At 42.8% G+C, this 144179-nt stretch overlaps 1 protein-coding gene and 2 long non-coding RNA genes across 3 annotated transcripts; 1 reads left to right on the top strand and 2 right to left on the bottom strand.

Annotated features, from left to right (window-relative positions):
• Window positions 1–47747: 47747 nt before the first annotated feature.
• HAS2 (hyaluronan synthase 2) lies at window positions 47748–102783 on the top strand. Its single transcript, XM_020796512.3, has 4 exons — window positions 47748–50069; window positions 80548–81174; window positions 94171–94272; window positions 97990–102783. The coding sequence occupies exons 2-4, from the start codon at window positions 80548–80550 to the stop codon at window positions 98914–98916; spliced, it is 1656 nt and encodes a 551-aa protein (XP_020652171.1). The 5' UTR covers window positions 47748–50069; the 3' UTR covers window positions 98917–102783.
• Window positions 102455–106010, bottom strand: LOC144588581 (uncharacterized). Its single transcript, XR_013544196.1, has 2 exons — window positions 105456–106010; window positions 102455–103719 (listed from the first exon to the last, which is right to left on the bottom strand). It is a non-coding gene; the product is annotated as an uncharacterized LOC144588581 (long non-coding RNA).
• A 14122-nt stretch (window positions 106011–120132) lies between these two features.
• Window positions 120133–133608, bottom strand: LOC140706414 (uncharacterized). Its single transcript, XR_012086056.2, has 2 exons — window positions 133493–133608; window positions 120133–133230 (listed from the first exon to the last, which is right to left on the bottom strand). It is a non-coding gene; the product is annotated as an uncharacterized LOC140706414 (long non-coding RNA).
• Window positions 133609–144179: the final 10571 nt, after the last annotated feature.

Raw genomic sequence — 144179 nt, 5'->3', positions numbered from 1 at the left:
ACCAAAAATGCATCGGAGGCAACACATATGGAATGTGTTCAGCTTCCTCTCCTGCTGTGCACAAAGGGTCCAGGACTCACTGCAGTACAGGAGTGTACTCAGGACACTATAGACCTGGATCTTGGAATATGCCATGAGCTTCTTAATAAGCCATACTCTCTTTGTGAGTCTAGAGAACATGGTAGCTGTTTTGCCAATGCGTTTATCCAGCTTGACATCTAGGGACAGAGTGTCAGAGATCGTTGAGCCAAGGTACACAAAGTCATGAACTACCTCCCATTCTTGTGTGGAGATGGTAATAGAGGGAGGTGAGTCCATGCCCTGACCCATGACTTGTGTTTTCTTCAGGCTGTTTATTAGTCCAAAGTCTTGGCAGGCCTTGCTAAAACGATACATGAGTTGTTGCAGGCCTTCAGGAGAGTGGGCAACAAGGTCCTTTCATGAGGAAATGAAGGGCACTGTAATTTTTGATGGCTCAACATCAGATCCCTTTGACATCCAAAGCAGGTTGAAACAGGGCTGTGTCCATGCACCAACCCTTTTTGGGATCTTTTTTGTTGTCATGCTGAAGCACGCCTTTGGAACTGCAACAGAAGGTGGCTATCTCTGGACTAGATCAAAAAGAAAGCCCTTTAATCTCTCTAGATTGAGAGCGAGGACCAAAGTCCAACTGAAATGCATGCAGGACTTCCTCTTCACCGATGAAGAGACACTAGGTCCAGGGAAAGGGATCCAAGTTGCCGGACTCACTGTCAAGGCAGACTTAAGTCGCACCAGTTACTTGACTTAGACTTGACATGTTTTTTTTTAATGATTCAGACTCAACTTGTGATTTGGAACCCACTCATCCCTTCCTTTTTTCTAAGGGGGGGGGAGTAAATAGCTTGCTTTTAATGGAGACTCAGCCTTGTGGCTTGGAATTCAGAACTTGGTATTGAAGACTTGGACTCCAGACTTGGCGCCAAAGACTCAGACTTGGGAGTTGGACCCAAAGACTTGGCAACATCTTGGCTGACTAAGGACTCACCTGCCTAGAAGTCAATCTGAAAAATACGGATATGCATTACAATGTCGTAAAGGCAATGAAGGCCTTTACAACATTCGCTCCTGGGATAGCAGTCTGTATCATTCTATCATTATGTAGAACTGCAGGCGCGGGGGGCGCCAAGGGAAGTGTTGAGCTCAGAAGTCTTAGCTTTAACTTGCACCCCAAAATCTGTACAACATTAGAAATGTAAGAATCCTTTGAGGACGTATAACCTAATTATCTGCTCAGTGTGCCCATCCAGCTCTTTCTTATGCATTGCCAGCAAAAAAAAAAGACCAGACCTCCCAAGATATTCTGTGTTCCACTATTGAAAAGCTCTTAACAGTTTCTCCCAAGGTTTAGCCAAAATCCACTTTCCTGCAATTTCTCGCCTTATTTTTCCTCAAGGCCAGCTCGAGCCTGAACACTGCCTGAAGCTCCCACGGCACGCACACACGGCTCTGCTAGAGGCAGCTTCCCAACTTGTCTCTCCCACAGTCCTGTGCCGCCAAGGTCCTCCCAGAGCCAGGCATTACTGAAGTAACCACAGAGCTGGCTTCTAGAAGCAGAAGGAGATGTGGAGCCTCCTGCTTCAGACTGTTCAGACACCAGGAGCCAACATTACTTTTCTTTTTTCTATCCAGCTTTAGGAAGCTGCCCACAGTAGCATGGACACTCCCAGAGCCATGGACTATCCACAGCAGTAGGGAAAGGTAAATTTCTCACCTCCAGAGCACCACTGCCTGAACCAATTGCCTCACTGAACCTCAAGATGAGGTGGGCATGAGTTTTAATCTTGCCCTCTGAGTCAATAAGAGGATAAATATCTGGAATATTGCATGCAGTCATGGTCACCGCACCTCAAAAAGACAGAGTAGAACTGGAAAAGGTTCAGAAGAGAGCAACTCAAATGATGACTGGGCTGGAGCATCTCCCTGATGAGGAAAGGGTATAGCGTTTGGGGCTCTTTAGTCTAAAAAAGGTGCCTGGGGGGGGACATGATTGACACCCAGCGTGATGTTAGTCTGTGGAACTCCATGCCACAAGATGTGGTGATGGCATTTGGTCTAGAGGCCTTTAAAGGGGGACTGGACAGATTCCTGGATGAAAAACCCATCACAGGTTACAAGCCATGATGGGGATGTATAATCGCAAGGTTTAAAAGGAAGGTCCCTCCAAAGGCCAGATGCAGGGGAGGGGGATCAGGAGACAGGTCTCTAGTGGTCTCGTGTGCTCCTAGAAGCATCTGGTGGGGCCACCATGAGATCCAGGGAGCGGGACTAGATGGGCCCTTGGCCTGATCCAGCAGGGCTCTTCTTATGCTCTTATGTTCTGAAGTCTGCTCAATCTTCTATATGACAATCCATTAGATATTTGAATATCATGTCTCTCCTCAGTCGTCTCTTGTCTGGACTGAGCACATGCAGCTCTTTCTACAGCTTCTCATAGGATTTGGTTTCCACACTCCTTGTCATCTTGGTTGCTCTTTCTCTGAACACACCATAGCTCTTTCGTGTCCTTTTAAAAATCTAGTACCCAAAGTTCAGCACAACATCACACAACCAGTGTAGAGAAAAACTGTACTGTATCTCCTTGTAAGCTGCCTGCATCTTACACTTTCTGTTAATGCAGCCTAAGATTGTGTTTGTATTTGCATAAGGTTTCCATTAAAAATATATACAGCAACAGCACTGACCTTCTGGATAATAAGCAGTATATGATCAAGCAAGATTCCTAAATCATTTTGACACATATTGCTGCCAAACCAGGTTCAATACTCTTAAATGGATTGGCTTCAGTCTGACTTTGTAAGGAATAAGTTCACCCCTCATCCCTTGATTATTTAGGCTGTTCTTTCTAGCTTTCTTATACTCTTTTTGAGATAAATAGTCAGAATTTGTCAATATATTTTAACAACAGTCAAACTGTTAATGTATACCATAGCATTAATTTGTTTTAAAGCAACCGAATTCCTAACCATCCTTAGCGTTTTGGTTTTTTAACAAAATTCTCATCTAGGGCAGGCAAAAGTGAGAACTTTGTGAGCGTTTCTATGTTGTTGGGCTCCAGTTTATCATTCTTGATTTGATCCTCCACATCATATTCAATGACATTTAGAACTCTACAAATCACAGGACAAAAATCGCCTGAACTCAAAATCGAACAGGATTAATACAAAACGTGATGTTGTGAACATTAATAAAAAGTATATCTGGAGTGTGGGACATTTGCAACATAATTTAAAAAGTATAAACAAATATGGTGCTTAAGGGTCTACTGAATACAAGATAGACCAGAGTCCAGCTATCAGACTCTTGGTATGAAAAGTCACTCTAAACGTCTTGCTGTTGTTATTGTTATTGTTATTGTTGTTGTTGTTGTTGTTGTTGTTGTTGTTGTTGTTGTTGTTGTTATTATTATTATTATTATTATTATTATTATTATTATTATTATTATTATTATTATTATTATTATTATTATTATTATTATTATTATTAATTTGATTTATACCCTGCCTATCTGGACCGATGGACCACTCTACAATGAATAAATACGTTTAGGATTGAGGGAGCAAGTGCCCCTCCTGGCCCTACTAAAGACACTCAAATCTGCCATCTAGGGATTTCAACAAGGATTCTATCTAGGGATTTCAACGAGAAACACAAAACGAACAAAAAAAAAAAAGCAAAAGAAGAAGAAAACACTGTGGCACTTTAATGGCTATATTTTAATGTAAGCTTTTGTGGAACATTGTCTACTTTTTCAGACATATGAGTTAGAAATACAGAAAATCCATGGCAAAACATTCACTAAGAGACAGTGGTGTTTAGTTGCATTTCACACCTCATAATGATTTATGACCTCTGTTTGGAATTCAGTTCTTCTGAAGTAGTAAAATGCACTGTAAACCCTGCCTCTTGTGATTATTTGCCCATGTAGTCTCTGTATTCCACTCATACATCCAATGAAGTGGACAATGTTCCATAAAAGCATACATTAAAATACAGTGGACCCTCTACTTAAGGAATTAATCCGTATTGGAATGGTGGCTGCAAGTCGAAAAGTCTGTAAGTCGAATCTCCATTGACCTACATTGCACTGAAAACCGATTAATCCCATAACCAGTGGTTTTTATTCTATTTTTATTCCATTTTGTTTTTTTTCTGGTCTGTAAGTCGATTCTCTGGCTGCAAGTCAAATCTAAATTTTGCAGCCAGAGAAGTCTGTAACTCGAAAAGTCTGTAAGTCGAGCCGTCTGTAAGTCGAGGGTCCACTGTATAGCAGTGAGTCTTTAAAGTGCTACAATGTCTTGTTGAAATGCTTGGACAGATTAACATGGCTCTAACACTGAAAATTTTACCTAGGGAGTCCTCTGCACTAGTTACGCTTAAAATCTGTGGCCACAGACCAGAGTGGTTCAGAGAAATTCCCGGAGATCCTTGGAATAGAGTATCCAGAAGCAGGAATGTGAATGTCATAGCCTCTTGCTCTCAGTAATGAACAAAGCCATAAACAAACCAAAGGGGGGGAACCTCATTTCTCCTCATAGCGAGATTTCTCTTGGGAAACCTTGTGGGATTTCTTGTCAGTTTCATGATCTTCCTGGAAGAAACCTCAAGCAACACAAGATAATTATTATTTCTCCACTGAATGGCCCCTTTTCTTGTGCAGGATTCATCCTAAAGGACACTCGTTGGCAGTTTCTTCCACAGTTCAACAGGTGAAAAATGGAAGAGGGCAGGAGAGCACTGCCTTGATATCACAGAAAGCCAGGAAATCTTGCTGGTACAGAGAGAAGTCTCCACATGGAAGCTTGGCATGGTGAGACTCAGAAGGCGACGGAGAACAAGAAATGTTTCAAATGCTCATCTCATCTCTGGAAAGAAGCAATGAAAGTGAAACCGTTTCCTTTGATTCCTGCAAGATCTTTGTACTACAAGCTCTGGTATCTTAAAAAAAACTGATACTGCAGCATGGCTAAAAGATACAGGAGCACTCTCGGGAGCTAGAACTGGCTACCTTCCCCTCCATTCTCTCTTGTGCCAAAAACTGCCTCAACCGCAGCCCAGCCAGTTAAATTAGCTTGTACTGAAATTCCAAGAAAACTTTAATGCATATGGAACGTGCTCATTGTTTCTTGTGTGTGTGTGTTTTTTTTCTCACTTCCCAGTCTAGGCTGCCAGTTCTCAGGGGGTTCAACTTCTCAGAATATTGCTCCAGTTGTAAAACTACGCTCAATTTCCCCTTCATAGTTTATATGTGGTGTGTGTATCCTCCACCCCCCTGCTCCACCCTCCTTCTCTTGCAGTGGAGTTGAATCTTCTGAAGCCTGCAGTACATATTTGCCAGTTAGGCATTGGACACCTTCTAGGACTATGCTACTCGGAAGATGAATATTGGAGGAAGTGGGGTCTCAGATGCTTCTTTTTAAAACAAATGAATTGGATATTCCACAGCAACAACGGTGGATACAATAAACTGATATACTGAGACCACACATCTTTTTGTTGCTGTTGCATTAAAAATGTCTATGTGGCTCCTCTTGTAAAGCAAGAAGGCGGCAGCTTACCCTCTCTACATGTTCTACAGACCAGGCAAAAATCTCCACCGGCAAAAGCTCCTTGGGCACCAGTGGAACAAATAATCAGTAAGTCCAGTGATCGCTGGCTGGGTAGCTCAGGAATTTAAGGATTTGGCTGCAGAGCCAGAGATTGGGAATTTGATTTCCCAGTGTGCCTCCTATGAGTAGAGCCAGCCTGTGTAGTCATGGACAAGCTGCACAGTCTCAGGGCACCCCCAGAAGAAGGCAATGGTCAACCACTTCTGAGTACAGTATTCTCTACCTTGAAAACCCTGGAAAGCGTATAAGTTGGAATCAACTTGATGGCACACAGTACATACATACATACATACATACATACATACATACATACATACATACATACATACATACATACATACATACATACATACATACATACATACATACATACATACATACATACATACATACATACATACATACGCACGCACGCACGCACGCACGCACGTACGTACGTACGTACATACATACATACATGTTGTTGTTTAGTCGTTTAGTCGTGTCCGACTCTTCGTGACCCCATGGACCAGAAAACGCCAGGCCCTCCTGTCTTCCACTGCCTCCTGGAGTTGGGTTAAATCCATGTTGGTTGCTTCGATGATCCTGTCCAACCATCTCATCCTCTGTCATCCCCTTCTCCTCCTGCTTTCACACTTTCCCAACATCAGGGTCATTTCCAGGGAGTCTTCTCTTCTCATGAGATGGCCAAAGTATTGGAGCCTCAGCTTCAGGATCTGTTCTTCCGGTGAGCACTCAGGGTTGATTTTCTTTAGAATGGATAGGTTTGTTCTCTTTGCAGTCCAGGGGACTCTCAAGAGTCTCCTCCAGCGCCACAATTCAAAAGCATCAATTCTTCAGCAGCCAGCTTTCTTTATGGTCCAGCTCTCACTTCCATACATCACTACAGGAATAAACCATAGCTTTGACTATGTGGACTTTTGTTGGCAAGGTGATGTCTCTGCTTTTTAAGAGGCTATAGAGGTTTGTCATCGCTTTCCTCCCAAGAAGCAGGCGTCTTTTAATTTTGTGGCTGCTGTCACCATCTGCAGTGAACATGGAGCCCAAGAAAGTGAAATCTGTCACTGCCTCCATATCTTCCCCTTCTAGTTGCCAGGACGTGATGGGACCAGTGGCCATGATCTGAGTTTTTTTGATGTTGAGCTTCAGACCGTTTTTTGCACTCTCCTCTTTCACCCTCATTATAAGGTTCCTCCAGTCTGGCCTTCCGCATGATGTATTCTGAATATAAGTTAAATAAGCAGGGGGACAATATACAGCCTTGTCGTACGTACGTACGTACGTACGTACGTACGTACACACACACACACACACACACACACACACACACACACACACACACACACACACACACACACACACACACACATACATACATACATACATACATACATACATACATACAAATGTAAGTCCAGTAATGGTGCAATAAAACACATTTCTGTGATGAACCAAATCAGATTGAATTCAAAAGAGCTCACACCAGGAACGGGTATAGAATTACATTATTCTCTGCCCTGGTATTTGACTGTTGGATAGACCAGGGGCTCAGGCCAGTGGTTATCAAACTGGGGTCCCCAGAAGCCTTCACCACTTACTGTGCTGACCAGGATTTCTGGGAGTTGTGGTCCAAGAACATCTGGGGAACCAAGTCTGAGAACCACCGGCGTAGGTATCTGGCTCTATAGCCAGAGGTTGAAAATTCAGTTCCCCATTGGGCTTCCTTGACAGGGGCTGGACTCCCTAGGATCCATAAGGCCTGCAGTTCCGAGATTATGTCAGTTCTGCCAACAAGGTATAGAGAGTGTCCATAGCTCTCTGAGATCATGCGCAGAAACAGTGACTAGCCCGAGGTCACTCAGTGAGTTTTTCGGCTCATTGGAGATTTGAACCTAAGCCTTCCAACACTTTTTGGACAATCTATTTTCAATGAGTGTTTAGAATCTAAACACTCTGCCAAACCATTGCTTTTGGTCGTTGTCTTCTTTTAATTAGCTGATAATAGGCTACAAGGCTGGCAGCCACACTGACTGAAAATATGCACTCCAGACAGTTTTTAAAGGCCAGGGTTGGTATCCAGTTGCCTCCTTGTGAAGTAGAAGGGAAATCAGGCGCATTTCCTCCCGTTCCAACAAGCTCTTTGCTGTGCCACACAATGGGGAGCCTTCTGCATTCTGGAGTGTGATGTCTCCTCCACTCCATATAGAGGGAGTAGGATTCTAGCCCGAGTCGTTTCCTGTCCTTTCTTCCAACCCTCATGCTAACTCTTTTTCAAAAATACACCTAGAGATAAACAGTTCTTCATCTGTCCAGTCAAGATGGTCCTTACTGAGCTGGAAATAAAAAGACAGAAAGCTTGTTCTAGTAGGCCCTGGCCTGTTGGGGGAAATTGAGGCTAGGCTCCCCACCTTGTGGCTCGAAAGAGTGGGAGAGGCCATGTATGGCCCAGCAGAGAATCCGATATGAAAGCGTGGAAGCTTCTTAAATAAGTTAAAGGTAAAGATTCCCCTTGACAATTTTTGTCCAGTTGTGTTTGACTCTAGGGGGCGGTGCTCATCCCTGTTTCCAAAGCCATAGAGCCAGCGTTTGTCTGAAGACAATCTTCCGTGGTCACATGGCCAGTGCAACTTAGACACGAAACACTGTTACCTTCCCACCGAGGTGGTCCCTATTTATCTACTTGCATTTGCATGTTTTCGAACCGCTAGGTTGGCGGGAGCTGGGACAAGCGATAGGAGCTCACTCCATCGCGTGGATTCGATCTTACGACTGCTTGGTCTTCTGACCCTGCAGCACAGGCTTCTGCGGTTTAGCCCGCAGCGCCACCACATCCCCCTTAAATAAGTTAAAAGGCTCAATTTCAGCTCTGTTAAGGTATTATCCTGCAATGTCAGGGGAGAGGAAGGGAAGACAAAATCTCCTATGAACAACATTGCTGCAGTCTTTGGCTTCTGTTCTATTGTCCACCATGACCTATCAGTCTTGCCTGGCACTGGGCACGACTAGCTTATTCCTTGCATGTCTATTGACCTTCCTCTACTTGGGTGAATCAAAGATAAGGGGTTGATAAAGATAAAGATAAGGGGTTGATAAAGGTAAAGATCAAAGATAAGTGTGTGGTTCACACTAGCACTTGCTAGTTGTGTATCAAAGACATCAAAATTCATCATCCTATGGAAATTTTGCAAATCAGAGCATACCCATGTGCTCCCTTGGGTCCACACTGTCATGCTTTGCTTGGATTCTGCTCCTTGTAAGATTTCTCTTTTTTTTTCAACCACTAGGAACAATGTGATGACAGACAGAGAAGACGTGCAACTTATTTTATTCCTAGGCTTCTAACCCAACTAATCCCCTAGGCTCCAGCTGAAAAAGCCATTCAGATTTTGGAGAAATGCACTCAAAATTTCAAAACAGACACTACAATTATAAATAAGGGTTGGATCAAGCAATAGCTTGCCACAGACCAAACACTTTTGATCCAAGATAACTTTTTTGCTGGCCAAAGAGGGAAGAAATTTTTAAAAAGGAACATGTTTTATCGTGGCTTAAGCTTTCACAGACCAAAGCCGGTTTCTTCAGACACACAAAGTGCTACCTTAATTAGGAGATTGTGACATACATACTTGGGTGTGTAAAATATGGATTCAGAGAGAACTGACACATTAAAAGTACAAAATGCCAATGATTACCTTCACAGGGGCCATTAACAGACAGCAGTTCTGAAGGAATGCAGACATCCTTGCATAGACAACCGAGTTAATACGTGCAGTAGGATAGAATGTTTTTGTCCCTATGCATTCAGTGGGAGATCAAGCACTCTTGATTGGTGCTTGTTCAGCAGTTTAGCGCTAGCTTTGACGTCTTTTGTTCAAGACTCTCGTGGCAACTTAGAGGCTAAAAATTTACTGTGGCAAAAGCTCATGAGGATCAGATACAGCTCCATTGGATGAATGGAGAAGACAGGCCTGGAGTCCTTTAGAAATGGCGAAGAGAGTGGCCCTACGACTTACTTTGTGGAAGGCAGTCCTTCATTGGAAGAGCTGTCATACGACAGTCCATTCAATACAGAGGAACTGTCTTCATTTGAATTCTGGCTTCTGTTTGGAACAATGTCCAAAGATAAGGAACCCTAAAATGGAAGATCAGTGGATATGAAAGAGTCCAGGAGTCAGCACAGGTCACTAGGTCATAGTGTATGCAATCAGTGGTGAGACTTAGAAGAAGATTTTACTGAGTGGGTAGGGATTCCTACTTCTTGAGCAGTGATTCCCATGAGTATATGGCATGCAGCCAAAAAAAGTCAGAGCAAGAGGACCAAAGTTCCTACGAAAAAAGGGGGGTAGTGAAGAGCACTTAAACAATGACCTGATTTACACCAGTGACAGTGAGAAGATGATAGGAGCAGAGTAGTTATGTTTGGACTCTGGGGTGGGCAGTGTTTTGAAGCTGTCTTGGTCTCCATGAAGTTTGTTTATCCTCCGCTTTGCAACTTCCCTCCTTTATCTAAGAAGACAGCACCCTGCAAAGACAAACAGTAATTATGTTCAGGTATCATTAAGTGCTGTCTTGAATCCGCAAATGCAAAACAGCTTCATTCTTTCTTTCTCAAGCTGAAGAACACAGGCCCTTAAGCTGTTTATTTGGCTGTGACAAATGGAGCGGGCAAGACTGAAGGCAAATAATTGCACTTCATGAATTGCACTGAAACAATTGCAGTGGGAAACAATTGCATTTGAAGGAAGCAGAGCAGAAAAGTTTGAACTTTAGCTCTTTTCTCCTGCTTTACCTCGGGTTCAAAGCAAACCATCCCTCCTTCTTTTACTTAGGTTAATGCTTTGTCTTGGGAGCCTGCTAAGAAGCAGATAATAGAGTATCTTCCAGACAAACAGACTCTTAATTCCCCCAGATTTTAAGACCTAACAAGGCTCTGTTCTCCCAGGTGTTTGCAGTTCAAAGGAGAGGCTTAGGTGAGTTTATGGTGACCAAACAAATGTCCTTTGCATAGATACAAGGGAATGAGCAAGAGTCTCTTCTTTTCTTTCCTCTCTTTGGGACAGGAAGCAAAGGGATTACATCAAAGAGTGCTAAAAGGTACCATGTAAGTTCACAAGAGTAAAAGAGGCCCCTGGTCGAGCTATCTAGGCAAGGAATCTCCTGGGAAAAGGCTTTCCCGCAGCACTTCCAGTCCCTCTTAATCCCCTGGATCAGAAGCCTGAATTGACCATGTTATTTTAGTTCCACCATTCAAGCCCAGGCTGCAATTGCCTGAGAATTTTGATCACAAGATGATGATGATGATGATGATGATGATGTTGTTGTTGTTGTTGTTGTTGTTGTTTAGTCGTTAAGTCATGTCCAGTTCTTTGTGACCCCATGGACCAGAGCATGCCAGGCCCTCCTTCTTCCACTGCCTCCCAGAGTTGGGTCAAATTCATGTTGGTCACTTCAGTGACACTGTCCAACCATCTCATCCTCTGCCATCCCCTTCTCCTCTTGCCCTCACACTTTCCCAACATCAGGGTCTTTTCCAGGGAGTCTTCTCTTCCCATGAGATGGCCAAAGTATTGGAGCTTCAGCTTCATGATTTGTCCTTCCAGTGAGCACTCAGGGTTGATTTCCTTCAAAATGGATAGGTTTGTTCTTCTTGCAGTCCAGGGGATTCTCAAGAGTCTCCTCCAGCACCACAACTACTATTACTATTACTATTACTATTACTATTATTATTATTATTATTATTATTATTATTATTATTATTATTATTATTATTATTATTATTATTATTATTATTATTATTATTATTATTATTATTATTATTATTATTATTATTATTATTATTCCAATAAACCATTTTGAGAGAGCTGTGAAGAGTTCTAATTCAGAACACAGTGTGACCTGATTCAGGGAGGAGCTGATGGATGGATGGATGGATGGATGGATGGATGGATGGATGGATGGATGGATGGATGGACGGACGGACGGACGGACGGACGGACGGACGGATGCAGACAGACAGACAGACAGACAGACAGACAGACAGACAGACAGACAGACAGATAGATAGATAGATAGATAGATAGATAGATAGATAGATAGATAGATAGATAGATAGATAGATAGATAGATAGATAGATAGATAGATAGATAGATAGATAGATAGATAGATAGATAGATAGATAGATAGATAGATAGATAGATAGATAGCAAGGATGCTTATTGCCTTTCTAATAGTCCAGTTGCTCAGCCCAGCAAATCTACAACTCTTATTTCAAGCCCAGAAACTGAATCTTTTTGTTTGAAGATGAGCTATGACTGTAAAACAAAATTCTTTTCTAGTCACTGGGTCGAAATTTTGTAGAAAAGATATAGATGGTCTATTGTTGTAACTTCCAGAAAGGTTGTCATGCTAATGTCTTACAACGACAACAACTAAGAGTCTTGTGGCATTTTAAAGAGTAACATGTTTGCTTTGACATAAGCTTTCGTGGACGGCAGCCCTTCTGAAGAAGTGGGCTACAGTCCAGGAAAGCATATACAATACCAAATAAAACATATTACATCCATTTTATCTGGGCAAGTGACAGAATGGCTTGAAAGCCCCCTTCCACTGGACCTCAAAACAAAGACTGGGCCATTCTAAGGCCTTTACTGTTCTATTTATTCATTACAGTTACATCCTGCCATTCCTTCAGTGAGCTCAAAGTGGTGAATGTGGCCATTTCATTCTCACAACAACAGGCGAGACAGGTAAGTTGAGTAAATGCAATTGGGTTCATGTCTAAGTGGAGACTTGAATGCAGTCTCCCGAGTCTGATTTCAGCCATCTAAACGGCTGCATCATATTGGTTCCATGCCTGGATGGATGTCGTAACTAACCCTAACTGGCCCTGCCTCTTCCAGATAGCTGGTCTTCTCAACAAGCAAAATGAGGTGGCTTATCTCAGGCAGTTCGCTGGCCACCACGAAACCTACCAAATTGTCAGTTCTTTCATTTAATATTACAGTTTGGCCATGGCTATGGGGAAGAAGACATCTGCATATCTTAAATTATTGATGTTTCCTCCACCAATTTTCATCTGAAATTCAGTCCAGCTTTCTGCGTACAGCTTGTAAAGACAAGGGGATAAACTGTACCCTGTATCTGACACCTTTGCCTATAGGAAGCCACTCAATCTCTCCATATTCTGTCCTAATGTTAGCTTCTTGTCCACAACACAAGTTAAGCATCTGGACAATCATGTTAGTCATGTTAAGTCAGACTGAAATCCTTTCTAGTTCATCATGCTATTCAGACAGTAGAAACCAGATGGCACAATGGGCAGCTCAAATGTAGGCTATCAACAAAATAATAACCTCTGATTTGTTTGCCCCAGAATTTAGTAAAGAGAGACATACTGTTTTCAGGTATAGAAGTAAGACACATAGCCACCGTGAATAATAGCCACTGATACCTTTATCTTCCATGGATTTGTCTAATCCCTCTTTAAAGCTACCAAAATCATTAGCTAGCAATGCACTGTATGAAGTTTCAAAAAGGTTCAGCTGTGAAATGTTGCTTTCTTTCATCACCTACCATTCACCTTTATTAGATGATCTCCAGTTCTGGTACTACAAGACTGGAGTGCAACTTCTTATCTACTTTCTCCCAAGCATGCCAAATTTTATGTATTCGGAAATTATGTAAAATTTCCACATTGAGAGAGTTGTTCCAGGGTCTTGTTCATTTGTCTTGCCCTTTCTTCACGTTTCCAGCTCTACAGTAAACTTTCCAAGGAATGGTGACTAGCACACATCATTCCAAATGGGATTACTCGGAGGCTCTACATGCAAGGAGGAGCACTAGAAATTTGTTGGATTCTCAATGGATTATCTATCCTCTGAGGTTTTCTCATTGCTTCTTTAAGCTCTCTCTCTCCTCCCCCTTTGCCAGACAAAATTCATTAAGGCAAAAAGACGAAAAACCCGCAAGAAGAATGTTTTTTGCGATCGCTGTGGTGCCTCGCAAGACAGCTTCTTCTATGGCCATGCTACTCAAGATGAATGTTTTTCTTAAGACCGATGCCTCACAAGACGAAAATAATTCATTCGTCTTGCGAGGTTCCCATGGGAATGCATTGCAATTCATTCCTATGGGAAACCGCCTTTTGCAAAACGAAAATTTCGCAAGAGAGTGCTACTCGCGGGACGAATTACTTTCATCTTGCGAGGCACAACTGTAGTCCAAATTAGAGATGGTCACACCACCAGTTCAGCGGTTTGTACTCCCTTTCATTGATGAGGTGCGAGTAATGCCCCACAATGCAATGGGTGATTTTCTCTATCTTCCATGCATGGTCCCCTACCCTTCTTCCTCTCCTACACTGGCAGTGTAAATAGAGGAGGGGGGGAAAGTACTGTAGTTAATTTGCATCCAGAGACTGTAGTCCAGGAACCATGTGAAGAGCTCAGCAACTGTGACCCCCTCTTTTCCCCCCACAGCTCAGCCAATCAGGCATGCTACTGGGGAATAATATTCCCCCTTACTTCCAGGAGTAACAGATAAAGAACGATCTCACAGATTTTCCACAAAGAGCAAAATGTTGGAGTTTTTGCAGCATCGCATGCTGCCTTTAGTAGGTTTAGCTGGAGGGACCTTTCAATCTATCCAGCATTAATTGTTCCTCCTGCCTCTGAATTCAAAGAGAGGCTTGCCTTTTTGCTCTGAGCTCTTTCCCTTTCTGCAGACTGTTGCTGAAAGCAGTAATGTTCATCAGTTTACTGTTTGAGCCGTTCAATTGTAAGAAATTAAACTTTGTATTCTTCTACTAATGTCTCAGGTTGAGTTACTGAGACTCTAAGTGCCAGTTAATGAGGAAAGGGGTAGACTGTCTGAGATTATTTAAAAATGTTAAATTGAAACCTTCCAACTGGAAAGCTCTCACAAGACCAGAGGAGGTCTTGTGCTCAACCATTCAAGCATGTCAACACACTAAGAGGTGACTGCATGGAATTTAGCGTAGTGTTTGATCCTCTGTGAGGACAGGCTGGTTTGCTCCTAAAGCCAGTAATCAGATGACATCTTTGCTAGAGTGAAACTGCCCACCACCAGAGTGTAGGTACCTGTGCCTTTCTGGATCCCTGTCAGGGGCTTCTAGTTTTCTGTAGGATCTCTCCAGTGCACCTGATTCCTGGAAATAAACCAAAGTGAGTCAATTTGACATCCTGTTTAAATTTCCCAAACAGTGAAGTGGCTCACGAAGTATCTGCTGGCAGTGGTTTCAGCTGTGGACAGGTTCCGGGAAGAAGCTTTCAATTTTCATTTAATTTTTACAAGTGATGCAGCACATCACCAATAGCTTAATACAATGTATAAAAATAAAATAAAATAAAATAAAATTCCCTCTGTCCCTACTTAATTTCACAATATTGTGAAGTGGCTTAAGCCAGACTTGAGTCAAACCAAAGAGGGTTGCTTGAAGTAAATATGCTATTTGTATGCGAGGATCACAACAAATGGCATATTGGACCTTGACCCTGTAGTGTGATCCAACTCACTCCAATGAGCTCATGTAGTAAAGCCCTAAATTAGTGATATGTTGAAATCCTCTTTCTCTTTTGTGATATTTCGAAGGTGTATTTCTGTTCCTGAGCTGTACAGGAAGTACATCCTGTCAATAACCCTCAGGGCTTTTTCTTTCCTTTATTGTATATAATACTCCCACCTCTAAATATGACTGTTTCTCGTCCACCATTGAGGAGGTCCTGGATTTTATCTGCTACCTTCATCTTTACTGCAATTTCAGAAGTACTGAAGATGATGTTCCCTGATTAACAGAACTCGAGGATGTTATTGGTTTTGACTATTACTCCACAAATTTTGGGGGTTACAGTCCAAAATAGTCAAATTTCCAAGATATGCTGATGATTTGAATCAGTCCTTTATAGTTTTAAAAAAACCTCCAAGAGATAAAATAGACTAGGGTTTACGTAGCATGGGTAGTGATTAACAAATGCATGTAATTTTCTTGCCCAAACATGTTAAGGCATCACATTGCCAAAAACACCTATACTTTTACTGTACCTATAGCAAACTTGCTAGGAAATTCTTTTTAATTTCAGTTTAGCATTTGTATCACCATGGAAATGCAAGACTCTGCCCTGGTTCAACGGCACTCCCCCTAAAATCATGAGGCTACTTAACAACAGAATCTATTTCAATGTCCAGGTTGTCCCAGTCTTCAGAACGCATATCAAAGAATCTTGTGACATCTTAAGAGGTAACAAATATCTTATATTATAAGAATGTCATGGCCTACTTCATCAGATGTATGAAGTGTTGTTCTCAGTGTCTGGATTTGTGCAAACTCATCCATGACCACGTAGACAAGTACACAACTAGGCACAGAACTATACACACACTGAAATTCTGGAAAATACTTTGTGCTTGGCCCCTTTTTCAATGCTGCCCAAATTGGCAGCCACCACCAGATCCTGTGGCAGTGAGTTCCACAGTTGAACTGCAGTCTGTAAAGGTCTAACTTTATCTGTCCTAAATCTCCCACCATTCAGCTACAGTGGGTGACTGTGGGTTCTGGAATTATGAAAAAGGAAAGACAGCTCCTTACGGACTTTGTCTGCATCATGCATAATATTATAAACTTTTCGCCTCTATGTTGTACAGCTCCTGACATTGTCATCTATCCTTAAGGCATAGTTGCTCCAGACCCGTGATCATTTTGATTGCCTATTTCTAGACCTCTTCCAGAATTATAGTATGCTTTGTAGAAGTGGTGAAGAGAATGATAGACATGTGTTAAAAAAAAACCAAAGAGAAATAAAGCACATGTATTGCAGGCCCTGAAAGATAAAGAGATCTATTTTAGTGTGAATTTCTCTGGATTACAGCCCACTTCCTCAGACAGAGGGCTGGAAAATTCACACTGAAATAAAACTATCTAGTCTGCTGAAACAGACTAACACAGCTACCTCTTTGAAATGCAGAACCATACATGGTATCCCAAGTGTGATTTCACACCATAGATTCTCAGTTTCTTTTCTGGCGATGCCCCAAGAGGAATTTTGCTTTTTGTGTATTGGTTCTTTATGATGATTGGTTGCTATGTTGATATTTTTACCATTCTGTCTACCATAGTCCCAGTCATACATGGCTTATGAGTGAGTTGGGGGATGTCCCCTGAAATTTTGGAGTGAAGTACCTCCAATACTTTGGCCATTTCATGAGAAGAGGAGACTGCCTGGAAAAGACCCTGATGTTAGGAAAGTGTGAAGAAAAGAGGAGAAGGGGACGACCGAGGATGAGATGGTTGGACAGTGTCACCGAAACGACCAACATGAATTTGACCAAATTCTGGGAGGCAGTGGAAGACAGGAGGGCCTGGCGTTCTCTGGTCCATGGGGTCACGAAGAGTCGGACACAACGTAATGACTAAACAACAACAACACCTCCATCTTGGTGTAAGAGCCACCCTGATCCTAATATCTGGTTCCTTACTGTGTTAGTTGTCCACTTGTGGGGCGTTTTGTGGGTTTGTTTTTTGGAGACAATCAAACTAATGCTCTACTTTTGCCATTATGCATCCTGTTACTTCAAGGAAATTAACTGTACCCACTCTATTCTCCTTTGGTCAGACCTCATATGGAATAATGTTTCCATTGCTGGGCAGCACAGTTTAAGATGGATATTGACAAACTGGAACATATCCAGAGCAGAACCATCAAGATGGTGACTGTTCTGGAAACCAGATCCCATCAGGAACCATTGAGGGGGCTGGGTATATTTAATCTGCAGACAAGAAGACTGAGTGGTGGCATGACAGTCATCTTTAGATAGAATCATAGAATCACGGAACAGTGAAGTTGGAAGAGACCTCTAAGGCCATCAAGCCCAATCCCCTGCTCAAGGCAGGAATACAAATCAAGGGATATTTGCCAGGTTGTTCTCTAAATTTCTCTTGAATACTTACAGTGTTGGAGCACTCAACACCTCTCAGGGTAATTGATTCCATTGGCGTACTGCTTTAACAGTTAGGAAGTTTTTTTCTGCTTTTCAAATGAAATCTGGCTTCCTGTAACTTGAGATATCTGAAAGGGTTGATGGAACAAGTTCATTTTTCTACTGCTGTACAGAGAAGAACTCAAATCAATAGATTTCAGTGATAAGAAAGGAGATCTCAGCTGAACATTAGGAGGAACTTCCTGTAGAAGCTACTTGGCACAGGCTACCAGGGAAGGTGATGGGCTCTCCTACATTGGACATTTTGAAAACAGAGGTGTGATGGACATCTGTTGAGGATGAGTTAGCTAGAGAGTTTCTGCTGCAACAGGGATGTCCCTTCTAACTTTACTGTTCTGTGACTTTATGATTCTGTACCCTGTGGAAATATTTAGGAATAGAAAAAGAGCAACCACGGGCAACCCCAGTGTGTGTGTGTGTGTGTGTGTAGGCACAGAGGTAGTGACACTACAATGCAAGTAAGTCCTGCTAAGTTAAGTGAGATTTACATAGGCTTGTCACTTAGTCTCCATCTTCACAAACACACATTTCAATTAGAGCTTGGAAAAATTAGTGTTGGGACAATTGCTTTTCAAAACCACCCAGCCAGCACGCAAGTGACCATGTTGCCTGTGAGATTATGGAAGTTATGGTCTAAAAAAAGGAATCTGTCCAAGTTCTGATGTCAGTCATCTGCTCTGCCCAGTGGAATTGCTAAAATTCTGGTTTTTGAAGAGTAGCAACAGAAGGACAAAGCTGTAAAATCCACATGGCATCCACCCTCAAACTGGCTAGCGGCACCTTCATGTGTTGTAGTCTCCAAAATTGCTTTCCTCTTTCTAGCGTCCTCCAGAGATGCTGGACTATGACTTCCATCATCCTCAGAAATGATGGGAGTTTAGTCCAATGCACCTGAAGACTCCAGGTTTGGAGGAACTGTTTGTTTGTAGTGAGTCTGAACTGTCAACTAATTACCTTTCCTCTGGAATCTAATTCCCGTACAAGGAGAGGAGGTAATTCCAGAACACAGGAAGCAGTTAGCTTATTGCACAAGCATGTTGTTGGCAAATGAATCCCTTTTGAGACAGAAGAAGAGACACAGGAAAAGCATGGTGTCTGTAACTGCAGTCATCCAATGCTTGCCTGGAGCAGTGTATGATTTAGAATGTTTTCTCTGTGAATTTTTGCAGCCCCAAAGAAGGTTTTTGATGGTGTTAATCGGCTGTGAAGTTGGCTGTTAATCATGACTCGTTTGCTTTTAACCTCCAGCTTCGCTGGGCCTCCAGAAGGAACATGCCCTCCACTGGTAGACCATGGGGTCAGATTGTGTAAATCTCACTGTCATGGATGAACCCCTCATCATGCAAGTTAGTTCTTGTGAAGCCCATGGGAAGATGTGTGGGAGTCTGGGAGCCCAGGGGTGACTAAAGCATTTGGCAATCCACGGTCCATAAAGTAAGGAAATGTCTTCCGTGCCGTAAGAAATTATGCAAAAGTTGGAAAGAGAGAAGGGGAAAGTTGACTTCCCAACTCCCAGACAGCGAAGTGATGGGATAATTATCAGTGCCATCTATGACAAACTCCAGCAGCTGGGATTAAGGAGATAACAATATAATTAAGGGGTGGGGGAGGGAAACCACAACTTCCTGCAGAGACTCTGGGCGGGTGTGCATCTAAGAAAGAAAGCATAATGTCTCTACCATTGTCAAGAAAGAAAGTGATCTTTCATGTTGTCATTTGGCTGGCTGGATACCTGCAGACCTGGTCTTGCAAACCACATACTACAGCAAGGGGTGGAAGAAACGTGGCCAGCAGGCCCTGAGCCCATTTTAGAAGATGAATGGGGCCTCCACAAAGTCCTCTAAGTCCCACTTCACCAGAATATTCTATTTTATTCTGTTTGTGAAAAACTCCCTTGGAGGCATCCAGGATCAGCAGAGCTTCTACTGAATTGTGTGTCAGGCAAACCAACCAGCCAATTAAACCTGGAACTGGATGTCCAGTCGCTTCCTGGTTCCTTTTTAATTTTTAGCCATTTCTGGGCCATTTCTGGCTGTCTTGCAGCTGGTTGGGAATGTAGGGAGTTAAAAAAAAAGGTAGCTCTTGGTTCTACCAAAGCTACTTGTGCCTTCACAAGAGAGTCCTGCTACACTCAATGGAGTTAAGAGAAGCGCATTAAACAAACAAACAAAAAATAATAATAACCTTTACTCTTTGCCTTAAAGCAAGAAGTGTGTGCCAGTTTAGGGACAGAGGACCATCAGGCTTCAAAGATATACTTTTTTTTTTTTTTGCTAGAACCCAGTATCCACCAATGACAGCATAGTTTAAATTTAAAAGACATAGGGTTTTGTTTGTTTGTTTATATCTTTCTCTTTAAAAAGGATCCAATGCATCATTAAAAAACAATATTTAAAGCTGAAAACAGTAAGCTGTACACATACTAAAAAGGACCAAACAAATATCATACTGAAAAAGGGTAATCAGAAGCAACACCAAAACCACGTTCAAATCAACAAGGCATAACACTCCATTTAAAAACCTCCCTCAGGCAGTCCATCACTGAGGGAAAGCTTGTTTGAAGAGAAAGGTCTTTGCCTGCTTTGCAGGAGGATGGGAAATATAGGCCTCCTGTGGGAGGGAGTTCCAAAGTCTGGGAGCAGCAAGAGAGAAGGCCCTCTCCTGTGTCCCCATCAAATCCCCATCTGTGTAGGTGGTAGGTCAGCTTTAAAAAAGTGTTGTGTACTAAGTACATATATTAGTGTGATCTTTAAGAGAGGTATTTACAGTAAGAGAAGTGTATTAGGCATTCATTTAAATGGTCAGTCAGGAGACGGCTACAGCCTGATACACATGCCCAATGAGCAAACACACTTCTTTTCCTTGTCTTAAAGGTCCAATTAAGAAACTGCCACGGCAACAGATTCAGCTGTGGGCGGTTTCCTAACAGGCCATTTAAGAAAAGGGAAAGAAATAATTTTTAAAGAAGTGATGTAGTGCATTTTTCCTACACTAACGGAGGCTGAAAAAATTGACTTCCTCTGCCCCAAAGAGCAGAGGAAGTGTTGAATTAGCCAATATCCAGAAGTGGCTCTTTTATTAAACCACTTCACAGTATTACCGTAGTAAATCAGGCAAGGAAGGCTTTTGGTTTATTTCCAGTGATCATACCGGCTGGAAACGAACCAAAAGAGAATAGTTCTGCATGCACCAAAAAAGTAAAAGCACCTGACAAGGGCCAGAAAGGTGTGAGCAATAGGACTCTGGGGCAGGGTGATTTGTTCCAGTAAAGACAACCAGATTAGCTTTGCAGGAGACTAAACACCAGGCTGAACGCCTGTTTAGTCAGCAATAAAAGCAGCAAAGAGTTTTGTGGCATGCTGAAATTTAACATGTTTCCCTTGGCATAAAGTGTTTGTGGATTGCAGTGGGCAGCAGTAGAATGCCAAATAAAAGTTTTCGTTCTTGAGAGTGCCACAAGATGGTTCATTGTTTGTACTTCAAAAATTCTCATCCCCAGGATGAGAACCAGAAGTGAATGTTGCTCAGTCCTTCCCACAAAAATCTACTCTGGGTTACCCCAAGCTTTCTTCATTTCACTGGAATAATGGCAAGCAGGAGAATGAAAGTAGTTTTGTTGCTGCCTTCATTGGACATTGGGAAGTCATGAATCCTGGCAGATCTACTGCAAACCTCCCAGAGCTGTAACATGTCTCAACCTACTTCCCCCCCCCCCATGTCTTTTAACTAATGCCAAAGGTAGAAGGAAACCAGTGCTTGAAAATTTAACTTTTTTTGGACTGCAGCTCCCAGAATCTGATTTCCAAGCTCTGATCAGTATTGATGTTTATATTATTTTCAAAAAGAAAATTGACATTTCTTGCTCACTACTTTTGACACATATTAATTAGTCCCATGTTATTACACTATAAATGGTTTTGGAATCAATACAACTACCCGCAATTTTTCTCTAGAGGGCTCAGGATCGAGAAGCTGATCTTCAGCAGGCTTCAAAAATCTGGAAATACCTAATTTGAGGCTAACTACAGATGGCATGCAAGCACTTGCAAGATTCATAAATCAAGAAAAAATGAACTACTTCTTTGGTTCTGCTTTATTGCATTCAGGCATTTGCAAGGGCAAATAATTCTGCTGCCTGAGAATGATCCAATAATTCACGCAAAGGTGCAGGAGAATTTCCTTGCCCCTAGAATGATGATGATGTGCTGTCAACTCAGTTCTGACTTAAAATGACCCTTTTCAGGGTAGAGAATACTCAGAAGTTGTTTGCCATTCCCTTCCTGCCCTGGAATTATGCAGCTCACCCCAAGGCCACATAGATTGACGCTTCTCCTTGGAGGCCCAGTGGGGAATTGAACTCCCAACCTCTGCCTCTCCAGCCAGAAACCTAAACCACTGATCTATCCAGCCAGCTCCAATTGCCCTTGGAAGAGGGCATTTATTGTACCACCGCCCATTCTGCGTCTCCCATTTTGAGGCAGATGCAGTCCAAGAGTGGTTGAACTTTAAGACTCAGGGGGAAGCATTTTTGCCCTCCTTGGGAGTTGGTGAAGGACATAGTGGCACTGCGGGTTAAACTGCAGAAGCCTCTGGGCTGCAAGGTCAAAAGACCAGCAGTTCAAATCCATACATCAGACTGAACTCCTGTCGCTTGTCCCAGCTCCTGCTGACCTAGCAATTTGAAATCATGTAAAAATGCCAGTAGGTAAATAGGTACCACCACGTGGGAAGGTATCTAGTCATACTGGTCATGTAACCACAGAAGATTGTCTATGGACAAAACACTGGCTCTACGGCCTGGAAACGGGGATGAGCACCGCCCCCAGTGTCGGATGACTGGACAATTTGTCAAGGGGAACCTCTACTTTTACCTTTATGTGAGTCGGTGGGCTACAAGTCTCTGATTAACAGGGGAAATTACCTTCATGATCTTTTCTCTCTCTCTCTCTCTCTTTTTAAAACCCTTTTCTTGCCTAAGATAGACCAGAGGGGAATTACATTTATATGACAAGCCACACTCTGTGGGCATAGTGTACCATTTGGGGCTACTGTGGGTGGAATCATGACATTGTTGGGAAGCTAGGGGGCATACCAGGGATCTGGGATGCGATTTGCCTGCCACCAATATTGACAAACCGGAAAATGTCCAGAGGCTGATGAAAGCGAGGAGTGAAGGGTCAGGAAACCAAGTTCTATGAGAAATAGGTGAAAGAGCTGGTTAGGTTTCGCTTCAAAAATAGAAGAATAGGAGGAGACTCAGTAGCACTCTTGAAATATCTGAAGGGATCTTATATACAGGAAGGAACTTTTTGTCTGTTGCTCCAGAAGGCAGAACAAGAATCAGTAAGTGGAAGTTGCAAAGGGAAGTAGATTTTGGCTAAATGTTGGGATAGGTTTCCTAGTGATGAGACCTATTCGACAGGGGAACACTCTGCCTTGGGTGGTGACAGATTCCCCTTTACTATCTAGTGACTGGAGGACCATCAGATGCAACAACTGCATCCTACGTTGAGACTCAATGGTTGCCGAGGCATCTCTCTTATACAATTCAATGACTCTACTCTCTGAAGAGAGTGATGTAGTGAAGTTCGGGTTCACACAAAAGATCCTTGGAACCTTCTCTTTAGAGGGGACTATGACACACTTTGCTGCTCTCTTCAGCCTTCCCTGGACATAGCTGCAATCTTTATAGTGGAGAGCAGAGAAACAGGTTTTCCTCAAAAACAGTATATTGTTGTAAGCTCCCATGCAACACAAACCTTTTGAGGGGTGATGTGGTCCTGGATGAGCAATGAAAATCATCAGTTTTATGAAATACCTCCTTTTGATGGAAACAAAAACTGCTGATAGGGATTCATCCCCTTTTCTGGGGAGGGCAAGGCTGGCTATGAGACAGTCACACTGAACAGTGCACACCCAGATTGTGGAGCTGTCTGCTCTACGACATCTGCCAAAGTCAGAGAACACAACCTCAAAGCAGTGTATCTTTGGTATTATGCACACATTAAACTATCTTACAGTAACAATGCTCTCAGTCCAAAATGCTGAAGATCCTATGGCCAGATGGGCATTATTGCTGCACGGAAATGCTGCAAACGTCATTGGGCTGGCAGAGCAAATCAACATTCTACAAGGGCATTCTAAAAATGAAGGCACCCTCAACAAAAAAAATTATAACTTTGAAATTTGACTTTAGATCAGCACCGTATTTGTCAGAGATGTAGCAGATAGTCTGATCTTGTTCTGTGCAAAATTCGGGGGAGATTGGGCAAAAGGTTTTCAATTTATTCTATTTATATATGTAGCACAGCTGTCCCTTTGTATCTTTCAATGTAAATCCTGCAGGGTGTAAGAGTACAGTATGCATTTCATTTTAATTTGGCAAGGGACAAAGAAGCTTGGGAAATACTAAATCTGGCAAACCACATTTTTCTGTTTCCTGGTTGCTGGACTGAGAATGCTCACCAAGTCATATGAGGTGTTGTGTTCTCTCCAGTTCTTGTCTCTCTGTTTCACGTTTTGCATGAGAGATATAACATGATTTAGTTCAGATTCCACACATCAAAATTAGTATATCCCTTTGTTACATAAACCCTCCCTTCATGAAAAGCAGAAAAAAATGATATAAAAACATTACTACTTATCCAGAAAAAACGACTTTCTCTCCTTTAAAAATAACAATTTCGATTAAAATATTATGCTGTTTTTTTAAAAAAATAAAGCTAAAGTTATAATTTTCTTTGACCGCTGGCCACAGATGCAACCCACATTAAACATTTCAGAGTAGATGTTTAAGAACTGGAATTGCTGACCACAGCTTTGTTCAGTCATTTTAGATCATACAAACCGTGGTTTTGGATGTGGTATCTATCAATCCAACCCACAACCCAATTAGGCTGAAATGTTGGAATCTTAGCTAATCCCATTTTGTTGAAGTAAAAAGGTATACAGAAATTTAAACACATATCCATCATTTTAAATGGGTCATGGGTCAAGCAGATGCTCGCATTGAGCTATATTCGCACACCGGAAAAATAAGACCACCATTTTGTGAGGGCATTTCAGATGCGACCTTCTGATTGCTTTCATAATTCAACACATTTATCTATTGAACTTGTGTGAACAGAATTCAGAGGATTGGCGAATAAATCACAGTCATTTGAGGATATAAAATGGGTCATCTAATCTGGAATCACTCTCTAAATACTATAATACCAAGCACACAGATGGCTTAGAGATCTGTGATTGCTTGTTTTGCTTTCCCAATATGTTTTGTTTAATACGATTAACAGCTGTGTACATTACAGTTGTCTACCTTTGGTGTAACAGAAATGGTAAACATTATTTTTACAAATCAGACATATTATTCTGACCAATATGTAGGTGTGTTGTTTTTGGTACCAGTGGAAGGAGCTGAGCTGACATATTTTTAGGGGTACATTCATCATTATATTAAATCTGCTGCAAAATAGGTTCCCTGATAGATCATTTCATCTGTTCCATCAACTGATAATTTCCGGTGTGAACTAGATCCCTATTTTGCTCTCAGCTCTGACCTTCTTTGAAATTGTCTGCGGTTCATAAAATGAAGGCCACTTCCATGACTAATTGCTGATCTGTCTGAAAAATTTAAATGCTAGTAGCTAGTATACCGATATGAAATGTGCTAGTATACCGATATGAAATCTGATTTCTGCATCAGATTAAGTATATGACTTTAATAAAGCAGCAGAAAGAATAGAAAATAGTTATAAAAATGATATGAGGAATGGAGCATCATCATTATGAAAAAAATATAATGACCAAGCCAAAGTTAAACACGTCTAAGTTTTGTGTGTGTTTTTTTAATTTCACTGGAACAATTAAAGGTTTTCTTAATTTTTTTTTCTAAATGGGGTAAAAACAAAAGCTGAGTGCATAGTAGAAAGGACATGAAACATCACAATTATTATGTAGAAGGAAGGAAGGAAGGAAGGAAGGAAGGAAGGAAGGAAGGAAGGAAGGAAGGAAGGAAGGAAGGAAGGAAGGAAGGAAGGGCTGCATTCCACTTTGGCGTAGGCCAAGTTAAGCATGTGCCACCAGGCTATTTTTGAAATTTCCCCACAAGTAGCTAATAAGCTACTTCCATATACTTCTTTCTCTTCATTTCCCATTGACTACTCACGCAACTGGATAACAGTTCATGCATCTAGTCTGTGCAAGCATGGACAGTTCATGCATCTAGTCCTTAAGTGGGGGCACATAACTATTATTTATGCCCCTATATGTGTCTCAGACTTGGAAATGTCTCAAAACAAAGGTTCATAGTATACACATTTCTTCATGCCATTGCAGAATATTTGTTCTCTGGGTTATTTAGTTTCCACACTGTGACATGTTCTTTTTAGTCAAGTGGGTCTACCAAGGCTACTATCTTATGGAGACTTCTTTTGGCAGCAAAGGAAGAGAAAAGCTGCTTTTTTGAGTTATAAATCCTAGAGTAGCTCACCCAGCGCAGCTACTGGGAGATGCAGCTCAGATCATGTTGAATCCTTCCTGTAATTTGAAACTATCACTCTTTTGGACCATGGCTCCCAAAATTCCACAGAGAACATGGCTGCTGCCATGCTGGCTAGGGTATTGTGGGAATTGTAGTCTCTCTCTCACACACACACAGACACCAAAAAGGGAAAAATTGCTTCCATTTCTGGATGGGAGGAATTCTGACTGAGATTGCTGGGATTTACTTCTGAGAGTAGATCCAGATGGGCATGTCTGTGTTTTGACAGAGTGACCCATCCTGTGCCTTTTTTGAACTGTCCTGTTCCTTCTTGACACTGTGCTATGGCTACAGTTTTGTTCTGTTTTTTGCATGGTTCGGATTGCTCCTAATTATCTCACTGTGTAGCTCATGTGGATAGTTAGTTCACAGGAAAACAGAGTGGTGTTATCTGAGATGACTACCCTGTGACATAGGTTGTGGTAGGTTGTGGCATTGAAAGGAGCAGGGGAGAGGTAGGAATGGCTGGGGATAAATGCTGTTTTTCCATGCTGAGAAACTGAAAACTTTATTTCTGCCTCGTCCCCCTCCCCACTTTCTACACACTGGCTGTGCACCGATGCCGTGCCTGGTTGCTCCGAGGAATTTTAAGATGACATCGCCTTTGCAGAGAAATGATGACAACTTTGGTGTCTGACAATGAACGGCTGTGGCAAAATTCTACGCCTCTTCGTTCCTTCCTTCCAGCCAGCCGCCACCTCCCCCTTGCTCACTCACAAGCTGTTCAAACAGGCCTGAGCGAGAGAGAGAGAGAGAGAGAGAGAGAGAGAGAGAGAGAGAGAGAGAGGAAGGAAGGGGAGGATTGCCAAGGCCCAGCCCCTCACCTTGTTGCTTTCAGTTTGGACTAATCTCCACTAAAAGTAGAGAGGAAAAAATGTTTAGTTTTGTTCCCACAATTGACACAACTGCATGTTTTCCTTCCAATTTTCATCTCTTGGCAACCATGCTAACCTTGAGCACTACAGGTAAAATTAAGGTGTGAGCTCCAACCCATGCTCAGATCCTGCCGATGCGATTCTCATGCATCCTCTTACTCCCAGGTAAGTGTGTACTGTGTAGGACCCAGACCTGCATGAAAAAGCATGTGGTGCGTGCTTTCCTTATTCCCCTCACCACCCCCAACACCAACTAAAACCTTTTTCTCTTTTTAAAATCATACAATAACCTGAATCCCACAATTCAGTGGGAAGGGCAATGGAATCTGTGCTAGGATGGAATCCCAAACCACCACAACAATGTGTGGAGGCTTCTAGTTGATCCTTGAGTGGGAGACATTTTCTTCCCCGGAAAACAAAACAAAAGAAGAAGAAAACCTGCATCGTGTCCATATTGGGATTCAAACATCTCACTTTTAACAGAGCCTCTCTTTTTTTGTGAGGATATTAAAATTAATCAGGATCTGTGCCATTCTGGTTTGCACAAAAGGGATGACAAAGAAGCCCCCTCCTCTGTTTTCATGTATTTTACTGTTTTTATATACATTCCTATTTTAGATATACAGTATATATGGTAAAGTAAGCAACAGAGAAAAAAAAAATATATATATATTCCTATTGATGCTGCACCGTTCTAGATAAACAAGATACATTGGTAATATTATGTGTACCATGCTAGGTAGGTGCAGTGCTGTTTCACTGTGTCACCTTTATTCAGCAACAACAACAAAAGGAAAGTCGCTGTGACCTGCTGAATGACAGCCCTGGGAAACGGCAGCAAAGGGGGCGGGAAGGGGATGTTATTTATCAAAAGGGGAACAAATTGGAGCAATCTAAAGACCTGTCTGGATCCTTCTCATGGGAGAAAAAAGTTAATCAATGTGAATAGAAGGATATCTCAAGTGAGAGATGGAATAGATTGATATAAGAAAACTTTTAAGGGCAAACCAGACCACTCCAACTTTCCCTGTCTGGATGTGCCCTGAATCTGTGTTCAGTCGCACTGAAAATAAGCCACTGAGTTATTCTATTCCATTTATGATGAGCGAGCTGGACAGTAAAAAGGGGGGGGGGGAAGAAGGAAGAAAAACAGCTGAAAGCATCACTATTTCAGAGGGTCTAGAGAGGGTTATTCTCTACCTCCCAAGTAGACTTTTAAATCAAAGAGGACACTGTGATTAGATTAAGGCCCCAGAGTGACACCAGCTCTCTCCTTCGGTTTTGCTTTGAACTTTGGAAAGCTCCCCAGCTGAAGCAGTGTTCAAAGACACTTCCTTCAGAGGAATCAATATGGGGGAGGGTCAAATTACCACCTCATCTTACCCGTGTCCTCCTCTTCTCCACAGAGCTCAGGTTTCAGCAATTTCTTTTCTCTTGTTGAACAAAGAAGAAGAAGAAGAAAGATGTTACTGGGATAGAAAAATACCAATAACCAATAACCTACAGAGAGAGGATGAGGTAGGGGAGTGAAGGAATTTTTTTTTCATAAACTCTAAAGCCAATAAACATTCACCAGCATTACACATCTGTAACAAGCTAGTCATGATACAATTCCAGCGATACAGGAGCTCCAGCTTCATTGCTTTCAATCAGTGGTACAATTAGGCGATTTTAAAATCTGGACTTAATAACCTGACAGGGTGGGCTCTTAATATGAGGGATGTGGAAGAGGTATGTAATCTTCCAGATGTCCCCTCATCTTCATTCAATGCCTGTGCTCACCACGGATGAAGGAATGCTTCAGTGCAATAAAACTCCAAGACATATGTTCTCATACTTGATTTGCATAGTACTCTAATAAATTGTTGCTTCCAACTCACGACGACCCTATGAAAGAGTGATATCCAAAATCTCCTATCCTCTACAGCCCTGCTGAGCTCTTATAAGTTAAAGTTGAGTGGTTCTTCTGTAGTTATGATTTTGGTCTTAACATTCAACTGCTGTCCTCCTTTGGCACTTTCTTCTTTCACTTTTCCTAAAAGTTGTTTCGGGTCATTGCTGCTTTCTGCCAGTAAGGTGGTGTCATCTGGATATCTCAAATGACTGATGTTTCTTCACCTGTTTTCACTTCTCCTTCACTTGAATCTAGCAACTGCTTGCGAGTTCCTGAAACAAGTTACCTTCTTGGAAAACCACTCCCATGATGTGTGGAGTATTCTGGGATATGGTAAATAAAACAGAACCGTAACCAAACTAAGGTAAACTCAGGCACTTGCCCCAGGCACGCAAAGTTGGGGGCACAGATAAAGATGGATGCTGGTCTGTTTTGGGGACCAGTTCAAAGTGTTAGTTTTGACCCATAAAGCCTTCCATGGCTTGGGTCCAGGATACTGTATCTGAAAGCCCATAGATGTGACAACTGTCCTCATTGGCTTGTCTTCATCTCCTGGGATATGAAGGTATACTTCTCCTGCACATGGGATTTCCATTTATCTCCTTAGGTAAGAGATAATCCTTGTTTTTCAGTTCAGGAAAGGAAGCACAACAGGTTGCAAACACCATGCACACAAAGATGGCTCAGGTGTTATTTGATCAGAATCTCCTCAGGACGACTTCTAGACTGCCACCAAATGTGCACATCATAACAGTTTTCACATTTGTTTCCATTTTTTAAAAAAATCTGTTCTGCTGGGGAATCTGTGGTTCGTTTTCCAGTGTCGTTGCCGGTCAATTAATTCTTCACCACTGCATGTGGAATCTAATTTGATCAGGAGAGTGGTACAGCAACTGGTTTGACCCTGCCCCTGCATCCTTAGCCCTGAGAGGAAAAAGGTAGATCTCTGTGTGTTGTGCCTGTAAATAGTGGTTTAGGTATCTGGCTGCAGAGCCAGAAGTTGGGAGCTCAATTCCCCATTGTACCTCCTCAACAGGGGCTGGACTTCATGATCCTTGGGGCTCCTTCTTTCTCTGGAGTTCTATTATTATTATTATTATTATTATTATTATTATTATTATTATTATTATTATTATTATTATTATTATTATTATTATTATTATTATTATTATTATTATTATTATTATTAATATTAATATTAATATTAATATTAATATTAATATTAATATTATTAATATTAATATTAATATTATTAATATTAATATTAATATTATTAATATTATTAATATTATTAATATTATTAATATTATTAATATTATTAATATTATTAATATTATTAATATTATTATTAATATTATTACTACTACTACTACTACTACTACTACTACTACTACTATTAACATACTGGAGCATGGCAAACACTGGAGATGTACTTAAAAACTAGGGATTGTAATTACTTGACATTATCCTGCCCCATTGTGACTGCTTTCTCATAAGAAGTAATGAAGCCTATCATTTTTGTAGTATCTACAACACTGGATTTCCTTAATTTAAATGTACTGCCAGGATATTTAATTGTGAGATGGAACATTAGAAAGCGATGTGGATTTCGGATTCTATAGGTAGCCACGTTGGCTAAGTGTATTGCCGCCTGACAGATCTGCCATCCTACATATACCAGTATGGACACAGGATCCCTCGGGGCTGAGGGCAGAAGAGAAAGCAGTTGCCCCTTAGAGAGAGGAGTCTCCCATCAATTTAAATTTTAAATGCTGTATAGGCTTGTTTTCAATTGAAAAATACAAACAACAGCACAGAGAGATCTGATCACAGTTCACCTGTGTCATATCTACATCTACTTTTGTACCCTACAATAAGGGTAAAAAACATGAGTGCTGCAGGTATTTAGGACTAAAACTCCCACAATTCCTTACCAATGGCCATGCTGTGTGCAGCTTACATGAGTTATAGGTAAAGTAAGCAATTAAGCGAGGAGAGCTGGACCATAAAGGAGGCTGACCAGCGAAGAATTGATGCTTTTGAATTGTGGTGCTGGAGGAGGCTCTTGAGAGTCCCCTGGACTGCAAGGAGATCAAACCTATCCATTCTAAAGGAAATCAAGCCTGAGTACTCACTGGAAGGACAGATGCTGAAGCTCAGGCTCCAATACTTTGGCCATCTCATGAGAAGAGAAGACTCCCTGGAAAAGCCCCTGGTGTTGGGAAAATGTGAGGACAAGAGGAGAAGGGGATGACAGAGGATGAGATGGTTGGACAGTGTCATCCAAGTGACCAACATGAATTTGACACAACTCCGGGAGGCAGTGAAAGATAGAAGGGCCTGGCGTGCTCTGGTCCATGGGGTCACAAAGAGTCAGACACAACTTAACGACTAAACAACAATAAGCAAATAAATACAGAGGATCAGAGTTTCCCACTTTCCACAGCTATACAGCGCCATTCCAACATTCCCCATAAATGACTCCCTGATGGTAGTGACACTGACTAGTAATGACCTTTCTCCTCATATATTTTCCATATTTTCCACCATCTTATTTGCTCCTCTGGCTTTCAATGATCGCGTCAGAGGGTCCAATGTAATGTGGACAAGTGTTTCAGCACGATGCTCTCTGATGCTAGTGCCTTAGCCAACTAACAATCTTTCTTCTAAAAGACTCCACTTTGTTCCTTCATCCAGTCATGGTTTCTCCAAAACTGTTGATAATCTCCTTTTGTATGTGAATAATTTAGTCAACAGAAAGAGAATAAGTTTGTTGTTACCATATGAAGTTGAATTCTTGTTCTCTGATAACTGATTTGGTTGCTAGCAAATGAATTTTTATGTGTAGCTACTTTATTTTTCTTTTGTGCTTTAGCTGCTTTGAGTCCCATTGTGTATGAATATTATTATTTACGTTGTGAAGGTTCCCCTTGACATTTAGTCCTGTCGTGTCCGAGTCTAGGACGCGGTGCTCATCCCCATCTCCAAGCCATAGAGCCAGTGTTTGTCTGAAGACAGTTTCTGTTGTGACGTGGCCAGCACGACTAGACACGGAACACCGTGACCTTCCCACCGTGGTGGTACCTATTCATCTACTTGCATTTTTACATGCTTTCGAACGGCTAGGTTGGCAAGAGCTGGGATAAGCAACGGGAGCTCACTCCGTTGCATGGATTCGATCTTACAACTGCTGGTCTTCTGACCTTGCAGCACAGAGGCTTCTGCGGTTTAACCCACAGTGCCTCCATCTCCCTGACAATTACTGTAGTGTACAGTGCTAAAATTGTGGTGTAGTTTTTTTAAAGTCACATTTTGAAAGAATGGCAGGAGTTAAAACAAACATACAATAGCCAGCTCATCCCCCCTAGAATTTTTTTTTTTTTGAGTCACCGAACAGCCAAGTTTTGCTTATCCCGTTCTTTCTGCGGCTATAATGGATTGGTGTTTACTAAGCAATTAGTAACACTTTTACAGTTTGACCTCCCCCAGTCAGTGAAGGGACAAATAACCATGTGTCTAAAGAATTTAAGGATGATTCCCAAGGAGACCCCAGAATAAGATGAAGGACAAAAGGCCTCCTTCACATGGATGCTTTTTCCTTCCTGAGACCACCTCAAGAGGCCCAAATAAAAATCTGGAGAAGGAGAGAAGCTGCTTTGGGGAGATAATAATGTTACATCTGAGTGGCCTTAGTGGGTTGCGAAGATGCCACACACAATCGCTATATGCCAAAATAGAAGGGGTTGTGGTGCTGATTTGCTCGAAATTAAAAATAGCTTCCATTGTGAAATCCTTTGTGAAATGCTGCTTCTCTGTTCCAAAGAACTGGTCTTTCCAAACACCATGACCCTCTCTTAACACCCCAGCCCTACTACGTAGCAATATTTCTAGCCCAATGATGGGGGATCCCAGATCCTGCACCAAATGCCTGAGGTCCCAAGGCAGCCCTCTGTGGTTGTCCAACCGGCCATGTTACCTTCACCATGACAGTATAATTTGGTTGCATCCCAGCTTATGTATAGGTTTTCCTCCTGTTCAAAAAAATTTAAATGACTATATCTTAGTTACTGCCAATAAAAGGTTTCAGCTAAAATATGATGACATTTCTGAGCCTGATAGTTAGACTTAATTGGTCCCATCTACTGCCAGGATGTGACCCCTGAAAATTGAATTCAGTCCTTGGCCTGTAGGAGAGAATAGTGCTGGCTCAGAAGATGACAGGTCTGGTGCCATCGTATCATCCTCAATCGCCCATTAGAATACCATCTACTGTATAAGGCTTTACAATGTTTGGGACTTATAAGATCGGACAGGATGTCGTTGATCCCTTCGATCAGGATTTGTCATTCATTAGTCATTATTGAGAGGGATTGAGAGGGATTGTGGTTGGATTGTGCTTGGATCAAGTTGAATTACTGCATGGAAGTGAATACACGTCAGCTACAAGATGGCAAGGAGAGAAGTTTCGATACTCTTGTGGTTCCTTGCCATCAATTACTTTTCTGCTTTAGCTATAACATGGGAGGGGGTGGGGCGCCTCTCAAATTAGCTGTGAACTCTAATTTAAGAAATTAATACTGTTTCATTAAATTTTAAAATTGATAAATTCTGTTGATGAAATTGCCCTTATCAGTCCAAAACTGTTATTTTATTTGTTGCACTTCTGTATTGAATCACCAGAATTAAGCTTATTGATTGACAAACTCATTTGGTTAACATATATTATTCCATTTACTCTAGTTGTTAGTATTGTTTACTTTTTGTTGCACTTAAATCCACACATTAATTTCTACTGGAAACTGAAGCCCTGTCACCCAGTGAGGGGGAATGAACAACATACAAGTTATAATGGGCAGAGGAAGGTATGACGCTGGCACAGTAGCAATTACACCTAAAAGAATTGGGGGGGGGGTTCAGATGTTTGAAGGCTGCCCCTTGCTCTAACTCTGATGTCAGTGGCCAGAATCAAGGTAACTTGCTCAGCCAGCCTTCCACTCTATCCTCGATGTTGTTAAACGCCAGAACTGCTTTAAACAAAGCCTAACAAATCCAGAACTTGATCTTGGACAAAACTGCAGATCTGGCTTGTGTCACTGAGACCCGGGTGGGCGCAGAAGGCTGTGTAGCCCTCTCTTTAATTTGCCCACCCGAATATTCCATCCAACATCAGAAGAGAGGGTCGGGGAGGGGGAGTTGCCATTATTTATAAAGACACCTTAGAGATTGTCAAGCTCTCTGCCTTGAGTATCCCGGGCCTTAAGGCCCTCCATGTGTCAGTGGGGATTAAGGACAGATTTGGGATGGTGCTAGTTTACCGTGCTTTCCGCGGCCCAGCACTCTCCTTTCCAGAGCTCGTGGACTTCATCTCGGCAGATTTGGGTCACAGGTCCAGCTCTTGAGTTCTTGGAAACCATGGCTTCCTTGTACATGTCCCAATTTGTTAACGGCCCCACCCATGTGGCAGGTCACACTCTGGGTGTTCTCCACTGGTCAGGGAGAATGTGATCCGAAGGTAACCAACTTGATTTCAGTTCCCTTATTATGGTCAGACCACCGCCTGATAAAATGTAAGCTCTCAGTGGCACTCCTCCCTCTGAGGGAAGCAGGGACACATTATGATGGTCCGCCCCCCCCCACAGGCTATTGGATCCTGTTGGCTTCCAAGATGCAATGTGGGGGGGGGGATACCGGCGGAACTAGTTAGTGGTCCTGTTGAAGCCCTGGTGGATGAATGATATACTTCCGCCACTAGGGCACCTGACATGATCGCTCCATTCTCAACCCTGACCGGCCACTTGGTTCAACCACCAGTTGCGGGCATTGAAGCAAAATAGGAGGAGGTTAGAGAGCATTTGGAGATGGGCCCCAACGGTAGCCAATCTAAAAGTCGTAAAAATCATGTCTATCATCTATTTAGCCAAAGTGAAGGCTACAAGAAGATCCTACTTCGCTATCCAAATAAGCCAAAGCCAAGGCTATTAAGTTGAACTCTTTCATATTGTACTTGATTTATCCAGGATTTGTGGCCTTTTTAAAACACAAAGTGGAGGCTATCCGCCAGGACCTAGATATCTCCTCTAGGAGATATCACCTCCTCTTTATCAGTGCACCACCTTGCACAGGAATTTTAACACAATTTCCGCTCCATCTATTTCCATCTAAGGAGGATTGCCCAGCTGCGGCCCTACCACAGGTCCCTCACCACACTGGTTCATTCATTGGTAGTCTCAAGATTAGACTACTGCAGTGCCCTCTACATGGGGCTGCCCTTGGGGCTGTTACAGAGACTTCAATGGGTCCAGAACCCGGCAGTTAGGTTGCTGAGTGGGGTCAGGAAATACCAATTCATCTACCCCACCTTAGTGACCTTACACTGCTTAATGTTCGCTTCCATACCAGCTTCAAGGTGATGGTGCTAATCTATAAGGCCTTAAATGGTTTAGGACCTCGATACCTGTCAGAGCGCCTTCTTCCAATTAGATCTGCCTCTCTGGTAAGATCATCACAAGCAGGGCAGCTGAGAGTTCTGATCCTGAGAGGGGCCCAAAAAGTGACTATCCGAAATGAGGCCTTCTCAGTGGTTGGCCCACAACTATGGAACAGTCTTCCACCCGAAATCTGCCTGGCCCCCTCATTGGGAACCTTTAAAAAGCTGTTAAAAACTTGGCTATTCAGGCAGGCCTTCTCAGATCTTATAACAACATGATACTTGTTGTTGTTGTTTAGTCATTAAGTCATGTCTGACTCTTTGTGACCCCATGGACCAGAGCACGCCAGGCCCTCCTGTCTTCCACTGCCTCCCAGAGTTGGGTCAAATTCATGTTGGTAGCTTTGATGACACTTCCAACCATCTCATCCTCTGTTGTCCCCTTCTCCTCTTGCCTTCACAACCTGATACTATAGTACCTTGATACTTAAACATCCAACCTACCACAATGTTTTTATTTTTGTTTTTTATTCAGTTTTTATTTTATTTTATGATGTTTTACAGTGTTCCTTGTTGTTATTTGTTGTGTAATTCTTACATTTTATATGTCGTTATTATTGTTTATATTGTTGCAAACCACCCAGAGTGGCCTTGGCTTCCAGATGGGTGGTATAAAAATCAAATAAATAAATAAATAAAACAAATACATACTCCCTTCCTGCTCTATACTCAGTCCACAGTTTGGTCAAGCCCAGACCCTGGCCTGTTTGGGAGAGATGTATTACAGAAAGTTCACAAGACTGTTCAGCTTCCAAGCAATACAGAAACCGAAATAGGTAATATCCATGATATTTGGAAAGAGTTATGGTACCATTAGCTAAGTTTAGCTTTCTATGTCTAATAGGAGATCCTCAATAAACTTAGTTCTACAGATTTGACAGGCACACAAACAAATAAACAAAAGCATTTGGAAGTATATGTGGAAACCATCTATGTAGTTTCAGTTGTGTACATCACCTTAAACTTGGCTATAGTAGTTAATGGTTTCAGCTTTGCATTTCCTGTCTGTGATTGCTACATTGTTATGCACTAAGGAAAGGAAAATCAATGCACTTTCTCTTGCACATAGCAAATTTCTGATTTCTTTTCTCACTACACCAACTGATTAGTATTTTCTGTCATCGTTCCTTTATAAAATGGAAATTATTGCACCAAACTTTGCAGGACTGTGATGAATTTCAGTCCAAGCTGTGTTTATAATTAACTGCTGCACTTTCTCATGCTTAAAGTTACCTAGTCAACTCTTAATGTATTATCATATGTTCTAAACTTCAGGAGGTTGCTCCAAGCAATTAGATCTCTCAGAGAACTTCCGCCATTGTTTTAACCCTTCTTAAGTCACTCAGACGTCTTAAGCATCCCAGCAACAATAAAACAGAAAATAGCCAATCTGAATGTTTTGTAAGTTATTTACTTTGGCTTTTGGAAACACTTTGATGCTTACCCATCTTTTGTGTCTATGTGTTATCTCCTCTTCATTTGTCACTTTGGGGGCCCTAAATTGATTTGACAACATTTTAATACCTTAGCTTGTCACATCCTTATTTTCTTAACTAAATTGATCCCGGAGAGTCAGATAAGGTCAAAGTATAGGAGAATTTCTCCATGTGCAAGATCACATCAGATCAGGGTTGACAACAGAGGACTTTTCCAGCAATGGTTGGGAAATGCCAGTATCTAAAACAGAGACTTTGATACAGTCTAAAACCTAAAACCCAACACATGGACACTGTAAAAAGAACTAGAGAATTAAACCCGCATTGTGGTGATGAGTTCTGCCATGAGAATATTGAACATTCTTTTTCAAATGGGTACAAAAGAAATTCCTTTCAAAATTTTTTTGAAAGAAGGGGACATGTCAGAGGCATTGTCTTGTTCAGAATTCTGCTTATCTTGCTCCAGAGGTGGCTGAGAATGTATGTAAATGCCATGTTTTTCATTCACCTCTCTGCACACTTTTCCACCTTCCAAATTTTTGGCATTGGTAAGCTCAAAATTGGACTCACCTCCCTCTATTACCATTTCTACACAAGAATGGAAGGTTATTCACGACTTTGTGTACCTTGGCTCAACGATCTCTGACACTCTCTCCCTAGATGTCGAGCTGGATAAACGCATTGGCAAAGCAGCTACCATGTTCTCAAGACTCATAAATAGAGTATGGCTTAATAAGAAGTTGACGGCATAGACAAAGATCCAGTTCTATAGAGCCTGTGTCCTGAGTACAGGCCTCTACTGCAGGGAGTCCTGGACCCTTTGTGCATGGCAGGAGAGGAAGCTGAACATCTTCCATATGCATTGCCTCTGATGCATTTTTGGTGTCACCTGGCAGGACAAAGTTCCAAATAGAGTAGTCCTAGATTGAACTGGAAGTTTTAGCACATATACATTACTGAAACAGCGACATTTACGTTGGCTTGGGCATGTCGAGAGAATGGCTGATGGTGGGATTCCAAAAGATCTCCTGTATGGAGAATTAGTGCAGGGAAATCGCCCCAGAGGGAGACCACAGCTGCGATACAAGGACATCTGCAAGCGGGATCTGAAGGCCTTAGAATAGACCTCAACAGATGGGAAACCTTGACATCCGAGCGTTCAGCCTGGAGGCAGACAGTGCATCATGGCCTCTCCCATTTTGAAGAGACCCTTGTCCAGCGGCCCGAGGCAAAGAGGCAGTCCCGAAACTAGCAAAATCAGGGAGCTGGACAGGGGACTGATTGTATTTGTCTTCAATGTGGAAGGGATTGTCACTCTTGAATTGGCCTTCTCAGCCACACCAGATGCTGTTCCAAGACCTCTATTCAGAGCACATTACCATAGTCTCTCAAGACTGAAGGATGCCTACAGAAGCTCACAAATATAATCGAAAAATATTGAAGTGCCCTGCATATGAGTTCGAAAAAGGGAAGATGTGTTTTTTCTAAAGTGAGGAAATAAAACTTTTGCAGAAATTGGCAATATATTGTGGTATAGTATTAGCTTCATCTTTTTCCAGGAGCTGAATACAACACACTGCTCTTTCATACCTGCTAAAAGGCTTATATTACAGGAAGGCATTGTATTACAGGCATTGAAGACTAAGAAGAGTCTAACCCCTCCAACCTGTAGCATTTGGGAGACGCAGGGAGAGCTGCCAAACTCAATAGAATGGTGGCTTGAGCCGAACCAAAATTTCTCAGAAGACATTTTTCTTAGACGTTTTCTGAGAATTTTCCTTTTCTTTCCTCCCTAGAAATAGAAGGCATTTAGCAGGATTTGCTCTAACCTTTTTATATCCTCTTTGTTGAGTCTTGTCTGGCATGCAAAGGGAGGGCATTGCACACCAGTCAACATGATGGCCAGTTTGCTACCCAGTTGCTTTTCTTGCAACTTTGCAGTGGCAGTGTAAAATGGGGAAAGTGCTGGAAGTTTATTTCCATCCTTGCATGCTGTCTGGAGTTTGAGTGACAGGGAGAGATATCTATCCAGCACTAACCAATCATACCTTTCAGCTTTTGAAGTCAATGAGAGCGTCACCTCTCTGCTGAGTATTCTGTCCCTCTCTTTGTCCATTGGTGGCAATTTTTTCTTGCTGTTGATCTGTTTGGTTGGTTGCTAGTATATATGAAGTTTTTTTAAAAAGCAGCGTACACAAGTCTGTAATTTCAAGAAACTGTAAGTAAATGTTTTTTATTCTTTCTCCTGCAAATGTTTCAGAGTGAGTTATTGAGGCTTTAAGTGCCAGTTAACTAGAAAGAGGTGGACTCTGGGAGACTTTCAGGTATTCTTCTCCATGGATCTCTCTATGTATAGGTAAAGGTAAAGGTTCCCCTTGACAATTTTTTGTCCAGTCGTGTTCGACTCTAGGGGACGGTGCCCATCCCTGTTTCCAAACCACAGAGCCAGCGTTTTGTCCGAAGGCAATCTTCTGTGGTCACATGGCCAGTGTGACTTAGACACAGAATGCTGTTACCTTCCCACCGAGGTGGTCCCTATTGATCTACTTGCATTTGCATTCTTTCGAACCACTAGGTTGGCGGGAGCTGGGACAAGCGACAGGTGCTCACTCCATCATGTGGATTCGATCTTATGGCTGCTGGTCTTCTGACCCTGCACCACAGGCTTCTGCGGTTTAGCCTGCAGCGCCACCACGTCCCCTCTCTCTAGGTCTACTGTGTAGCAAAAGAGAATTTTACTAGAAATGCAAAACTCTGCAACAGAAAAAAAACCCTTAAGTTAAAAAGGACCAAATTGAGTTACCCAAGAACTGCCAAAAGGGAGCCCCACTGTAGCTGCAGAATTTTCCCTTTCCTTAAAGAAATTTTGTAAAACTAATCCTCATAAGTAGTGAAATTTTGAAAGGCAATCACATGGAAGCATACATAGACATCTTTCACTGAAGTCATTGGGGATTAAAATTGTGTGAAGCTGTGATTCAGTTTCAGTGCATGGTGGAAGCTAATTAGAATTCCTCGCATTTGATCTTATTTGGATAATATACATTTTTATGCCAAATGCGTAATGTAAAGCATTTGTGTATAGGCCCATATTCATCTATTGCAATGGTTTGCTTCTGCTGCTTCTTTTCTATCTTCATTTTTATTGCCTCTGCTTCTCCTTTTGCACAGAATACATGTTCTTTTGATCAGAATGTTCTGTTTCCTCTTGTAATGCATTTCTAAACCCATGTATTATAACTTAGATTTTTTTTCCACAGTCTGATAGCATTCATAATTCTGCTACATAAACTATAACAATTACAATGACTGTCCAAAAAAACCTGTATCACAAAAATTCTCTTTCACTTGGAAGGTTGGCAAAACTCCCAGATGAATTTTATGAATGTCAAAAACTCAGAGATACGCCAGGGAGTGCTTCTGATGGCCACCTACATACTATTCTCAGCATTCATGCTTTACACCCAACAAGTGGAGAAGTGTGTGTATTTATTTTCAAACATTAACAATGGTGAAATTTTAGAGATTCCTAGGGAGTCATTAAGTCATGTCTGTCCGTTGAAGCAAAAGCAAAGTCTTGTGGTGTCTTAATGACAAACCGGTTTTACTTATTTTAAGGCATCACAGGCTGCAGTTCACCTCATCAGTTTGTAATGAAGTCTACAAAATCTTACAGCAGATAAAGCTGATTGATCTTTAAAGTGCCCCAAATGTCAATGTTAGCCATTCATGCATGCGCTTGTAGTCTCAAGATTAGACCACTGCAATGCGCTCTACGTGGGGCTACCTTTGAGGCTGCTGCGGAAACTACAGGTGGTGCAGAATGCGGCGGCCAGATTACTCAGTGGAGTGAGAAAATTCCAACATATCTCACCCACTCTGGCCGCCCTGCATTGGCTGCCCATCCGATTCTGCATCGACTTCAAAGTGTTGATGCTCACGTATAAAGCCCTAAACGGTTTAGGGCCTTGATACTTGGTGGAACGCCTACTCCCAACAAGGTCTACCCGTGTCACTCATGCAAGCCAGGAGGTGAGGCTGAGGAGCCTAACGCCGAAGGAGGCCCGGAAGGAAAAGACAAGAAATCGGGCCTTCTCGGCTGTGGCTCCTCGCCTCTGGAACAACCTACCTTCTGAGATTCGCGGGGCTCCCTCGCTGGGTATCTTTAAGAATCAACTAAAGACATGGATATTTCGGCAGACCTTCCCATTAGGCAACTCCTGACGCCTTTTTCTTTCCTCTTTTATTATTTCTCTTGCTCTGTGTATGGCTTTTATTATTTAAATTGTTTATATATTTTTATTGTACTTTTTATGGTTGTTAGCCACCTAGAGTGGTCCTGACCCGACCAGATAGGCGGGATATTAAATAAATAAATAAATAAATAAATAAATAAATAAATAAATAAATAAATAAATAAATAAATAAATAAATTCACTGCAGTTGGAAAAAAATAGCTTTTTCACTATCTCTTTGTTCTTAACCTGGAGAAACAGGTCTGCACTGCACGGTTATACCAGTTTGATCCTGGCACATACACTTTGAACATATGTGCAAGCCCAGAGCAAATGAAGCGTTTTTGTTCAGTTCTGGGGTAACCACAGGCTAGAGAGCAAGGAACTCCTGCAAAACCCCTCAGGGCAGAGTAACAGCACAATGGTTCCTTCATCACATCCCATTCAGCGTTCTTAAGCGTTAAAAAGATGATTGGCACTTTGAATTGCATGGGGGAGAAATCAAAGTAACATAGTAGATTGAGGCTGCCCACACCAGAGTGGAGGGCAGGTGGCAGCTGAACCCCAGCCCCACCATGAAGTCCAAGATTCCCCCGGGCACACCAACTCCTCTGGTGCCAGGGAGGGTTCCGGCTGAGATCACAACTCAGTACCTACACCTTCTTTGCAGCCTCCCTGCCAGGTGTTTGTCACTGTTCAGACTTCCTCTCTATCTTCTGGAATATATAATAATAACCTTCGAAGGGCAGCACTTGGAAGGAACCCTATAGATCCTCAAGTCCAGCCCCACTCGAGGAGTCACAGTGGGGAACTGAACTCCCAACGGTTGTTGTGGGTTTTTCGGGCTCTTTGGCCGTGTTCCGAAGGTTGTTCTTCCTAACGTTTCTCCAGTCTCTGTTGCCGGCACCTTCAGAGGACAGCACTCTGTGCTCTGGTGTAGTTGGCTTGGGAGTGCAGTATTTATTGCTGTGAGATAGGCTTTTGTCTTTTTCTGTAGATCGGTGAACACGGCCAAAGAGCCTGAAAAACCTACAACAACCATTAGATCCCGGCCGTGAAAGCCTTTGTGAATACACTGAACTCCCAACGTCTGGCCCTGCAACCGGAGACCTAAGTCACTGAGCTATCTAACTCTCTCACTCAACTTATTTCAGTAAAACTTTACTGGAACTTTATTACACTAACTAGCACTGAGCGTCTGTGAGGGTGATAGTGAAAGGATGACTCCTGTTTCGAGCACATAGGTCAGATAGTTGGGAATGCCTTAGCTCCTCCCTCCCAGGCAGGAATGATTTAGCAGTGAATTTCCCCCATTCTCTGGAGGCTGGACTTTACCCTAAGGATCCCTTCCATCTTTACAATTCTGTGATTTTATGTCTCACACTTTCTATCTTGTCTTTGTGGGGCTTTTTGGTCAGTCGCTATAGTTTTGTGGGATCAGAGAGACAGATCCAAAATATAGGGTAGTCAATACATTTATTTAGGACTGAACAAACAAACATTACAGTGGAGCAGGCAGCAAAATAACAGAAGATTGCGGAAAGAGAAATGGGGTTAGAAAGGAGGGGAAAAGGGGGAGGGAAGCTGCTTGTACATTTACTCACTGGTTCTTATATAGTGTTACATTATGACTGCCCCCTACACCATCACATCAGAAAGAGGTTTCCCTGATCAAGTTACAAATGTGACACAAAACATGAAGTATATTGAATGGGTGAAGACGTTATGAAAAAGGCATGATCTAACACATTAAAAGTCAACCTCAGAAGGAAATATCAGCTCCCAGCTGAGTCCTCTACCCTAACTACCTACCTTCTCTACAATGGCACAGACATGGTGATTATAAGGAAAGGGATTCTAAAATGTAAAGTTAAAAGCAAAGTTGGTAGTAATATAAAAATGTGAAGAGACAAAACCGACTACTACACTATCTATCTATCTATCTATCTATCTATCTATCTATCTATCTATCTATCTATCTATCTATCTATCTATCTATCTATCTATCTATCTATCTATCTATCTATCTATCTATCTATCTATCTATCGAGGTGATCAATTGGTTGATTGGTTAGTGGGTTTCTCACATTTCTATCTGGCCTCTTCTCCACCGAATTCCAGGATGAATACATAGCTATCCTCTTCTCCCACTTTATCTTCACAACATCCCTGCAAGGTAGAATGGCCAGAAAGACAGTAACACTTCCAGGGGCACTAAGAGCTGAGAATTCCAGGTCTCCCAAATGACAGTTCAGCACTCTAACCGCTATCCCACACTAATTCTTTGGTATTTACCTTGGTGGGACACTGGCACTCCAAGCCTGGCACAGATCGTAGCATTGCACAGCTACCCTCCAGCGTCCTTCTTGCCTTTGTTAAGTTTCGGAGCAGAAGAGAATCTTTAGACCGAAAGATTAGATCCTCCAGAAAGTAAATTCATCAGACCATTTTTTCATGCATGGATAAGGGCAAGAGTCTTCAGATAGATTGGCTTTTCACAGGTCTTCTGACATGACTACGGCTTCTTATCACATGGAAAGTTAATAAAACACAGAGCTATCTCTATTGGTGTTATTTATTTATTTATTTATTTATTTATTTATTTATTTATTTATTTATTCATTCATTCATTCATTCATTCATTCATTCATTTGCTTGCTTGCTTGCTTGCTTGCTTGCTTGCTTGCTTGCTTGCTTGCTTGCTTGCCACCTTTTTCCCAGGTGGGACCCGAGGTGGATTCAAGTGTACCATTAAAATGTAATTAAAATGAAAACTCTTCAAAATGGTTTAGTTAAAACAGTAATAAAAATCTGCTTCAGAACACTGAAAATCCCATCAGCTAAGCTCTTTTAACTGGAGACTCTTACTTGCCAACAGCCTGCCTGAATAATCTCTTTTTGATATATTTCTTGGATTTTAGCATTAATTCAGCCGCACGGTGAGTGAGGGGGTCGGAGGGGGACATCCCTTGAACGTCGTTTCTTTGGCCTACAGCCTCCCTCAGAACTACTCTGGTCTGGGGATTCTGGGCCCAATAGCTATGTTTTCCACAAAGCAGGCAGACCATCTGGAAATACAACAAAATCCCAAATCCACAGCAGCTAATGCTTTTAATTAGGACCGGCTCTTAAGTCCACAAAGTTCATAAAATGTCAAGCTTTCAGATTCTACAGAGTTCTGAGGTTGATGATATACAAACCGGGGAAGAGTTCATTCCTTTTTTTTTAAAGAGATCTCTGTGAAACAAACCTCAAGGGGAAAAGCGATCGCTCAGTGTTGATCTGACTGTTTCTGTAGAATAGAAACAGGGCTCAGGAAACAGAAACTGCAACACAGTGGGTGAGCCCCTGTCTTGCATACAGAAAAAGCCCCGTGGCTAATCCTTGGGATGTCCGGGCAGGTCTGAGGAAAACCCCTTCATGGAAAACTGGAGAGCCGTTACCAAGGGCGTGTTTACTACAACACTGCATCCTGTATTTCCCAGTACCAACAAGAGTAAATAATAGGGCTGTTCGTGGATCCCTCCATTTTATACATATTTGTAAGTCACTTCAGGGATTCCAGGTATTTAATGAGAGATGGGTGCCCCAAATCCAAATAATTGGTAAATTTGTACTGGAAGATCAAATTGGCTATATGTTCTTTGTGCTTGCAATGATATATGTGAAATTTGGAGGCAGAAGAGACACAAAAAAGGGCAATAAACCTGCTAGATTGAAAAAGTTGCATACTGGACACCAGTAAAATGTGCTTCAAAGGGGAAAAATAGACAGAAATCATGTGTGCCAAGTCCAATTCAACTGGTATCTTGGATCCAAATGAATTTGCTAATTTGGTTTGCTTCATCCTGGAGCTACATCTGTATGTTCTATTTCGATTCAAAGCTCATACAAATTGGTCTAACTAAGGCTGCTTCAGTCAGGAACTGTAGGAATCCAACATACAGTCCTACTAAGTTGGTAATGTTGAACCATGCTTCTATTCTGAAGCATACCTTTATCTAACTCTGGAAACCAAGCAGGGGCAAGGTGTGGTTAATACACAGACGGGAGGGTACAAGGGACTGCTACAAGAAGCCAGACTTAGGATGAACTACAAGAAGCCATATTTAGGATGTATATCAAGAAAAACTTCTTAACTGTTAGAGCAGTACAAGAACGGAACCTTGGGAGGTGGTGAATGCTCCAATGCTGGAGGCATTCAAGATACGATTGGACCACCACCTGCCAGATTTGCTTTGACTTGGGTTCCTACAGTGAGCAGGGGGTTGGACTCGACGGCCTTATAGGCCCTTTCCAAGTCCATCAGAGTGCTTCACAATTTAAAATTATGGACATATATGAAATTTACATCCATAATTTTATTAGTCCTGGCAAATAGAAGGGGAAGATATGGAGGCAGTGACAGATTTTACTTTCTTGGGCTCCATGATCACTGCAGATGGTGACAGCAGCCATGAAATTAAAAGACGCCTGCTTCTTGGGAGGAAAGCGATGACAAACCTAGACAGCATCTTAAAAAGCAGAGACATCACCTTGACGACAAAGGTCCGCATAGTCCAGGCTATGGTTTTCCCAGTAACGATGTATGGAAGTGAGAGCTGGACCGTAAAGAAGGCTGACCGCTGAAGAATTCATGCTTTTGAATGGTGGTGCTGGAGGAGACTCTTGAGAGTCCCCTGGACTGCAAGGAGAACAAAGCTATCCGTTCTGAAGGAAGTCAACCCTGAGTGCTCACTGGAAGGACAGATCCTGAAGCTGAGGCTCCAATACTTTGGCCATCTCATGAGAAGATTCCCTAGAAAAGACCCTGATGTTGGGAAAGTGTAAAGGCAAGAGGAGAAGGGGACGACAGAGGATGAGATGGTTGGACAATGTCATTGAAGCTACCAACATGAATTTGACCCAACTCTGGGAGGCAGTGGAAGACAGGAGGGCCTGGCATGCTCTGATCCATGGGGTCATGAAGAGTCAGACATGACTAAACTACTAAACAAAAAAGGTTTCATTAGTTACAACTGAACGGGTCAAACAGTAAACTGATGAACATGAGTGCTTTCCGCAACAGACTTCAACAGAGAGGGAAGGGAATTCAGAGACAGAAGAGACCACTAGGTTAGTGTTGGATAGATTGACACCCAGATCAGAAAGGTTCCTCCTGGCCTTTCCTTCTCCAGGCAGCATTAGAGGTTGTAAAATCTACCAACATAATATTGCATGGGAGACAGATTTCAGGAAACTACCTTTTTAAATTTTTTGAATGACCAGAATCCCCCTACCAGTGTTGTCTAGTGGATGTTGGGACTCATAGTGCCAAATGGTTTTGCTAGCAGGTCCAACTGTAGAGGTGGTGGGATAACCTTCTTAATATTGCACAGTTGAAACCCCATCAACTCTAGCCAGCCCATAGTGAGGGCTAATGGGGGTTGTAGTCAAACAACATCTGTAGGGCCACATGTTTCTCATCCATTCTACTGTCACAAGAGTCTTGTGATCTGGCAAGCTTAAAGGGGTAATTAGAGAGAAGGAAGTGAATTGCACATATTGGTTTGATTCCTTCTCTGGAAGCTTCTTGTAGCCTTCATCTGGCTTAATTTTCTGGACATCCAGCAGGTGTCCCGGAAACAAATGGTTTGGTCAGGATTCTTTCTGAAGCAGATTATAAGGAGTCTGACCACTTACTAATAAGCAAAAAACGTCAGGGAAGAAATGCGCGCATATTTAAGGGAAAACCAGATGCTAAATGAATACGAACAACTGTTAAGAGAGGCAATGATGACGCATTACGGTTAGTTAGAGTTTTTTTGCTGTGGAGTTGATCTGGATCAGCCTCATGGGATCTGGGCTTTTCATTCAAGCTCACCATGTGCACATATTAACAAAAATATTAGAAGTGCTGCATAACCTTTTGCTAGACAGACATGTCATGGCTTATTATTTTCTAAACAGTGCCACCTGGCGGTAATTTTATTCCCAAATCTGCTGACGATGGAAGACTTAAGAGAATTGTGGTGGGTTTACCCCACCCCATTCCCCATGAAAAACTATGATGGGAAGGGGTTTCTCCTGTTCTGAAATCTAGTAGTTAAGTCACAGTGAGAGGAGGACTACTCTAGTTGTAACTTACTACTGGATTTAAGCCATTAATTGACGACAATAATAAAATTTATCGCGGTCAATGTTATGTCTCTGCAAACAGAAGCCAGAAGTGACATTTGCAAGGGGATTGGTTTTATTTTAATTTTATATAGTGGCTTTGGGCACTCCTGTGTGACAATTATGATAGAAGTGTAAATAAATAAATAAATAAATAATCACAGATGATAGATAGATAGATAGATAGATAGATAGATAGATAGATAGATAGATATGGATGTACTGAATGCCTTTTGTTTTGAGAAGCTGCCCAAGGCAGTGCAGCTGAGTGGTTAGAGGATTGGATTCAGAATTAAAAGACCTGGTTCAATTCCTTTTCTCGGCTAGCAAACGGACGGGATGGCAACAGGGCGGACAAAGCCTCTCAGTCTGACCTACCTCGCAGGGTTCCTGAGAGGATGACACAGGGCGGAGGTGAACCATCTATGACGCCTTGAGCTCATTGGAGGAAACAAATGAAACAGAACCTGAGTGTAAAAGGGAAAGGATACTCTGGACTGTGTCCGTTTTTAGGTGACCCATGGGGTCTTTTCTTAACTTCCAGAAAGGACACCTTATTCATCAGGTGGAACGGGTATTGGTGGGAAGTTGTTTTAAATCCCCCCATCAGTCAGATAGCTATTATATTCCCTCTCTTCCCTATCCCTTCTCTTTTTACACTATGTCTCTTAGATTAGGAGAGACATTATAATCCTCTTCCATCGCCTTAGAACTGCAAAGCCGGAAGGGACCCTATGGATCATTGAGACCAGCCCCTGTCAATTGGGGATAGAACCCCAAACCTCTGGCTCCTCAGAGAGAGACCTAATTCTCTCTGGATTTTTGCTTTTTCCTCTCCCCTCCGCATTCCTTTTTCCTTTTGTGTCATCCCATTTATACTGTGAGCCTCCAGGTGGAAAGACATCATAGATTCCATCTGTTGGTTTTCCTCTTCCCTCCCCATTCCTATCTCCTCTGGTGTCGTTCCTCTTTGCTTGCAAGCTTAGAACTCTCTTTATCTCATCGTCCTAGATGTGTAATGTTTAAAACGTTGTCGGCCTAATAGCAATAGCAATACTGCTGCTACTATTGTAAGATCTGATCCAGATCTCATTCTGCACATCTGTTCATAGGCCCCAAGCAGGAATGCTAAACCGTGATACACCACCACAACCCTTTGTCCTTTTAATGGAGCTTGAATTATTGCAGCTACACCCACTAAGGTGTCAGAAAATCCCAGTCTTTGATTGTGTTTGAAAGACAAAAGAACATTGTTACACACAGCTCTTTCCTTGATAAGAAGCCGCAAGCTCATCTTATGCAAGATTGCAAAAAGGGCCGAAATCAAACTATTACAATGTTTTCTAGTTTCCTTTATTTTTATTTTTATTTAAAACACACACACACACACACACATACAGCTTCATCTCTCAACTCAAGCCAGGCTTCTCCGGAATCATGAATAAGTTTTTCCTCCTTTTCAACGAACTGCCTGAAGTCACTTCCAGCCGTATCCCTTCCATTACTTGGCAAAGCACAAGCGGATCAAGAGAGCAAAGCCGACTCGTGTAAAGCGGTTCTGATGAATTAAGAAATCATCCGAGGCAATCTCCCCGGATTTAAGAGAGAAACCAGGGGGGGCGAGGAGAGAAAGAGGATATGAAACCCCAGCTTTGGTCCAGAAATCCTTTTCCTCTGCAAAAACATACAATATGATGCTGGGGGGTGGGGGGGGGAAGCGTAGTGGTGGGATTTCAAAAGCCCAGCTTCCCCCCCCCACCGCCTTTTGCTCTACACGAAGAGGAAATCAGGTGACGGTAAATGCGTGTATTGCATTTCTGTTGCAAATGTTTGCAATTAACTTAATTGAATTCACTCGAGTTTGAACTGGTCCCGGAGCCAGCTTTAACATTGAATGGGCAGTTCTCTCTCTCTCTCTTTCTCTCTTCTTTTCTCCCCCCCCCCACTTTTTTTGCAACTTGCAGGAGTTCCCTCCCCCTCCCCTCCCCCCCTCCTCTCCACCCTATTAAAACAACCTCCCAGTCTCACTTGTTAAAAGACCCCATAGAGGCAGGAGAAAACCAACAGCCAAGGTGTGTGTGTGTAGGGGTGGAAAAAAGAAAGGAGGCGAGAAAAAGGAGAAAGAAGAAGGAAAAAGAGAGAGGAGGAAGAAAAAAAGAAAAAAAGATTTTATTTTATTTAAATAAGGCAAGAGACGTCTGGAAAATATTATCCAACCGTTTCTCCAACTGCTGGAGCTGTCGCTTGGTGCTGCTAAGGGGAAGCCTCGAGATAGAAGCTTCATTCAGACCGGACCAAAGAGAGACCTTTCTCTCCCCCCCCCCCCCCGTTCCTACTGATGCTGCTGCACCTCTGGCAAATTTCTTCTCATTTTTTTTAACAACTTCGGCGACGGCCGTCTGGAAGCCCGCTTCGCCCGAGACAAGTCCCCCGTTGAGCAGATCTCTCGATCTCTCTGGGGGATCTGGAAGTCCCCGTTATTTCTAGGGTGTCGTGGTGGTGGTGGTGGTGGGGAGTGCGCGACGGCGGAGAAGCCGGGGGAATCCACATCGAGAGATCTGTGGGACCCAGGTTGGGGAAGGGGCAAGAAAGGACCCCTTCCCGCCGCTCCCCTTTGCCCATGCTTTTGAGGCGGCTTGTCGCCAGCCCTTTCACAATCCCTCCGGAGAACGGGAGTTGATCTATTACCTCAAGCTGGGAGGCCACCAGATCCCCACCCCACGGCACCCCCGTCGGCTGCTTTCTCAGATCGTGGATGAGCCAAGGGCCACCAGCGGGGCGACAAGGTGAGTTGTCCTGCGCTCCCGCTTTCTTTTGCTGCTAGTGGCACATTTTAAGATTTCTTAGGCAATCTGGTGTCCGTGGCATCCTAGTGTGAGAAAATCAGGGAACCTTCACATCCCGTCTCATAGGTGGGGCTGGTTTGGGGGTCCAGGCGGGGGGGGGCGACCAGTATTTCTCCAGCGCCGTCCGTTGTCTCTGCCCCGAGGAAAATGCAAACTTAATGATTATTTGTCTCTCCCCTGGAAGCTCAATCTCTTTTTTCATTTTTCTTTCTTTCTTTTTCTTTTTGTAATGTATGTTCCCAACATAAGCGCCCTAAATAATGTTGTTATCTTTATTATCCCTGCTTCAATGGCGCACCTTGACTAGCTTTGCACGTTTCTCGGACATAAGAGTGTACTAACTTTCGAATTATCCGCGATCCAGCCGGTATAAATCAACGTTTCCCGTGCATGTTTCCTTGGGAGTAAGGGTGACTCGGTGGCATTTACTTCCAAGTAAACGTGGCTAGGATGTCGAGTTCCGCTTCTATTTCTTTAAAAACCGAATGGTGCCGAGGAGCCCCGGATCCGACCCTTTTGAAAATCCCCTGCATGTCATTTTAACCCCTTCCTCCCCGTCTCTTCCCCAATTTTGCTGAGGGATTCGCGCTGCGATCTCCACGGTTCTCTCATGACGATGGAGGATCGAGCCCCAGGGTTCTGTCCTTAGAGAGGCCATCCTCTTGAGTAGACCCGGGGGGGGGGCGAAAAAGAAAGGAAGGGGCAGCTAAAATGTGGCCCCTTTTCTCTGTGATGTCCTCGTGATACTTGGTGGGAGAGCTGTAGCGATCGCTGTGGCTACTCAGGAGTAAGTTCCTTCCCTGGGAGCTCATAGCCCTGTGCAACAGCGGTGGAGTCGCTTCTTTTTCCTAATGTACGTATGTATGTATCTATGCACCTAAGTCATAAAGGCATTTTAAGAGACTTGAAGACCTTGATCTCCTTCCAGCTTTTCAGAGGAGGTAATATCCCGGAAGTCAGGATTGCAATTTTTGGTTTAAAAAAAAAATTGGACTGCATACAGTGCAGCTATTAAGACACTTGTAAAAACATGAAACGTGACTTTGCCACGCCCTCCGTTTTTTCCCCCATCGCAGAGGGGGTGGGGCCGGAGCATGGGAAGAGGCAGAAGCAGGAGGAGGAGGAGGAGGAGGAGGAGAGGGGGTGTAAGAAGGGTGTCGGATTCCCAGATATATTAAACATGCATGTGCGCGCCGGCGCAACAGATGGACGGCTCCCAGAGACGCCGCCAGAATCGCCCAAGAAGGTTGACAAGAGAAAACGAAACACTGGCTTTTCCGAGTTACACTGATTCATTGACTGCTTGAGTGAATCGTTGTATTGATACCATCCCGTCTTTTAACCAATTTTTTTAAAAGTGCCGAGGGTGGCTCAGGAGGAATCTTCTGGGGATCCCCTAGGGATCTCTGGACGGCTCTCCTGTGGGAAGCGGTCGTGGGCTCCAGTTCAGGAAAAGTGGTGCCACTTGGCAACCTTCGAGGTGTCACAGGTCTCTTGATGCCGTGCCTGGGTGTGTCCAGCGGGGCGTTGGTAGGGCGGTGTCAGCCAAGGCGCACCAGCGATGCTTGTCTATTTGTACATCTCCCTTGCACGGCGGGAGTACACGTTGTCCCCCTATTCCTGGTGGGGAAGGGCTTGGGGGAGGCAGGTGGGCGGTGCCCCTTATGGCCAAACCTTTGCCCCCCCTTGGTCTCCTGGGTGCAGAACGCAGACCTGTTGCGTCCGTGTCCTGCTAAGTGAGACCAAGAAGCGCTTACCTGAGGCGCGCCCGATTCCAGAAGTCTTTCAATGAACCAAGCGGGCCCTGATCCACTTTGGATGGGGGGGGGGGGTTTTGGTTCTCAGTAGAAGGTCCTTAAATTCCGACCCGCGAGAGTAGGGCCGCTGGGATTACGCGAGGAAATAACTGACGCGACTACAGGATTGCAGGGTTTCCCTGTGAAGTTGGGGGGGGGAATCTGATCGCCCCTCCCTAAAAGGATCCATACCTGTGAGAGGAGGACCGGCTGTTGGTCAAGGTGGCGGCGGGTGGGATGCGACTGGAGATGCACGAGGCGAGACGGTCCCGTCTGTTGGGGGTGGGAAGGCAAACTTGGGGGGAGCACATAGGGAGCTGAAGAAAACCATCTCAATGGGGAGCGAGCCCCATTGAACTCGACGGGGAATGAAGTCCCACTGAGTTCAACGAGACGTGCGAGCAGGCTCGGGTGGGTTGGATTTGGCCCCGTTCACACCCGCCGCAACCCACCTGGTAGCCACCGTATGGAAAGGGGGGGGGGGACCCAGATTGCCCTCTGGGCTTCTGGTGACAATCGCAGAAAAGTGATCCCCCTTGGACTGGGGGTTTCTCCAGAGGGGGGGTGGGACTCCGGAGACCGACGTGGCAGGAGCTCATGAATCACCCCCCCCCCCTTTTCCTTCCTTCCCTCCCAGGAGGTAGGACAAAGGGACCCTGGCTTGGGAGAAGCGCGTTCTTCCCGCCGTCCCTCCCCCCCCGCCCCCCCCGCCGGTTTGGCCCTGCCGGGCTCCAAGATGACTATCGGCTTCCCCTGGACGGAAGCCACGGCATTGTTTCACTCCCCTTCCGGCTCCTTTGGGTCCGGATCCAAGCCGCGCTTGCTTGTCCCCTCCCTCCGGGATGTGAAGCGGGACGAGGTCCGCTCCTTCGGGGAGCGTCGCGGAGGGCGATCGCTGGAGCCCGGAGCCCTCGCCGACCGGGGATCGCCTTCCCCGAGGCCTCTTGCCACTACTGGGGGGGGCGGCGATGTGACACCCCCCCCCTTTAAAAAATCCCACTACGGGGCCGGGAGAAAGGTCTCCCCTTCCACGGATCTTCTTCGGGCCAGGAAGGAAAGCCTTGTGCCGGGGGCTCGGCGTGCGCTCCCCGCCTCCTTTTCTGCCCCCACTCTCCAGGGTTGGGGGGGGGAAGAAAACGCCTTCCAGGCTTGGGGACCCACGTGGCAGAGGGGGGATGCCGCGGATGAGGTCACCCGCCACAGAAGGGCCCGCCCCCCTCGGCTATGACGCGGCGCCGCACCCTCTCCTGATTGGCTCCCATCCTCTGAGAGGGGGTTCCCCGGCATAAGCGCCTGGAGAGGCTGTCCGGCAAAGCTTCGCAAGGATGGCGCAAATATAAATATATATAGGAATAATAAGAATGATAGTAGACGCACGCAAACAAACTAGGGAGGCAAGGCTACTGTAACTACCACACCGGTTTTGCACACTTTGCTAGGATGAAAATAATGACACTACGGGAGTTTGTGAGTCAACGTGGCTAGATCTTCAATGAAAAGGGGACCGCTGTCTATTATTTTCTTGAAACCCTGAAGGATATCAGGATTGCAAGTGCCAGATGATTGGAGGCAGGCTAACCTTGTCCCTTTCTTCAAAAAGGGGGAAAAGGAAGAAGCTGGGAACCTCACACCGGTCAGCCTGACATCAATCCCAGGGAAAATTCCAGAGCAGATTATCAAGTGGTTACTCTAAAAGCACCTTGAAACCAATGCATTAATAACTAGAAGCCAAGATGGATTTGTCCAGAACAAATCCTGCCAAACTAATCTTAACTCATTTTTTGATCGGGTAACTTCTCTGGGAATTTTGTAAGACATAATGTATCTTGGTTTTAGCAAAACATTTGACGAAGTGTCCCATGATATTCTGATTGGCAGGCTAATTTAAATATGGGCTAGATTAGATTAGGCATCCTTTAGTCTTGAGAGACTATGGTGACGTGCTCTGTATGGAGGACTTGGAACAGCGTCTAGTGTGGCAGAGAAGGCCAATTCGAGAGTGACAATCCCTTCCACACTGAAGACAAATCCAATCTGTCCCCTGTCCAGCTCCCTGATTTTGTTGGTTTCGGGTCTGCCTCTTTGCCTTGACCAGGGTTAGATAATACAAGTGTTAAGTAGATACACAGTTATAGAATCATGGTTATCAATGGCTCTTTCTCCAATTGGGAGGAAATAACAAGCAAGGGGGGGGCTCCACAAGCTTCAGTCCCGAGCCCAGTGTTCTTCAACATTTTTATTAATGAGGGGGTGCATGGTAGACTTCTCCTATGACACAAAACTGGGAGGAATAGCTGGAAAATGGGAACAAAATTCAAAAAAGATCTTGATCAGCTCAAACACTGAGCTGAAAACAACATAATGACATTTAACAAAAAAAGAGTGCAGTTTTACATCTACTTTTCGACACCACACATTAAGAAGGAGGCTGACAAACTGGAAGAAATTCAGAGGAGAGCAAGAAGGATGATTAGGAAACTAGAAACCAAGCCCTGAAAGAACTGGGTATGTTGGGCCTTCCAAAAAGAAGACCAGCACTCTTCAAATACTTGAAATATTATCATACAGAAGAGGGTCAGGATCTCTCCTCAATCATCCGAGAGTGCAGGACACATAATAATAGGCTCAAGATGCAGGAAGCCAGATTTCATTAGAATATATCAGGAAAAGCTTCCTTACTTAACAGTAAGGAAGCCACAGGACAATGGAACCAATTACCTCGGGAGGTGGTGAGTGCTCCATCGCTGGAGGCATTGAAGAGAAAATGGGACAACTGTCTGTCAGAAATACTTTGATTTTTATTCCTGCACTGAGCAGGGGGGCTGGGCTAGATGGCTTTATAGGCCCTTTCCAGCTCCATGATTCTATGATTCTAAGAGCTCTTACCATCGGGAGCTTCCTCTTAATGTTTAGTTAGAATCTTTCCAGATCTCCCCACACTCCAATTCATCCTAATTCCAGATGGAGACCATGCAGACTCCATGACTCCACCATCAAGCCAGTTTCACCCTCCCCACCCTCAACCTGCTTATACATCTTGCCTGATGAAAAGCTTGCATTGAATTCAAGATAGGGTCCACTGATGTCAGTGGAAACAGAGGGGTGGATGTCCCTCCTCCTGCATCCCCTTCCCATACATTCTCAAAAATCTCCTCTGGCAGCCTCCCGGGGAGCAGGTTTTCTGGAAACCCTGAGGACTGGAGAGGAGGAAGGCTGCTGTTACACTAGTGGTTGGGTATATTATTATTATTATTATTATTATTATTATTATTATTATTATTATTATTATTATTATTATTATTATTATTATTATTATTATTATTATTATTATTATTATTATTGTTTAAGTTTAAGTTTAAGTTTAAGTTTAAGTTTATGTTTATGTTTATGTTTATGTTTATGTTTATGTTTATGTTTGTTTGTTTGTGATTTGATTTATACCCTGCCTATCTGGACTACCAGTCCACTCTAGGCGCCTTCCATACAAAAACAGACAATAAAACACAGATAAATACATACTGATTTAGTAACAGCTACAGTAAAATTAAAAAAAAAATAGGGAAAGTAAGATAAAGAAAAGAAAAAAAACTTAAGAGTTGGCTGGAGGGAAGACCTGAATGAACAACCATGTTTTTAATTGGGTTTTAAAGATGCCCAGCGTAGGGGCCACACGAATCTCAGGAGGGAGATTGTTCCAGAGGCGAGGAGCCACTGCCGAGAAGGCCCGATTTCCTGTTTTTTTCCTTCCGGGCCTCTCTGGGCATCAGGCCCCTCAGCCTCACCTCCTGGCTTGCACGGGTGATCCGGGTAGAGCTTGGTGGAAGTAGGCATTCCGCCAAATATTGAGGTCCTAAACTGTTTAGGGCCTTATAAGTAAGCATTAAAACTTTGAAGTCGACGCGGAAGCGAATGGGCAGCCAATGCAATGCGGCCAGCGTTGGAGAGATATGTTGGTATTTTCTAGGGTACTAGGGAAGAACTGAATTTGAGTGCTCAGAAATATCTTTGGCCCTTGAGATGGCATGGAATAGTTCAGCGGTTTAGGTCTCTAGCTGCAGAGCCTGAGGTTGGGAGTTCAAATCCCCACTGTGCCTTCTTGACAGGAGCCAGACTCAGTGATCCATAGGGTCTCTTCCAGCTCTGCTGTTCTAAGATTAAGATTATAAAACTCTCATTAGCCACATTCAGCATGGCTAATGCTAATGGATTAGAGGATATGCAACTCAAATCTTTGGGAAGGCAAAAGGTTCTGCACCTTGCATTACCCCAGTATTGATTTTGCACTCTTTCTTCCTTAATAGTTTACCTTGAATAACAACCACCAAGTCACCAGCTTCATATTTAGCAGTTACTAATATGGATTAAATGCAAACTGCATATCCACGCAGCATGGAATAGGGGAGTTAGTGGAGAGGGAACCTCCCTTTTAAGCAGGCATATATCCTTGGATAAAAAGTGCACGCGAATGCAAAATGGAGCAAAGCCGTAAGACCAGATCAGAATAGTGCCCCACCAAGCCCCCATATTGTGCCTATCTTATAACCCGAGAATGTACAGCTGTTTTCATCTTTATAATGGTATGATTTCACTGTTACCGAAGGTCGCGTTCGCCTGTTGTTTAATTTGCACTTAAAACAGAGACCTGACGTCGGCTCTGTCTGAACCCTGCAGCAAAGATCAATGGCATGTAAAATCTGGAAGTGATAAATGAGGAGGAGGCAGAGGCAACTGTGTTGCGCCCGTAAAGCCCTGCAGATGTAACATAACTGTTCAGTTTTCCCCTCAGCTGGCTGTTAAACTGGAAGGGAAGGAATGCTGACAGCTACTTTATGTTCATAATGAATGAATGCTGGGAATCATTTGTACTTCAAAGATGGATTTACTCGTTCTCCTGCCAACCCATGTCTTAGTCAGTTTCCCAGAGACGTGGTTCCCATTTCATAGCAATTAGATAACGTTTCATCTATATGTGTCCCATGTACAGTATGAGGATATAGTTTAAGCATGATGACCCACTCTCTGAAACTTGGCGTATCCGTCCTTCAAGCAGATCAACCCACACCTAATCTATTTCTAGATGAGCAGATGGTGCCCAAGGAAAGATACAATTCCTACACATATATAAGAGCATTGTTATGATATGCTGTCCACTCAGCACCAACATTTTCAAGGTATGTGAGAAGCTCAAAGAGCTTCATCACCCTACTCTGTTTCCCAGCGGGCGTCCCCCCTTGTCGCAGTCCATGGGGGCTGTATGCTTCCCCTGGAGGGCCAGGGCTACAGATTCATCTGTTTGTGTTGTATCCTTGTTTGCGCAAAGCCAAAGTCTTCCCTTGTTTGACGGGGCCCTGGAAAATGAGAAATGCCCCTAAAAGGTCCACAGCCAAAAAAAGGTTGAGAAAGGCTGCATGAGACCACACCGGCTCTTGTCTGTAGGAAGAGTGAAATCATAACCCATGAAGAGTGATGCAGAACCAGCCAAAGGTTTATGTAATTCAGCATTTTGTTTCCATACAAGCCAGTTTGATTCCAATGGGAAACCCCCATGCAAGACACAAGCATAACAGTGCTTCGGTTTTCTGGCTTAGACTCCCCACCAACAGCAGTTTGGAGATATATGTCTTCTGATGCTGGAAGTGTCATTATGTCTTGCAGTCATTCATAACCTTATGCTTTATTCTCAGTATGTAGATCTGTAGGTAACCAAAATATTAGCAGGCTTGGGGGAGCTTCAAAATTAGTAGAAAACAACAACAACAACAAATTCAATATGAGCATGGCTAAAACTGGGGACCCTTAAGAAAGAAACACAAGGCTTGATTTTGGCTGCATAAGAACAAGCATTCCAAAGCAATGTGATGAAAGCTAAGATCCAAGGAATTAGTGCTAACAACAAATGTCAACTCTGCCAAGAAAACGATGAAACTGTACCACACCTCATATGTGAATGTCCAAAGATTGCACAAACCAATTGCAAATTTAGACATGATACAGTGGCAAAATTAGTGTACTGGTCACTATGCAAAAAATATAACCTGCCAGCCTCCAGAAACCTATGGGAACATCAGGTAGAAAAGGTCACATAAAATGAGGAAGTCAATATCTTGTGGGATTTCCAGATCCAAATGGATAGACATCTTGAACATAAACACACCAGACATAGTAGTAATAGAATGAAGAAATGTCCAGATCATTGACATTGCAAATTCTAGGGGATGCCAAAGTTGAAACTAAAGAATAGGAAAAACTAACAAAGTACAGAGACCTGGCAATTGAAACTTCTCACCTCTGGAAGAAACACACTTCAGTAGTCCCCATAGTCATTGGGGCTTTGGAAACAAAAGAAACTTTACCATAAGCAGTTGCAGATCTCAGAAATCATACCATCAAAGCTACAAAACCCGGCAATATTAGGAACAGCATAATACTGTGCCGATATTTAACAGATACATAAAATTTTGGTTAAGACTTGTATCTGTTATATAATACCAGTCAATGTTTTTATAATATTGACTGTGCCTGGTGTTTCTAAACAACAACAACAAATGGGGTCACTTATATGGCAGTGACACCCAGCAACTTCCGGAAGATCAAGCATGCTCTGTGGTTACAGAATGCTGATTTATTGTTTTGGAAGGATGACAAATCAGAGTGGGAGGAAAGAGGGAGTACCCCAGGAAAGAGAATGGCTGGCTGGCTGGCATTCTGAATTAGAATATTTTGCACTGCAATATTTTGCAGTGTTGATTGGCATAAACAGTTTAGCCGCGTTCATGTACAGACTAACATAAAAAGAAAGGAAGAATCAAGGGAAGGAGAGCTCCTAGATAGCTCAGTGGTTTTGATGTCTGGCTATGGAGCCAGAGGTTGGGAGTTTGATTCCCCATGGTCCCTCCTTGGCATGGGCTGGACTTGATGATCTATAGGGTCCCTTCCAGCTCTGCAATTCTAAGATGATGATAACATTGCTGGGAAGTCTAATGGGAGAAGAATGATGGTATGCATATCTGATTTTAGTTTCAACAGAAGGAAATGTGGGATTGGACGTATGGCAAAGGCATCATCGAAGGATCACGGTCTGGGTATAAATTAAAGGAAGAGAGTAGCTATACCATGTGAGAATTTGGGTTATGGGGGCTGCAGTCATAACACAAGTGGAGGGTACTGGTTTGACAAAGGTTGGTTTGTTCGGATAATTCTCTTTGTGGAGCCACTTCCAGTTCTATGATTTCATGGCATTTATAGGATTGCTATAGTCTTAAAATGATCTGAAAATTGGCAAATGCAACTGCTCATAGCCTTTCAAGGAGTTCCTAATTTTCCCCACCCGACTTTTAGACTTGGCATTCTTGTATTACTTTTGAAGGACATTAACCCAAAGTTGGAAATATTTCTTTTTTTAAACAACAATTCCAAGCACCCCCATCCAGAATGGGATGAGTTCTTATTTGAAAATCTTTATTTGAATGAAACCAGCACAAAATCGTTTGCTTACTAGTTTATTGGCAGTTAGTCTAAACTGGCTAGACTAGCAAATAAGGAATTTCCTGGTTGTGGCTGTTTTTGACCTGCTGTTGTTTGGAACTGGGCCATCCATCACGCCTTTCCTTTTTTTCTGGCTTATCAAATTTGTAACAAAACAGATTGGGGGCTGGTACACTGCCAGGTAGCAGCGGTAGAAGTCCAGTACTGATTGTTAATGCCAAGATTCTGGATATAAGAGAGCAAATGATCACCTACAGTATATTGTCACACATCCCATTTCAGCTCCTAAGGGAAGAGTAAAATCCTAGACATGGATAGGTTATTTAAACTGCCTCCCTCTTCCATAGGATTTCACTTGTGTTCAGGATTGTAGGCTAACACATGAATAATAACCGTAGTGTGAATGTGGAAAGTGTTCAGTAAATATTGGCCCAAATTCTATTACTTAATGTAATAAATCTCACTAGAGTGGGCCCATTGAAACAACGGGGATTGGGTAAGTAAGTTCTTCCATACATTCTGTTGATTCAAATGGGCCTACACTGTGACTTTCCATGCTAAAGCAAGTCACTGTTTGAGTAGGCCAGTTTGAATCACTGGAACTTACAGAGGGGTTGACTCAACAAATCCCCATTGATTCAATGGCCATGCTCTAGTGCAATTTACTAAGCTAAAACAACAAGATTTTGGCCATTATTTAGCATGGAAGCAGCTTAGTTTGCATTATTGCATATGCTGTAACTGTACCAATTTTGAGAATGACCTTGAGTGTTATATTATTGGGGAAAGGAGTGTTGTAGAGAAGTACACATGGTAAATGGTTTCTATTCTTCCATCTACAATATTCAGCACTTCCTAGAAGTACCACTTGATTTGCAGACACGTAAAGGTAACTCACCTGGGATATATTGGAAGGCTTTGATGCCCAACTCCACCCAAGCTTTCTGTTCCTGACTTGGTGCTAGCTAGGGAGCTTTATTTCTGAATATGAAGTCAAGTGGAGCTAACTTAGCCTGAAACCTTTCCTTTTCTCCAAGGTGACCCCCATTTAGGTGTCTGTACAATTTGTGTAAATCAGGTAGAACTCAGAGAATGGGAAATTATGGGATTTGTAGTTTAAAAAATTACAGAACACAATCCTTGTCTTTCTTCATTTTCCAGCTGATTGAGGTCCATGGGAAGTCCAAAACATCTAGAAGACTGTACTTTCCTCAGCCCTGGATTAAGTGCCAGGAAATGCATGGGATTTAGGTCTACTGGTCATGACCAGTAAAAGGATTTTGCCTGAGATGGGAATCACTTCTGTTTGAATTACAACTTCCTAGAATTCCACAACCGGTATAAAGAGACAAGCACACGTGGCTGGAAGATTTTGGGAGCTGTAATCCAAATATTTTCCATCTTCAAATGCAGAAAAAGGCATTTTGGAAGGTTACAACTATCGTAATCCTTCACAATGCGAAAACAAAACAAAAAACAAAAACAAAAAACCCACACACCTAATCCAAAAGGTAATATTTGCAAGTTTTGATCAGGAGATTCAGTGACATTCAGAGAGGTGGCTACTTTAACTGGCGCATTGCATCCACCTATATCACTTTTTCATAGAGTAGTATGTACTCTTGACTTCAACGTGGGTGTGAAAAGTATGTCTCAGAAAATCCGAGGAGATTCAGGAGATTGGCTTCCAAGACTCCTTAGAGTTGCCCAACCTCCCTTTAAGGAGACCTACTGCATTGTTCTCTCATAGAAACCACAAGGAACAGGAACATCTTAATTATCACATGGTTGCAACGTTTAGAGGCTTTGGCTAAATCAGTGCATGTATCGAGTAGCAGCATTTTGAGTGCTTGATGGGAAGGGGGGGGAGGGAAGCGAAGCCAAGCAGTTCTCACAGATTGCATTCTGTTTTAAGTAAGTGGCATGGCTCCCATTGCGTGCAAGGCAGCCAAAATTACATCTGTCAGGTTGATTTGATTCATTTGAGACCATGGGCTTAATCAGCTGCACTCAGGGGTCTTTTTCACATGACCATTTGGCTGAAGCTAACCATGTTTTAACTCACATGGGATTTTATATCCCTCTTTTTTCTTTATTGCTTGTATATACAGTCCTATCAATATACACTGGGGGGTTGCAAAATTAAATAATTTGGCTCCCTGATACGGACCTCATATCTCAAAGCAACTAAGGGCTAAACAAAAGATGGAAAATGTCTTGCCTGGTGTTACACACACACACCCATTTCTTTTTTTCTTGCACATTTTGTTTAACATTCTATAGAAAGCAGTTCCCATTGGTAGAATGATGTGTGAGCCATGCTATTATATGGGAGACAAGGTTTCATGGTGAGGGAAGACCCTTGAGCCCTTTATTGAAGAGCTGCTCCAGAATTGGCCAAAAAAGGAAGGGGAAAATGAATGGCCATCTGCAGTCTTGTGCTTCTGCTAAAATGTAACTTCCACTGGATTCAACAGAAGTTGCTCCAGGTAAACGCCTAACTGTGATTGTTGCTGCTACACACCATCAATTCAACCTTGACTTACTCATGAATGAGTATTCTTCAAAACGTCCTGTCTTCAAGAGCCTGGCTCAGCTCTCGCCAACTCAAGCCTCTGGCTCCCTTTAAGGAATCAATCCATCTTGTATGTGGCTTTTCCTGCTCCCTTAAACATTTCCTACCATTGTTCTTTTCCCTAAGTGGGATAGCAAAAACAAAAAGGTCAGAATCGCTACCACGTCTAGAGCCCTGCAGAAGGGAGCCCCTGCACATTTTCCCCCAACAACGAAGATGGAGAGGGGGTTATGATGAGCACAGTGATAACAAGGAGCATTGGCATCTCCAGGAGCCATCTGAAGTCCATGTTTCTCCAGGAATTGTTAGGCTGCAGGCAGGGAGAAATAAGGTGTGTGGCATTGTAGTTCTGCTGCTACAGCTAAGGTGACAAAGGACATGAAGGCCTAGCAGGAATGAACGGCTGGGGATATTTTGACACTTCCCTGGCTGCCCAAAAAGATCTGGCTGTTCACCTGTGGCACTGGATGGCTGTTTTACTTGGTTAGCAACGTCTCACCTAAAATATGGGGCCAATTTGTTGAGATATCCCTTGTGTTCCTTTCCATGGGCAGCTGATTCAGAAGCAGCTCCCATTTTTTTCACAAGGGCCCGTCTTTGCAAAACCACAAGGATCTGCCCGATATCTCAGGTGTGGGCCTTGAAATATTCGGGGATTGAAAGCCACTGATCTGACAAACGCATGGGACGACCGTGGGTGATGTCAAAATTACATCTGTAGACCCTGGAACTCTGGTAGCCCGTTAAAAATAAAGTTTTGAAGTTGCATTTGCCAAGGAGTGGTCATGCCTGTGCAAAACAGCCTCCACGTAACACTAGTGTAGACCACACTGATTTTTTTTTAAGCCTGCAGATTTAGACAGCCAGAGTTCTCTCCTGATTATCCTTGGCACCAACACTGCAGTGGAGAGGTTTACTGTGTGTAATAACAAGGGGTAGTCCTTCGAATGTTTTAGGCCTATGAATGTCAGCAGCTTTAATCCAGCATGTTCCAAGTGAGGGGTTGTCAGAGCTCAAGCACTTAGAATTGTAGAATAATTGAGCTGAAGGAGCCAATGAGGCCACCAAGTCCAACCCCCTGCTCAATGCAAGAATCCAAATCAAAGCAGATTTGATGGTTGTCCAACCTTCTCTAAACCACAAAAGCCTGTGCTGCAGGGTCAGAAGACCAGCAGTAGTAAGATCGAATCCACGCGACGGAGTGAGCGCCCGTCGCTTGTCCCAGCTCCCGCCAACCTAGCGGTTCAAAAGCATGTAAATGCAAGTAGATACATAGGGACCACTTCAGTGGGAAGGTAACAGCGTTCCGTGTCTAAGTCGCACTGGCCATGTGACCACGGAAGATTGTCTTCGGACAAAATGCTGGCTCTGTGGCTTGGAAACGGGGATGAGCACCGCCCCCTAGAGTCGAACACGACTGGACAAAAATTGTCAAGGGGAACCTTTACCTTTACTCTTTACCAACCTTCTCTTGAATGGCTCTAGTGTTGTACTACTCACCACTTCCTGAGATAACTGATTCCATTGTTGTCCTGCTCTAACAGTTAAGAAGGTTTTCCTGATATTCAGCTGAAATCTGGCTTCCTGTAGCTTGAGCCCATTATTCGGTGTCTTGCACTCTAGGATGACTGAGACCAGATCCTGCCCCTCCTCTGTAGGGACTACCTTTCAAGTATTTGAAAAGTGCTTTTGTATCTCTCCTCAGCCTTTTTTTCTCAAGGTTAAACATGCCCGACTCTTTCAGTCTTTCCTCAAAGGGCTTGGTTTTCAGTCCCCTGATCATCCTTGTTGCCCTTCTCTGAACTTGTTCCACTTTGTTGGCATCATTCGCCAAGTGTGGTGTACAGAACTGGACACAGTACTCAAAATTAGGGCCAAACAGTCCTGAATAGAGGGAAACTAGTACCTTATAGGATTTGGAGATATCTGGAGGGCTGTTGTGATCCACCTCTGCTTCAGCCTGTTCTGCTTCTGCATGGATTGTAATGTGTAACTACTGAAAATAACTGGGTGCTAAAAGGCAGCATTTCCATTATCATCTCAATTCAAGCCTTGTGTTCCTCAGTCAAGCCAGTTCATCTATCCAGCTTCATTCATTCAGTACTAAGAATTCAAGTGACAAACAGGGATGTGAAAGGAGCCTCCTTTCACATTTCAAATTCTTGGCTGCCATGCCAATTTACAAGATATCTCTGCTGATCCTATGCGACATCAGTTTAGACAGATCTATACATATTTATTCATTATAGAATTGGGAATACTTTCCTCCCTCATAGTCAAGCCATACATATGTGAAAGTTTACATCACCTCTTAAAATACCTCCCTTTTCAGATATCTGTGAAAATATCCTCCTCTTTTATAGTTCCTGTTTCTCTGATCTGCTGAATAACCCACTTTCCCACAAGGATGGTCAGACAGGTTTTTATTTCTGAATGGAAATTTTCCCCTCCTTCAGCCAAAGCAGTACATTTTCAGACAGAAATGTAAACAGTTTACGCAAGCTTACTATACAGCTATAGTAAAGTAACAACTTCCCACACCCAACTTTTCAGAGGGTGGTCCTGAAAATATGTGTGATGTCAGAGGGTGTAGCTATAAAGTCAGATGTGGTCAAGAGATGAATGGAATTTTTATCAGTGCAGAAATTAGAAACATTACTTTTTTTAAAAGAACTACAACTCCCGAAATCACCCAGTCAGCATAGCTTTAAAAAAACTTATAGCACAAAACTGATTTTCCCAAGTTCTATATAACAAGTCTCTATTATGCAACATGGATGTGCCATGAGTTGTGAGTGTTGTGAAAGTTCTTTCATTTATTGTTGAATTTTTATTGCTCTGGGGGATATTGTGGGATTTTCTGCCTCAGGTGCTGAAAGAACCAGGTCACCTTTGAGTTAATGTTTTATTTATTTTTACATGCATGGCCCTGGCAGATTTGGCTATTAGGGGACTCATCAGTCAGCTGATAGAGCAACTGCACAAAAGAGTGAATAGGTTGGCACAGTAATCTGTATGTCCCATGAAAACAGCAACATCTCTTGGCATCAGCGATGAAGCACAATGTAAAGAAAGGGTGTTGCAGTGCAGTGGTTCCCAGCTTTGACTCTCCAGATGTCCTTGGACTACAACTCCCAGAAAACCTGGCCAGCACAGCTAGCAATGAACACTTCTAGGAGTTTTAGTCAAGAATATCTGGGGACCCCAGTTTGGGAAACGCTTGTAGTGGATCCCCAACTTTGGAATAAAATCGACACTGATTGTGTATTATTTTCTGGATCATATTAAAATGATTCTGTTCCCAGGAAATACTTGACTGGAACAAACTGTCATAATAAACATGGCCTTTTTCAATAAATGCAGATACATGCTTCTGTTCCCACCCAAGACTGACTAAATTTGTGGTGTAGAAATTTACAGGACTGTTCAGTTCAGTTTGAATGTATCTGAGAATGAAGAGTTTTTGCTAACTCTCGCCTTCTTCTCTACTGAAATGATGTCTTGCCCATGATATGTGTAATCTAGATCTACCCGTGCCACTCGCGCGAGCCAGGAGATAAGGCTGAGGAGCCTAACGCCGAGAGAGGCCCGAAAGGAAAAGACCAAAAACCGGGCCTTCTCGGCGGTGGCTCCTCGCCTTTGGAACAACTTGCCCCCTGAGATTCGCGCGGCTCCCTTGCTGGGCATTTTTAAGAAACAACTAAAAACATTGATGTATAGGCGGGCCTTCCCAACAGAAAACCCTTGACGATCTTTTTTTTTCTTATTCTGTTCTTTATTCTTTTTTATTATTTACGTTTCTGCTGTAAAGTCTTAAAATTACATTGTTGTTTTTACTGTAAGCCGCCTAGAGTGGTCTAATATGATCAGATAGGCGGGATAGAAATAAAATAAATAAATAAATAAATAAATAAATAAATAAAACTATTTGTATAACTCAGAAGCAAAAATCATTGATTTAAAAAAATTATTCCAGTATTTGCCAGGGATCTTGTGGTCATCACAGTGTTGTTAACTACAATTTCCTTCTTCCCTAGATAGTGGGTTGGGTACCTGATTGAGTTGGCTTGTATAGCTTTCGGCAAAACTCCCAGCCTGGATAGCCTTGGGCACAGTCCTAAGGTGGTCTGAAAGGAGGGAATGGCAATCCACATTTGAGCAAATGCACCAGGAAAATGCAGGGAAGGATTATGAAAAATTGGAATTGACTTGACGGCTTGTAATTATTATTATTTCGGTAGCATAGCCAGTTGGGAAGCATGATCGGAGTTGTTCCTCAACCACTTCTGGAAGGCTGCTGGTTCTTCACCCTTGGCATATCCTTATCTGAGAATAAGCCATGCTGATTAGAGATAGGGGTATTCGTATGGGAATACAAATATTCCCGCACAGGTGGCAATAACGAGGGTCCAGCCCCAGGAGGCTGGACGCTCCATTCACTGATCTGCCGCTGCCGCAGATGCCACGATTCTTCCAATGGCTCTGTAGATCGTGATCTGCAAGCCACTGTTCAACCTTGAACCGAGGTTTGTCCTCCCGCCTCCTGCCAGGAGTGACTAGCCGATCATGATCGGTGGACCCATTGAAGGATCGCGGCATCCACGGCAGATCAGTGAGTGGACCATCCAGCCCCATGCGGCTGGACCCTCATTATCACCACCTGTGCAGGGATATTCGTATACAAATACAAATACTCGCATCTCTAATGCTGACCCTTTGGGGACTCACTTTGCAGTAAATATGCATTGATTGGTATTGGGGTGTTTCTGACTCTAAAAAAGTTTTGTTTGTTTTCCCCATATATGCAGATATACTTCCAAATGGTTCGGCAGTGTGGTGCCTTCTTATTTTTCATGCTTGTTGGGTCTTGCATTTTTGTAAGATCACACGTAACTCAAACTTTAGCTTTACAGAGATTCCAGCGACAGACAAGCTATGAATACCAAATGTTGCCAGACTTTTATTTCAAGTTTTGAAAGGACTCAGAGTATATATAGCTCATGCTTTTAAAAAAATGAAAAGCGAACTTCTAATAATAGCACAAGCAACATAATGTAACATGACTAATGGAAGTTGGTTTATGCTTTAAGTCTTTCTCCGGCACGTTCAGACCTGAAAAATATTAAGCTCTTCTTTCTGGATTGTTACAAATGCTTCTGAAAAAGTCTGAAAAGTATGGGGTCACATTCAGTAGCTGATTTTTAAAACCTAGAGAGGCCTAATGCTATGACATTAATACGAAATAGAAGAGAGGATTCTTCTGAAATGTTGAATGGCTGATGGCTAATACAATATCAGTGTGGTATTTTTGAAATGTTTATCATTGGCAGGTAGAGAGATAAATGAGCTTAAAATGTATGTACAGTAGACTGAATTCTAATAGTTTTTCTGGCATAAGTCCAATAGCATGAACCGTGATGGCAAATTGCTGCTAGTGGACAAGTAGAGATGGCATTTCCAGACTACAAATATAATAATTTTCCATTCTGGGAGTTCCACCTAACTTTCAGACACCTAAATAGGATGCAAATGGAAGAGAACACCTAAAGCTGGAAGTCTTTGAGACTTGACTAGGCCTAGCTCCACCCGAGGGTCCTGTTCAGAAAAAAAAGCTTCCTGTTAGAACTGGGGCAGGATCACAACTTTCCAGTTTAGGCCTTTCTCTAAGGTGCATCTTATATAGATGTCTGTAAGGTAGGTAGAAAGGGACGGGGATTGAGGCTAAGATCAGAGTGAAGAAGAAAACTATGATGAAGGTCAGATGATGTCTTGGTCCCTGCTGATCAAATAGCACTGTTACTTCAGACCTGGGAGCCTTGCATCCACTACAAAACTGGTTAGGAGCCCTTTAAAAATAAGTTTTTTTAATTTTAAAAAACCACATGTCCTGATAACTGTGCTGGGATCCAGCAGTTTTGGGACAAGACTAGCTGTTCTGAGGAAAGAGGTCACAGGGTTGGATCCGGTCCAAAAACTGTGGTGGATGGTGCATTTATTTGACTTCCAGAAACTCACAAACAGATGCTAGCTCTCCAGTCCAGCCGGCGTTTTCATCAGGCTCGGCATCGCGGAGCTGGGCCGGAGGGGGTGTAAAAGCAATGAATTGGATCCACAGGACCACCTAATAGAATCTCCTTACCTTGGAAGGAGACCACAGGAAAGCAAACCTCCTTTGTCCCCCACAAGGACTGGTGATCACTACACACAAAAGACAAGCTAATGTCACCCATCAACCACAATGACAGATAATCTCTTCTCCTTAGCACAACAATACACCCACAACAAGATACACTAATCACCCATCTACAGAAAAACACAAAAGCCTATCTCACAGCCATAAATACTGTACTCCCAAGCCAACTACACCACAGCACAGAGTGCTGTCCTCTGAAGATGCCGGCCACAGAGACTGGCGAAACGTTAGGAAGAACAACCTTCAGAACACGGCCAAAGAGCCCGAAAAACCCACAACAACCAAACCTCCTTTGGCCTTCATTGCTTATCCAGCCACTGATGCCTCTTGGAAAAATTGCTCTGAGGAGATTGTGGGGACATCGAGGGCAACATGGGGTCAGGGGGTTGTTGCCAGGGTTTGAAAGCAAGTATTGGCAAATATTGATTCTCCATCCTGTCCATTCAGCAGAAGGTTTTTACTGGAAACTTCTGCCTCTTGTGAAGGGAAGGTGTTCTTCCATTTGTATAGAGTTACCATATACAGTGGTGCCTCGCTTAGCGATTGCTTCGTTTATCGATGTATTCGCTTAGCGATGGGTTTTTTTGAGGAATTTTCCACATCGTTTAACGATGTTCTCTATGGGCGATTTTCGCTTAACAATGTCTGTTTTCACTCATTTAAAAGTGTCTTAAAATGTTTGAAACCTGTTTTAAATGCTTGAAACCGTTAGTGCACCTTGTTAGTAGGCATCCTTCAGTCTCGAAAGACTATGGTATCGTGCTCTGTATGGAGGACTTGGAACAGCGTCTAGTGTGGCTGAGGAGGCCAATTCGAGAGTGACAATCCCTTCCACACTGGAGACAAATCCAATCTGTCCCCTGTCCAGCTCCCTGGTTTTGCTTCCTTTGTGACTTCCTCTTTGCCTCAGCCTGCTGGACAAGGGTCTCTTCAAATTGGGAGAGGCCGTGATGTACTGCCTGCCTCCAGGCTGAACGATCAGATGTCAGAGTTTCCCATCTGTTGAGGTCTATTCCTAAGGCCTTCAGATCCCGCTTGCAGATGTCCTTGTATCGCAGCTGTGGTCTCCCTCTGGGGCGATTTCCCTGCACTAATTCTCCATATAGGAGATCCTTTGGAATCCGACCATCAGCCATTCTCACAACGTGCCCAAGCCAGCGTAGACGTCGCTGTTTCAGTAATGTATGCATGCTGAAAATTCCAGCTCGTTCTAGGACTACTCTATTTGGAACTCTGTCCTGCCAGGTGATACCAAAAATCCGTCGTAGGCAACGCATATGGAAGGTGTTCAGCTTCCTCTCCTGCCGGGCACAAAGTGTCCAGGACTCGCTGCAGTACAGGAGTGTGCTCAGGACACAGGCTCTATAGACCTGGATCTTGGTATGTGTTGTCAGTTTCTTATTGAGCCATACTCTCTTTGTGAGTCTAGAGAACATGGTGGCTGCTTTCCCAATGCGTTTATCCAGCTCGACATCTAGAGAGAGGGTGTCAGAGATGGTTGAGCCAAGGTACACAAAGTCATGAACAACCTCCAATTCTTGTGTGGAGATGGTAATAGAGGGAGGTGAGTCCACACCCTGGCCCATGACTTGTGTTTTCTTCAGGCTGATTGTTAGTCCAAAGTCTTGGCAGGCCTTGCTGAAACGGTTCATGAGTTGTTGGAGGTCTTCAGCAGAGTGGGCAACAATGGCTGCATCGTCTGCAAAGAGGAAGTCCCTCATGCATTTCAGTTGGACTTTGGTCTTCGCTCTCAATCTAGAGAGATTAAAGAGCTTTCCATCTGATCTAGTCCGGAGATAGACACCTTCTGTTGCAGTTCCAAAGGCATGCTTCAGCATGACAGCAAAAAAGATCCCAAAAAGTGTTGGTGCGAGGACACAGCCCTGTTTCACTCCGCTTCGGATGTCAAAGGGATCTGATGTTGAGCCGTCAAAAACTACAGTGCCTTTCATTCCATCGTGGAAGGACCTGATGATGTTAAGGAGACGAGGTGGACATCCAATCTTGGGAAGTATTTTGAAAAGGCCATCCCTGCTAACCAAGTCAAATGCTTTTGTAAGGTCTATGAAGGCCACTAAGAGTGGCTGTTGTTGTTCCCTGCATTTCTCCTGCAACTGTCGGAGGGAGAATACCATGTCAGTGGTGGATCTATTTGCTCGAAATCCACACTGTGATTCCGGATAGACTCTGTCTGCAAGCACCTGGAGCCTCTTCAGCACAACACGGGCAAGCAGCTTCCCTACAACGCTAAGAAGAGAGATACCACGGTAGTTATTGCAGTCACCCCTGTCACCTTTGTTCTTGTACAACGTGACAATGTTTGCGTCCTTCATGTCCTGTGGTACTCCACCTTCCCTCCAGCAGAGACAAAAGATTTCATACAGTTCGGTGATGATGCTCTCCTTACCGCATTTCAGCACTTCAACAGGGATGTTGTCCCTTCCAGGTGCCTTGCCAGAGGTGAGGGAATCCAAGGCCGCATTTATTTCTGCTAGGGTTGGTTCGCTGTCCAGCTCTTCCAAGACAGGCAGGCACTCAATGTTATTTAATGCTTCTTCGGTTACTACATTCTTTCTGGAATATAGCTCGGAGTAGTGCTGCACCCAGCGTTCCATCTGCTGTGCTCGGTCCTGGATGATCACACCTGTAGTAGACTTTAAGGGAGCAGATTTCTTCTGTAATGGACCTAAGGCCTGCTTGATACCATCATACATTCCTTTGATGTTACCTGTGTCCGCTGCTATCTGTATCTGAGAGCAAAGCTGAAGCCAATAGTCATTGGAGCATCTCCTGGCAGCCTGTTGGACTTGGCTACGAGCGGCTCGAAGAGCTTGCAGGTTGTACTCGCTAGGACAGGCTTTGTATGCTGCTAGAGCTCTTCTCTTATCCTCAATGGCTGGCATTAACTCCTCCGAATGGGCTTCGAACCAGTCAGCCATCTTTCTGGTCTTCTTGCCGAAGGTGGACAAGGCGGTGTTGTAGACAGTGTTCTTGAAGTGTTCCCATCGTTCAGGTGCATTTACATTAGCTGGACCTGGAAGGGTTTCCTCGAGTGCTTGGGCAAATTCCTTCACTTTTCTTTGATCGCGAGTCTTGTTGATGTCAATACGTGGTCTTCCTTCCTTTTTCATGTGATACAATTTCTTTGTTCGCAGTTTTACTCTACTACACACCAGGGAGTGATCAGTATCGCAATCAGCACTCTGGTAGCTGCGTGTGATCGTAACACTAGGAAGGCTAGAACGTCTAGTGAGGATCAAATCGAGCTGATGCCAATGCTTGGATCTTGGATGTCTCCAGGAAACTCTGTGTTGCAGCTTCGTATTAAAGAATGTGTTGCTGACACAGAGACCATAGTAACAGCAAAACTCCAGTAAGCGTTGGCCATTTTCGTTCATCTTTCCAATGCCAAAACGGCCTAGACAAGTGGGCCAAGAATTGTGATCAGCACCAACTCTAGCATTAAAGTCTCCAAGAATGAACAGTGACTCTCTTTCAGGGACTTTTTTGATAGTAGCTGCCAGATCGTCGTAGAATTTGTCTTTCACTTCTGGAGTGGATGACAGTGTTGGTGCATATGCACTAATGAGGGTTACTGGTCCTGCTGATGAGTGGAGCTGCAGAGACAGGATTCTTTCACTCCCCACAGTGGGTGGAACAATGCATCTCAGGAGAGTGTTTCTGACTGCAAAGCCAACACCATATTCCCTGGTCTCATTCGATGGTTTTCCCTGCCAGAAGAATGAGAAGTTTTTTTCTTTGACAGATCCCGAGTCTGGCAGTCTTGTCTCTTGCAGGGCAACAATGTCCATCTGCAGTCTACTCAGTTCCATGTCAATGACAGCTGTCTTGCGCACATCGTCTATTTCTTGCAGGTCGTTAGGAAAGCCGTAGTCAGGAAAGCCAGGGGTCATTGTCCGTACATTCCAGGTGCCCAGCTTTAGGGCAGAAGTTTTCTTATGATTGTTGCATGGTGCACGGTTGTCGATCTGCTTGTCGGGTTTCACCCTAAACCCCACGCACCCCGTGAGGTTAACAGACCGTGGCGAGGTAGCACCTTACTGGCTGGGGGCTGCCCAGCTTAAGGCGGGCGGTATCTACCTAGTGAGGTGCAATGACCTCTCCCACCGTCAGAAGTAGCCCCTGGCGTCCTGCTCTACGCCAATTGAGCAGAGACTTATAACCGGTAACTGCTACTTCCCGTGTTGTTTCGACGCTGTATGCGAAGCTGGAGTGTCCTCTCCAGAGCACGAAGCCTGGGTAAAATAGTATGGAGGATAGGCTGTTACCCAAGCAGCAAATCCCCCCTCTCCACATCGCTGAAATGGTCCAGTGGAAAGGCAAGCGCCAATACAACTGGTTCCAGCAACGTCGCAGGAGTTGGCAGAGTGAAAGAAAATGCCTCCGGGACTCCGGCTCCGGATTTTGCCTCGAGGTTATCTCCTGAAGCCCTTTCCATAAGTGGATATAGCCACAAGGCAGTGGAGGTTAAAATTTGGAGTTTTCCTTCTCCTAGATGGGCTGCCTTCCAGGGCTGACGAGTCCCACCTACCCGGCCTGCTCTCTTTTACCAAATTAAGTAAGAGATAGGATTAGGGAATTTCATGTGACACACTCTCCTCCTCATTCTCTTTTTAAAGGTGAAATTCTGCCCTCCTTCAGGGCATCCATATTCAGCATATTGGGGTTGGAGATAGAGTTAGAGTATTTCGCGCGCCGTTAGGCGCGCGGTCCAGTAAAATCAGGATTCAAACTACTAGGCCCTCCCACTAGACCATGTGATGAGCCAGAACAAAGAGACAGGAAAAAACAGACTTCTCCACAAAAAGCCTACCTTTCGCGTCCTTCCCAGCCAAAACCCTTAAGGAAAATGGACACAGGCTCCAGTAAAATCAGGATTCAAACTACTAGGCCCTCCCACTAGACCATGTGATGAGCCAGAACAGAGAGACAGGAAAAAACAGACTTCTCCACAAAAAGCCTACCTTTCGCCTCCTTCCCAGCCAAACCCCTTAAGGAAAATGGACACAGGCTCCAGTAAAATCAGGATTCAAACTACTAGGCCCTCCCACTAGACCATGTGATGAGCCAGAACAAAGAGACAGGAAAAAACAGACTTCTCCACAAAAAGCCTACCTTTCGCGTCCTTCCCAGCCAAAACCCTTAAGGAAAATGGACACAGGCTCCAGTAAAATCAGGATTCAAACTACTAGGCCCTCCCACTAGACCATGTGATGAGCCAGAACAAAGAGACAGGAAAAAACAGACTTCTCCACAAAAAGCCTACCTTTCGCGTCCTTCCCAGCCAAAACCCTTAAGGAAAATGGACACAGGCTCCAGTAAAATCAGGATTCAAACTACTAGGCCCTCCCACTAGACCATGTGATGAGCCAGAACAAAGAGACAGGAAAAAACAGACTTCTCCACAAAAAGCCTACCTTTCGCGTCCTTCCCAGCCAAAACCCTTAAGGAAAATGGACACAGGCTCCAGTAAAATCAGGATTCAAACTACTAGGCCCTCCCACTAGACCATGTGATGAGCCAGAACAGAGAGACAGGAAAAAACAGACTTCTCCACAAAAAGCCTACCTTTCGCCTCCTTCCCAGCCAAACCCCTTAAGGAAAATGGACACAGGCTCCAGTAAAATCAGGATTCAAACTACTAGGCCCTCCCACTAGACCATGTGATGAGCCAGAACAAAGAGACAGGAAAAAACAGACTTCTCCACAAAAAGCCTACCTTTCGCGTCCTTCCCAGCCAAAACCCTTAAGGAAAATGGACACAGGCTCCAGTAAAATCAGGATTCAAACTACTAGGCCCTCCCACTAGACCATGTGATGAGCCAGAACAAAGAGACAGGAAAAAACAGACTTCTCCACAAAAAGCCTACCTTTCGCGTCCTTCCCAGCCAAAACCCTTAAGGAAAATGGACACAGGCTCCAGTAAAATCAGGATTCAAACTACTAGGCCCTCCCACTAGACCATGTGATGAGCCAGAACAGAGAGACAGGAAAAAACAGACTTCTCCACAAAAAGCCTACCTTTCGCCTCCTTCCCAGCCAAACCCCTTAAGGAAAATGGACACAGGCTCCAGTAAAATCAGGATTCAAACTACTAGGCCCTCCCACTAGACCATGTGATGAGCCAGAACAAAGAGACAGGAAAAAACAGACTTCTCCACAAAAAGCCTACCTTTCGCGTCCTTCCCAGCCAAAACCCTTAAGGAAAATGGACACAGGCTCCAGTAAAATCAGGATTCAAACTACTAGGCCCTCCCACTAGACCATGTGATGAGCCAGAACAAAGAGACAGGAAAAAACAGACTTCTCCACAAAAAGCCTACCTTTCGCGTCCTTCCCAGCCAAAACCCTTAAGGAAAATGGACACAGGCTCCAGTAAAATCAGGATTCAAACTACTAGGCCCTCCCACTAGACCATGTGATGAGCCAGAACAAAGAGACAGGAAAAAACAGACTTCTCCACAAAAAGCCTACCTTTCGCGTCCTTCCCAGCCAAAACCCTTAAGGAAAATGGACACAGGCTCCAGTAAAATCAGGATTCAAACTACTAGGCCCTCCCACTAGACCATGTGATGAGCCAGAACAGAGAGACAGGAAAAAACAGACTTCTCCACAAAAAGCCTACCTTTCGCCTCCTTCCCAGCCAAACCCCTTAAGGAAAATGGACACAGGCTCCAGTAAAATCAGGATTCAAACTACTAGGCCCTCCCACTAGACCATGTGATGAGCCAGAACAAAGAGACAGGAAAAAACAGACTTCTCCACAAAAAGCCTACCTTTCGCGTCCTTCCCAGCCAAAACCCTTAAGGAAAATGGACACAGGCTCCAGTAAAATCAGGATTCAAACTACTAGGCCCTCCCACTAGACCATGTGATGAGCCAGAACAAAGAGACAGGAAAAAACAGACTTCTCCACAAAAAGCCTACCTTTCGCGTCCTTCCCAGCCAAAACCCTTAAGGAAAATGGACACAGGCTCCAGTAAAATCAGGATTCAAACTACTAGGCCCTCCCACTAGACCATGTGATGAGCCAGAACAAAGAGACAGGAAAAAACAGACTTCTCCACAAAAAGCCTACCTTTCGCGTCCTTCCCAGCCAAAACCCTTAAGGAAAATGGACACAGGCTCCAGTAAAATCAGGATTCAAACTACTAGGCCCTCCCACTAGACCATGTGATGAGCCAGAACAAAGAGACAGGAAAAAACAGACTTCTCCACAAAAAGCCTACCTTTCGCCTCCTTCCCAGCCAAACCCCTTAAGGAAAATGGACACAGGCTCCAGTAAAATCAGGATTCAAACTACTAGGCCCTCCCACTAGACCATGTGATGAGCCAGAACAAAGAGACAGGAAAAAACAGACTTCTCCACAAAAAGCCTACCTTTCGCCTCCTTCCCAGCCAAACCCCTTAAGGAAAATGGACACAGGCTCCAGTAAAATCAGGATTCAAACTACTAGGCCCTCCCACTAGACCATGTGATGAGCCAGAACAAAGAGACAGGAAAAAACAGACTTCTCCACAAAAAGCCTACCTTTCGCGTCCTTCCCAGCCAAAACCCTTAAGGAAAATGGACACAGGCTCCAGTAAAATCAGGATTCAAACTACTAGGCCCTCCCACTAGACCATGTGATGAGCCAGAACAGAGAGACAGGAAAAAACAGACTTCTCCACAAAAAGCCTACCTTTCGCGTCCTTCCCAGCCAAAACCCTTAAGGAAAATGGACACAGGCTCCAGTAAAATCAGGATTCAAACTACTAGGCCCTCCCACTAGACCATGTGATGAGCCAGAACAAAGAGACAGGAAAAAACAGACTTCTCCACAAAAAGCCTACCTTTCGCCTCCTTCCCAGCCAAACCCCTTAAGGAAAATGGACACAGGCTCCAGTAAAATCAGGATTCAAACTACTAGGCCCTCCCACTAGACCATGTGATGAGCCAGAACAAAGAGACAGGAAAAAACAGACTTCTCCACAAAAAGCCTACCTTTCGCCTCCTTCCCAGCCAAACCCCTTAAGGAAAATGGACACAGGCTCCAGTAAAATCAGGATTCAAACTACTAGGCCCTCCCACTAGACCATGTGATGAGCCAGAACAAAGAGACAGGAAAAAACAGACTTCTCCACAAAAAGCCTACCTTTCGCCTCCTTCCCAGCCAAACCCCTTAAGGAAAATGGACACAGGCTCCAGTAAAATCAGGATTCAAACTACTAGGCCCTCCCACTAGACCATGTGATGAGCCAGAACAAAGAGACAGGAAAAAACAGACTTCTCCACAAAAAGCCTACCTTTCGCGTCCTTCCCAGCCAAAACCCTTAAGGAAAATGGACACAGGCTCCAGTAAAATCAGGATTCAAACTACTAGGCCCTCCCACTAGACCATGTGATGAGCCAGAACAAAGAGACAGGAAAAAACAGACTTCTCCACAAAAAGCCTACCTTTCGCGTCCTTCCCAGCCAAAACCCTTAAGGAAAATGGACACAGGCTCCAGTAAAATCAGGATTCAAACTACTAGGCCCTCCCACTAGACCATGTGATGAGCCAGAACAAAGAGACAGGAAAAAACAGACTTCTCCACAAAAAGCCTACCTTTCGCCTCCTTCCCAGCCAAACCCCTTAAGGAAAATGGACACAGGCTCCAGTAAAATCAGGATTCAAACTACTAGGCCCTCCCACTAGACCATGTGATGAGCCAGAACAAAGAGACAGGAAAAAACAGACTTCTCCACAAAAAGCCTACCTTTCGCCTCCTTCCCAGCCAAACCCCTTAAGGAAAATGGACACAGGCTCCAGTAAAATCAGGATTCAAACTACTAGGCCCTCCCACTAGACCATGTGATGAGCCAGAACAAAGAGACAGGAAAAAACAGACTTCTCCACAAAAAGCCTACCTTTCGCGTCCTTCCCAGCCAAAACCCTTAAGGAAAATGGACACAGGCTCCAGTAAAATCAGGATTCAAACTACTAGGCCCTCCCACTAGACCATGTGATGAGCCAGAACAAAGAGACAGGAAAAAACAGACTTCTCCACAAAAAGCCTACCTTTCGCGTCCTTCCCAGCCAAAACCCTTAAGGAAAATGGACACAGGCTCCAGTAAAATCAGGATTCAAACTACTAGGCCCTCCCACTAGACCATGTGATGAGCCAGAACAAAGAGACAGGAAAAAACAGACTTCTCCACAAAAAGCCTACCTTTCGCGTCCTTCCCAGCCAAAACCCTTAAGGAAAATGGACACAGGCTCCAGTAAAATCAGGATTCAAACTACTAGGCCCTCCCACTAGACCATGTGATGAGCCAGAACAAAGAGACAGGAAAAAACAGACTTCTCCACAAAAAGCCTACCTTTCGCCTCCTTCCCAGCCAAACCCCTTAAGGAAAATGGACACAGGCTCCAGTAAAATCAGGATTCAAACTACTAGGCCCTCCCACTAGACCATGTGATGAGCCAGAACAAAGAGACAGGAAAAAACAGACTTCTCCACAAAAAGCCTACCTTTCGCCTCCTTCCCAGCCAAACCCCTTAAGGAAAATGGACACAGGCTCCAGTAAAATCAGGATTCAAACTACTAGGCCCTCCCACTAGACCATGTGATGAGCCAGAACAAAGAGACAGGAAAAAACAGACTTCTCCACAAAAAGCCTACCTTTCGCGTCCTTCCCAGCCAAAACCCTTAAGGAAAATGGACACAGGCTCCAGTAAAATCAGGATTCAAACTACTAGGCCCTCCCACTAGACCATGTGATGAGCCAGAACAAAGAGACAGGAAAAAACAGACTTCTCCACAAAAAGCCTACCTTTCGCGTCCTTCCCAGCCAAAACCCTTAAGGAAAATGGACACAGGCTCCAGTAAAATCAGGATTCAAACTACTAGGCCCTCCCACTAGACCATGTGATGAGCCAGAACAAAGAGACAGGAAAAAACAGACTTCTCCACAAAAAGCCTACCTTTCGCCTCCTTCCCAGCCAAACCCCTTAAGGAAAATGGACACAGGCTCCAGTAAAATCAGGATTCAAACTACTAGGCCCTCCCACTAGACCATGTGATGAGCCAGAACAAAGAGACAGGAAAAAACAGACTTCTCCACAAAAAGCCTACCTTTCGCCTCCTTCCCAGCCAAACCCCTTAAGGAAAATGGACACAGGCTCCAGTAAAATCAGGATTCAAACTACTAGGCCCTCCCACTAGACCATGTGATGAGCCAGAACAAAGAGACAGGAAAAAACAGACTTCTCCACAAAAAGCCTACCTTTCGCGTCCTTCCCAGCCAAAACCCTTAAGGAAAATGGACACAGGCTCCAGTAAAATCAGGATTCAAACTACTAGGCCCTCCCACTAGACCATGTGATGAGCCAGAACAAAGAGACAGGAAAAAACAGACTTCTCCACAAAAAGCCTACCTTTCGCGTCCTTCCCAGCCAAAACCCTTAAGGAAAATGGACACAGGCTCCAGTAAAATCAGGATTCAAACTACTAGGCCCTCCCACTAGACCATGTGATGGTCTAGTGCACCTTGTAAAACATTTACAAACTTAATTTGGCTTTGTTCTGAGTCTTCGTTAATTTTTGGTGAATTTCCCCCCCCCATTGGAATGCATTGAACTGTCCTGCAGTTTTGACAGATTGCACAGAGCCTGTACAAACCAAAGATATATCCTGGGGTGGGGTGGGTGTTGCAGTTTGGGAGCTGTAGTCCAATATCAATCAATCGTGGAGAGCATGCCACCGGATAAGTATTGACATATTGATCTAGATGGTGTTTGTCAAAGTTCATCAAAGTATAGAGAGCTTTACTGTGTTTCCAAGCTGGAAATAGCTGTATTGACTGAATTGGGCTGGTCCAGATTAATGAGAATTTTGTTTTGTTGTTTGACTTCCCAAAACCTGGTAAAGGAAAAAAAGGATGCTAAAGCCTTCTCTTTCCACAACCTTCATTCCAGAATCTTTTTTAAACAGATGGCTTATTTTAAACTGTCACTTTTTTTTGTACTTCCAAGCTCTGATCCCAGGTTTTGAGTTTGAAAATTCAAGTTATAATACAGAGGATACTAAATTGTAAATTGTGGCTGGGGGGACATCATCATAAGGACCATTCTTATGGGGTGGGGCAAAGTGCAAAATAATTTGCAGGAAGAGGATATTTCATATCAGTGAATGGAGAGAGTTTATTTATTTATTTTGGTTGAGGGAGTCTCTTTTGGAGTTTGGCTTGTGCGTGCAAAACGAATTTGTTAAAAGAATTTTTTCACGACCATCTTTCTTGGAGAGAAAAGGCAAGCAGAACTGCATCTAGCACTTTTGTTTGCTTGAACTTTTCTGAAGCTGCTTTCAATTGTCCAACAACGGTACCCTATGCCACCCGGGCTATGCTGACCCAAGAAAACAATACACAGCCAGGCACTGATCAGATGTCTAGCCTGGGAAACAGTGGCTTGTAATTTTTTCCTTGCTAGCTGTAAAGTATTTTAAAGACACATGAGAAGATCTGAGGTTTGTTGTGGTTCTTATTAATGGACTTGCAAAGACAGATTTTCAAGGGCTGCCTAACATGTGGATTGTCTCCAGCTCTCACTGTGGACTCTTTAGCTAAATAACAATTGATTTGGCAGTTATTGCCTGCATTTCTTAGTGTGTGGCTTTTATTCAAGAGTTATTAAACAGCACTAAATTGTGTGTGCAGAATGACAAATCCTAAAATGTTTAAAGAACAGATTTTTCCCCGCCCTTTCTGAGTCAGAATTTGGGAAATGGATTATGTGTCAGTCATCCAGCTTACAAAACCTCCAGATGTTTTGGACTGTGGGTTTCCTCCACCTTAGCTGGCATAGCTGCACGGATGTGGGGAACTCACTGATAACTTTGGTCTTCTGGAGCTGGTGGGGTGGAGGGCAAGCGACCCAAGATGAAGCTGAAATGTTGTCAGAGCTAACAATTTCCCAATCTCTTCTTTGCTAGGTATATGTATGCCTTGCAACCTACTCTCTTCTCGTTAGGACTGGTGTTGAGTTGGGGGGTTAATCATAGAAGATTAGACCTGGAAGGGACCACAGGGGTCATCAGATCCAGTTCCCTGCCAAATTAGGAAACACTTCCCTAAAACATCTCCAACAGGTTGCTCTTCAACCTCTAAGGCTTGGAGAATCCACCACCATACATGACAGCTCCCACGGGTTAGAAGAATCTTTCTAACAGCTGTTAAAGGAGCAGCACCCCCATGCCCAAACAGTAGGATGACTCTGATGGATGTTGCTGTTGAACAACATTTGGGTTGCCCATTGCTTCTTCAACTGAATTATTACTGAGTAACTGTCCCAAAGTTAACAATGACCTGTCTGGTTCTCTTTGCAGATGCATTGCGAGCGGTTTATATGTATCTTGAGAATACTCGGGACCACCCTATTTGGGGTGTCGCTCCTGCTTGGAATCTCTGCTGCTTACATCGTGGGGTACCAGTTTATTCAAACGGACAACTATTATTTTTCCTTTGGACTCTATGGTGCTATTCTGGCATCGCACCTCATCATCCAAAGCCTGTTTGCCTTTCTCGAACACAGGAAAATGAAGAGGTCTCTCGAGACACCCATCAAGCTGAATAAAACTGTTGCCCTTTGCATTGCTGCCTACCAAGAGGACCCCGACTACTTGCGGAAATGTTTACTTTCAGTGAAGAGGCTCACATACCCTGGGATTAAGGTGATTATGGTCATCGATGGGAATTCTGAAGACGATGTTTACATGATGGACATCTTTAGTGAAATCATGGGCAGGGATAAATCGGCCACTTACGTCTGGAGGAATAACTTTCACCAGCGAGGCCCTGATGAGACCGAAGAGTCCCATAAAGAGAGCATGCAGCATGTCACCCAGCTGGTCTTGTCCAACAAAAGTGTCTGCATCATGCAGAAATGGGGCGGGAAAAGAGAAGTAATGTACACAGCATTCAAAGCGCTGGGGAGAAGCGTGGATTATGTACAGGTAGGTATTAAAAGCCCGGCTTGCTTGCCAAGGACAACATGCCTCCAAAGAAAGCAGGTCTTGTACATTTTGTGCTGGTGGTGGCATGGCCCATCCTAGTCCATCGACAAACAGAGTGCTCCTTTCAGGCTCCCGTTTAAAAACAGCAGGGCTGTTGAGAAAAAAAAAGTTTAGCTTTCCTGGAGATGATGAGATGGTACACTGTGATGTGTCCTGACAAATAGGAGAAACTTAGAAGAGGCGTGGGCAGGGCCTCCCCTGTATCCCTGCAAGCATCGTTATTATTCAACTAACTAGCGAGGGTTTTCATAGTTAAAGGGCCAATGCAAAATGTCAATTCATTTTTGGCAGACTCTACCTGTAGACATACCTATTGCCCTTACTCCTTCCTTTGTGGAAGGTGTTTTCAGGGGCAACAGAGACACGAGGGGAGGTTACATTACCCTCTATTCAGCACTGGTTAGGCCTCACCTTGAATATTGAGTCCAGGACACCACGATTCAAGAAGGATGGAACTCCTTGCCACAGGATGCGGTGATGGCATCTGGCCTAGATGCCTTGAAAAGGACAGATTCCTGGAGGAAAAGTACATTGCAGGTGACAAGCCATGATGGGGATGTATAATATCCAGACTTAGAAGGAAGGTACTTCCAAATGTCAGATGCAGGGGAAGGGGTATCAGGAGACAGGTATCTAGTTGTCTCATGTGCTCCCAGAGGCATCTGGTGGGGCCACTGTGAGATACAGGAAGCTGGGCGAGATGGGCCCTTGGCCTGATCCAGCAGGGCTCTTCTTATGTTCTTATTCTAACAAATTGGAATAAGGAGGGCAACAAGGATGATCAGGGAGCCGGAAACCAAGTCATGTCGGGAAAGACTGAAGGAACTGGGCATGTTTAGCGTTGAGAAAAGAAGACAGAGGGGTGATATGATAACAATTTTCAAATACTTGAAAGGTTGTAATACAGTGGACGGGCAGGATCTGTTCTCGATCTTCCCAGAGTGCAGGCCACAGAACTATGGGTTCAAGTTACAGGAAGCCAGATTTCTATTGAATATTGGGAAAAATTTCATAACTGTTATAGTAGTACGACAGTGGAACCAATTACCTCGAGAGGTGGTGAGTGCTCCAGCACTGGAGACATTCAAGAGAAATTTAGACAACCACCTGACAGATACCCTTTGATTTGTATTCCTGCATTGAGCAGGGTGTTGGACTTGATTATCTTACAGGACCCTTCCAATTTCATTATTCTATGATTCTATAACATGCTTGCCAATTCAGACTTGGAACTCAGAGGAAGTTGCTTTCTGCCAGAGCATTTTCCCCCTTGGTCTGTCCTTACGGGCAAAGAGGCAAACTGGTCTCAAGGCAGGATTTTAAGATGTTCTTTTAAATATCAGAACAAGTTAAAAAGATGCTTATCTCTCACTGAAGAGAAGCTGTTTGTTCAGTGCTGGGGCCAAGGTGGATTTGATTTAAATCAAGCCGATTTAAACCGCTATTTAAATCGCTAGTCAGTAAACATTTGATTTTAAAACATCTGATTTAAATTTAAATGAATCAAAAAATTGGATTTTTAAAAAATTTAAATTAGATTGCTTTAATTTAAAACTGATTTTTAAACTTTAAATTCTTATTATTTTAAATAAAATGCTTACTGACTAGTAATTTTAGTTGTGATTTAACTTGTGGTTTATATCACTAGTTCTTAACCTTGGGTTACTCAGGAGTTTTGGACTGCAACTCCCAGAAGCCTTCACCACCAGCTGTGCTGACTGGGGTTTCTGGGAGTTGCAGTTCAAAAACATCTGAGTAACAAAGGTTAAGAACCACTGGTTTATATCAACACGATTTAAATCAAATCACCCTGACTGGGGCAGAGGCAAGAAGAAGTGCTTACCTTTATGTTGGCACAGCAGGAACCACATATTGTGGGCCAAGCAAGCCTGTCCTTTATTCCCACCAGTTCTTTTCCTGATGTTACAGCCCTTTAACCACCCTCTTTCCCCCCTCAGAAGAGAGACAGGAGGTCTTTGGCTCTCTCAGCTGTGTTAAATGGGATTGCCTACAGTGCCATGTTATGGAATAAAAATGTAGTGGGTAAATAACATCATTCCAATTTTACATCCTTCACATTCTTGGAGAAGAAGGCAACAGCAGCCTTCCCACAGGGGTGCCCTCTAGGTGGGCAGGACCACGGCTTCCGTAAGTGGGGTTTAGCAGGCCAGAAAAAACCCAACCACAATTCTTGGTCTTCTCCTGCAGTCTGTAGAGTTTAGTCAGCTTGTGAGTCTTTTGAGGGGCTAGATTTTACATGTCATGAAAGCACAGCAGATTGTTTGTTGCTAAATGTAATTTTTGTATTTCTACTGCTTGTGATAGTGAGAGAGGTGCTTTTGATTTTTCTACCTTCTGTGCCAAGGTAACCTGACTTGCTTTGAGAACTGTACACCTTCATCTGGCTAAGCTGGGGTGCAAAATTCATTCATTCATTCATTCATTCATTCATTCATTCATTCATTCATTCATTTTATTAGATTGATACCCCACTCATCTAGACCAATGGTCTACCCTGGGCAGGATTGCAATATTTAAAAACAATAGAACCAATAGATATGCAAAAATCCAAGATGTATCTAGAGCCAGTCTGTCAACACATGCCTGTAAGCCTACCTGAGCTCTCGGCTCCTTTTGTTTTTGTAGGTTCCTGTACCCATGATAGTTTCAGGTTCAAGAAAGGGTTTCCCCATATGCAGCAGAGGCAACTTTCATTTTTGTGACCAGGCTGAGAAAGTTAAATAGGCTGCAATATTTGTTTGGGGGCGTTTTAGCATATTTTGAAAAAGATGCCTGGAGGAGAGTTGTGAGAGGCGTATAAAATTGCATTCCACATAGTGTGGTGAACGTTGAGGAATGTTGATTCCTCTTTCATAATCGCCGAACTCCAGGACGTCCAGCAAATGTCTTGGGCGAGAGACTGAGGTCAGTCCAAAATGCAAATGTGGACTGTTACAGAATTTGTTCGTTCCTCCTTTCAAGAGATGCTGGGCCTTTCAAGGGCTTTAACAAATCTACAGTATGAAGGGTAACTATTCCTGATGGCTGTGTGAAATTTTCCATGTAGACCACTAATTGCTAGTTTCTAGGGATTATTTAGAAGGTGCCATTGTACTCATGTTGTGATGAGGGACTTCCCTACTGGCTGACCACAATGAGTCTAGGAGGGCCAGCGGTCCAATCCTTCTTACTTATTTGAGTTCCCTACCACTCTTCAGCACAGCTTCCATGAGAGTTTACAAAAGCAAAATAAAAATAATGAATTAAACTTTATTTATTAGTTAGTTACTTCGTTACTTAGTTAGTTAGTTGCATTTGTATCCTGCCCATCTAGTGCCAAGCCACTACTCGGGGGGGGGGGCTAACAACGGATGAAAACACATACCCACTCACCAACTGCACAGCACACAAATAATAACGCCCCTCCAAAACAAACAAACAAGGCAGCAACAACAAACAATATCAAACAAAATTCAAATTCAAACTCATGGCTTCACAAGCATGTCAAACGGGGATGATTTCCAGAAGGTCTATTTGAAAAGCTCAGATGTTACACATTTCCTGAAGGTCAAGAGGGAGGGAGCCTAGTGTATGTCAACAGGCAACACATTCTAAAACATTGCAGCTAGCACTGAGAAAGCCTAGTTCCTAGTAGTGGCTTTCCAGCCTTCTCTTGGGGTGACCACCCACAACCGTACAGCCTGGATAGACCAGGTGACCTGGGTAGACAGTCATAAGAGAGATGATCTGACAGGTAGGGAGGTCCCAAATCATAAGAAGAGAGAAAGAGAATACATATAAAAAAACAAGGAGAATAATCCACATTTCTCTGGTGCCAAATATCTTAGGAGTCACTTCCTGTATTAGATGTTCTTCTTCTATTAGATGTGCACAATATTGACCTCCATGAGATGTAGCTTATTACAGTGGCATTGCCTTCTTTGAAGGTCTAGGAGTATCTCAGCCCTGGCACATCAAATTCCCTGGAACACTTTGGCCACAACACTCCTGATCGCCTGTCCATTCACTCCTTGTTCTCAGCCCATAAAGTCAGCTGCACCATCGGACAAGCTTAACCAACCATTCAGGAACTGTATTCTTAGTGACATAAAAGAGTAGCAAATTGTTAGCTTTTTTATTGTATGTTGCACGCCAGGAAACGAAGAGCCGCTACTGGAATCTCTTCCTTCAGATGTCAGGATAATTTTAGGCCTTGGCTGCTTGGCGGTGTTCCAGAGCTTGAATTTTGGCGACGAGTGGGGGGATTCACAAAGCAGCATGGTTTCGAGTTCCCTGCAGTAGTCCACCCCTTTTTCTCATTAACTGGGAGTTACTCTCTCAATAACTTGCTCTGAGACATTAGTAGCAGGGGGGGAAAAGAGTTACAAATGGAACAGATCAAACAGCAAAACAACAAACATGATTGTGTTTGAGCAACAGACTCTCTGCTTTCAACAGTCAAAAGGGAGGAAAAGGAGGCAGTGAGCAGAGAGAGTGATGGATCATTGCTAGATAGATTGACGATCACCCCAGCCTAGAAAGGTCTCTCCCAGCCAAACCTACTAAAGGCAGCATGCGAGGTTGCAAAACAAACAAAAACTTCCAACAGGCAAAACTGCATGTTTGGGAGGGACATAATCTGCTGTTTCTCAGGCAGCAAAATATATCAGGCCTACCCTGACAATTTCCCCTGGAAAAGACCCTGATGTTGGGAAAGTGTGAAGGCAAGAGGAGAAGGGGGATGACGGAGAATGAGATGGTTGGACAGTGTCATCGAAGCGACCAACATGAATTTGACCCAACTCCAGGAGGCAGTGGAAGACAGGAGGGCCTGGCGTGCTCTGGTCCACGGGGTCACAAAGAGTCGGACACAACAATGACTAAACAACAAACCCTGACAATCCTTTCTTTGCCATCAACTAATGGCTGATGTTCTCTCTTTGCCCCCTCTTCTTGGGGGAGGCGGTTACAGTTTTTAACTGGGACCGGAAGAGCTAGGTTCTAGTCCTCACCGATCCTTGGAATTCATGGGACCTCCCCCATAATCAAATCTCTCTTGCAGGGTGGTTGTTACCTTCAGTGGGGAGGAGGGAATCATGTGCACCATCTTGAGCTGACTGGAGCATTGTCAGTTCAGATCCACTTAGATGTGGAAAGCGGTGTAGAAACTGGTAGGGAGGTGAGTTTGCTGTAAGGATAAAGTGCACGAAGTAGGGAGGGGGCTGTACTATACCCACCTTTCATGGTGTGCTAACCTTGAATACCAGTATGTGAGGAAAACAAGGGAGATGGTACTACCAGACTCATATCCTGCTTGTAGGCTTCCTGTGGAATGTGGCTGACCAGTGCAGTTCAATGTTGGCCAAGAAAGGATGTTGGTCCTGATGATGGAGTCCAACTTTTCTTAACTCTGCTGTTCCTTATCTTCTTCTTCTGCCTGCCTGCCTTCTTTTCTGTCTGCTTGGCAATAGTCCTCGTCTTTAGCCTTCCACATGTTTTGGACTTCTGCTGCCCGGAAGCCTTGACTCTTGACTTTCCTGGCTGGGGCCTCTGGTCACGGAGGTCCAAAACATCTAGTGGACCAAAGGCTGAGCACTCCCAGGCTGGAGCATGTTCCATGTCATTTCTACTCTACGGCAGGAACATGGACTTTCCATTCAGCAGCAAGTTTCAACATCTGCTGAAAGAATTCAGCAGCAATTGCTCTCATTCGACTTGTCTTCTCACATATTTGCAGGCAAGATTTATGCCATATTGTGTGCCACCGTGTTTCCTGACAAAAGGATATCTTAGGAGAATGGCATCTCGTGACTGCAGTTCCTTGGGTTTTGTGTGTGTGTGTGTGTGTGTGTGTGTGTGTGTCTCCCCTTTAGAATTTCCTTGTTATGCTGGACGTACGGTGGGATTTCAGGTCGCAATTAATTCTGCCAGAAATTTGGAGGCCCTCACATGCGAGCACATGCCCCTGCTGCCGCTCCAAAGAGTACATCAGAGAATTCGCAGCATCCACCCAAACGGAGAGATTTTAAAGCCCTATAAAAACTTGTTAAGAAGCAGGGAGGGAAAGAGGTCTGGGTGGGGAACCGTTGTCGCGGGGTGGGGGAGCGCAGGAATACAAACAAGAGAGATTCCCCCAGCCAAATCGTGTTGGCTTCATCGTTTACAGCTGCATTACCTCACTCGAGGCAAAAGCTTGGCCTTTAAAGCTGCTGTGACACTGCCCACTTAAAAATGAATTAGACGGGGCCCACTCCCCTTTTTTTTGAAGCCCAAGCTGTAGGGAGGGATTATTCGCCAGCTGTGCTGTCTCTGGCAGCCTCTTCCCCCCCTCCCCTTCCCAGAGCTCAGCCTGAAAAATGAACTGCTTACACAAAGAACTACTTGTCACACAGACAAGCTACTTGTATTAATTGCGTTTTTTTTTTTCTCTCCCGGCACTCCTCTCGTGAGCTTAGAAAGCAATAGACGTGAATGCAAGTGACCTCACTTTATCTTTGCAATAATTCCGTGAGATAGGCTAAGCCAAGAGAGAGGGGGGGAAAGGTTGTCTGTTAACAGTGATCCTTTTCCTCCCATGAGCTCAGTATGGTTCTCTCCCTTGCAACTGTATACACACAACAGTCCATGGGATAGGTCAGGGTGGAAACGATCATCATCTCATGAATGTCATGTCTGGGTGGCAGCTTGGACCTAGATTTGAACCTTTGGCGCCCCAGATCTTTTGGACTTCAACTCCCAGAGACCCCAGCCTGTGTTGCCAGTGATCAAGAACTGTAGGAGTTATAGTCCAGAACATCTGGAGTGCCAAAGCGTTCACCCCCCCTATCCATGTTGACTTCAAAGATAGAAGACAGGCTAGCTCGTGGTCGGCACCCAAGGATCTCCAGTTTGGGAGTCGAGAAAAGATTTTTGTGCTGTTCTTTGCTGTCCCAATGCCAGCCTTTTGCAAAGTGACATCCTCCAAATGTGTTGGATTACAGCTCCCATCATCCTCACGGGCAAGCTAAAGCAAAGTGTCCTGCTTATAGACCTTCCATAGCACTTAGAGCACTCTCTGGGCAGTTTACAATTTAATATTGCAGTCTAAACATTGCCCCCCCCCGGACAAGCTGGGTACTCAATTTACCAGCCTCAGAAGGACAGAAGGCTGAGTGAACCTTGAGCCGGTTTGGGCATGGCCCAAACTATTAGGAGTTGATGGGAGTTAGGGGTCGAAGAAAAGCAGCCCATTGGGTCCAAATGAAACCCATCAAACAATAAGTGAAACAACATATAAATAAAAGCTCAGTGGATGCCCTGTTGTGTATTTTATACCGCAGATCAGACCAAAAAGGCCTGTCTAGTCCAGAAATGTGATCCCTGCCACAGTCAAGCAAATACTCATGGGAAGCCCACTGTAAGGACATGAGTGCAATGGTATTCTCCTGCTCCTGTTCCACAATAACTGGTGCGGAGAGAGATTTGCTATTCCTGACATGGAAGGTATCATTTCGCCATCCTGAATTGTAGCCACTGGTCCTTCTTCTACAAGCATGTGCCCGATTTCCCTAATATAGCCACCCAAGTTGACACTTGCCTTCCAGAGTGCTATTCCAATTGCTATACCACTTGGGAAGCGCTGCCATCCAGTAAACATTGGTTCTCTAGTGTTGTCTGCAGAGCATGGTTCCTGTAAAAAAAAAAAGAGGAAGACTTTTGGGTAGTATGGGTGGCATATTAATTAATTAATTAAATTAATTAAATTAATTAATTAAATCAATCAATCAATCAATCAATCAATCAATCAATCAATCAAATAATAATAATAATAATAATAATAATAATAATAATAATAATAATAATAATAATAATAATAATAATAATAATAATAATAATAATAATAATAATGATTTTATTTATTTAAAATATTTTTGCCTCACCTTTCTCCTTAAAAGGACCCAAGGTACTTTACATTATTAAAAGACAATATTGAAAGCGAAAAACACTAAGTATACAAATACTAAAAAACACAAACACCAAATACACATTCAAAGCAGTAAGGCACAACAGTCCATTAAAAAAAACCCACTCAGGCAAACAGTCACTAAGGGAAAGCTTGGCCGAAGAGAAGGGTCTTTGTATAACAGCAGAGATTAAGTTAGTGATCTCCTGTGGGAGGGAGTTCCAAAGTCTGGGAACAGCAACAGAGAAGGCTGTCTCTCATGTTTGTACCAAATGCACCTGCAAAGGTGGTGAGACCAAGAGAAAGGCCTCATCCGATGATCTGAACACCTCAGCAGGCTCATAAAGGAAGAAGCAGTCCTTGAGATAGCTTGGACTCAAGCCGTTTAAGGCTTTATAGGGTATTTTGAACTGTGCCCCGAAACAGTTGAGCAGCCAGTGGAGCTGCAGCAACAAGATGAGTTAAGAGCTGAGAGAAAATTCCACACCAACTTGAAATTCCATAATAAATAGATAAAAATCACAACTTAAGTTCATCTTCAAGAGGCCTGCCACATCTAGATTGCGTTCCAATGGGCCATCAGGTTTCAGAAATTGCCATAATCTTTACACCATTGCTAAGCTAGAACGTTGAAGCCTAAGGAGAGGAATCAAAAGTGATGTGCGGCTTTGAAACATGGAGGATGCCTTGCATCTTACGCTTGGACCAAAATGTCTTTTGTGAGTTAAATGTTGAGTCAATTAATATATCTATGGCATTTTATCCTGCCTTCTAACATACAGCATATAGTCTTCTACTCCCAGTGTGTCTTTGCAATTGCCCTATGAAAAAGGCTGTTCTCATGTCATAATCCCCAGCTGTTGTCAGTCTTCAATTCCCAGAGCCCATAGACATGGGCTTTATTTGGGGGGCGGTGAGAGAGTTAATCCTACAACATATAGGGAGAAGAAGTTGAGAACTATCTGTTAAGATACGTCAACTTGCAGAAAGTTGCTTCCCATGACGTTTTTATGGTCAAACCAGGCTTTCAGGTCCAAGCCTTTTTAATATAAACCCAACGCGGTAGCCGGTGGTGATATGCCAGTTCTGTATCACTTTTCAGTAATTAAGGCAGTCTTCACCAATCTGGTGCCCCTGTTGCTAATCATGCTCTGGGCAGGGAAACAGTCTGTATAGTTCTCATGCTACTTAAGAGTTCTCTTGGCTTTAGATATTTTCCCACACTCTTGGAAAAAGAGAACAGTTTCTTCCTTTTGCTTATTTTCCATAGGGCTTTCAAATATGTTTCCCCCGAAACATTTTCCACATTCCCATTGTCTATATCAATACTTACATTAATTGACATTTGATATTACACATACCATCAACTGCATAAGCCAGAAGCCTCTTTGTACTTGCGTCATGTTTGTGTAACTTGGCAAGGGAATTGTGGATGAGGTGTTGGATCGCACGGCCAGTTGTGTGCTTTATTGCACAACTAAGATGCCTCTCAGCACCTTGTCAACCAGGTACAAATGGCCTCCTTACTATCATGGCTATATTTACATGAACACCAGCACACTGCCAGTCTAAGTCTTGTATTGCTGAAAAAGTAAACTCAGTAACTCACTTTATAAGCATTCATTTATTTTAGCAGATTTATGTTTAGTGCTTGTTGTGATATGGACATTAGGAGAGTGATATCAAATTTGTGTAACTATATACCATATTTTTCCACGTATAAAATGACACTTTTCCCTAAAATAATTAGAGGAGAAATTGAGGGTCGTTTTATACACGGAAGTAAGGAGGGGGAAAGTGATTCCTTGCAAAGAAAGTGGAGGGGAAAAGCACTTTCCTCGCAACAAAATGGAGGGGGAAAGCGATTCCTTCTTTCCCCCTCCACTTTCTTGAAAGTGATTTCCCCCTCCACTTTCTCTGCAAAAAGCTGCTTTCCCCTCGCAAAAAGTGGAGGGGAAAAGCGGGGGCAGTCCTTTCCCCTCCACTTTTTGATAAGGGGGAAGCAGCTTTTTGCAAAGAAAGTGAGGGGAAAAGCACTTCCCCTCCACTTTCTTACGAGGAAAGTGTTTTCCCCCTCCACTTTCTTTGCAAAAAGCTGCTTTCCCCCTCCACCTTTTGTGAGGGGGAAAGCAGCATTTTGCAAAGAAAGAAATTTTGGGTTAGAAAAGTGGGGGGAAGTCTTATACATGGGGGCAACTTATACACCGAAAAATATGGTGATGTAGATTTATTCAGTCAGAGAGACAAAGAGTGAAATGATACAGGATGGTTCTTCTGGCCAAAGTTTTGTCTAAGAACACACAGCCTAGTTTGTCAAAGGCCTTCTATGCTTCAAGCCACAGCTTGTGTTTGAGTTGTGCATGGAGAGTGAATTAGCCATCGTGTGTCTTCATGAGTAATGGGCCTAAAATCCCATCTTTTGGTTATGAAAGTCAGAGGATATTTCTCAGCCCAACTGGACCATAGTGAGAACAATATGGTAGTAAAGGAGGTAGCTTCTTGGAAGAACAAGTCAGAATATTGATCCATCTTGCTCAGAATTATCAACAGACTAGTTTTAGATCTGTAGGGTATTAGATAAAGGTCTTTATTGGCCCTGGCCTGGAGAGACTAAAAACTGGGCAAACAGAGGTGAGCGACTTTGAGCCTTTAAATAACAATTTTAGACTTCTCAGATCCTCTGGGGATTGCACAAAATATCCAGAATACCCCCCAAATAAAAAGGATGGAACAAAGGTTTTTGAATAAATTGTATTTTTAATGTTAAACAATATGCATGGAAGTGCATCTGCAGCCTTTTAAAGAAGCGATTTACTTCTCCTAGTGACTGTCATCAATGACAATTGTGGATGGAAGCTGAGGTAAAGGGAATTTTTGCTGTGAAATTTGAGGGCTGTGAACAACAAAAGAAGCTTCAGGTAGCTATATTTTACAAGCCTCTAGTTTTCAAGTAGTTTTTTTCCCCATTCTTTACATTAGGGGTCAGTATGTCCCAGGAGCCAGGAGCTGAATATTGGTCCTCAGTCCTGCCAGAATTGCCCGTCTGTATTGGAGAAATAGCTCCAAGGGCTGTTTCCAAAGGTGGCATTTCCTAATGGTAGCCTTCAGAGGAAGTTTTCACTGCCATAAAAAAGACTTAGGAGAACCTTAGCAGCTCATGCTAAACTCTACATGCCTTTAGGTTGTGAGAAAAGTTGTCAAGAGCCTCCTGGCACAGTGATTAAACTGCTGTACTGCAGCCAAAACTCTGCCCAAGACCTGGGTTCAATCCCAAGTAGCTGGCTCAAGGTTCACTCAGCCTTCTGTCCTTCTGAGGCTGGTAAACTGAGTACCCAATCTGTAGCCTGCAATATTAAATTGTAAACCGCCCAAAGAGTGCTCTAAGTGCTATGGGACAGTCTATAAGCAGCACACTTTGCCTTAGATTGCCCAGAAAACCAAGAATTGTAGTCAAGATTGCAGACACTTATTAACACTTTCCTCATATGCATAATATTTACAACTTTTTTTTTCCCAAAGGAGAGAAGAAACACCATTCCTGTAATACATTTCACACATGCTAGAACTGAAAGCAGAAAAGCCTTAAAAGAATATGAGAAGCAGTTCTGTATAAATAAAATGTTTTATGTTGCACAGCCCCATGGAAGCTAAGTTCAAAGAGATCTGCAAAGCAGAATCTACACACACACACACACACACACACAACGAAATGGTTAAACCTTCAGTGGTTAAGAAAGGCTATCATGTATCTTCCCTGGTCCTCAGCCAATTTTTATAAGCATCTGTAGATTCACTCATCATTCATTCCCCACAGGCGACATCAGGAAACGTCTCAAGCGAGGGCACCAAATGCATCCGGTGTTCTTCTGTCAAGTGGGGGCAGGAAAAGTGCAGAACACCCAGAAAGTTGTGTTTCGGCATTCCATTTCAGCAACACTTCCCTTGCTACAAATTGGTTGATCTCCCGTCCTAATAAAATAAATACATCAGGATCTGAGAAGAGACTCTCATTATAACAGGGCTTGGCCACTTGGGGCTGGTCAGATACTGTTGGATTGCAGCTCCCATCAGCGCTAACAGCATAGCCAGGGGTGCATGGATGGGAATTGTAGTTCAACCACATCTGGAAGTTCAAAAGTGGCACATGGTTCCTTTGTAGTTACAGTCGTTGCATGGCTACTTTGATTTAAATGAAGTGCCCACGTGTCTGATTAGAAAAGAAGGAACGATGTAAATTTTGTATGAGTGGATTTTTTCCCCAATGAGTTGGGTCAGATGATTACACATCTGGAGGTATGGATTTGAACCCTCCCTTTGAAAACAGGCATGTTTTGAAATCTGCAGTTCAAAAATGCAGGTGTTGCAGTTCTCATTTTCTTCATGTGAATTCGAATCCCAATTGTCAGCCTTTTAAATTTCATTGTACCAACTTCATTTCATGATTTTTTTATATGAATTTCCCACATCCTTCCACTCACTGCTGAAGAATTAGAAATAGCTTACTTAGATTTGTGACATTTTTTAAAAAATTATTTTTTATTTTTAAAAACTAGGAATAAGGTAAGGAATACAAAAGGTAGAGGGGGTTGTAGGGGGGAAAGAGAGAGAGGAGGAAGGAGAACATAAAATGTTCTGTCATCCAATCTGTTTGTTCACGTTGCAATATCAGGTCCACTTTGCACCTTTTTACAATTTGATTGCCCTCCAGGTTTCAACTTACAGTTACATCTTAATTTAATTCTATGTTATTCAAGCTCTGTCTGGTGACTCAAGCCATTTATATAATAAATCCCATCGTTCAATTGCCTTTTGTATTGGATTTGGTTCTGTGACATTAACAGCACTCACAGAACACTGAAATTGTGATCATTATATGCATATGATGAGTGGGTATGGAATAGGTCATTTTATTGCTTCCTTGCTTACTACTTTTCTTTTTCAATGATCCTGACACTGGTATCATTAGTAATTCCATGTTATTTTCTTTTGAACAGGTATGTGATTCTGATACAATGCTTGATCCAGCTTCATCCGTGGAAATGGTAAAGGTTTTAGAAGAAGATCCAATGGTTGGAGGTGTTGGGGGAGATGTACAGGTGAATATAAACATGTTAGACTTTTCATCAAAACCCTTTCCCACATTTAGGATCACTTCAACTTCAATTTTACCTTTTTTGCAAATATTAATTTTTAACTAGGAAAATATCAAATACATATTATTTATTAAATCGGCGAGTTACACATTCTGCTTACCAGCTGGTTAAAGCAATGCATAATTAAAAAGTCATTAAAGCCACACTTGCACATCAACAAACTGAAGAAGCACGTTTGAGTGTGATATTAAAATTGAAAAGTGACAAAACATTACACAGTCTTAAAAGCCCAACAGAACAAAACGGTCCTTATTGCCTGTTTTATAGGCAGATGAACAAGGAACCAAATTCAATTCCTTTGTGGGGAGAAGTTCCATAATTGGAATGTTCATACACAAAGTTCATATCCCAGGAATCTACCAATCTTGACTACGAGTGCATTTTTTCTCTGAAAGCACGAGTCAAGAAACCACTAGACATCAAAGCTGCTTGATCCATATATTTACAAGAAGTGAAACAGATGTGTTGCTTCTACATGCAATACAATCACACAACATATGTGCTATTTCTTTCTGCAATAACCAAACAATCCCCTCCTCTATTCTGTAAAGCGTAAATGAGAGGGTGCAACAAGACAGTGAGGATTCTTTGTGATTCCTGCCCCTGGAAATTGGCTCTCCATTGGTGAAATTGCTGTAGTTGTCCAGATGACAATTTGCAGGAGTCAGCAGGGGCAGAGGCAAGAGAGAGCTTGATTTGCACTGACCGCCAATAGCAGAAGCTGCCATTAGGTGCTAACATGTGCTAATTGGCTATTTCCACCTCTTTTCTCTCTGTCCATCTCTCCTAAGTCCCCTAGTGAAAATCTGTTCTTGTGCTGAGTGCAAACTTTTTTTTAAAAAAAATGGTATGGAGACAAGGGGTGCCCAGTTGAGGAGAAAGTGCCCCTTTGCATCAGATCACATTGGCAGAAAGCAGACAAACATGATGTGAAACAGATCAGGACAATTTTAAACCTCTTCTGCTGGCTAAATAAAAAAAGATGACTACTTGCTCAAAACAGATGATTCCACAAAGGGCTTCCCTGGATTGGGGTTGATGTGTGTAGTCACTGGGCTTCAGTTCAAAGTCCTCAATGCCTGATCTAAAGTAAATTGCAGGATAAATGGCCAATGCAGTTGTCCGTTGAGCTTTGCTCCAGAGACCTGTTTGCTTAAAATTCATCCAAATGTATTTGTAAATAGGCTTGGCTATGAAATGATGATCAGGGATTAGGAGGAGTACTGCTGGCATTATTACATGTGGTTCTTATGGAATGTATTCCATAGGAAGTTCAGCTTTTAAAACAGTGGAGTCATCCATATTGTGGCATGTGGTGATTTTTGACTAATAAATCTGCCACCCATCCTGAGGTTTCCAAAATCTTCCTCAGGGCAAAAGGGAGCTCTGGGGAGCCTCAGAAGGAGAAACAGGGGACAGAAAGCTTCATGTTAATTTAAATTAATAATTTCCTGTGCCCTGATCTGGTTTATGCCAGCGGAACTGTGCCAACAGGATTGCACCTATTGATTCAGAATCCCCCAAACCTGACTAAGAAGTTCTGTAAGTTACAGCTCAAAGACAGACATTTCTAAACTCTCATTGTGGGACATGTACTCAATTTATAAATGGGCCTGTCAGTTGTCTCAATGATTTTTTATGAAGCCAGAGCGTGACATAGAACATATCCAGAAAATTGGAAATAACTAATTACAAACAACTAATTTCTTACAATTAGTTTGTTTCCCTAGTAACAATAATAACATTACATTACAACTAACTCAGTGAGTTCTAGAATAAAATTAAATATTTTATGTTATCGTCGTCGTCGTTTAGTCGTGTCCTACTCTTCGTGACCCCATGAACCAGAGCACGCCAGGCCCTCCTATCTTCCACTGCCTCCCGTAGTTCTGTCAATTTCATGTTGGTTGCTTCGCAGACACTGTCCAGCCATTTCGTCCCCTTTTCCTCTTGCCGTCACACTTTCCTAACATCAAGGTCTTTTCCAAGGAGTCTTCTCTTCTCATCAGATGGCCAAAGTACTGGAGCCTCAGCTTGAGGATCTGTCCTTCCATTTTATGTTATACCTGACTTTTTAAAAACTTGTTTTCATAGTTAAGGGTCTATGGCTTTCTGAAATGGCAAAATAAGAGTATCTCATGGTTTGAGTGATGCTTTTGCCTCGTGCTGTGTTGTGTGTGCCGAATCTACAACACAGTGGATGGGAAGAGACACCAGGGCTAGCCTAAGACATTTTACCACCTGAAGCAGAACAGCAAATGGCACCCTCAACTAACTTATGTCAAAGTGCATCATACCTGAAGCTAGGCAAGCTATACGGGCACCTGAGGCAGAAAATCCACAACTGCCTTATGCTATACCTTATTGTCTTATGACTCTGGAACTGGGAAAAGGTGCAGAAGAGAGCGACTAAAATGATGACTGGGCTGGGGCACCTCCCTTATGAGGAAAGGCTACAGCATTTGGGGCTCTAGAGGAAAGATGCCTGAGGGGGGGGACATGATTGAGATTTATAAATTATGCAGGGACTGGATAAAGTGGAAAGCTCTTTTCCCTCTCACACAATACCAGAACCAGGGGCATCCACTCCAGTTGAGTGTTGTGAGAGTGAAAACAGAAAAAAGAAAACATTTATTTACCCAGTGTGTTGTTAGTCTGTGGAACTCCTTGCCACAGGATGTCGTGATGGCATCTGGCCTAGATGCCTTTAAAGGGGGATTGGACAGATTTCTGGAGGAAAAGTCCATTGCAGGTTACAAGCCATGATGGGGACGTAAAATCTCCAGGCTTAAAAGGATGGTGCCTCAAAATGCCAGATGCAGGGGAAGGGGTATCAGGAGACAGGTCTCTAGTTGTCACGTCTGCTCCCAGAGGCATCTGGTGGGGCCACTGTGAGATACAGGAAGCTGGACTAGATGGGCCCTTGGCCTGATCCAGCAGGGCTTTTCTTACATTCTTATGACAATACAAACACCATGGCAACAAATTAAATAATTAGGAATGTTACGTCCTTCTATAACAATCAAAAACAGTGCCCATCGTCCTGCTACATCCCAGGGCCCTTTCTGGGAAAATGCGTTATGTGTTCCATGCCTTATGTTTTCTTAAAAGTGTAACTAAAAAGGGAATTTACTTGCTATTAAGGTACAAGAATGTGAAGACTTGGAAAAGTAGTTCTGTCAGTAACTACACTATGGTTGGATGTGGGGCTTGGAACTAAAATTTCAACAAAATACTTTTTGGAATAAATTTCCAGCATATGGACTATGCCTGACGTTTGCTTGTGCTGGCACATTACAGGAGAAGAGCAGTGGAAGTCGTTCTGTTTTTAAAAGATTCTTGTCTGCCTTTGCTAATCTTTTTATGGAGTTCCTGATAAGCCACTGTGTAATCACTGGTTTTACCACAACATAAATTCAAAAACCACAGCCACAAATGAGTCATTCCATCAATATATGTAATATTGGTATAAGGCATATGGAAGCCAAAACAATGGAAATTACTCATAATGAAAAATAGGGTGGAGTGATGGGAGAGAAAATAATCAGAATTGTAGTTGGCAGAAGTATATTTGTGGCCTTCACCTCATGGCGTTTTAAAACCCAGCATATGTTATTTTTTGTTAGGAAACTATTTTAAAAATTTCTGTTTTTATTGTAGATTTTGAACAAGTATGATTCGTGGATCTCCTTTCTCAGCAGCGTCAGATACTGGATGGCCTTTAACATTGAAAGGGCATGCCAGTCGTACTTTGGCTGCGTGCAATGTATCAGTGGACCTTTGGGGATGTACAGAAACTCCTTGCTGCACGAATTTGTGGAAGACTGGTACAATCAAGAATTCATGGGATCCCAGTGTAGCTTTGGAGATGACAGACACCTCACCAACCGAGTCCTCAGCCTCGGCTATGCAACGAAATATACCGCTCGATCAAAGTGCCTTACTGAAACACCCATAGAATATCTCAGGTGGTTGAACCAACAAACTCGTTGGAGTAAATCCTATTTCCGAGAGTGGCTGTACAATGCAATGTGGTTCCACAAGCATCATCTGTGGATGACCTACGAGGCCGTCATCACCGGTTTCTTCCCATTTTTTCTCATCGCCACGGTCATCCAGCTTTTCTACCGAGGGAAGCTATGGAACATTCTCCTTTTCTTGTTGACAGTCCAGCTGGTGGGCCTTATAAAGTCTTCCTTCGCCAGCTGCCTTAGAGGGAACATTGTCATGGTGTTCATGTCCCTTTACTCTGTGTTGTACATGTCAAGTTTACTTCCGGCCAAGATGTTTGCAATCGCCACGATAAACAAGGCAGGATGGGGCACATCAGGCAGAAAAACAATTGTGGTCAATTTTATAGGGCTCATCCCAGTGTCCATTTGGTTTACAATCCTCTTAGGTGGTGTTATTTTCACAGTCTACAAGGAATCGAAAAAGCCATTTTCTGAATCCAAACAAACAGTGCTGATTATCGGTACGATACTTTACGCGTGCTACTGGGTGATGCTTTTGACTTTGTACTTGGTTCTCATCACCAAATGTGGTAGGCGGAAGAAAGAACAGTACGACATGGTGCTTGATGTATGATTTGACCACTGTGTCTTTATCGTTTTATTTTTTTCGGGCTGCCCATGGGAAGTTTTTCAAGCGACCTGATGATGAACCTTCTAGGGTTTGTGGCACTGAATTTGATACCATCAAGGAAAAAACGGATCACTGCTGCTTGGAACTGAAAATTAACGAAAACATGACCATGCCAAAGCAAACTAAAACTAAAACTAAATATGTGATTGTGCCTTGTGGGGGGGAGGGGAAAACGAAATCACATGGATTTAAACCCATTCCTGTGGGTAGTCTCTGATGATGCACTTTCTTCTGTTGTGCGTATGCCCAAAAGTGTTAACGTCCTATATATACCTCATTGGTCATGCTCTTGATGTGGACGGGCATGGAAGAAAGGGAGTCTTGGAGACAGAAGCAAAGGATCTGGGAACCCCTTGCAACCTAATTTATGAACTTCTTGTTCTGTGATTTACCTAGGAAGGTCTTTGTGGGTGTGCGTGTGTAAGCGGGTGTGGGTGTACCTGTTGGTATATGTTTGTACGTCGACAAGTTTGTGTGTTAGGCTGTCAATTGTAATTCCAAAGTCAATTTTTATAAGGTTTGATGACCAAGTGTGGTTTTTATTTTGTATAATTGTAATTATTTGACTTTGTTTACTTTTTATCAATTTTTTTTAAAAAAAAAACAATCTCGTATTTTATATCCACCAAAAAGTACACTCTTTCCTTCCTCGCCCCACATTCCTACAGTCTCTCTTCTATTTCAAACAGGCTTTGAAAAAAAATGCCTCCTTTAAAAACAAACGAAACCTTTGCCCACAATGTGAAAATGAATGCTGATTTTATATATATCTATATATTTTTCACAATGGAAAGAATAAATCTTCTCTCTGTACTTTTAAACTTACGAATAGTTATTTCTGTAAAAGTATTTAAGAATGTGCTTTTGGTTTTAATTTTGTACAAAAAATGCCAACTTTGTGTTAGTTTTTGGAGACAAAATCGTTGTGCGCAAGGGAGAGCCCAATCCTCCAGGAAGTTCTTCAGCACAAAACCCATTGAAATGAATGGTCAACTGCTCAATTCAAATGAGGCCTGCGACAAAATGTTGCAGTGTGAAATGCTTTGTTCAGGGCTCCAGTCGTCTGTGCCCTCTTCCAAGATTGTCCGTTCCCTGGTGCTTCCTCACAGAAACAGCTTTCTTCCCTCAACAGATTAACAGCATTAAGAACTTCCTGAGGGATTGTGCCCAGCAAGGCCAAAGGGATAGATATGTGCAATCTTTTTCCACTCAGAAATGTGGTAAGAGGGAATATTAACTCCTGTCAGATAGTGCACATTTGAGGATTAAAAATATGCCTTAATAGCTCTTCTTCTCACACACACCCATGAATCTGGTTCTGAACCCAGCATTTTCTATTGATTTTTAACAAAAGATCTCCCAGTATTGATCAGATTTCTTATTATCATTATTTGAACAGTGGGACTATAGCATATCTCTTGGTTTCCATTTTAGAATTTCTGTTAACTTGGATGACCTCATGAATTTGTCTGGCATCTCCCCTGAACAATTGGAACAGCTTTGGCGCAAGATTTCAGCTTTAGGGCTTTTCGGCCCTACTCAGAAACCAGTGGCAGAATTTAAATTTTCTATGGCAACAAAATAATCTGTTATCACCTCATAATGCAGGTGTGGAATCAAATTTTTTATTTTTATTTTTCCTGTATATGAAAAATCACCCTACATATATTAACTTTGCCCAGAGGGACAATGTTTTAGCATGCCTTTCTCAGGCACGTACTGTAATAATATCAGCAAATGACTCAATAAAGGAAGCCACAGTCTTGAGTTTGGAAAGCAGGGCTATACATGATAGGATCTTTAGAAGGTCACTCATTCATGGGGTTGCCATGAGAGCACCACATTGATAACAAATATTCAAAACATTCAAGAACCTTCTAAAATAAGGGCCTTCCAATATGCCCCTCCCCTAAAGTTGTACAGTCCAGAATTCTATCACCTCAGTTTCTAAAATGAAGGTTTAAGGTTATATTCTTAACTGGATGACTTAATTTTACTTATAATTAATGGGGAGAGGGGAAAAAAGAGTAGCTTAAAGCTCCTGCTTCAGGGATGATTCCAGTTTTAGCCCTACTGAAGAGAAGATTCATTGAAATCAATGAGAATTAAGTTGTTCATGGCTAACTCAGAGTTCATTAATTTCAGTGGCTCAACTTTAAATCTATTATTACTTCACCTTTTCCACCACCAATGACTTCCCCATTCATTTTGATGGCCAGAGTAGCTTCTGGTGTTCACAAAAGTGAATGGTGTCCTCTTTTTAGATAGAAGAATCCCATGTTTATAAATAATGAACTTTTGTACAAGACTGAAGCATAAGGAAGGCTTGGTACAAATGCTTCTGAAAGAAATGGAAATATAGACATATGACTGTCACCAAGTTGCACCATATATAATGTAATCTCAAAGCTATTGGTTGATTTTTAAAGCATGGAATTTGTAGAGTTTTCATTCAGAAAGCAAAGATACAACATTCTGTGGATTGAACAGATATGCATCTTCAAGGATTCATAGCCTTCAATGCTGGGAGATACTCAAAACAGATTTGGAATTAGAAAATTCCGAAATAAATCAATGTGTTTACACCAAACCTAGGTTTGGAGGAACACACCACACCTTTTCTTCAATGCTCAAAACTGGCAGAACAACCAAACAATCTGATTGTTCAGATTGTATGACATTAATCTTGCTATCTTTTCCAGACAAGAACAAAATGTAAGGTTTACAAAGTGTAGGAAACTGGAATGTTAGGCAATTGTTTAGCTTTCGCAATGGTTTATAGGTAGAACCTGACACCGTTTTCACTTTAGTCACATAGACATCAGTCAAACGTTAGTTATTATCAACTTGATGCCTATTGATTTCAATGGAACTGAAATGTGTTACCTTACAACACAATCTTCTGCAGGTCTCCTCTGAAATAAATCCCACTGAGTTTAATCGGACTTATTCCTGATAGCAGGGATAGTCTAGATACACCTCTGTGTGTCTATAAGGAGCAAAAGAAGAAGTTACTACAAGTCTTTGTGGCAGTAATTCTACTTGTTTCCAGTCTCCACTGAAAGAATTTAGACCAATTGCTTATTTATTGGTATGCACAAAATTTTGTTGGTTTTTTTTTTTTGTTAAACTAGACCCAAATATGCAAATCTGGTTTTGAAAAAGAGGAAAGTGATGCTTAGTTTTTGTCTAGCCAAAGGGGTACAGGAGAAATGTTTATTAAATAATTTTTTTTCAGGGGGGAATCAGCAAAATACTTGTGGATTATATTTGGATCCATTTTATTTCAGATTCTTATGTGGACACACCCTGTGGTAAAATAAAAGCCCAACTAAGTTATGTTTTTGTCCTCATTGTAATGCAGATATGAGTTTGATTTTCATTTTCTGCTGTGGAATGTGCAACACACATACTACCTTTTGTTTGTCTGATGTTATGGAAATAACATATTTCCTTGCAAATTCACCTTAATATATGCTTGCAACACAGAGTGGTGGGGGTGGACCTTGATCCTTTTCGGTGACCAAATGGATCAGTATTAAACATTTTGAAAACAAAACAAGCAAGTCACACAAATGGAGAAAGTAAGTTAAAAAGAAAAAAGAAAAAACTTGACTTTTCCTTTGTAACTATTTATACTGTGTAAATTAAAGCTTTGGGGTAATAACATTCAGTGTCAAATAAAATCCTCTCATTCTATAAGAGATTGAATTAATTGCCTGTATTTATTCTAGCAATTATTCAATGCATTTCAAGTATAGGTTGTTTAGTACAATTGTTACTTTAATAAATAAAATATTTTTGATACGATTGTGCGCATTTTGTATTTTTCCTATACGTTGTATAAATATTTCAAAAGGAGATGAGCCCCAGGTTGACCATGGGAGATCAATTTATGGATGCAGGCTGTTTCAAAAACTCATATTCTGCCTAACAAATCTGCCTGGATGTTTTAAGACATTTTAGGGAAACTATTCCCTCAGTCCCATCAGTCCTAGAAGCACATCAGGTGGAAACAGGTAAAAAGACCTTCTCACTGACTTATCCATGTCTGTTGAGAAAGGCTGTGGTATAGAGCAAGGGTCTCCAAACTTTTCAGAGTGAGGGCCACAACATATATTTTTGAAGGCCGAAGGAAGCATGCCCGCCCGTCTGCTTGGCCGGACAAAAAAGCCAAGGTGGTCCAGATGTGGCCCGCAGGCTGCAGTTTGGAGACCCCTGCTGTAGAGTCATAACTAAGATAGGGCATCTGGGGCTTTGACCCAGGATGCTGAAACCTAAGAAGACACATACTGCTAATGTGCTGCTGGAATTGGGTGATCCCTTTTGCCCACCCAAAGTTGCTATACCACTTCCAGTCGTCCTTCCCAAACAAGGATACGGTAAGTTGAATCAGAAAAAAACCAAAATGGTTGTCATACATTCAGAACCAGGCATTCATTCTTCTGCCCCATCCCTGCATATATCATTCTCAAGTGACCCAGACTTAACAACAGTGTAGAGAAGCCACAGGAACCAGAATTAATGGTTTTCCTTCATGGTCTGTAAATGCACACTATAGGGTTTAATCTGCGCTTGCGCAGAGGTTTCTGAAATATTCTAGAGCTTTATCACGCGTTCCCCAGGACCGCCCCCCCAGTACACGTGGTCCGCCCGTCCTGGCGATTGCCTCAGTTCTTTTTTTTGTCACCACTGAGGTTTCATCTCTTGTTGAGCTCTCTGTTCGCCACTGCTTTCGATTTCTTCCTATAATAAAAATAACAGAGAGGAAATTGTAAGAGACTTTTTGAGCTATTTCTTACTCTTTGGATCACCCCCTTTCCCCCATGCCATTTATGGCCTCTGTACCACCATTTAAGCAGTGGACCTCGTGCTCCAAGAAGATCCCCCTCTCAGATGGACACGATCTTTGACTATTTGCCTCAGGGAGTCTCACCAGCCATCTACGTGCCAGTTTTACAAAATATTTTGCTAAACAAGATCTTGAGCTCAGAGAAGAACATTTTAGATTGTTTTTCCTTTGGGAGCATTCTCTACACCCAGCACAAACTATGGAGGCGTCCCAAACTTCTCAGCCACACAAAGGATCCCCTGAGATGTCCACCGCTTCTCCGACAATGAAGCTACCAACTTCTAAATCCAAGTCTAAGTCCACTTCTAAATTTAAGTCTTCACCATCGACTATCAAGTCGAGACCAGTACCAAACCTTCCTTTGGTACCAGAACACTCCAAGCCTAAAAAGACCAAGAAATCCTCTTCAGATTCCCAGTCCGCTAAAAGATCTACGGCACCTGACAAGATTACTCCAAAAATTCTTTTACAGGACCAACCATCTGCCTTGACTCTCCGGATGATGATTTTATGCCACCACCTTCCAGTCAACCACTGTCTCCACTCCTTGCCCAGTCTCCATCTTGGGCTAACATCTTGGCTGAGGTGACAGTTATCTCCCAATCGGCACATTCGAGCCCCAAATCCATGGGTTGCTCAGTCTCTGTGTGTGACTCAGAGTCAGTGTCTGCTTTACCCAACCCATCACCTCCAGAAAGACTCATCACACACCAGAACCATTCTAACATCACCATTGGAGGTACTAGACCAAGAGATTCAATCCCTTCTTCTGAAGGACATCATATCATCTGTCAACCTGTCAGAAAATGATGCCAGATTCTTTTCCCGTTACATCACTGTCTAGAAACGTGATGGAGGTTTACATCCCATTCTTGACCTCTGAGATCTGAATTACTATAGTGGTGCCTTGACTTATTAATGCCCCTACCACAAATGGACTCTTGACCAAGCTGTATTTCTCTGCTTTTGCAACCCTGAGGACAGCCTCGCATAGACATATTTGCCACGTCCCAAAACTCAAAATGAACTCTCTATTGCTCCAGAGCAGGCATAGGCCCAGGCTCTCTCAGGGATGCGCTCATGATCAATTGGACCACAAATCTAATCTATCTTTTCTCGCCTATTCCTCTCCTCCTCAGGAGAATACTCAAATTCCATCAAAGCCACTCCAACACTATTCTCATCGCCCTGTAGTGGCCCAGGCAGCCATGGTTCACCATGCTCTGATCCATCTCCACAGACCATGTTCTCCTGTCCCCTATTCCTCATCTCCTCACTCAACATCAGGGCAGAACTTACCACCATGACCTTCACACTCTCCACCTCCTTACTGAGGATTTTTCCTCAGTAACAACCATTTTAGCTAACACCCGAAAGCCTGCCACAACACAACTTTATTCTTATAAATGGGCTGCTTTCCAGAAGGTTAGGGAGTTGTTATGGGACTCAGAAGTGGGCACTCAAAACAGCCTTGATTCCCTCATCAGTACATCTCAATTACATCTTAGACAAGATCTTTCCCATTTCTCTGTTTGTGTTTGTGTTATGTGCAGTTAAATTGCACCCAACTCTACAGTAACACTTAATAGAGTTTAGAAGGTAAGTGAGATATTTGAAAGAGTAGGTTTACCAGTGTCACCTTCTCAGTGAGTTTCTGTTGCTGACTGGGGGTTTGAGATCAGGCCTCCTAAGTCCTAGTCTGCCGCTTTAACCGAATGGTTTCCAACATTGAGTCTCCAGATGTTCTTGGAGTGCCTCACAGGTATCTTCAGGCAGATGGCATGATCCACGTGTGCCACCAGATAAATCCAGAAACAACATCTCAGTACATCTAGGTATAAATCCAGGGAGAGTTCTAAGATAAATGTAGAGGAAGATGCAACTGACTTGATGGTGCATAATTATTATTACTAACCTAGCTAGCATCTAAAATAACAGGAGTTCACCCTTACTCTGAAGCAACACCCTAGCAAAACCTCAGAACATTTTACCTGATGTGAAGCAGTGGGCCATTCCAGGACATACCTTCTGCACACGGAGACCACAAACCAATGGAAGAATACATTTGTCATTCATCAGGGAGCATGTTCAAGCTGTACATTATTTCCAGCTGTTCTGCATCATTAGTAACCAACGTATAAACCTCCACCAGGGAAATATGAGACATAGTCAGAGACTTGTAAAGGCTGATTCAGATGCATGTGTGTGCATGTGTCTGGTCTCTGGGTGTCTGTGAATTTCATTGTATGGGTATACTGTGTATATACTTACAATGAGAATAAATTATTATTATTATTATTATTATTATTATTATTATTATTATTATTATTATTATTATTATTATTATTATTATTATTATTATTATTATTATTATTATTATTATTGTTGTTGTTGTTGTTGTTGTTGTTGTTTTTGTTGTTGTTGTTGTTATTGTTGTTGTTATTGTTATTGTTATTGTTATTGTTATTGTTATTGTTATTGTTATTGTTAATTTGGTGAATGAGAAGGAGTAAGAACCTTTATCTGCTATCCTTAGGCCAATGAAAAAGCCATAACAAAATTTGCAAACCTTCACAGGCCTCTTCTTCAGACAAAATGTTAACAAAACATTCACAGTTCATTTTTAAAAATCAAGATGTTGTAAAAGCAAGCAGACGCGGGAGTAGGCGGAGTGGGAAATCACATAGAACAACCATGTAGTCCATGTGATGAGATGTAATGGTGAAGACCGGTAACACAGACATTGCAACAGGGCCCATCAGGTGATGAAGTAACCAACGGTGTGGAGATTTCGTACAGAACAGCCATAGACTTTCTGGGAATTTAAAAAGGCAAACAAGTTTAATCCTCTGTCACAGAATATAACAAATCTCCACAGTCAACTCAAGAGTTGTTTTCCTCCTCTATGAGATACCAGGCTTGCCTTACTCAGTGGGGGAAAAAAAGAACAATCCATCAGTCACGATGTCACCAAGGTCAGAGATAATTATATACTGTGTGCTGGACAGAGGTCAGCCCATGCCAAACTGGGTAGCTTTACTTTTGTGCTGGAGTGGTGGAACTTGATGTAAATGAAGTTCTAGGCTCAAAGTTCTTTTTCTCCAGTGTAAGGTCCCACTGTTGAATGACTCAAATCCTCAAAGTTACAAACACCAAAGCAGAGCTCCCCGGTTGTCAATAAAACAAATTCTGAAATCCTTAGTAAGATAATATAATTATGAGGCCAAAGGGAAAAAAGAGTATCTGTAGATTGTCTACAGAGTCTTCTGCTTTCACTATATCTTAAAACCGACATGCAGACTGCATACAAGGTATTCCTGACTATTTTTGTAACAGTTTACCTCAGGAAACTATCTGCCATTTTGAAAGTCTGCATACTTTTTTGCAGTTTTGGGTTGGTTTCTCTGTTTGCCCTAAGAAAGACATGACTACACTATGGAGTTGGGAATTCGTTTTATAACCTTCATTATATCTTGTTGTTGTTGTTTAGTCGTTTAGTCGTGTCCGACTCTTCGTGACCCCATGGACCAGAGCACGCCAGGCCCTCCTGTCTTCTACTGCCTCCCGGAGTTGTGTCAGGTTCATGTTGGTTGCTTCGCAGACACTGTCCAGCCATCTCATCCTCGGTCGTTCCCTTCTCCTCTTGCCATCACACCTTCCTAACATCAAGGTTTTTTCCAAGGACTCTTTTCTTCTCATGAGATGGCCAAAGTACTGGAGCCTCAGCTTCAGGATCTGTCCTTCAAGTGAGCATTCAGGGTTGATTTCCTTTAGAACTGATAGGTTTGTTCTCCTTGCAGTCCAGGGGATTCTCAAGAGTCTCCTCCAGCACCACAATTCAAAGGCATCAATTCTTCGGCGGTCTGCTTTCTTTATGGTCCAGCTCTCACTTCCATACATCACGACAGGAAAAACCATAGCTTTGACTATTCGGACTTTTGTTGGCAAGGTGATGTCTCTGCTTTTCAAGATGCTGTCCAGATTTGTCATCGCTTTCCTCCCAAGAAGAAGGCGCCTTTTAATTTCAGGGCTGCTGTCTCCATCTGCAGTCATCATGGAGCCCAGGAAGATAAAATTTGACACTGCCTCCATATCTTCCCCTTCTATTTCCCAGGAGGTGATGGGACCAGTGGCCATGATCTTAGTTTTTTTGATGTTGAGTTTCAGACCGTTTTTTGCACTCTCCTCTTTCACTCTCATTACAAGGTTCTTTAATTCCTCCTCACTTTCTGCCATCAGAGTGGTATCATCTGCATATCGGAGGTTGTTGATATTTCTTCCGGCAATCTTAATTCCGGCTTGGGTTTCTTCCAGTCCAGCCTTCCGCATGATGTATTCTACATATAAGTTAAATAAGCTGGGGGACAATATACAGCCTTGTCGTACTCCTTTCCCAATTTTGAACCACTCAGTTGTTCCATGACCAGTTCTAACTGTTGCTTCCTGTCCCACATATAGGTTTCTCAGGAGACAGATAAAGTGGTCAGGCACTCCCATTTCTTTAAGAACTTGCCATAGTTTGCTGTGGTCCACACAGTCAAAGGCTTTCGCATAGTCGATGAAGCAGAAGTAGATATTTTTCTGGAACTCTCTGGCTTTCTCCATAATCCAGCGCAAGTTAGCAATTTGGTCTCGAGTTCCTCTGCCTCTTCGGAATCCAGCTTGTACTTCTGGGAGTTCTCGGTCCACATACTGCTGAAGCCTACCTTGGAGGATTTTGAGCATAACCTTGCTAGCGTGCGAAATGAGTGCAATTGTACAGTAGTTGGAGCATTCTTTGGCACTGCCTTTCTTTGGGATTGGGATGTAGACTGATCTTTTCCAATCCTCTGGCCACTCTTGAGTTTTCCAAACTTGCTGGCATATTGAATGTAGTACCTTAACAGCATCATCTTTCAAGATTTTAAATAGTTCAACTGGAATGCCATCACCTCCACTGGCCTTGTTGTTAGCCAGGCTTTCTAAGGCCCACTTGACTTCGCTCTCCAGGATGTCTGGCTCAAGGTCAGCAACTACATTGTCTGGGTTGTCCGGGATATCCAAATCTTTCTGATATAATTCCTCTGTGTATTCTTGCCACCTCTTCTTGACGTCTTCTGCTTCTGTTAGGTCCCTTCTATTTTTGTCTTTTATCATGTTCATCTTTGCGCAAAATGTTCCTCTAATATGTCCAATTTTCCTGAACAGATCTCTGGTCTTTCCTTTTCTGTTATCTTCCTCTGTTTCTTTGCATTGTTCATTTAAGAAGGCCCTCTTGTCTCTCCTTGCTATTCTTTGGAAGTCTGCATTCAAGTTTCTGTAACTTTCCCTATCTCCCTTGCATTTTGCTTCCCTTCTCCTCTCTGCTATTTCTAAGGCCTCGTTGGACAGCCACTTTGATTTCTTGCATTTCCTTTTCTTTGGGATGGTTTTCGTTGCTGCCTCCTGGACAATGTTACGAGCCTCTATCCAAAGTTCTTCAGGCACTCTGTCCACCAAATCTAGTTCCTTAAATCTGTTCTTTACTTCCACTGTGTATTCATAAGGGATTTGGTTTAGATTATACCTGAGTGGCCCAGTGGTTTTTCCTAATCTCTTCAGTCTAAGCTTGAATTTTGCTATGAGAAGCTGATGATCAGAACCGCAGTCAGCTCCAGGTCTTGTTTTTGCTGACTGTATAGAGCTTCTCCATCTTTGGCTGCAGAGAATATAATCAATCTGATTTCGATATTGCCCATCTGGTGATTTCCATGTATAGAGTCGCCTCTTGTGTTGTTGGAAAAGAGTGTTTGTGATGACCAGCTTATTCTCTTGACAAAACTCTATTAGCCTTTGTCCTGCTTCGTTCTGAACTCCAAGGCCAAACTTCCCTGTTGTTCCTTTTATCTCTTGGCTCCCTACTTTAGCATTCCAGTCCCCTAGAATGAGAAGAACATCTTTCTTTGGTGTCAGTTCTAGAAGGTGTTGTAAATCTTCATAGAATTGTTCAATTTCAGTCTCCTCAGCAATGCTGGTTGGTGCATAAACTTGGATTATTGTGATGTTGAATGGTCTGCCTTGGATTCGTATTGACATCATTCTATCATTTTTGAGATTGTATCCCATTACAGCTTTTCCCACTCTTTTGTTGACTATGAGGGCTACTCCATTCCTTCTATGGGATTCTTGCCCACAATAGTAGATATGATAATCATCTGAGCTGAATTCGCCCATTCCTGTCCATTTTAGTTCACTGATGCCCAGGATGTCGATGTTTATTCTTGCCATCTCCTGTTTGACCACCTCCAGCTTCCCAACGTTCATAGATCTTACATTCCAGGTTCCTATGCAGTATTTTTCTTTGCAGCATTGGATTTTCCTTTCGCTTCCAGGCACGTCCACAGCTGAGCGTCCTTTCGGCTTTGGCCCAACCACTTCATTAGCTCTGGAGCTACTTGTACTTGTCCTCCGCTCTTCCTCAGTAGCATGTTGGATGCCTTCCGACCTGAGGGGCCCATCTTCCAGCGTCATATCTTTTAGCCTTTTGTTTCTGATCATGGGGCGTTCTTGGCAAAGATACTGGAGTGGCTTGCCATTTCCTACTCCAGGTGGATTGCGTTTAGTCGGAACTCTCCACTATGTCCTGTCCGTCTTGGGTGTCCCTGCACGGCATAGCCCATAGCTTCTCTGAGTTACTCAAGCCCCTTCGCCACGACAAGGCAGCAATTCATGAAGGAGTCATTATATCTTAGTTATTGGAAAAGGAGTTAAGTACATGTAATTAAGGCCTGCCAGTCACAGTGGACCAAATCTTGGAAAAGTTACTTTCTTTGACTACAGTCCTCAAAATCTACTGTCTATGGAATTTATATTCTACAAAAGTAACTTTGTCCAGAGCTGGATTAGATGGTCCGCCTGTGTATGCCATTTCCATATAACTAGAGTTGTGTCAAAATTACTGTTTACACTTGGCCCTATGTTTGATTTTAGCTGGAGGGGGCAACAGATGCATGTGGGGAGGGGAGAGAGTTCTTTCAGACCCACTTGCAGTGTATGCCTTCATTTAGCTGCAGTTTAGGCTGGTGCAAAAAAGGGCTCTTGAAAAAGAGAACATCTATTTTAGCAGGCAATTTTTAATAGGACAGCCAAAGAAGCCATCATTCATTGACTGCCAAAACTGTCCCAGTGTGCGATCATTTATAAGCCTGTGTGTGTGTGTGTTTGTTTCTAATTGCTATGCTTTCCAAAAGTGGGAGGAAACTTCGGCTGAGCATGTAAATCAGGATTATGTAAAAAAAAAAAAAGATCTGTTAAAAGAACGTGCACATATTTTTGTGTCTTTTTTGGTTGGCCTAAGCTGCACAGTCCCAGGGCGCCCCCAGAAGAAGGGAATGGTTAACCACTTCTGAGTACTCTCTACTTGGAAAATGGTCACCATAATTTGGAACTGACTTGCTGGCACATGATTATTGCTATTAAAAAGACATCGTGGAGTTTGGTTTTTCTCCACCTTCTTGACTAACACAGCACCTTTCCGGTTACTCTGGCTGTCTCTTGCTGTGTGTGGGTCTGTTTGAAGGAACTTTCAATTTTGAAAGGAATATTTTCAAAATGCAGAAAATCCAGCAGTTTCTAGCAGCAGCCAAAGTGGGATATGACTGTTCAGGTTAAACCACCAGCAACACCGCAATCTAAGACAGTCAGGTACCCACCCTCCTTTACAGAGCACAGCTCTCCATGTGAAGAGTTCCCCATTCTAAAGCGGTTATCTGCACTGAGGTTATATCAATTTGTTACCACTTGAATTGGCATGCCTGCATCCCCAAGGAATCCAGAGACCTTTCATTTGGTGATGGAATTCGAATCCTCTTCTGTACTTCAGGCTAGTTTAATGGTGCTCTCTAGCAAACAAAACACAACACAGCTAATTATTTTACTAAACAATATATCCCAAGAGTCCATGGGATGCAATCATGATAGATAAAGTGGTAGCAAGTGTAACTGTATAATGCAGATAACTCTTTTTAAATGCAAACTCTTATGGCTCTAAAGGAGCCTGAGATTTCCTCATTAATAATTAGCCAGGGCAGAGATACAAGTTGCGTGAACAAACCCTTCCCACTATCATAATACGTATTATATTTCTTTTAGACCTATGGTAATTATTTCTAAATAATAGTCTGGGCATAAAAATTGAGACACACAAATCTTATGCTGAGTTTTCTTGTTTTAGTGACACATAAATAGCTGCTCTACCTTTGAGGGGAATTCAGACATGGTTACTGATTCCAGTTGCTACATTTCTAACTTGAGATTAAGAAACAGACTTACCAATTAAAGTATTTTTTAAATATAATGAATCCGATATTGGTTTTCATTGGGATTTATTTTTAAAAGATTTTTTTTACACCCCGAAAACTCCACCTCTCGGGATACTTTCCAATGAATGTTTGGAAGGCCAGTATTTATTTTAACAGCGTAGTTTTTATAAGTGGGTTCATGTATGGGTGCAAGTGTGTGAATGCGTAATTTGCTTATTTAACCAGTTCTACAATTCAAATTACAGTAATGAAGATGAATGAGAGGAAGCAAGCGGGCATTAAATTCCCAGTGCAGCAAGAGTCCTTGCCTTTTAGTCCTAGCCCAAGACGTTCCAGCTTGATGAAAGTGTTCTTCTACAAAGGAAAAATAATTCAAACCCAACTTTCTTGGCCTCCTTGTAGACTGAAAACATTGCAAAACAGAATACGCCAAAGTATATGTTTTTAAAGGTTTTGTGGAACCGTTCCCCCGCTTTGTTCATTAGCTTGAGCCAACCTGACCAGGACCTAATTATTCCAAGGTAGATCTCTGATTTTTTTAACAGCAACGGCCTCAAAAGAAAGACTAGAAGCAACTCTTCTGCTGTCTTGTCACCGGAGAAACCTGAAAGGTCAGCTCAAATACTGTAAAGTTGAACAGAGCATGTGTAGTGACAATATCAGTCTACACCTCCCCTCTTGCTTTCTTTTTTGTTGCTCCTATTCTGAGCCTGTCAGTACTTACCTCATTTTCCTGAAAATAAGACAGGGTCTTATATTAATTTTTGCTTCAAAAACATATTAGGGCTTATTTTCAGGGGATGTTTTATTTTCTTTTTCCATGTACAACCATCTACATTTATTCAAATACATTCATATCTTCTTCTGGTTGCTGCCCAATGGAGGAGAGTGGGGTTTTATGTAACTGGGGCTTATTTTTGGGGTAGAGCTTCTATTACGAACATCCTGAAAAAGCATACTAGGGTTTATTTTCAGGTTAGGTCTTATTTTGGGGGAAACAGGGTACTGTGCCTGATGCTGCTTCCTCATGCTTTATTGTGCAAACGAAGGCCATGAAACAGTACTCAGGAAAAAGGGTGTGTTTGTTGCCACAGGCCAGTGGCTTCTAAGATAAATGGAGTTTTATCACTTTTAATAGAATATAGCCATGTCGTGGAGATGGGAAGACATACCTTTTGCGGTACAACTCCTAGACTTCTAGACAGGAGGGGCGTTTCTCTTCATCCCATCACCCTGGCAGGTATGCTTGGTGGGGAAAGAGCCTTCTCTGTCGCTGCTCCAAGACTCTGGAACTCCCTCCCACAGGAAATGAGACTGGCTCCATCTTTGCTGCCCTTCGGCAATTGGACAAAGACCTTTCTCATCAGACTAGCTTTCTCATAGTGATTGGGTATCTGAGAGTGGTTCTAAATGGCGCTTTCTGTCTTGTTGCTTTGAATCTGTTTTTGAGGGTGATTTCGATGACCATTTTTAGTGTGGTATTTGTTTGAGTCTCTTAAATATTTGTATACTTATAATTTTTAGCTTTTAAATACTGTCTTTAAATGATACCAAATGCCTTGGGTCCTTTTTTAAGAAGAAAGGTGGGATAAAAATATTTTAAATAAATAAATAAATAAGACTTCCACAGCCAGGGTTGCTATTGGTGTGCTGACTATGGAATTCTGGGAGCTGTTGTTGAAAACAAAAACACTATCCTTCTTCATCTCTGTACAAAATCAATGAATTCTTTTTTGGTCCTTGGAGGTATAGCAGCCACGACTTAAAAAAACAACAACAGTGTTTCCAAGCACATGTTTTTCTGTACATCCATTAGGCAACGATACGTTGCTCTCTAAATCACAAAATCTCAATGATCTGCTTGGGTTTCCAAATATTCATCCACTGGCACAAATGCTCCTTTATCTTTTCCCCTGCTTTCCTTTTCCCAGATTTCAAGGAGATTTCCTGCTTTGCCCTGAAAGAGAAAACTGGCCCACTTCAAGAGATGCTGATCAGCATCATCCCACCCTTGAGATGGAACACACCTCTGTCCCTCTTTGAAGTGGTTGACCTCTGTTGAACCAGAGAAGGCAGGGGGGCTGCTTCTGAACTCAGATTCCCCCCCCAGGGGCCATGAATTATTTGGACAATAGGCTACTTAGGAAGCATGCTGGCCTACCAGGCAGCTAGGAGGGGACGAGGGAGATAAGCAGTTCCCTAAAGCTCAGGAGGTTTTTTTTTTGGGGGGGGGGTTATGTGCAAACTTGAGTTATGTCAAAGGGAACTTCAAATCTATGCCAAAGCGAATTTAAATTTCCCCTTAGATTTTCCACAATTGCCCTTGCTATGTTAGGTCAAATGGCTTTACCTGATTCTTCCTGCATTTATATAACCTAATTCTCTCTGAAAAGGGAAATTAAATCATCCTCATCACTTTAGGCATGTGGTGGTGCTGCGGGTTAAACTGCTGAAGCCTCTGTGGTCAGAACACCAGCAGCCGTAAGATCGAATCCCGCTCCCACCAATCCAGCGGTTCGAAAGCATGCAAAATTCAAAAATGCGAGTAGATAAATAGGAACCACCTTGTTGGGAAGGTAAATGGCCTTCCGTGTCTAGTCACGCTGGCCATGTGACCATGGAAGATTGTCTGGGAACAAAACACTAGCTCTATGGGTTGGAAACGGAGATGAGCACCGCCACCTAGAGTCGAACACGACTGGACAAATTGTCAAGGGGAACCTTTACCTTTACCTTTACATCCTCATCATCTTAGAACTGCAAAGCTAGAAGAGATGGGTCCAGCCTCTGTAAAGGAGGCACAGTGGGAAATCGAACTCCCAATCTAAACCACCAATCTATCCAGCAGTTCATCATCATCATCATCATCAAATTCAACTTATTTCCCACTTTCCTTCATCAGTACCTAGATGGCTAACAATACACATTAAAAACATCACAATGAAAATAACAGATTATGAATATCTAAGATCTCCAATCTAAAATGACAAATTGCACTTGTCTGAAATTGAAAATAGATAAAATTACAGATTAAAAGTTGCTGCTGTTGTTTAAATATCTAAAGCTGCATCAGACAGCTGGTTTTATTTTCAAAAGACATGGGGGGCTGGAACTGCTTTTTATGCATTCTATTTCTGTAAAGATAGGTAAAAAGAAATGACATGCACTACTAGACAATGAAGACATGGTCTCCTTTTGACTGCCTGGTCCTAGGTGCAACTAGAATTGAAACTGTTGCAAACATCACTTTTTACAAGAATATTTGATGTTTATTCCAACAGAGTGCATCAGGTTAATGCTGAAGTTGTGGCTACTAAGGAGTTCACTGCATTAAAAAAGTTTTCTTTTTTTTAGCTACAGATTCATGTTTTTACTGCTTCATGAAATCCATTCAGGGGCAATGCAAGAGAAAGAACCCTCCACTTGGTTTTGGAAATCCCTAAAGTTGGCTTCTGTATGTGCAGGTCTGCTCAGCTGTTACATGGAAATCATATGAGTCTGCTGCCTCTCTCCCTTGGCTGGGAGGGAAAGAATCAGAAAGTAATTGCAAATACTGTAGAAGGTTGAAATGAGCCTAAGAGCAGCACTCTAAAGGTAGATCTAGAGAACCCAAGAAAGGAAAACCCACTGAATTATTTTTCTACCTATTGTTCCTGACATCTCCATTCACATAACTTGTTACATGCATTCCCTTTGCCAATGTGAGAATCCTTTTGCCAATGTCCCCCATGCTAGCGGGGGAATTTTGAGAGTTGTATTCCAAAAACAGTAAGTTTTCCCAGCCCTATCCTGACCATTTGGAAGTAGGTACGACCTGGCTACATTGCAAATAAAAGCATTTTGCAACTACTAATTTGCAACTGTTGTCCAAAAGTAACTTACTACAAGTAATTACATTAGCTACAACTTGTCACTTTCAAGCTGTACTAATTGTTCGGAAGTAAGTCAAAACCAGTGCAAGGGGAATTCTTGTGCACATGTATGTGCAATCATGTGATTGCAGTCATAAATGCACCAGAGTGCCTAAAAACAAACTGGTAACTGATTTTTTTGTGCCGGACGTGCATAGTGCTAAACGTATCTCATGAAATACAGTAGCATTTCTTTGCCTGTTTAAAAATGAGAGAAAATTACTTTTTTGGACTATGGTTACAGTGTCTGTCATGCTTTGAGACCAGTGGGCCAGAGTGTTCAGAGTACTGAGGGCCAAACATGGAATTTTTCCCACCCTTGGCAAACTGATGGACAGCTCATTGGTTTAGACAAATGGCTGCAGGACCAGAGGTTGGGATTTCAATTCCCCACTTGGCTTCCTTCACAGGGCTGGACTTGATGATCCACAGGGTCCCTTTTGTGTTCTTCAGTTCCAAGATGATGAGAGTGATGATTATAAATACACACCCCAGCCAGGAGCCAAATTCAGTTTTTGATTTTGTATCCTGTCAGTACAAGATATCTCCTCATCTTTCCCCAGAGGCAGTGGAAGTGCTAATTAATAGTTTCAAGATAATAATCACAGGAAACCAGAGGTGGGATGGGGAAATGCCAAATAGGTGTAACATATGCAACAGAATCTGCTCCCTCCTGGGGCTTTTGATAAACATGAAACAAGATATCTTTTTAAAAGAGAAGGGTCTTTAAAATGGAAGTGAATGATATATATATATATAAATTTAGTTACAGCTTGTTCAGTAAAATATTAATATACTGCCAAAGAACACCAAGGTCAGATAATTAAAACCTCAGTGGTGAATGTTGAAACTCTGAAAACTCACACTCACACACTACCCTTTTCACCACAACAAAATTTAGGATGGACCAACATTACAAACCCAATCACAGCACACTAACACCAGTGTCAAGGTGTGAAATTTTGTGTGTATAGAATGTTAAAATAATTTGAGGTGTATGTAGAAAAAGCAGTTCCGGAGATGTACATTGCATTTAAAAGTCTATATGTTCTGTAAGGTTCTGATGGGACATGTTAGACTCTCTGACCTAACACCCATATATCTCAAATGTGAAGCCCACAATTTACCTAATAGGGTTTGAAGCACACAGCTGGACAAGCACAAGTATTCCATCCTGCTTTATAGATAACCCTTTTTGCTAGACACAAAAACAGCAACCTTTGGACCACTCCTGCTACAAAGAATATATGGACACAGCAGGCCATAAAAACAAGCAACCGGAATAACCAGGCATTGACCTTATGTGGCACCTCAACTTTTCTGATTCCGATATTGCCATGTTTTTGGGGTGCTTCTGCTCCCAGACAGCTCCCAGGAGCTATGTGGTTCAACAAAACGACAACCAGAGTTAACTGAATGATAGGTAAGGCTTTCCTTCTCTATGCGGATGGAGAGAAACAGTTCCTGAGATTTTGCATCCCCTGAAGTGACACTTGATACCACCACACCTTGAGCTGATTCTTCAAATTTGCAGTCTCGTGTTTCGAAACTTTACTTGAACTAAAAAGTTTATGGCTTCAGGTTCTGCCCAGGATGATCTTTGGCCTTTTTCTGGGTTTCCTCCCATTCCAAGCTCTAAAACTCTCAGGCTGATTATGCACCGTGGAGCCTACAAAGCTTGGTTTTTTAATACTGTGGCCCAACAGTATCGCTCGGGGACCACATGCCTGTCCTTCATCAATGCTTCATCATTGTTTGGCTGAAATGAGACACCACGTTGCAACAGTTTCTCTTCTTTCTCCCCCACCATCTTCTTAGAACCCCTTTACTATATCCTGTATTCTAAATGAGTCCATGGACCATTCTTGACCGGGAGAGGGGGAATGGTCCAAGGAACCACCAAACACATCCATGCAATGTCTTGGACTCAAATCTGGGTTCTCCTACTTACAATATGTGAGCTGCTCCACCAAGTTACTGCTCTTTGTGAAACCAATGTGTTCCTAATGTGTGTGCCTGGGTCAGCAACTTTACAAGTGTAAGAAGGCAAACAACCATGATGTCACCAGTCAGTACCTGTTCCCATGACTAGTTGGGTAGGTAACGCTCCGTGGTATTTGTACTGTGGGTTTGAGTCCTGAGAGCAACCTGCTGAAAAAGCTCCAAAGGTTCAAAAAGATCCTGAGGCTCTGGGAGAGGTCCAGAGAAGAGCAACAAAGATGATAAGGGGATTGGAGCTTAAATCCTACGAAGAACGACTAAAAGAACTAGGTAAGTTTAGCTTAATGAAGAGAAGACTGAGGGGAGACATGATAGTAGTGTTCCAATATCTGAAGGGTTGCCACAGGGAAGAGAACATCGATTTATTCTCCATTGTGCCTGAGGGTAGGACAAGAACCAATGGGTGGAAACTCGCCAGAGGGAGATCCAACCTGGAAATAAGGAGGAATTTCCTGATGGTGAGAACCATTAAGCAGTGGAACAGCTTGCCTCCTGATGTTGTCGGTGCCCCATCGCTGGAGGTTTTCAAGAAAAGATTGGACGGCCGTCTGTCCTGGATGGTATGAGGTCTCTTGCCTCGGGCAAGGGGTTGGACTAGAAGACCTCCAAGTTCCCTTTCAACCCTATGAAAATTCTGTGATTCACTTCTAGCATACAAAAACACAAGTGGGTGCCAATCTCCACCTATTCCTAGCCAACACCACAGTTTATAGGCTCCATGTGAAAGTATTTACATATGCTGTCCTAAATACCACAGCGGACTGGCAATTACCTTCCTGTTCTTTTGCCCTCAGCTTCTTGTCATGCCACCCACAAGCCTATTGCTTGATTTGGAACAAGGCGAAGAAGAGGAGGATCAGGCTACAACATGTGAACTCCCCCTGAGATCAGTGGCACAGAGTCTGAACATTTTGTTTTGACCCTAAAATCTCAAGGAATAAGATGCTATGGACCTGGCAACCCCAGTTGAAGGTTGCAATCAGAACCCAGACCAAGGAACCTGAGGAGCAATCATTTGCTGGTGCCAAAGTTCAACCGGAAAAGATGACTCCTGTATTAACAAAGGAAGGGCATATAGTCAGATTCTCCGTGTTCATTGTAAGCCAGGCTAGCATTGCCGAATCACCCACTCGGATGGATATTCCTTGCATTTTAGTCATGCCAGCTGGTGCCCATTCAGCTCATTCAGCACACCCCTATTCTAAGTTTTCATTTTAAACAAAAAATCTCTGATCCTTACTGATCTGGAAATAAAAGGCGAAATGTACAGTCCCTTTTTGGACCAGTTGTCCAGCAAAAATGCACCAGACTTTTCATGCAATGAGTGAAGGCCATTCACAGTTTTACAGGAACTCAAACTGAGAAAGATGAAGAGGTAGATGTCAGAATTGTGGAAGTGCTTGATCCTTGCAAGGAAAGCAGGAAATCCACAGCAATGAATGCTGACTGATGGATTATGGGAGCTGTAGTTCCCAAAAGGGACTTTTCTCAGCTCAGATAGCAGGCATGTTACCGCCTTCCCTGCTTAGCCAAGTGACTTGGAGTCATTATCTCTTGGGGCTCTGTGGTTGGTGGGCATTATTTTAAAAAGGAACGGATAGCAAAACAACAGTCATGACATAAGAACACCACCAGAAGCCCATGCACATGGCAAAAGGTCATTTTTTAAAATTATTTATATGGGCCCACAGCTTTACCTGGTTCTCTTCTCCCTGTTTTATGATGAAAGCATCTTATAAGGGAGGTTTGGCTGAGGAGCCAGTCCAAGGATACCAACTAAGCTTTGTAACAAAACTGGGGTTTGAACATAGCTCTCCCTGTTTTGGATCCAACACTAACCATTACACTACACTGTCCCACAAATAAACAAGCCTGAAATACCAGCAGAAAAACAATACAGTAACTAAAATATTTAACATATTTTTCCGTGTACAAGACTATACTTTTGTGTAAAATCTTTAGACTAAAAATTGAGGGCAGTCTTATACACGGAAGTAAGCTGAGGAGAGAACAAAAATAAGTGGAGGGGAAAGCACTTTGATCCCTTTCCCCCTACACTTGCTAAGCCCCACTTAGATTTCTTAATTTTGGATTAGAAAAGTGGTGGGGTGTCTTATACATGGGGGGTCTTATACACTGAAAAATATAGTAATTAGTGTAATGTGGAAAAATCCATATTAATATGCAGGACATAAGCAGCACTTTTGATGTTTATACTATGCATATCGGGCTGCTTAACAAGAATAAAAGTACCGCTTGTGAATGAAACAGATTTGAAGAAATGGAATATGACAACCCAAGTTAAGGTGTTGTGCAGCTTGTGAACTGTCATTCCTGACATTACACACTTCTTGTTGCTTGAAGATGCCGTGAGCACAAAGCCCCTTGACAGTTTATTTGCTCAAACCAGGAATTTCTAGGTTCAAGATCCTGACAAATTCCTTCTTTGCTAGCATTAAATGAAGCTGTTCTTTTATCCCAGACCATGTTCATCTATTTTAGGAAATGCAAGGAACAAATAACTGTTCTTTCTGCGGCCTCCTGAATGTTGCCTCTGCTAAGCAATATTAATCCAAATGCTACGGCAATATTAAGCCCAGCCCGCTGCCATGACAAACCATTTCCACTTCAGAGGCACCGTGTTAGCTTTCCTAAGACATGGAGTGTAAAATGTAAAAGACCATCGCACAGCAAACCGTCAGAACAATAAAGCCCTCGTACGTCTAAAGTTCTCAAACACTTTTTAAAAATATATATTTTGGTGTGGCTTCAGCCTCACAAAAATATGCCTCTTTTCTAACAACTCCCTGTCAGTGTTTTAGAAACATCTACCAAGAATAACGTTTCGGTGTTTGTTCATCTAGAAGTACAGGAAAACTGGCAAAAACCTTACTGCAAATGCAAATAAATACATCATTTAGTGATGTCATGAGAACATTTGCTCTTCCTTTCATAGAAATTGTGTTTTTCGTCTTTTCTTTTTTGGGGGGGAGGTTAATAATAACACCAAGTTGTACAATTAACTGTAAAAAAAAACACCCACTATGATTTTTTTAAATCATCTAAAATAGTCAATAGCCAGCAGCCCATCCTAGGCACATGTCTGTGAAAACTGCCCCGATGAGACCAACTATAGCCACAAGCCAAAGTGACTGTGTTTATAGTCTTTTTTTTCTACAGATGTGTCCTGGAATGAACCATAAAGCAAACACTTTACACATCAGTTCAGTCTTTGCCACCACGGCACTATGACTTCAGACTAAGGGTTGGTCTTGTTTACGGTTTCTTTCAGGTACTAGAGTTGCTCTAGAATTCTAAACTCTCTTAAGTTTAGAACAAGGCAGCCCTTCATCAAGTCGTTAGGAGCCAGAAGACCACAAAGCAGTAACAGAAGCAAGCTTTCAATAAGAGACAATTAGGTCTGAACCACATTTGTGTGAAGACGGGGCTTTGTTGCGGATGCTGGCATTTTTGAAAGTGCCTCGTAACATATGGAACTGAGCGACCCACTCAGGGTGCAGATGGAAAGCAGTTGAGTAAGGAATGAGGTAGGGAACAAGGAAGACTCATAGTACAGGCTTTCTATCCTGTAGCTTTGCAAACACAATACTAGTATTCTCATTCACCCTGGTGCATGCAAGTGCACAGCCTTTGTAAAAGAGAAAATGGGGAAGTGTGCAAGTTGTGACAGCTTGCACCATTTTTAAAAAAATGCATTATTCCTTTTTTAAAAGTATCATGTTCTTTTTTCATTTTAATGCTGCCACATTAGTGACTTCTAGGCTTATCACTGATGGCATTGTGCTAGTGCAACACCCACTCCATTTGGGGAGTTAATATAAGAGTATTGCAGTTTTGCACAAGCTTGCAAAGTCATATAATACAGTACAACTACGCTTGTGCAGATTTTCAGTCTAGGAGTCCTAATGTTGCATTATTATTTTTGATTGTCTTAAAATTGACTTTTAAAATACAAAAAAGGCAGAAAAGCCCTCACCCACCCCACCCCCCACTACAACTAGGATTCTCTTAGACTTTAACCACTCACTGAGTCGAAGACGTCCATGAGGTTTGTTTGTTTTTCACTACATCCAGAATTTCCTTACAAAAAAATACGGAAAGTGGATCTATCTAAATAGCAATCTGTATGTAGATAAGGATAGTGTTTCTGCAAGTGGAAGATCCCACATTACTGCGCTGGTAGGACTTGATCCCTCACTGGTACCCAACAGAATCCTGCCCTACTTGTTACACTTCTTAAAAAAAGGTTAGTATCATTATCAGTTGTTTTATTACTTTTATATTACTTTCGAACAGCCATTCTCATGTTGTAACACACACCTCATTACATGGCTTGATTCTAGATTGGCTTGGAATTTGAGGACCTGTAGTTTAAAAAAAATAAGTAGAAAAGTAGAAAAGTGTGTTTCCTCACTGTGTTTCAACAAGAAATACAAAACAAAAGCAAAAACAGATATGGTGGCACCTTAAAAGATTACTATGCCATCTTTTGCCATCAACACCTCTCTGCATAGGACAAATAGGACAATCTGTACACAAAAGAATTAATGGACATCAACCAGACAGCAGAAATTGCAATGCACAGAAACCTGTCTCAAATCCTTCAAACAACCAGGGCACTCTTCACAAGATATGAAGATTGCCATTTTGGAGAAGAAAAATTACAGAACAAAGATTCAGAGAGAAACAGCTGAGATAAAATATATGCACATGCTGGACACCCATCTCAGGAAATTATATATTAGCCAAGGTTTTTTAAGCCATTACCAAATACAATAATTATATTGTTATCTGCAATTATTTTTCTTCTTAACTAACCAGATCCAACTTTTCAGAATGAGGTTCAAAGGTAAAGGCTGTCATTTTCTACATTACCATATGTTGTTCTGTTTTTCTTCTTTTAATCGTTGTTGCTGTTTATAGAACCAAACCTCAAAAGAACTGAATACCAAATTGGATATTAAAAGCAAAGAGTGCTGCTTAAATAATGCCCCATAGTGCTTAAAGACCTATCTGGGCAGTTTACAATTTTTACATTTTTTTATTAAGCAGGCTAGACATTGCCCCCTCCTCCAGCAAGCTGGGTACTCAATTTACCAACCTCAGCATGGAAGGCTGAGTGAACCTCAAGCCAGCTACCTGGGATTATACCCAAGTTGTGAGCAGAGTTTTGGCTGCAGTACTGCAGTTTAACCACTGTGCCACAAGGCTCCTATTCAATCATTATGAGGCCTAAAATGCAATTAAACAACACCGTCCCTTTATATCAAAGCCTTGCATAAATGTTTTACCATGTCATCTCTGTATTTTAAATCTTATGTCTGATGAAGTGGATGTGTTCCACGTAAAATTACATTAAAATATAATAGTTAGTCTTTAAGGTGCCATGGCATCTTTTTTTTGCTTTCATTTTGTTGTGTTTCTTGTTGAAATGTTTGCATAGACTAACAGGACTACAAAAACTCTCAATGTGCGGTTCCTAAGAGCTACAGGTTAACAGAATACAGTGAGTATATAGTGAGTGAAAACAGTAAGGGATTAGAGAATGGGCTGCCCAGCTAAAATTCCCCTTTGAAACACCTGCATGTAGTTGTTTCTTCCTTTGTTGTTGAGGGACCTACTGATTCTCATAGACATATCCTTGCAGCTGTTGGAACTACCCTTTTATCAACTCAAACTTCTTCTTCTTCTTCTGCTTCTTTTTTTTTCTTGGATCTGAAGCACAGTTAACGTATTTTTCACAGATCTCTCATCACAACCACAGGATCACACAACTTTTCCCATTCTCAACAGCACAGATTCTGTCCTGAATTTTTTAAAAGTAATATATTGCACATCTATATTTGCTTCCAGTTGCTTGGCTGCTTCTAGGCCCGATGGATTTGTCTTACATCTTTCTGTCCAGCCTTTCTAATTCCATTAAAATCCGTTCGATTCCATGCAGTCCATTTATATGTGTCTAAATGGACTGCTGGCTTGGCGTTCATACGATTCTAGGCATGGATTAGATTTCACAATGGGAAGTTTTAAAAGATTCACATTGTTATTACCCCAAGGAAGAATCCATGCTGGAATTGCTCTCAAGATAGTTTAAGGTTACAAGCATCCGGGAGAGACGGCATTAATCATTTGTCTCAATGAGCAGCTGGGATGTTCTGAGAATCTTTTGACCTGCCTTCTTTTTTCTTAGCATGGACAGTGAGCAGTGGCAGAATAAGAGCTGTAAAGACATCGTTATGCAAGGGTTAGGGGGAAACTATCCAACGGGATGTCCACTACACCATAAAAGAAGCAGTGATTCAGGTAGGAGTAAGACAGATAGACTACGATGGTGGTCCTTAGGTAGTTGTACTGCCACTCAGACAAAGACGTTGTCTGGCTAGGAAACCAGATTTTCATAAGTATAAGGGTCCACTCTCTTTCAGTCTCCATGCCCTTTTTATAAATGTGATGTGATGTCTTGTACTGACTCTAACCAACCAAAGATGATAAAATATAGTAATAGTATGCCTGGAAACATATAAAGGTCATTCTTCCACTTATATAGTCCCTTTGCTCAACAATATCACTGGGAATGCCAGAGAAGGTTTTTTGTGTAAGAGACAGCAGGAACTTCTCTATGGTAGAGCAGAAACAAAACAGAACACAACAGAAAGGCCAGTTTGACACATCTTGCTGGGCACCATATTCAGGGAAGACCTAAAATGCAACTTTCTAGAAGTAGCAGGATCGTAGCTCCCTCTTGTTACTGTAGCTTTGTCATCACATCGCAGGCCCAATCGTCAGTCTGAATAAGACAGCATAAAACCCAACAGTAAGTTGCAACAAGAGTAGGCCTATTGAATCAATAGAAGTTACATGGAAGTTAGCCATCTTGGCTCCTCTTATTAAGAGAAAGCTGAACTATAAATAAAACAAATCATACATAAATATGCATTGACTCACAAAATCCCCAATGATTCAATGGGCTAACTCTAGAGGTGACTCCCTACTGGATTTTGGGGTCTACAGCACCATTGTGGCCATTGGCAGCCATAGCTTGAAAAAACTTTCCCATGTTTTTGGTCTTCCCATTGCTGGTTTCAACCCTTTCTGTTTTCTGTATCCTTCTGACCTTTGATAGATCACATCCTAGGGGACAATCATGCAGCCCTTTGTAGCAACAAGGGCTGCATGATTGTATTCAGAAAAGTATGCAGAAAAGAAAATTGGAAAAAAATCTTAAAGCCTACATACGTCTACTTCTGCTATAACTAAGAAGTATTCCCCCCTACTCCTCCCCCCCTACTTATGCACACAGAACAGCGGGGGGGGGGAGAGAGAATTCTCAGTATGGTAGTTCTTTATACAGCATGCCATGAAGAGATATTGTATCCCCTACTTTAATACACTAATCTAATCTCAGAACTGCAAAGCTGGAAGGGACCCTATGGATTGGGTCCGGTCCTTGTCAAGGAGGCACAGTGGGGAATCGAACTCCCAGATGCCTAAATCCCTGAGCTATCCAGCAGAGCCATCCTCTGTTCTAGAGAGGGGCTGAACCTACCGAGCAGAACGTTGCTTATTTTTAAATACTGCTTCAATTTTGCCTCTAGCAAATCTCCAAAGAGATGATATAGAGGTATGTCAACAGGAGGCAAAAAGTTTCTATAAATATAAACCTAAGTTACAATTTAATCTAATTTGTTTTTCTCGTGGTAATAGGGCAATAAAAGGGTAAAGGTAAAAGTTCCCCTCGACATTTAGTCCAGTCGTGTCCGACTCTAGGGCACGGTGCTCATCCCCGTCTCCAAGCCATAGAGCCAGCATTTGTCCGTAGACAGTTTCCGTGGTCACGTGACCAGTGCAACCAGACACAGAATGCTGTTATCTTCCCACTGTGGTGGCACCTATTCATCTACTCTCATTTTTACATGCTTTCGAACTGCTAGATTGGCAGGAGCTGGGACAAGCGATGGGAACTCACTCCATCGCGTGGATTCGATCTTATGACTGCTACTCTTCCAACCTTGCAGCACAGAGGCTTCTGCGGTTTAACCCGCACCACCACCACTGGATCAATTCCCCAATTATCTCTGTGGTCTGCTAAAGCTTACCAGTGTCCAAGGCTTGGAACATTATTTTTTTAAAAAGAAACTTGATTTGTAACTCATTATTTTGCAGCATCAAGATCATTACTAAAAAGACCGTAAAAGTAACTGTTGCATTATTTGTGCATTGTATTGTCCTTACCAGCTTTCCCCCCACTCAAAAAATACCAGAAATGCTCCCCAATTCCCTCCAGAGGCCAAATTTGATATTAGCCCTGAAAAATATTTCCAGAAATATATTCTGTCTCTTTCAGAAATGCCACTTAAAAATCACACGCACACATGCACAACATTTTTAAAAGGACAGTTTTCTTTTGACCAAGCCAGGCGCAAGGAAAACATCTGTTCAGCTTGGCTCCCTCCTTAGACATTTAGGGTGGAGCAAAACAAATGGGGTGTGTGATGATGGCATGCAAAGAAGACCAATTTGGGAGCACGGCAGTGCTACAGGATTTTTAAAAAGTGGTGATATAGTGATAACCTGGGTTCTTAACAGGAAGCATTTGTAATTGGGCGATTTAATCTGTAAAGATTTGTAGTAAAAGAATATGGAAGTTTGAGACCAGGATCATCATGGACATCACTAGAAGCACCATAATGCTAAACTGGTACAAAAAATAAACCAAGGAAGAATAAAAAGATCCAAGAACTCATGTTGATGAGGGTTGGGGATGGAACAATGCAAGAGAAATATCACATACCATGCTTCCCTGAAAATAAGACAGGGTCTTATATTAATTTTTGCTCCAAAAAAAGTATTAGGGCTCATTTTCAGGGGATGTTTTATTTATTTTTTCATGTACAACCATCTACATTTATTCAAATACAATCATATCATCTTCTGGTTGCTGCACAATGGTGGAGGGCAGGGTTTCACTTAATTAGGGCTTATTTGGGGGGTAGGGCTTCTATTACGAGCATCGTGAAAAATCCTACTAGGGCTTATTTTCAGGTTTGGTCTTATTTTCGGGGGAACAGTATTGGGGAAAGTTCTACTAAGACCAGTAGAGTATCCAGTACTTAAAGAGGAACAAATCCTCTATCTGAAAAAGCATGGCTGTGAGCTGAAAAGTAGAAGAGAGAGAAAAAGTAGAAGAGAGAGAAAAAGTAGAAGAGAGAGAAAATTGGAGGATTTCACGTTCCATTTTATTTAAAGAATTACAATACTTCATTCTATTTTGCATCACAACATAGATAAAATTATATTCCATGCAAGGTTCCTGCATCACTTGAAACAGATGAAGCATGATTTACTCATAGCTAAACTGTTTGCTTTGCTTTGCTTCAAGACAGATTTTCAACTGTTTGGGGAGCAAATTTTTTGGAAGCCAGTCTATTAGATTTGAGAGATAGCTTTTCCATCTTCTTGTTTCATAGAGTTCCCTTTCTCTGGCAGGGATGAAACTGTCAATTCCCAGTGACGAGAATCAGTCAGACAATGGGTTTCCTTGAACTGCAAAAACATCTGGTTCCATTAATTAGCCAACAATATGTTTACACTTAACCAAAAGGCCTAAGCAAAATGTTTCCCAGGATTAAGCTGATGTCTCTTATCCAGCCCTTAAATGATCTTTCAGGAGAGTCGGCCAACACCATTGTATTGATATAAACCTTGACATTAATGGGGTGGGGACCCAGTGGATTACACAGACTGTCCCCTTGAGAGATGAGCTGCTTTCATTTGTTAGGGTAAACACCCTTTTCTCAAAGACGAGAGGGCTGAACATTGGCAGAGCACAAACGGACAGCCAAAGGTCAGTCCAAGCAATGAGGTCAGCTCATGAACTGGGTCAATGAGCCTCCACCACCTGATATTTGTAAGACAGAAACTGCAATTCAGTGTTCTAAGTCTCAATCTTATGTGGTCTGGAACAGCCAGGGATCTCAATAACCAATCATATGTTCTCGTAAGAAGACGTCTACTCCTAAAAATCTTTATTAAAGCTGATCCTTGGGAGCTTCCCATCTTATGCGGTTAGGTGGCTGGTGATCAGGGATAATCCTTTTATGTCTTGGTGGCTCACTTACGTAGCACCTTCCAATGATACAGATTGTCAAAAGCTGCAGCTGCCTTATGTGATAGAGCAATGAACTGCAAGCAATAGCTTTCTCCATAGAATTCCTTTGGGTTCAGAGCTGATTCCACCCACCTGAGCCAGCCTGTTGATTTCTTGTGGGCAGGGAGGAGTATAAAAGAGCTTCCTGTTCCTGATGAACTTTGCTATAGCAGTCATTTTTTCTGAGCTGTGGTGTGTTCCTATATCTTTGGTTATACAGTGGTGCCTCGACATACAAACTTAATTGGTTCCAGAACTCTGGTTGTAACTTGAAATGGTTGTAAGTCGAAGCACCATTTCCCATAGGAATGCATTGAAATGCAATTAATACGTTCTGACTGAAAAAGAAGTCACCAAAAAAACCGCACAAAAAAACAACCCACTGCAAGACCCATTGGAAATGCGATTAACCCGTTCCAGCCAAAGGGGGAAGAAAAAAAAGAAAAGCAAACAAACCATGCAAGAACCTTCAGAAATGCAAAAAAAAAAAAAAAAAGGCAAAGCAAAAAGCAAACAAACTGTGCAAGACCCATTGGAAACACGATTAATCCATTCTGGCCAAAGGGGGGGGGGGAGGAAGAACAGCAAACAAACTGTGCAAGACCCTTCGGAAATGCAAAAAAAAAAAAAGCAAAGCAAAAAGCAAACAAACCATGCAAGACCCATTGGAAATGGGGAAAAACATTCATTATATTCTTATGTGGGAGGTCAATGGCTTCTTCTGGGGGAAGAGAGACTTGTTAACTCTATTTCCTCTTCTTGAAATTGCAACTTTATCAAGTCCCAGTCAGCAGCTATATATTATTGGTCTGGAGGAGTGCAGCTTTGATATTGCATGGCCAGTAATTACAGCATGTTACAACCGGAAGAGTTTGATACAGGAAGAGGGCAGAGTAAGGGATAGGAACAAGTGAGTGGTCTCTCTTAAAATTCAAGAGAGATTTTTAAAGATGATATTATTCCTGCACATGAGTGCAGCAATAATCTTGTCCTGGCAGAACAAATCAACATTCTACAAGGCAATTCTAAAAATGGGGGCAGCTCAAACAAAAAAACTATAACTTTCAACCTGGGCTTTGGGTCAGGAGCAAATCTGGCGGAGGTGTAACATTCTGTTCTTGTTCTGTGTCCAATTTGGGGATATTTGGGTAAAAGGTTCTTGAGTTATGCTTTTTTAAAATTTAAATCTGTTATCATTCACACCTGTCAAAAAACAACAGCCCTGACAACTTCAGGGATGTTCCCTTGCTTGGTGTCATGTTGTGAATGGTAGTGAGCACAAGAGGGTATCCTGTAGACCAGGGGTCCCCAACCCCCGGTCCACGGACCCGTCCCAGTCCATGGCCTTGCCAGAATGGGCCACGGAGACAAATCCCCTTTCCCCCACACATGCACAGATGCATGTGCACCCCTCCTACACACGCATGGCCCCTCCCATGCATGTAGACCATCTTGACTGCTGCCCTTCATGTTGTCAACATTCCGGGTGCTTTTTCATATGTAAAGCTTGGGATCCCTTTTCCTGCTGGCAATGCAGATATGATATAGTGTACTAACAGCAGGCCATTTCTTGGCATTTTGAATCATGGATACAGAAGCACAATACCCCACATTAATAAACTGGACATTTTTGGAAGAATTGAAGATACAATATGCCACCACTTATATATGTGGTGCACATATAATTAGCCCTTTTGGGGAGCATAGCTACAGAGGCTATGTGATTGTGCTGACCTGTATTGCCATGCAGGGCCAGCTCTAGTATTAGGTAGAGACCAGCAGCTTTGGGGAGAGGCGAGAGCAGCAGGCCCCACCCATTCCTGCTGAGCTTCCTAGACACTCCTTTTCTTTGGAGGACAGAGCTAGTGTGAGCCACACAACCATATGGAAGCCAACTTGTCTTTCAACCACAGCCAGAAAAAAAAAGTCTTGGGGCCAGCCTTGATGCCCTAAATTCTCATGATCAGGATTTCAGCCTCTGCTTTCAGAGGATTAGTTTGTCTCCCGGGGAGCCGTGCCTTCGTCTCTATACATCTTGGTTAGCCCTTTTGTGTTTTTTGGGGGGTTTTTTGTCACAAGCATACACACATATACTCTCTCTTCCCGCCTGCATTACAATCATAAAAGAACAAAAAAAAATCCATGGCCCACGCCATCTCCAAATTCTCAAAAATTCCCACTAACCATAAAGGAACGAGCCCGCATTCTGCAAGGCAGTCTTTTGTTCATATGCCAGCCCAGGCCCAACATGGTGGCCTTTGCCAACCCAGCTGGGTATTTTGCTGGCACCGTTGCTGTAAAAGTTGCCAGGCAGCGGCCAAGTCAAGAATCTGCAAGCATGGACTGTTCGCGGAGAGGGGGAAGATAATCAATTCCATGTGCTTGGTTCTTTTTGTTTATTGCCTAGCAGAAAGTAATTTATTCGCAGATTCCAAATCATATTTCAGATACGTAACAAGCGGTCCATTGTGCATCTTGGGAATGGCCTGGGTTGGAAAGCCTTCATTATGTGCAATATTATAAAGATTCCCTTCTTGTTATTTCCAAATATTGTGACTGATTTATCTTCTTCAATGACATGCTAAGAGCTCTTCTGTACAGTCCGGCTCCATCCAACAAATAGAGCAATGTAGGTTGTTGTTGTTGTTTTCCATGCCTGCCACAAATAAGGACAGCCATCTACACCTCAGTCTTTGCCAAGTGGAAGGAGCCCACCATCCAAGCATCACTTGATATGCACCTTTTGGAACGCTGCAACAGCATTGATCATTATCTTCCTAACACACATTATCTGGACAGTTTCACTTCACTGACAAACGAAAACGAGGCCTTAAGGCAGGAATAAGATATTAATAACCCAGGCTGTCTTTTGCAGGAAAGGTGGAAAAAAGTCTCCTGGTCTTCAAGCAGAGGAAGAGGTGGAATTATGATTAATTCCACTCTTTTAACACTGAACCTTAATGATTGAATTCCAACCTCACATGGGTGTTGAGACACTGACTTATCTGCAAGTTTACATATATATAGCTGCTTGCAGCAGCACGTCCTCTCATGTAAGAATCAACTATACAGGCTGGCTCTTGTTCAGTGGGGGATCAAACTCCCAATCTCTGCCTCCACAGCCGTGCAGCCAACTCACTGAGCTATCCAGACAGCTAATCTATACACACAACGTATGCAAATTCTGTGCAAATTTATATCCTCTTTTGGCACTGAATAAGCAGCCACACCAAGTTCAACATGCCTGGAGGGGAAGATCTGCATGTTTCATATTTTTTTCCAGTCTTCTGAAATGTGCCACTCAAAGTACGTAAATGAGTTCAGGGCTCTTTGGTGACAGGATCTAATACACAAATAAGAAATAACACACACATACCACAACTGAGGTGAGAGGTACCAGCTTCTATGGGTGCAGTTGCCTCCATCACTGTCTAGCATGCCTCCACAATTAAACAAAGCCATCAAGTACACAGTCTGCCACATTAACTGAGATTTAACTTGTTTCTTTAGAGGGAAAACACCAAGGGTGAAATCAGATCCCAGGTCTCAGAGATAAAGCCTGAGGCCAGTTAACCCTAATTTCAAGCTCCTGGATTGGCCAAGGATTCATACCAAGATTGCTGGATAGCTCAGTGGTTTAGGTATCTAGACGTTGAGAGTTTGATTCCCCACCTGGCCTCTTTGACAGCGGCTAGCCTTGATAACCTCCATAGGGTCCCTTTCATCTCTGCACTTTCAAGATGATGATAACTGAGAACCTGGCCTTTTCTGCCTCCCCTGATCAAAATAAGTTATATTTTCCTCCTGCCATTGCTTTTAAGCTCTAGGAGCTGACTTCAGGGACACTGGCCTGGAGAATGTATTGCTGATCTGCATTTGGATACTGCCGCTAGCGCTCCATTTTGGCCCCAGCCTTGTCTTCTTTGAGTAACTCTATCCTTCTGGTGTATTTTCTTTCCATAGCAAGGGAGAAAAACAGAATGATGGTTTGGGCTAGTTTCTCTGGTAATGTACTGCATGATATCAGAGTTCACGGTTCTCAAAGTCAAAGATATCTCATTAGCACCTATAATTGAAACACATTAGAAAATACAAATAACCTTTTTCATGGGATGGCGCTGGGGGAAGAAGAGAAGACATTTTGCTTTCCTTTACCCCAGTGTCAAACCCACATATCATTGCACGCCAAAAGTTCTGTTGTCTTTGCCAAAGAATATTCAACACCTTCCAATTTCTGTATTTTCACAGGGCTTTTTCGCACTCTTCATGGGAATATCGAACTGCGTCTGGCCAGCTAACCTTTTTTACTGCCAGCAGCGATTCCTATGCAAACTACCTGAGCAAAAAATCCTGGGGACAGAAGTCAAAATATGAGCTCACTCTCCACTTGCAAAACATCAGGACGGCTCCCCTCGCCAACCAACAGTGATTCTATAAATTGTTTTACTCTAAACCGGCTTTAATTGAGGTCTTTCACATCTAAGCCCTATTTTCGGAAGGAGAGGATATGTCACATTGGAGATTTAGGGCTCCAGCCATTGCTTAAAAGAAAGAATGTTTACCCAGTTGAGATCAACAGGTTGTTATTTCATTGTTTGCTCACAGCTGAGATTTACAGGTTGTGATTTTGCTGCCCCATCACCAGACTCACAAAGAGGAGACAACAAACGGGAGAGTCCAACAACTGGCACAGCCAGAGGGATTGTGCTGATTGGCAGTTTTGGACCATCCAGAATCCCAAGGAACGTCCATCCTTTGAATCCAGATGAAGACAGAAAACCACCGGTGCTTTTAAAAGTTTGTTGTGGAGAGAGGGATGAAGTACAATCCAAGACAGCAAAAAGACACAGAGAGATGTCCTCGCACGTAGAGAAGCCTCTCCTACGTCCAGCTAGGTGTGGTCTTTTCTATTAGCACAAAATCAGTGGAAATTCAGCAGAATCAGCAGAGTATTGATCAGTCCAGGTAGTCGAAATAACTCACACACAAAAAGGCAGCTTCGCCCAACACCAACGTGTATTTACAGGATATATACAGCAGTTCAGCCTGGCAGCATAAGAGGATAGCGTTAATCACAAATCAGGAATACATCTTCTATATAGCCTCTCTCTCTCTCTCTCTCTCTCTCTCTCTCTCTCTCTCTCTCTCTCACACACACACACACACACACACACACACACACACACACACACACATCTGCATGTGACCAATCACATTAGATGTTACATCATCCATGAGTCAGCATCCATGAGTCAGCATGACTCAGCATTCTTCCACACCTGTACAAAATGCCTGCTCATTAACATACCTTTTCTGTTCAGGCCTGGAAATTATCCTTGTCCAATAGCCGGCACCCCCATCTCCAGCAGAGGGGCTACCTTCACATGGCCAGCCCAGAGGGTCTTTTATAGCTTAGCTTCTCTGTGTTGAAACCGGCAGGGAGGAATGGAAAAACGTTCCCTTTCCCAGACTCATGCGCCGCTGCCTCCTCAGTGTGTTATCATTTTGATAAGATAAGCCACATTTACAACAAGAGGTTTCAAAGCTCAACGTTTCTTTCTATGCTTATTGGCAAAAGAAAAGGGAAAAAGAAGGAAGGCAAAATCACAAGACTGTGGATCCTTGAAAGCTCACATTGAAATTAAACCATTAGTTTTCAAAGTGCCACAATATTTTGACTTTCTCTTTTTTCTTTTGCCAAGACACGGAGAAAGACTAAGATGGATACTCCCTTGAGAATTTCTGTGCTTGTAGCTCTTACTAGGATAAAGCCATATGGCATTCATGAAACGGTTGCAGAGCTTTCAATTTTTGGTTAAACTCCTCTAGATGTGCAGCAGAATTCCAGGGACTGATAGAGCAGAATAGCTTATGTTTCTCCAGAGTAGTCCACCCGTTTTCTCATTAACTGGCACTTACAGTCTCAGTGACTCACTCTGAGACATTGGTAGGAGAAAGAATAAAGCATTTAATTTACATTTGTGAACAGATTAAACAGCAAACTGCCAAGCATGACTGCTTTCAACAACAGACTTCAAGATAAGGGGGGAAACACAGAGGAGAGAGGTGGGGTTCTCATACCTGTGGAGGTCCTGGGATGCTCATGCACCAGAAATCTATTAATTTGCTTCATCTGATTGGTGGAAAGTTTCAGCCAGCTCATGAGGGGATGATGGGATATAAGGTCAGATGGAACAGTTGGGATAAGAGTGCAGCAACTAGCTTATACCAATGCACTTCTTCATTCTTGCTTCAAGATGTCATTATCATGCAAAACTTTGCTTATGTCTTGGAACTACACTACAGTACATTGTAAGTATATCTTGGAAGTAGATAGCTTTGTTGTCTTCTGTGAGAATGTGTCGTAATTGCTTGAAACTCTGAAATTACTTTGATTTTCCTTCACATTACATTGATTTTGCTTGAGTCATCAAACCTTTTGCTGAACTTTTATGTTTCACTAATTTTTTTAATGGCACTATCACATTTTCCAGCTGTGTTGTCATTTAGACACAGCTGGAGGGGGTTGAAAGTACTAAATCCTGTGGCTTAACACACATGGACGTTCTTAAATATTTTTGTGAGTTTTCAAGTTTCTACCTTGCAGGCTTGGTTTGCCAACAGGAGCAACAACTTACTTGTTTTGCTCTCCTTGAAGCCCCAAGGAACAAATGGTTTAGAGCAGTGGTCCTCAACCTTGGGCCTCCAGATGTTATTGAACTACAACTCCCAGAAGCCTTCACCACCACTTCAGCTGGCCCGGATTTCTGGGAATTGAAATCCAAGATAATCTGGAGGTCCAAGATTGGGGACCACTGGTTTAGAGGGTGTTGGGAGAAGGGTCTCATAGAAGCCTCCCCAATCAATCACTCGTGCACTGACCTAATTGGCAAGCACCCAGGCATCATGAGGGGTACGTGGATCCTCTCTGTGATGACCTGGAGACCCTGAAATGTGCAAAGATGAACATGATAAAGGACAAAAATGGGACAGACCTCACAGAAGCAGAAGACATCAAGAAGAGGTGGCAAGAATACACAGAGGAATCATACCAAAAAGATTTGGATATCCCAAACAACCCAGATAGTGTGGTTTCTGACCCTGAGCCAGACATCCTGGAGAGTGAAGTCAAGTGGGCATTAGAAAGCTTGTCTAACAACAAGGCCAGTGGAGGTGATGGCATTCCAGTTGAACTATTTAAAATCTTAAAAGATGACACTGGTAAGGTGCTACATTCAATATGCCAGCAAGTTTGGAAAACTCAACAGTGCCCAGAGGACTGGAAAAGTTCAATCTACATCCCAATCCCAAAGAGAAGCAGTGCCAAAGAATGCTCCAACTACCGTACAATTGCACTCATTTCACACGCTAGCAAGGTTATGCTCAAAATCCTACAAGGTAGACTTCAGCAGTATGTGGACCAAGAACTCCCAGAGGTACAAGCTGGATTCCGAAAGGGCAGAGGAACTAGAGACCAAATTGCTAACATGCGCTGGATTATAGAGAAAGCCAGAGAGTTCCAGAAAAACATCTACTTCTGCTTCATTGACTATGCAAAAGCCTTTGACTGTCTGGACCACAGCAAACTATGGCAAGTTCTTAAAGAAATGGGAGTGCCTCACCACCTTATTTATCTCCTGAGAAACCTATATGTGGGACAGAAAGCAACAGTTAGAACTGGATATGGAACAACTGATTGGTTCAAAATTGGGAAAGGAGTACGACAAGGCTGTATATTGTCCCCCTGCTTATTCAACTTATGTGCAGAATACATCATGCAAAAGACTGGACTGGAGAAATCCCAGGCCGGAATTAAGATTGCCGGAAGAAATATCAACAACCTCCGATATGCAGATGATACCACTCTGATTGCAGAAAGTGAGGAGGAATTAAAGAACCTTGTAATGAGGGTGAAAGAGGAGAGTGCAAAAAACGGTCTGAAGCTCAACATCGAAAAAACTAAGATCATGGCCATTGGTCCCATCACCTCCTGGGAAATAGAAGGGGAAGATATGGAGGAAGTGACAGATTTTACTTTCTTGGGCTCCATGATCACTGCAGATCGAGACACAGCCACGAAATTAAAAGACGCCTGCCTCTTGGGAGGAACGCGACGACAAATCTTGACAGCATCTTGAAAAGCAGAGACATCACCTTGCCAACAAAAGTCCGCATAGTCAAAGCTATGGTTTTCCCTGTAGTGATGTATGGAAATGAGAGTGGACCATAAATGAGAGTGACCACCGAAGAATTGATGCTTTTGAATTGTGGTGCTGGAGGAGGCTCTTGAGAGTCCCCTGGACTGCAAAGAGAACAAACCTATCAATTCTAAAGGAAATCAACCCTGAGTGCTCACTGGAAGGACAGATCCTGAAGCTGAGGCTCCAAAATTCTTTGGCCATCTCATTGGAAAAGACCTTGATGTTAGGAAAGTGTGAAGGCAAGAGGAGAAGGGGATGACAGGGGATGAGATGGATGGACAGTGTCATCAAAGCAACCAATACGAATTTGACACAACTCCGGGAGGCAGTGGAAAATAGGAGGGCCTGGCGTGCTCTGGTCCATGGGGTCACGAAGAGTCGGACACGACTAAACGACGAAATGACGGGACTTGCCAGAAGGTTATTCTTAGATATAAAATTCTTGGCAAGATGAATTTCACTGAGCACCTTTGCCTTAGATGAGGCAGGAAGCTGTTTAAAAGTTATAGGTTGGATTTTAATTTCCAGATCTCCAAAGAAAGGGGCACAGTCTATGCATGCATGCACATACTTCCTCTCCATTTGGCTCTTCTTCAAAACAGACATCTTTCTGCTTGGCCAGGGAAGCAGGGGTGATGCAGAAAAAGTCATGTCCTCCATCTGGGAATTGGGGTATAATTAGTAAACCCACTAGGTATAGCCAATTGGGGTCAGATTAAAATAAAAAGAATATTACTAGGTGGTTGCACTATCTGACAGGGCTTTTTTAAAAAAGGAAAAATGTATTGACAAAATATTTTTAAATGATTTAAATTTTAAAACAACTTCTTGAAATGAAACAATCTCATCTTAATTTTTTTTTTAAAAAAATCATTGACTGGAAATGAACTGAGGTTCACATAAAGTTTGTGTAACTTGCCATTGCTCATTGTAGATAAAGTAGTACCTCGGTTTGCGAACGCCTCAGTTTATGTCATTTTCAGTTTACCAAGTGAAATCCATATGAGATAAAGCCCCAGTTTATGTTGTTTTCTTTTCTTTCTTTTTTCACACTACGAAAGGGTTTTCCCAGGGTGCATTGCACCTATAGCGCCTCCCCTTTCATAGGGCAATTGGCATTTCAGTTGGCGAAATTTCCGTACTACGTAACGTTGCGTCGAATGGATCCGTTTTGCAAACCGAGGTACTGCTGTAATTCATGAGGTGCTGGTGGGGGCATCGTAGTTGTGTAATCAGTCACACGACTGCTCCTGGCACCTTGTCACTAGAGCCTAGATCTCTGAAGTCCGACTCTCTAAACACGACGCCACGTTGCTTCTCAGAATATGCAACCCATGGTATATCCATAATATATGAAATCTGTCCAAATTACAGCCTAGAAGCAGGACTTCCTTTGGGCTCCTCGTACTGTCCCAGACTGTGTGGGTTGTACTGGAATCCTTTGTTCCTTTGTCTGAATGTCTTGTATTAGCAAAGCTGAAAGGGAAACTGCTGAGAGTTCTCATCCTTGGCCTTGGGACTTTCCCGCCTGACTGGCTGCTTTAAGCAGCAACCCAAAGGATGGGAGCTGAGCAGTTTCATTGTTATTGCAAAAATTTCCAATTACACATTACTTGAAACATGTAGCCCTGGCTGCCATTCGTTTTCTTTCTTTTTCTCCACACAACAAGCACATGGAACTTAGTCCAGACTAGGAGCCCCAGTGGATGGGCAGGGGGAGTTTCAAGTCCCTGTAGGTGGTGCTGGCTGGATAGCTCAGTGAGTTGGGAGTTCAGCTGTCCATTGTGTCTGCCCGAGTTGCCTTAGGTAGTCCCAGAAGTGCCCTCAGAACAAGGGAATAATAAACCACTTCTGAGTATTCTATACAGAGAGGGCCCTGTGAAAGGGTTGCTATAAAGCAGAATTGACTTAATGCAGTTTTCTTTATTAGGGGCTCTGTGCATGCTTTGGCACTTTTATTGCCAAAAAGAGTTCAACTGAAATAAATAGGCTCAGTGTCATTATAAATTACAGGCATGTGGTGCTTGGTCCAGACTGGACCTGCCAATGGATAACAAAAAGGAAGCCAGAGGGGTATATTTTAGATTTGTTTGACCTGAACCTGTGTCTGTTATCTCCTAGGCCACCTATTCTCCTCAGTTGTGGTGGAGGACTTTGTCCCATCTTGACTGTCAGTAGTGGCTCAGATTAAATCTCCTGCAGATGGAACTGGGGGATGCATTTTGACCTTTGCCTCATGCAACAAAATTTATTATTTATTTATTGGACTTATATACCGCCCCATAGCGCTACAAGCACTCTCCGGGAGGTTTACAATTTTAATTATACAGGCTACACATTGCCCCCCCCCAGCAAGCTGGGTACTCATTTTACCGACCTCGGAAGGATGGAAGGCTGAGTCAACCTTGAGCCGGCTACCTGGGATTTGAACCCCAGGTCGTGAGCACAGTTTTAGCTGCAATACAGCATTTTAACCACTGCGCCACGAGGCTCAAAATGCCTTGTCTTTGAGTGGAACAGACTCATATTTGAAGACATGAGGCTTTCCGTTTGCTGACTCCTGACGGAGCACAGCAGAGAAATAAAACAGAGACAGACACCCCCCCCCCCGGGAGTGAGCGATCAGAATGAGCAAACAGGAGTTCGACAGGGGACTTCAGCAGAGGAGGCCAAAGAGGAGGCTCCTAACAAACCTTTTGATTCCCGGCGTCCTTCAAAGCAGACAGGACTATGGAAAACAGTGGGAAACCAACCAGAGGAGGTGAAGCTAGGAAGCATGGAACACCTGTTCAGGCAAAAACCACCAACCATCAAACAGGCAGTTTGTGCCTCTCTCTAATTATAAACTAAGTGGTGCACGGGCACCTAGTCTCTCGCTCTCCGGAGCGAGAGACTAGGGCTATAAAGATGGCACGAGGGGAGGTACTTTTGGCTGACCACCAACCAAGACCACATTGACCATTCTGGAAGTGGAAAAGTGACACTGCCATTAAGGTGATGATGCAATTTGTCATTGCGCTTATAGAATGCACTGAATGGTGATAAACTGCATCCCTTAGCGTTCATGAAGTACACTTTATAATCCCACTGCTCCATGTTCATTTGTAATTTTTTTATTGAGGACAACACTTTGTGTATCTGAATGTTAATTTTAACCCCATGTCTTGCAAATGTCAGCTAACTCAACAGAAAAAGCCTTGTTACAGGTTCAAAAAATGCACCTGGAACTAGCATTGCTTCAAACTGACCTGCACTTTTTAATTTTATTTTATTTGCAGAACAGGAACGCTCGCATCAAAATCACCATGCTGTGAATTTTATTAAATGTGGGTGCATGATGTGTCTTGTTTCTATACAGACATTCAAGGAAAGCCCGTGCAGATATCATGTTGCTTGACAGATACTGGACCATATAGAATAGAACTTGTTCAAAGCTTTCCTGTTTATGCATTTCAGCCTGCATGAATTAATCTTGGCATTTCTTGGTGAACTACTGTATGAATATTTATTAAAACCTTTGGCTTGTACAGAGATGGAACGGCAATCTGCACAGTCCCAGGATGCCCCCAGAAGAAGGAAATGGTAAACCACTTTTAAGTACTCTCTACCTGGAAAACACTGAAAAGAGTCACCGTAAATCCAGCATATGGTTATTATTAATCTAAGGGAGTTCAAAAGTGTTAACATTGTTTGAAAAGAAAGAATCATAATGAGCATAATGATTAAATTGACTTAAACCACCCACCGATATGCTAGAATGGCTACTGACAAATCCTTAAAAAATGCATCTCTAAAAATGATCTGCAGATTTTTAGAGTGAAAGATGCAAATGTAATAAAAGGGAGCCATGTGGTTGATACAAAATACAAACGTAAGAGTAAGCCGTACCTTTATATACCACTAAAAAAGGAATCGTCGTCACACAATAGATGAGCTTTTGTGAGTCAGGACTGCTTCATCAGGCATGTACCAGTGTGAAGAACTTAAAAGTCCAAAAGTTCTTGGTAAGACAAAATTCACCAGGCACGTCTTTCTTAGATGTAAATCAGGAGAGACGCAGGCTGCATTAGGACTGTTTTAAATTTACAGCTGAGGCAGCTGTGGATTGGAGATCATGCCCCAGTTCATTTTGCCATTAAATTTTGGACTTTAAGTTCTTCACACTGGTACATACCTGATGAAGTGGTCCTTATCCATGAAAGCTTGCATATTATATGATGATTTTGTTTAGAGGTCTATAAGCATATTGTTTACTCTTGCAGATGTGTGGGGGGGGCCCTCATGATCAGGACAGTCTGCATTCTAGATCTTGATTGAATGAATACCTCTGTGTAGAATTTGTTTTCCTGTATTCTATTCTTCTTCCCACCCCCCAACATTTTATTCATGTCTAAACATACAAACTTAAAAACATTAAAAATATAACAAATATTTAACAAAAACCACAACTAAGCATCCATCCTCCCCCTGTGGATCAGAGATTTCACCATTGTCTGGTCATCAAAGTATCTTCAAAGGATTCTGGTGAGCACTGGTTCGCTATAAACTAATTCCCCCCCCTCCAAAGTTCCTGTCTTTTTCTGGGCCCAGTTATATATCAACTTCCAGCTTTGCTTTACAAAGTCTCTTGGTTGATCCTGTAGTGCCTCTGAAAGCATGTATAGTATCCAATATCTTCCTTAATAACTCATCCATCGTTGGTGTCTCTACATTCTTCCATTTTTGGGCCTAGAGTAACCTAGTTGCTGTGAATATATATGGTAAACAATATTTTATAGTCATCTTAAAAAGCAGAGAAATCACCTTGCTGACAAAGGTTCGCATAGTCAAAGCTATGGTTTTCCCAGTAGTAATGTATGAAAGTGGGAGCTGGACCATAAAAAAGTCTGACCACCAAATAATTGATGCTTTTGAATTGTGGTGCTGGAGGAGACTCTTGAGAGTCCCCTGGACTGCAAGGAAAACAAACCTATCAATTCTGAAGGAAATCAACCCTGAGTGCTCACTGGATGGACAGATCCTGGAGCTGAGGCTCCAATACTTTGGCCATCTCATAAGAAGACTCCCTGGAAAAGCCCCTGATGTTGGGAAAGTGTGAAGGCAGGAGGAGAAGGGGATGGCAGAAGACGAGATGGTTGGACAGTATCATCGAAGCGACCAACATGAATTTGACCCAACTCTGGGAGGCAGTGGAAGACAGGAGGGCCTGGCGTGCTCTGGTCCATGTGGTCACTAAGAATCGGACACGACTTAACAACTAAACAACAAAAATATTTTATTTTCTTATCAATAATTTCTGGCATTATATTCAATAATAACTTTTCAGGTTTAAAACTAAATTTTTGTTGAACAATCTCTTTTGCCATTTCCCAAACCTGTATCCAATTTTTTTCTTGCTCTTTCACATAACCACCACATATGATATATTTATTTATTTTACATTTCCAACAAACATTACTGATCCCTTCTGACATTTTTGGCAATCTTACAGCGGTAGTTTTCCTCTATTCTAAATCGGCGTGATTACTGGGGTACAAACTGAAGACAGTAACAAAGGGTGAGTAACCAAGTACACACACCAGTGTAATTGCTTTTTAATATTCTAACAATATATTGCAATGGTTGTTGCGGGTTTTCCAGGCTTTTCGGCTGTGTTCTGAAGGTTGTTCTTCCTAACGTTTCGCCAGTCTCTGTGGCCGGCATCTTCAGAGGACAGGGTTCCTACTCCAGTCCTCTGAAGATGCCGGCCACGGAGACTGGCGAAACGTTAGGAAGAACAACCTTCAGAACACGGCCAAAGAGCCTTCGCGAATACAATATATTGTAATTTCTATAGCTTTTATGATTGTCTGCTTTGGGTCTTATTTATAAACAATAAAATGAAATAAAAATAAAAGCATGCACGCACACACAGGGTGGGTTGCTTAGAGAACAATAAGGGTAATTCTTGTGCACATGTTTAATGTTTTCGGTACAGCTTATTTTTAGTAGACTAAACTAAAGACTTAATTGGAATGAGCCACTGGAGTGGATGTGAATTTAAAAGCGAAAATTATGCAGGAGACTGTATTTAAACATGCTGTCAGCTCTAAAAGAGGGTCTTGAAACACCGCACACATTGTGATTCTATAACCAGTGCTCTAAAACAGGAAAGAGGAACTCTTTGCCTTCTTTAATACGTCTGCATCATAGAGTCCAGTGCTATATTTAGGTTTCTCATATGTTCTCTATCTCATGTCTCCGTTTTCCACTCTCGGGCACATTTCGTGGCCTGAATCAGGAGACACATTCTCCCCCTCCATCACATACTGAAGCCAACTGAGCCGACGCTTCACTTCAACACTTGTAATATGGTATTCTTCATTCACTTGCCATCAAGCTCAACACCACCACTTCCCAACAGCAAGGCATGGCTATCGATGGCATCCTTCAGTCTCAAAAGACTATGGTATCATGCTCTGTATGGAGGACTTGGAACAGCATGTAGTGTGGCTGAAGAAGGCCAATTCAAGAGTGACCATCCCTTCCACACTGAAGACAAATCCAATCTGTCCCCTGTCCAGCTCCCTGATTTTGCCGCTTTCGTAACTGCCTCTTTGCCTTGGCCTGTTGGACGAGGGTCTCTTCAAATTGGGAGAGGCCATGGTGCACTGCCTGCCTCCAGGCTGAATGCTCAGATGTCAAGATTTCCCATCTGTTGAGATCCATTCCTAACGCCTTCAGATCCCGCTTGCAGATGTCCTTGTATCGAAGCTGTGGTCTACCTCTGGGGCAATTTCCCTGAACTAATTCTCCATACAGGAGAATACATTAGTGAAACAGCGACGTCTACATTGGCTTGGGCATGTCGTGAGAATGGCTGAGGCATGGCTAGGAGACTCAGGAAGAATGGATGGGTGGAGGCTACTGTTGCCCCCCTCTTCCTGAAAACTTCCTTCTAGGCATCTGCTACCTTTTAATTAAGAAACACGGTGGTTGAAAGATGCAGGGGTGTGTGTGTCAGCACCAATCAAATCCACACATCCTTAGTTTCAACATTGCATTGAGTATCCCCACGCCGTTGAGTTTCTACGTATATGTACAAGAGCCCAGTCCTGTACAGGCTGATGAAGAAGTACATTTCACCAAAAATAATGGAATTCAGTGCAGAGTACATAAAATTGCTGTCCTACTTTTGGCACACCATGAGAAAACAGGATTCCCTGGAAAAGTCAACAATGCTGGGAAAGGTGGGAAGCAGCAGGAATAGAGGAAGACCATACAGTATATGAGACGGGCTGACTCCCTAAAGCAGTGGTCCCCAACCTTGGGCCTCCAGATGTTCTTGGACTACAACTCCCAGAAGCCTTCACCACCACCTCTGCTGGCCAGGATTTTTGGGAGTTGAAGTCCAAGAACATCTGGAGGCCCAAGGTTGGGGACCACTGCCCTAAAGGAAGCCTCAGCCTTGAATTTGCAAGAGCTGAGCAGGGCTGTTGATGACAGGATATTCTGGAGATAGGGTTGCCATAACTTTGGGGTGACTTGATAGAACATAACAGCAACAGTTAGCTTAATATGCCATTTTCGTCCTAGAACTGAAACTGCTCTTTGATAAGGAGGTATAAGAAAAATAATTTCCTTCCCAAGAAGAAAAGAAATGATAACCAACTGTGTTTTCCAGGTCTAGACTTACTGTAAACCTGCTCTGTGCGAGTCTTAAAAACTGAAATGTAATTGCCCTGCCTGTTGATCCTATCAAGACAAGGAGGGGGGGAACTAATGAGGCCTTTCAGGGTTATGCTTTAATTAGCA

This window comes from Pogona vitticeps, chromosome 4, assembly GCF_051106095.1.
Source record: "Pogona vitticeps strain Pit_001003342236 chromosome 4, PviZW2.1, whole genome shotgun sequence".
NCBI lineage: Eukaryota > Metazoa > Chordata > Lepidosauria > Squamata > Agamidae > Pogona > Pogona vitticeps.
The sequence above is the reverse complement of the archived record's forward strand: the minus strand, read 5'-3'. Positions and strand labels throughout refer to the sequence as shown.

Coding starts and splice junctions, on each gene's coding strand:
- HAS2 (XM_020796512.3), top strand. CDS start 80,548: ATGCATTGCGAGCGGTTTATATGTATCTTGAGAATACTCGGGACCACC. Junction 81,175..94,170: donor GAAGCGTGGATTATGTACAG/GTAGGTATTAAA, acceptor TCTTTTGAACAG/GTATGTGATTCTGATACAAT. Junction 94,273..97,989: donor GTGTTGGGGGAGATGTACAG/GTGAATATAAAC, acceptor TTTTTATTGTAG/ATTTTGAACAAGTATGATTC.